Consider the following 129,421-nt stretch of genomic DNA (forward strand, 5'->3'; position numbering starts at 1 on the left):
GGTTCTAAACCCTTACAACACAATTTAATTTAGGCTTACCTGTAGGTCCAATAAATATCTCCTAAACCTACACAGTTTAGGAGATATTTGCCGAAAGACAGGCACCACTGTCTACGGCGCATCACCGCGGTCAACGGCGATATGCCGCAAGTGGCGGCTCCCGTGCGCATGCGCGGGAGTGACGTCATCGCGGCTTCGCCGAATGACAGCGGCGGAGCTGCGAGACCCACCGAGAAGATGGAAGCGCCGGACTACAGGGGACAGCGGGGACTTCGCTGGCTCCTGTGTCAGGTAAGTGACACATAATGGGGTAGTATGCGATGCATAGCAGTCCATTATGCTTTACCTTTGCAGGGAATGAAAGGAAGTAAACTCATCAGGGTTTACTTCCTCTTTAAAACTGGTGACTCTGGGCCTTGTTTGTTATACCCCTATTAAGTAAACTTGACTCTTCCTCATCACATTGCTGAGAATTAATCACATCAGTTCTGCTGCCCAAAAAGATCTAAAAATAGAAAAAGAGCTCATAGAAGTCACTTTCTTTCCCCTGATACTTCACTATGATGGGCAACACGTGCAGCTGTTTAGCCATTCTCTTCTATGAGGGCAAACGTGGCATCCACTTGGCCAGAAAGTAACCCGTACGCAGCCAGAATGGATCACATTTCAAAGACTAAGCAAGAGAGAATTATAAAGGATAAATGACTTGGGTGACATTTATCAGGATTCTGTGTCGACCTTTATTAAAGCGGGAGTCCGCATTTTTTTTTTTTTAAAGCCAGCAGCTACAAATACTGCAGCTGCTGACTTTTAAAATAATGACACTTACCCGCCCAGCGCGCCCGCGATGTCAGCACCCGAGGTTGATCTCTCAATCGTCTCTCGGGTGCTGCCGCCGCCATCTTGGGTATGGGAATCAGGAAGTGGAGCCTTTCGGGTCATTTCCCGGTTCCCTACTGCGCATGCGCGAGTCGCGCTGAGCAATAAGGATGGGCCCGCTGCCTCTGGGATCTGTGTGTTTCCCAGCAGGCAGCGGGGGACCTTCGGGACCTTGTGGCGCCAGAGGGGGGGAGGATTCCAATGAGTGGAAGGTCCACTTTAGGGTGGACCTCCGCTTTAACATACACCAAATGGAAAAAAAAAAAAACCCTAGCCTGGTCATCCGGGAGAGAACTGTTTCTCCTACAACCCCTGCTCCCACCTTTCCAGTAAGTTGCCAACCTGATTTTTCATGTATGGTCATGGCCAAAACTATTGGCACCCCTGTCAGATAACGCACCACTTCCCCCTGAAAATTGTTGCAATTACAAATGTTTAGGTTCTCGTGTTTATTTCTTTTGGTTGTATTAGTATGACACAAAAAAAAAGAGGAGAAACAAAAAGCCAAATCTACACATTCCACGCAAAACTCCAAAAATTGGCTTGACAAAATTATTGGCACCCTCAATTTAATACTTGGAAGCACACCCCTTGAAAAAAATAACTGAAATCAATGGCTTCCTGTAACCATCATTGAGTTTCTTGCACCTCTCTACTGGAATTTTGGACCACTCTTCTTTCTCCAACTGCTCCAGGTCTCTCAGATTGGATGGGTTCCTTCTCCTAACTGCTGTTTTGAGATCGCTCCACAGGTGCTCTATGAGATTTAGATCTGGACTCATTGCTGGCCAGTACTCTCCAGCACTCACACCATTGCTGGGTGCTTGCATTGCTGGGTGCTTTGGGTCATTGTCCTGCTGTAAGCAGGATCGGTGCTACCACTAACCAAACTAGGCAGCCACCTAAAGCACACTGCTGCCTAGGGGTACCCGGTCACTGGTGTTCCTACTCTCTTCTCTCTGCGACAAGCATCAGCAGACAGCCGCCGCCTCATTCGCACATAGTGCCAGAGGCGCAGTGGTGTTGGAGAACTGTGTCTGTGTCCTGACTCCCGAATGAATGGAAGCAAGCAAAAATGTATTGATGGGCACTAGTAAGCTACATTGATGGGTGCTGGTGAGGCTGCATTTGATGGGTGCTGGTGAGGCTGCATTTGATGGGCGCTGGTGAGGCTGCATTTGATGGGCGTTGGTGTGGCTGCATTTGATGGGCGCTGGTGAGGCTGCATTTGATGGGCGCTGGTGAGGCTGCATTTGATGGGTGCTGGTGAGGCTGCATTTGATGGGTGCTTCATTAAAAAGGTGGGGTATACATGGGCAGGACAAAGGGGGTGGAGTCAAGTTTCGCCTAGGGTGGTCAAAAATCCTTGCACCAGCCCTGGCTGTAAGACCCATGACCTCTGACGGAGACCCAACTTTCTGATACTGGGCTCTACATTGCACTCCAGAATTCTTTGGTAGTCTTCATATTTCATAATGCCATGCACACGGTCAAGAAATCCAGTGCCTGAAGCAGCAAAGCAACCCCAAAACATCAGTGAACCTCCACCATGTGTGACTGTAGAGGTCGGTATTCCATTCTTTAACCACTTGCCGCCCGCCATATAGCAATATGACATCGGCAAAGTGGTTCTGTTACCCTGACCAGACGCCTGACATGATCAGAATTACAAGCTGGCACACGCACCGATCAGAGGTGCGGTGTGACAGTCTGACACACTGCATCTCCAGTCATGGCATGGAGCCTCTGACGAAGGCTCTTAACACGTGATCAGCTGTGACCAATCACAGCTGATCATCGCGTGAACCAGGAAGTGCCGGTAAATGGCTTTTCTCTGTAAACGCTGACAAGGAGAGCCAATCGGTGGCTCTCCCTGTCGGGGGGGGGGGGATTGCACTGACAATCATCACATTGATTATCAGTGCAGCCCCTATCAGAGGTGCCCATCAGCTGCCAATCACTGCCCATCAGCTGCCAGCCTGTGCCCCATAAAAGTGCCAGTCGGTGCCCACCATAAATGTGTCAATCAGTGCCCAAAAAAGTGCCAATCAGTGTCCCGTCAGTAATGCCTGTCAGTGCCCTTCAGACGCTACTCAGGAATGTCTGTCAGTAGCTCCTCATCAGTGCGGCCTATCCAGTGCAATCTATCAGTGCTGTCAGTGCCACCTATTAGTGCCCATCAGTGCCGCTTATCAGTGCCCATCAGTTTTTTTTTTTCAAACATTTTAGTTTGTTTAGCCAAAAATAAAAAACCCAGTGGTGAACAAATACCACTAAAAGAGAGCTCTATTTCTGGGAAGAACATGATAAAAATTGTGTTTGGGTAAAGTGCTGCATGACCGCGCAATTGCCATTTAAAGTGCGACAGCGCTGAAAGCTAAAAATTGTCCTGGGCAGAAAGGGGCGAAAGTATCTGGTATTGAAGTGGTTAAAGGCCTCATTTCTTTTTCTGAAAACAGTAGAAAGCTGTCATTTTGTTTTGTCTGTCCACAGCACATCCTCCCAAAAGGATTTTGGCTTCCTCAGGTAGATTTTGGCAAACTCGATCAATTTTTCTCTTTCGTCCATGTGCAGGGAAATCAGCTACATGGGCTGTAAACCTCCTGACAATGTTGTGCTCAGCAGACACAGGAACATTAAAATCTCTGGAGATGGGCTTGTAACCTTGAGATTGTCCATGCTTTTCCACAAGTTTTGTTCTCAAATTCTCAGACAATTCTTTGCTGCCCTCTCTCTTCTCCATGCTCTGTGTGGCACACAACAGAAAGTTGGAGTACATTTTTCACCATAACTGGTTGCCGGTGTGATTTCTAGGTTGTCAGAACCTGTAAATTGATACAGGTGAGTTTAACGGCTTGCCGACCTGCCACCACAGTTTTATTGCAGCAGAATGGCATGGCTGGGCGAAACTACGTAATCCTACGTCGCTTCACCTTTTGGCCACTAGGGGCCCGCACACACCGGCGGCATGTGCCCGGAGCTGATGCAAATGCCCGGCGGGCGCATTGACTCCCGCGATCGCTTGTGACAGAGCGAAAACCGGGATCTGTGTGTGTAAACATACAGATCCTGGTTCTTTCAGGGGAGAGGAGACAGATTGTGTGTTCCTACTAAGTATGAACACTGATCTCTCTCTCCTCCTAGACAGTCCCATTCCCCCTACAATTAAAAACACATATAGGGAACACCCTATAACCCCTTGATCACCCCCTAGTGTTAACCCCTTCCCTGCCCGTGACATTTATACAGTAATCAGTGCATTTTTATAGCACTGATCGCTGTATAATTGTTAATGGATTAAAAAAAGTGTCCGCCACAATGGTGCAGTCCCGATAAAAATCACTAAACACCGCCATTACCAGTAAAAAAAAAAATGCCATAAATCTATCCCCTATTTTGTAGACGCTATAACTTTTGCCCAAACCAATCAATATACACTTATTGCAATATTTATTTACCAAAAATATGTAGAAGATTCATATCGGCCTAAACTGAGGATAAAAAATGTGGAATATTTATTATAGCAAAAAGCAAAAGATAGTGTTTTTTTTTTCAAAATTGTCGCTCTTCTTTTGTTTATAGTACAAAAAAAATCAAAAAACGCAGAGGTGATCAAATACCACCAAAAGAAAGCTCTATTTGTGGGGGGAAAAAAAAAAGGACGTCAATTTTGTTTGGGTACAACGGTCGAACAACCGCGCAATTGTCAGTTAAAGTGACGCAGTGCCGAATCGCAAAAAATGCCCCGGTCATTGAGCAGCCAAATCTTCCGGGACTTAAGTGGTTACTTACAAAATACAGGCGCATCACAGACTTGGAATGTAATTATTTTTTACAATTTTGGGAAGGTGCCAATAATTTTGTCAAGTCCATTTATGGAGTTTTGCGTGGAATGTGTCAGATTTGGCGTTTTGTGTCATAAACAAAAGAAATAAACAAAAAGAAATATATACACAAAAAGAAATAAACAAAAAGAAATATATAAACAAAAAGAAATAAACAAAAGAAATAAACAGAATGCTGAAACATTTGTAATTGCAGCAATTTTTTTGGCGAAGTGGTGCGTTATCTGACAGAAATGCAGGGGTGCCAATATTTTTGGCCATAAATGTATAACTGTCATAAAAAGCCTGGCCACACCATTCTTTTCCAGGGACACCCCACATTTTACCACATGGTTCTGTATCAGAATTACTCCGGGGGGGGGGGGGGGGCACAGAGCTGATCCCTTGCATGGAGACATCTTCTAATGCCAAGGTTGCTCACCTGCATGTCAAAGTTCCCTTCGCCATGTGGGTGACCTTTTGGGTAAGAAGGAAGTGAAGTGTCAACATGAACCAGCAATGAGTTGGTCAAGTGTATCAAGTTCATTAAAGCGGAACTAAACCTTCCTGTCCTTTTCAGCCAAGGAAGCTGCCATCTTGCAGTAGCTCCTGTTTGACCTGCGACTGCCATAGTGCCCCACATTTGATCCGTTATGACACCAGCCCTTTGGTGGTTTGAGCGTTTGGTTGAGAGCACAACCAATGTGACAGTTACATTCCCGGCATACCAGCAATGTATCTGTTTTTTTTTTAAATTGATAGGTTTAGTTGCGCTTTAGCAGTTGGCAGCCAACACATTGAAGAAGTCCTGTTGAAGATGTATACATTGATCACTGATTCCTTTTAGCACTCGACTTTCTTCGACACCTTACTCAGGGGTGTCTCAGTAGGTAGAAGGCAACCATGGTCTAGGGCATTGGTCTCCAAAGTTTCTATACAAAGGGCCAGTTTACTGTCCTTCAGACTTTAGAAGGGCCAGACTGTGGCCAATAGGAGTTAACAATGTCTTATCTTTAGTATTAAAGAAAGGAATAGTGCCCCATCATTGGTGTCAGTGGAAGGAGTAGTGCCCCATCATTGGTTTCAGTGGGAGAAATAGTGCCCTGTCATTGGTGTCAGTGGGAGGAATAGTGCCCCCTTATTGGTGTCAGTGGGAGGAATAGTGCCCATCATTGGTGTCAATGGGAGGCATAGTGCCCCATCATTGGTGTCAATGGGAGGAATAGTGCCCCATCATTCACTGAGTATGAAGACTAGTGCCCATCTTCGATGTCAGTGGGAGGAATAGTCCCCCAAACATTGGTGTCAGAGAAAGGAATAGTGCCCCATCATTGGTGTCAGTGGGAGGAATAGTCCCCCAAACATTGATGTCAGAGAAAGAAATAGTGCCCATCATTGGTATCAGTGGGAGGAATAGTGCCCATCATTGGTGTCAGTGGGAGGAATAGTGCCCCATCATTGATGTGAGTGGGGAGAATAGTGCTCCATCATTGGTGTCAGTGGGAGGAATAGTGCCCCATAATTGATGTCAGTGGGAGGAATAGTGCCCATCATTGGTGCCAGTGGAAGGAATAGTGCCTCTGCCCCATCATTGGTGCCAGTGGGAGGAATAGTGCCCATCATTAGTGCCAGTGGGGGGAATAGTGTCCCATCATTGGTGTCAGTGGGAGGAATAATGCTCCATCATTGGTGTCAGGGGAGGAATAGTGCCCATCATTGGTGCCAGTGGGGGGAATAGTGTCCCATCATTGGTGTCAGTGGGAGGAATAGTGCCCCATCATTGGTGTCAGTGGGAGGAATAGTGCCCCATCATTGGTGTCAGTGGGAGGAATAGTGCCCCATCATTGGTGTCAGTGGGAGGAATAGTGCCCCATCATTGGTGTCAGTGGAGGGAATAGTGTCGGCTCCCCATAATACAGAGAACAGTCATTGAAAGTCATTGATAAAAAAAAAGCGTGAGGTTCCCCCAAATTCAATTACCAGGCCCTTCAGGTCTGGTATGGATATTAAGGGGAACCCCACGTCAAATTAAAAAAAATGACGTGGGGTTCCCCCTAAATATCCATACCAGACCCTTTATCTGAGCACGCAACCTGGCAGGCCACAGGAAAAGAGGGGGGGTGAAATAGCGCCCCCCCTCCTGAACCGTACCTGGCCACATGCCCTCAACATTGGGAGGATGCTTTGGGGGTCTGGGACCCCTCAAAGCAACTTGTCCCCATGTTGATGAGGACAAGGGCCTCATCCCCACAACCCTGGCCGGTGGTTGTGGGGGTCTGTGGGCAGGGGGCTTATCGGAATCTGGAAGCCCCCTTTAACAAGGGGACCCCCAGATCCTGCCCCCGTTTGAAATGGTAAAAGGGTAAAAAAGTACCCCTACCATTTCACAAAGAAAGTGTAAAAGAATTTTAAAAAAGACACACACACCGTTGAAAAAGTCCTTTATTAAAAATAAAAAAAATGTAAAAAAGATTCCATGACAACACTGAAATAAAAGTAATTAGTTTAAAAAAAAAAGTAACAAATTTTAAACTGAACTCATACGTCTATTTCCCAAAGACAACCTCTGGATATGACGCTGAGCACGTGCACTCAGCTTCTTTGGCGGACCATGGCGAGGCCTGTTCTGAGTGGAACCTGTCCTGACCTTGGCACCCCAGATGTTTTGGAACTACATTTCACATGATGCTCAGCTACACTGCAGATTAAGGATGAGCCTGCGAACAGACCTAAACTTCGTGTGAACTTTAGAACCCTATTAAAGTCTATGAGACTCGAACGTTCACAATCTAAAGTGCTAATTTTAAAGGCTAATATGCAAGTTACTGTCCTAAAAAGTGTTTGGGGACCTGGGTCCTGCTCCAGGGGACATGGATCAATGCAAAAAAAAGTTTTAAAAATGGCCGTTTTTTCAGGAGCAGTGATTTAAATAATGATTAAAGTGAAACAATAAAAGTGTAATATTCCTTTAAATTTCATACCTGGGGGGTGTCTATAGTATGCCTGTGAAGGGGCGCATGTTTCCTGTGCTTAGAACTGTCCCTGCACAAAGTATCATTTCGCAAGGAAAAAAAAGTCTTTTAAAATCACTTTCCATTGTCGGCTCCCGTAATACAGAGAAGACTCAATGAGTCTTCTCTGTATTAGCCGACAATTCATTCATTGATAAAAAAAATAAAAGCCTGGGGTTCCCCTAAATTCAATTACCAGGCCCTTCAGGTCTGGTATGGATATTAAGGGGAAACCTGCATCAAATGTAAAAAAAAATTGCCATGGGGGTCCCCCTAAAAACCCATACCAGACCCTTTATCCGAGCACGCAACCTGGCAGGCCGCAGGAAAAGAGGGGGGGACAAGAGAGCGCCCCCCCTCCTGAACCGTACCAGGCCACATGCCCTCAACATTGGGAGGATGCTTTGGGGGTCTGTGACCCCTCAAAGCACCATGTCCCCATGTTGATGTGGACAAGGGCCTCGTCCCCACAACCCTGGCCGGTGGTTGTGGGGGTCTGCGGGCGGGGGACTTATCAAAATCTGGAAGCCCCCTTTAACAAGGGGACCCCCATATCCCGGCTCCCCCCTGTTTGAAATGGTAAGGGGGGTACAAAAGTACCCCTACCATTTCACAAAGAAAGTGTAAAAATGGTTAAATAAGACAAACACACTTTTGAAAAATTCCTTTATTAAAAATAAAATAAAATAAAAAAAAGATTTTAGCGGTGCTAATCCACTCTTGCTATCCAGCGACGGATGATCATCTTTCCGGGTTCCAGCGATGGCTGATCTGATCCAGCGACGGGTGATTTTCAGTCCAGCGCTGTCCATACATCCGTCTTCTGTCTCCACTACGGAGACAATGCGGGGATCCCAGCGCTGACGTTTCTTATATTAGGAGGACGGGGCCTGCGTTACATCAGAGGGGGGCGTGGTCACCCATACATCACTGGGGAACCCCATGGCTTCCCTCACCAGCGTCAGAGGGGGCGGGGTCAGGTGACGGGTGGCCCCGCCCTCCTAATATAAGAAATGTCAGCGCTGGGATCCCCGCAGTGTCTCCGCAGTGGAGACAGAAGACGGATGCATGTATGGACAGCGCTGGACTGTGAGATCCCCCGTCGCTGGATCAGATCAGCCTTCGCTGGACCCCAGAGAGATGATCATCCGTCGCTGGATAGCAAGAGTGGATTACCACCGCTGGAATCTTTTTTTTATTTTTAATAAAGGAATTTTTCAAAAGTGTGTTTGTCTTATTTAACCATTTTTACACTTTCTTTGTGAAATGGTAGGGGTACTTTTGTACCCCCTTACCATTTCAAACAGGGGGGCCAGGATCTGGGGGTCCCCTTGTTAAAGGGGGCTTCCAGATTCTGATAAGCCCCCCGCCCGCAGACCCCCACAACCACCGGCCAGGGTTGTGGGGTTGAGGCCCTTGTCCACATCAACATGGGGACATGGTGCTTTGAGGGGTCACAGACCCCCAAAGCATCCTCCCAATGTTGAGGGCATGTGGTCTGGTACGGTTCAGGGGGGGCGCTCTCTTGCTCCCCCCCTCTTTTCCTACGGCCTGCCAGGTTCCATGCTCAGGTAAAGGGTCTGGTATGGATTTTTAGGGGGACACCCACGTCAATTTTTTGTAAAAATTTTACACGGGGTTCCCCTTAATATCCATACCAGACCTGAAGGGCCTGGTAATTGAATTTAGGGGAACCCCCACTTTTTTTTTTTTATCAATGAATGAATTGTCGGCTAATACAGAGAACACTCATTGAGTGTTCTATGTATTACGGGAGCCGACAATGGAAAGTGATTTTAAAAGACTTTTTTTCCTTGCGAAATGACACTTTGTGCAGGGACAGTTCTAAGCACGGGAAACATGCGCCCCTTCACAGGCATACTATAGACACCCCCCAGGTACGAAATTTAAAGGAATATTACACTTTTATTGTTTCACTTTAATGATTATTAAAATCACTGCTCCTGAAAAAATGGACGTTTTTAAAACTTTTTTTTTGCATTGATCCATGTCCCCTGGGGCAGGACCCAGGTCCCCAAACACTTTTTAGGACAGTAACTTGCATATTAGCCTTTAAAATTAGTACTTTAGATTTCTCCCATAGACTTGTATAGGGTGTTCCGGCTTTTCGAATTTGCAGCGAACAGCCCAAATTGTTCACTGTTCGCTGAACAGGCGAACAGGCAATGTTCGAGTCGAACATAAGTTTGACTCGAACTCGAAGCTCATTCCTACTGCAGATGTGCATGAGCATCATGGGAAATGTAGTTCCAAAACATCTGGGGTGCCAAGGTTCGCCATCACTGGCCTAGGCCATCTTTATGTAGAGCAGGGGTCTCAAACTGGCGGCCCTCCAGCTGTTGCGAAACTACAATTCCCATCATGCTTCTGCCTATGGGAGTCATGTTTGTAACTGCCAGCCTTGCAATGCCTCATGGGACTTGTAGTTTAGCAACAGCTGGAGGGCCGCCTGTTTGAGACCCCTGATGTAGAGCAACAATTCTTTTTTTTCAGATCCCTCAGAGAGTTTCTTTGCCATGAGGTGCCATGTTGAACTTCCAGTGACCAGTATGAGAGAGTGAGAGCGATAACACCAATTTTAACACACCTGCTCCCCATTCACCCACCTGAGACCTTATAACACTAACGAGTCACATGACACTGGGGGAGGGAAAATGGCTAAATCAGTCCAATTTGGACATTTTCACTTAGGGGTGTACTCACTTTTGTTGCCAGTGGTTAAGACATTAATGGCTGTGTGTTGAGTTATTTTGAGGGGACGGCAAATTTACACTGTTATACAAGCTGTACACTCACTACTTTACATTGTAGACAACTGTCATTTCTTCAGTGTTGTCACAAGAAAAGATAGAATAAAATATTTAAAAAAATGTGAAGGTGTAATCACTTCTGTGAGATACTGTATATGGTCCAGGCATAATATGGTGACCGCCAATGCTGACCGATCCCTCTGTTAGTTGTTTGGCTGTGATGTTGACCCAATACGGGCCTCTAACAAGTATGAAGACTAAAAGTTCTGGCTTCACCAATCATTTACTTGCTGCATTCTACTTCTAAGCCAGTAACTCAAAGTCTGTAGTGGCTAACCCAGCGTTCATTAACTTATGAGCTAAAGGGGGCCTCCAGTGCGGCCCCTGACATCACCACATAATTTTCAATACACAATCACTGGTCACTTTATAAGGTACCTCTGTTCAATTGCTCGGTAACACAAATTGTTAATCAGCCAATCACATGACAGCAACTCAATGCATTTAGGCATCTAGACGTGGTGAAGACAACTTGCTCAAGTTCAAACCGAGCATCAGGATGGGGAAGAAGGGGAATTTAAGTGACTTTGAACGTGGCGTAGTTGTTAGAGCCAGACGGGCTGGTCTGAGTATTTCTGGGATTCTAACACACAACTATCTCTCGGGTTCACAGAGAATGGTCTGAAAAAGAGAAAATATCCAGCAAGCGGCAGTTGTGTGGAGGAAAATGCCTTGTTGATGTCAGAGGCCAGAGGAGAATGGGCAGACTGGTTCCAGATGATAGAAAGGCAACAGTAACTCAAATAATCATTCTACTCTACAACCAAGGTATGCAGAATACCATCTCTGAACACACACCACATTGAAGCTTGAAGCAGATGTGCTACAGCAGCAGAAGACCACACCGGGTGCCACCCCTGTCAGCTAAGAACAGGAAACTGAGGCTACAATTCACACAGGTTTACCAAAATTAGACAGGAAGATTGGAAAAACGTTGCCTGGTCTGATGAGTCTGGATTTCAGCTGCGACTTTCAGATGGCCAGGTCAGAATTTTGAGCATTGTTTAAACGACACAACTTACCTGAGTAATGTTGCTGACCATGTCCATCCCTTTACAACTGCAGTGTCCTCATCGGCTCCTTCCAGCAAGATAATGCTCCATGTCACAAAGCTCCAATCATCTCACCACTGGACAATGAGGTCCCTGTCCTCCAATGGTCTCCACACTCACCACATCTCATCCAATAGAGCGCCTTTGGAATGTGGTGGAACGGGAGATTGACATCATGGATGTGCAGCCAGACGAATCTGCAGCAACTGCGTGATGTTCTCATGTCCCTATGGAGCAAAAGCTCTGAGGAACGTTTCCAACACCTTGTTGTATCTATGTTAGGCTAACATCAATAGTATGTAAACTCTTGGAGGGGATGATAAGGGACTATATACAAGATTTTAGTAATGAGAACGGTATCATTAGCAGTAATTAGCATGGATTCATGAATCATTCTTGCCAAATCAATCTATTAACCTTCTATGAGGAGGGGAGTTGCCATCTAGATAAAGGAAGGCCCATAGATGTGGTGTATCTGGATTTTGCAAAAGCATTTGACACAGTTCCCCATAAACGTTTACTGTACAAAATAAGGTCCGTTGGCATGGACCATAGGGTGAGTACATGGTTTGAAAACTGGCTACAAGGGCGAGGTCAAAGTGTGGTGATAAATGGGGAGTACTCGGAATGGTCGGGTGGGTAGTGGGGTCCCCCAAGGTTCTGTTTAATGTATTCATAAACGACCTGGAGGATGGGGGTAAACAGTTCAATCTCTGTATTTGCAGATGATACTAAGCTAAGCAGGGCAATAACTTCTCCGCAGGATGTGGAAACCTTGCAAGACGATCTGAACATATTAATGGGGTGGGCAACTACATGGCAAATGAGGTTCAATGTAGAAAAAAGTAAAATAATGCATTTGGGTGGCAAAAATATGAATGCAATCTATACACTGGGGGGAGAACCTCTGGGGGGATCTAGGATGGAGAAGGACCTGGTGGTCCTAGTAGATGATAGGCTCAGCAATGGCATGCAATGCCAAACTGCTGCTAACAAAGCAACCAGAATATTGGCACTAAAAATGGGATCAACTCCAGAGATAAAATGATAATTCTCCCGCTCTACAAGACTCTGGTCCGGCCGCACCTGGAGTATGCTGTCCAGTTCTGGGCACCAGTCCTCAGGAAGGATGTACTGGAAATGGAGAGAGTAGAAAGAAGGGCGACAAAGCTAATAAAGGGTCTGGAGGATATTAGTTATGAGGAAAGGTTGCCAGCACTGAACTTATTCTCTCTGGAGAAGAGACGCTTGAGAGGGGATATGATTTCAATATACAAATACCGGACTGGTGACCCCACAATAGGGAGAAAACTTTTTTGTGGAAAAAGAGTTTAATAAGACTAGTGGCCACTCATTAAAATGAGAGGAAAAGAGGTTTAACCTTAAACTACGTAGAGGGTTCTTTACTGTAAGAGCGACAAGGATGTGGAATTCCCTTCCACAGGCAGTGGTCTCAGCGGGGAGCATCGATAGTTTTTTTTAAACTATTAGATAAGCACCTGAATGACCACAACATACAGGGATATACAATGTAATACTGACATAATAGGATTTTTTTTTGTCTGTGAATTACAGAGAAAAGGAGTACAAAAAAAATCCTATTTTCTCTTATATTCACCGACTGACACAGCTCCTCTCTTAGCCATTGGGACGTCCCCAAGCAGTGCCAAACGAGGGGTGGGAAAACAGCATAGAAACTTCATCCACCATGGCAAGTGGGAACTAGTGAAACTTTACCCACAAAAAAACAGTGCGTGGAGAAATCCACCACAAAACCAGGGTACCCTCAACATGAGTGACTACCCACAACCGCACCAAAAAACTGCAGAATGTAATGCAACAGTGCATTAACTTAACGGTACTGCGTTTTTTATTGAAAAAACAGCAAAAAATTAAATATATTGCATATTCAATTGCAACTATACGGCCGCCTGCAAAACTTTTTTGACGTCTACCTTGACGTCTACCTTGTAGAACTTGGTAAACGTGTGGACAGACGATCAGGTCGCCGCTTTACACACCTGCGCAACAGACGCTTGGTGTCAGAAGGCCCAAGACGTTCCGCTTGCGCTTATGGAGTGGGCCGTGACTGGAAAGGGAGGCACCTGCCCCTTCAAGTCATAGGCTTGCACTACAATCTGTCTGATCCACCTGGAAATGGTGGCCGACGAGACCGCCATGCCTTTCTTTGAACCAGCCACCGAAACAAACAATGAGTCTGACTTCCGAAAGGGAGCCGTGGCAAACAAATGCACCTTAAGAGCCCGAACCACGTCCAGAGCGTGAAGGGCCACCTCCTTAGGGTTTTTCGGCTTAGGACACAGAGATGGTAATATAATGTCTTCATTGATATGAAAAGCCGAGACCACTTTCGACACGCAACACCACCTTATCCTTGTGGATAACCAGATAAGGCGACTTGCAGGACAAAGCCGCCAGTTCTGAAACCCTCCTGGCCGACGTGATGGCCACTAGAAAGACCACTTTTTGGGAGAGTCAACAGGGGAATTTCCCTGATATTTTCAAACAGCGGTTTTTGAAGCGCCGATAACACCAGGTTTAAATCTGATAGGGGTAATGGTGGACGCACCGGAGGGACTACATGTCCCACCCCCTGAATAAAGGTACTCACTAATGAGTGAGACACCAGGAGTCACTGAAAAAAGACAGCCAAGGCTGAAATTTGCCCCTTAATGGTGCTTAACGCCAATTTCTGGTCTACTCCTTGCTGAAGAAACAGCAGGATCCTGGATATGGAAAAGGAGCGCGGATGCCATCCTCTCTCCTCACACATGGAGATGTAGGCCTTCCAGGTAAGATGATATATCTTCTGAGAAGAAGATTTCCACGCCTTCAACATGGTTGGGATCACAGAGTCCGATAGATCCCGGTTCCTCAACACCCAACACTCAATAGCCATGCCGTTAAAGCCAGCGATGGTAAAGCAGGATGGAGAACAGAAGGTCCTTTCGCAACAGCAGTCGCCATGGGGCGTCCGCCACCAGGCGCACTAGGTCTGCATACCAAGGTCACTGAGGCCAATCTGGAGCAATCAGTATTACTGGGATACCCTCTAATTCCACTCTGCGAGCAGACGTGGTAACAGTTTTAGTGGAGGAAAGGCGTAGATCAGCTGGTACTGATCCCACGGAGCTACCAGCGCATCTGACGCGTCTGCCCACAGATCTCTTGTCCTGCACACGAATCTTGGCACCTTCCGATTGAGACGGGAGGCCAGAAGATCCATGTCTGGTGTGCCCCACCTCAGGCACATTAGCCTGAACACCTCCGGATGCAACGCCCATTCTCCTGGGTCCAGCATCTGGCGACTCAGATAGTCCGCCTGCCAGTTCTCTACTCCCGGAATGTAAATGGCCGACAGGGCCGGTACGTGCCGCTCTGCCCACCGAAGTATGTGAGCGACCTCCCGTGCGGTGGCTGAGCTTCTTGTTCCTCCTTGGTGATTGATGTATGCCACAGCCATGGCGTTGCCTGACTGGATCCTGATCAGACGCCCCTGAAGCCTCATCGATCATGTGGAGAGGCAGAGCCTGATTGCTCTTAGCTCAAGCAGATTGATCGGCAAACTTGGATTCTTCCGCCGACCAGAGACCCTGAGCCGACTGAACCCCCATCACTCCACCCCAGCCGGATAGACTGGCGTCCGTTCTGATCACTGTCCACTTCAGAGGTAGGAACAACTTCCCAAACTGAATCACCGGGGACCTCAACCACCAGATCAGTGAATCTCTGACTGACTGGCTCACCCAGATCTGTCGATCCAGGGACAACTGAGATTTGTCCCATTTTGTCAAAATCTCCTTCTGCAGGACTCTGGTGTGGAACTGGGCATATGGTAATGCCTCGATGGAGGCTACCATGAGCCCCAGTACTCGCATGCAGAAGCGGAGCGACGACCACTTGCGGTTCATCAGCAGTTTTACCACGGACCTGAGAGTCTGCAGTTTGTCTGAATTGAGAAACACTCTCGCTTCCCTGGAGTCCAGCAGCAAGCCCAAGTACTCCAGATGCTGGGTCGGTACAATCACTGACTTCTTTAGGTTCAACAGGCACCCAAATTCTTGCAGGGTCTGCATGGTGATCGCCACATCCTCCTCCAATTCTGAGGTGGAAGATGCCCTCAGGAGGATATCCCACGATCGCAATCCCACGTTGTCCCAGCAACGCCAAAACTGGAGCCAATACCTTGGTAAAGACTCGGGGGGCTGATACCAGACCAAAAGGGAGAGCCACAAACTGGTAGTGGGCTTCCCCGACTGCAAATCGCAGAAACTTTTGATGCCGAAGGCATATGGGTGTGTACAAGTATGCATCCTGGATGTCTAAAGACGCCAGGGAGTCCCCTTGATGGAGTGCAGCGACTACTGAGCGAACTGATTCCATTCTGAACCTCTGCACTTTCACAAAGTGATTCAGGGCTTTTAGGTCCAAGATTGGACGTACCCCTTCCTTCTTAGGAACTACAAACAGATTTGAGTAGAATCCCTGGAAATGTTCCAATTCCGGAACCAGTACAACCACCCCGTGACTCAGCAGGTCCCTTACTGTCCCCAAGAGGGCCTCCCGGCGAGCCGAGGATACAGGTATGCTGGAGGGAAAGAATCTGTTTGGCGGCCAAGAGAGAAACTCTATCTTGTAGCCGGAGGAAATCAGATCGCAGACCCATTGGTCGGATAGTCGAGAGGACCACCTGGCTGCAAACTCCTGAAGTTGATCCCCACCCGAGACATGGGTGAGGGCAAACCTTGCTAGCCTTGCGGTTCCAGGGATGTTTTTGTTCTTCCGTGGTCATCCTGTCGGGCTGGGGATGTTTAACCGAAGCTCCGGGCGGGCGAAAAAAGGAGTTTGTGAGTGGAAAAAGAGGGCCCTTGCCTACGGCGTGGCTCCTTAGCCTTCCTGGCCTGTGGGAGTAGGGTACTCTTACCACCAGTGGCATTTTTAATAATGTCATCCAAAGAGGCTCCAAAGAGCCAGTCGCCAAGGAAGGGAAGATCCGTCAGGGCTTTTTTGGATGCCTGGTCAGCAGACCAGCATTTTAACCAAATCAGGCGCCTCAGCACCACTGCTGACACTGAAGCCCTGGATAACAGAGGAAGAGTATCCAGGGCTGTGTCACAAACATACTTAAGGCCTTGCACTAGTTGGTCTGCTAGTTCCACGCAGACAGGAGAAGCCTGTTGCTCTCCTAATTTGCAGTGCAACGGTTTTGCCCACTCCGTTAGTGTCTGCGACACACAAGTGCGGACGCCGGTACTGGTCGCACGGCGGACCCCACAACCGTAAACAAGGAACGAGCCTCGGCCTTCCTGTCCGTGGTATCCTTAAATGCAGGAGTCCCCTCTACCGGGATCATGGTTACTTTATTTAACCTGGATACTGGGGGGTCCACGACCGGAGGAGCCGACCACTTCTTGAGAAGGCTTTCCTCAAAAGGGTCACGCACAACCATGGATTTGGGGACCGAAAAGGTCCGTTGCGGGCGACCCCATTCCTTGTAAATGAACTTGTCAAAATAAGTCAGATACGGGAACACCTTAGGTGAACGTGCTGGCTTGCGGGACCCAAAGGATTTTGGGGGAAGAAACACGTTTCTGAAGCCATGCTGACCCTACCCTGTCTGCCACCCGAAGGGGACTTAGGACAGTCCCAACCTCCTTACTGCCTCTTGCTCTTGGGCGCTTTCCTGCTGGACTCACCACCCTGAGGAGTTCTGCGCTATTCAGCAGGTAGTGCCTGTAGTCCCTGTTGGTTCTCAGGTGCAGAGGAAACAGTGCTGTATCAGTGGAAGCAGCTGCAAATGGCGCTAAAACCGCTCTAAAGTGTGCTTAGGCTTCAAGGAAATGGCCACCCAGCGTCCAGCACAAAGACATAAAACACAGGGAAAATGGCTGTGAGGGCACAGGCGCACATGCTGCTGCTAGAGAACACTCAAAAAACATGTTCAGGCTACAAAAAAAGGGCCGCTGGTGTTCTGAATAGGAAATCACCAGGAAAATGGCCGCTGAAGCCCAGGAGAGCATGCTGCCTTGCCCACACCTAAAATGGCCACGAAAAAAGCTCCATAAGGTACAGGGAGAAATCAACTGCGGTGAGCACACTGCTGCGCAGGACATCAGCATGGCCTCACAGACACCTTCCAGGGGCATGAAAAACAGGACCCAGGACACAGCTAGCCAGCACAACTCCCCCCAGGTGAGAGCCCCCCCGGAGAGCCCCTGCATAGCACACACACCGCTCAGCGGCCACATGCAGCATCCCCCACAGGGAGGGGGGGAAAGATAGGGACAGGGAGAGAAGAGAAGGAGGTGAGGGACCCCCACATCGACCTCCCAGCTGCTCAGCCCCGCCGAGGCAGGGAGAGCTGTACTTACCAGTCCTAAAGAGCTGGGAGACATTCCATCACAAACCCACTCACTGATCAGTACAAGGTGGCTGCTGGCCTGGCATACTGTGACACAGACATCAGTAGCCCGGTCATATGTACACCCCGGAGCATAAAAGTTCACCGACCACCTCTGGAGCTGAGTTTTTGTCGTGGCCTGCCTAGCGTGTAGCTGCGGCCTGCATATGCTCGATGGCCGGACTGGGGAAACTACAAGGATAAGAGTATCCAGCCTGTCACCCAGCCGGCTCTTGATAGTAGATCACAGGATCAATCATCTTGCGCAAAAAGTCATGCATCTGTAGAAAAAAGCACAGAACGATGGGCCCGCAGGGTTCCTAGGTCCTTCTCCTTTACTAGGCAAAATAAAACTGATGGCTGCATGGCAGGCTGGAGGGTTGTTGCCCAAGAGACCGCCCCCTGGGCGAAACTAAGAGTTCTGAGTGTTGTATTACAACTAATGCCTAGTATCTCCTAATAATAGGGCATAACAACCCAATGGCTAAGAGAGGAGCTGTGTCGGTCAGTGAATATAAGAGAAATAATCACACATAAAGGTTGGACTTGTGTCTTTTTTCAACCCCCCCTTCTATGTAACTATTCCACGAAGAATGAAGGCAAAAGGGGGTCCAAACCGGTACTAGCATGGTGTACCTAATAAAGTGGCTGGTAAGTGTATGTAATACTTGAGAACACTGTCAGTGTCTGCACACCTAATAGAGGAGGTGAGGGTCAGACAGTGTGGACAGGATACATTGTTGGCTCAGGATATGATGCAGAAGAGGATATAAAACTGGGAAAACGTTACATGAGACTAGTAGAGATCAATGCTATTACCCTAATCAATGTTCCCACTACAGGCTGCTGAGATCCGAGGGCCGCACATCACATACCAAGGGGCCAGTTTGGGCACCAGGGGGCTAATCAAATGGCAATTCCAGAAGGGAGTGAACTACAGCAGGCTCTGTATTTCTCTGTCCTTTAACACTATCCAGGCAAATCAGATAGAGATGGAAATATAACTTCCCACTGTGTTCCTTTCATTCTTGCTGTACAGGAATCACTGAGGGTCCAGAGTCCAGTTACCTGTATGCACAAGTCTTTCTGTACATGGAGTAATATCAAATGTAGCACCCCCAGAACCCATTTAGAGGTGCATGCTACCCAAACTAGCTTTTAACTGGGGATCAGGGATACGTAGGGAGACAATAAATATAAAGGGACTCTCAAGATGTCTTCTCTCACTCATCTGTCTCTTCTCCCCTCAGCAGTTTTTACTTGTGCATGCTTTTAGATAAACACTAAAGGCATGTCCTCTATATAAACGCGCTAGCCATAAATGAACCATAAGCAGTAGACCAAAGGCGTGATGCAGCCGTTTGCTTGTATCTATCTGGCACTTAGGACACTTCACCTCCCACTAATATTCCTACCACTGACATCAACAATGGAGCAAAATTCTTCCCTCTGACACCAATGATGGAGTATAACTTTTTGCTCTGTCACCAATGATGGGAGCACCATTCTTCCCACTGACACCAATGATGGGGCACCATTCTTCCCACCAACACCAACTATGGGGCAAAAATTCTTCTTCTGACGCCAATGATGAAGTGTTACTGCTGCCTCTGAGACCAATGACATTATTCCTCCCACTGTCACCAATGATGGGGGAACTATTCCTCCCAATGATGGGGGCACTATTCCTCACAATACTACCAATGATGGGGGCACTATTCCTCCCAATAATACCAAAGATGGGGCCCTATGCCTCCCACTGATAACAATGTTGGGGGAATTACTCCGCCAAATGATGGGGGCACTATTCCTCCCAATAATACCAATGATGGGGGCACTATTCCTCCCAATAATACCAAAGACGGGGCACTATTCCTCTCACTGATAACATTGTCGGGGGAACTATTCCTTCCAATAATACCAATGATGGGGGCACTATTCCTCCCACTAACACCAATCGTGGGGGCACTATTCCTCCCAATAATACCAATGGCGGGGGCACTATTCCTCCCAATAATACCAATGACGGGGGCACTATTCCTTCCAATAATACCAAATATGGGGCACTATTCCTCCCACTGATAACAATGTTGGGGGAACTATTCCTCCCATTAATACTAAAGATGGGGAACTATTCCTCCCACCAATAACAATGTTGGGGGAACGATTCCTCCCAATGATACGGGCACTATTCCTTCCAATAATACCAAAGATGGCGGGCACTATTCCTCCCAATACTACCAATGATGGGGGCACTATTCCTCCCAATAATACCAATGATGAGGGCATGATTCCTCCCACTAACACCAATCATGGGGGCACTATTCCTCCCAATAATACCAATGATGGGGGCACTATTCCTCCCAATAATACCAATGATGGGGGCATTATTCCTCACAATACCAATCATGGGGACACCATTCCTCCCAATAACACCAATGATGGGGAACTATTCCTCTTCCTACTGACCACAAGCGCTATGTAGTGTTTTTACTCCCACTTACCACTAGCCCTTTATTTAGAAAGTTTGGAGTCCCCTGCAATAGACAAGTGAACATAAGAGAAGGGTTGCTCTTATTTTTTAATAAGCCTCAGTGCACAGCTGAAAATATTTTAAGATGACATTCGAAATTTACAATTACACCAATGCAAATAAAAACAGCTCGCCACATGTTTTCAAATGTATGTTTTTTTTTATTATTATTTTGTCAAAGATTTTTATTTATAGCTATTTAAAAAGGAGAGAACAGTTTTGTCTTTTGCGAGATTGGCAATAGGCAAGTGGTAGAGTCTGGAAACCTCACACACGTCTCTTTTTGTCTAAATTGTGCTCTGGACAAAGATTAGCTCACTAACAAACTTCTACTACTAAACAGCCATCTCCTACCATTTTCTAATTAATTTTGTCTTTCCACTTGAAAGCACTATAAGACATGGAAACTGCAATGTTCCGATAATACAGTGAGAAGCTGTAAAAATGTAGGCGTACGATATAGCTTGGAAAAGAAAGTTTCATACAGTAGGGAGATGTTGACAAAAAAAAAAGTCTTATTCAACAAGATCTAGTGTTGCCGATAGTTCATTATCTACAAAAGAACGAGAGGAAGCCAGGTTCAAACTCCCTCCCAGAATGCTTTGCATTCAGTTATGCCAAGTGTCCTGGAACCAGCTTCGGAAAGATTGCATGTGGGCTCTGAAAACACTCCGAACCATCCATTGACAGAAGCGGCTTTGTAGGTCTCTTCCAATGTCCAAGGACAGTTAAGCTGATAGGAATTGGCAACCTCTGAAGTTGGTCTAGTACACTATTCACAACTACCCTTCCAGTTCCTCCAGGGCTCCGGCCTAGCCAGTCCATGAACATCCACTGCAGATTTTTGTTTTCCATTTTGAGAACTTTCGATGAATAACAGATGAGCAAACTCACTGACCGCACTGCTGACAATTCACTTTTGTTGTCTGGACAAAGCAAAATAAAAACGAAAAAAAAAGGTGCCACCTACCTACCAAGGTTGTGGTACCACTCGACACACTCACAGTGAACATACAATATTTACACAGGAAAGACCAGCATTTCCTCTTAGAGTTTATCAGCGATTCAAGGTGAAGAATTCCTACAATGGGGAAAGGGTGGCTGGGTGGTTTGGGTTATATGGCCAACCTTCAAACTAGAGGGGCCAATCAAATATAATAGTGCAATAGATACAAGCAATCACCATACAAGGATTTTTTTTAAATCAAGGTCAATAAATGAACACAAGTTTATTTTGCTGGAGACATGCAATTACAGGTTTTAAATGCCTGTTTTATTTATGTATTTATTTTTGCTACATTAGGCTTAAAGAGGTTTGTCCGCTTTTAGCAAAAAGCAGCAATAAATTGGGGAACCCGTCCCTGAGAAATTGCTGCAGCAGGCGAGATCTGGAAAAGCAAGCAAGTGGTGAAAGATTTTTTATATATATATATATATATACAATATAAAATCTCTATCTATATATCTCTCACACCCGTAGATATATACACATATGTATGTGTGTGTATATGATATGCAAATGATAAATGCAGTCTGGCTGAATCACAGTATTGAATACAGAGAGTTCAACTAGGCCTTAAAGCTGAACTCCAGGTCTGATTTAGCTTTAAATTAGGGTTGCACCAATACCAAGCACTCGTACTAATGCTCCGGTTGGGATCGGTACTCGTAATCTCGCCAGTGAAAAATAAAAATGGTATCGCTGCAACCCTACTTTAAATAATTAGTTTGGACCATACAAACTATTTCTATCACTTACACACGCTCCTGCTGTTGACGCTGTATAAACTGTATTCAGATTTAGCTACATGCAATATACAGCGTTGTTCCAAATGTGGTACAGGGTCTTCTTGTCCCCAGAACAAAATCAAGTCGGGCTGAGCACCGCTCAGCCATTCAGAGGACGCTTTGTATTATTATGAATGAATGCAAGGCTTCCTGTGATTGACTGAGGTGGAAATGTGCTCGTCTCTCCAATCGGAATAAGCCTTGTATTCATTCATAAAAATGAGCAGGTGCATCTGGTATTGAGGGAAATATCTCATTTGGATCAGGTTTTTTTTTTTTTTTTTTATCATCTAGGACATCACTGGTATTTATCTGATGAACTGTATAGAATATTAAAGTTTTCTTTTTGGCTAGAGTGGAGAGGGATTAGAACACTTTCTGTACTGTTTACCATGATCGAATTATGAAAGTAAAAAAAAATCCCACATTTTGGGTTGTCCCCAGAACAGTAATAGGAGGGGAAATCTTCCAATGGGGACACTAGTTCTGCTGACCTGGGGGTCCCCCAAGGAATTACTTTAATTTCCAGGGATTTCCTCTCACTTCCCAATCTCCCCAATGTAACAAATATTGCAAAAATAAACCTTACAGGGGTTATAATCCTACCTTAGTCTATCCAAAATGAAAAAAACAAAACAAAAAAAACATTTTGCCTATAGTTCTACTTTAACAGCCATGCCTGAACCAGGCAAAATAATTAAATGGAACCCTTTTTTTTTTTCCAAGGTTAAATTATTCAGTTTTGGATAGTTAGAAAAGGGTTAGAAAGCTCGGTTTTTACTACTCTCTGTATTTCTGCTGGAAAAATATTTTGTTTTCCTGGGGTGTGACTGAGTCAGGAGAGGATAAAGATTTTTTTTATTGGCAAGAGAGGAATGGTTAAAATTCGTCACTTTTTTTTATTTTTATTTGTGTGCCTGTTGAGATCTCCCCTGGCTTTCTTCTGCCCAAACTGTTGGCTTCCAGGCCCACAGCAATTTCTTGCCTTCTTTCTCCTATGGTGACTTTAGAATAATAAAGATACAATGAGTGAGAGATTGATCATCCTAAAATGTGAACACCAAGAAGTAAAACAAGTGTGGAGACAGAGGCTGGGTATTGTGGCAGAGAAATCTCACAATCATCCAACATCATAACAAGCCACCAACTTGCTCAGTCCACCAGATCCCACCTACAACTGAACTGTAAAAACGGACCATGCAGGTTACCACCCTACTATACAACCTTTACATCGACCAAAAAAAAACAATGTTGTTCAAGGGTCTGCCTGACTGCATACAAGTTGAAAAGATTGATTCGCCATGTCCCCACATTATGAGCAGAGATTGCATGCCTAGGGCCAGCTTCACTGACCACCATCTATGGAACTGGAAAAGATTTTGTGGGCGCTTCTAAAGAACAAAAAAAAAAAAAATCAGTCATATTAAATAATTTTGCACATGTATAAAAGTTACCCATCAATATCTTTGATTCATCTTTTGGTCAGCTTATTAAAATTAACATTTCTGCAAAACTGCAACTAGGTCTTCCACCTAATCTTTCAAGTATTTGACTTCAGCAGTCTTTGCAGCCCATGATCAACCATAGACAAGGTGACGAAGGACTTCGTAGTAGGTTTAGGCCACACCACAAACTCCTAGAGCATAGACTTCAAGGTCTTAGCCCTTGTACACACGGTCAGAGATTCCGACAACCAAATCCGTCTGAGTAATTCCGACGGATTAATTCCGGAAGTGATGTTGCATACACACGGCTGGACTAAGTTGTCGGAAAATCCGATTGTACATAACGTGATGACGTTATTTTGTTACGACGGGACTACGTTCAGGCTAGTAGCCAATAGCTTTGGTCTAGGAATTTGATCTGAGCATGTGTGGCACTTTGTCTGTCGGAGTAGGCTACACATGATCGGAGTATGTCCGATCGGAGCATTTTGTCTGAAAATTTTACCGGCAAGTTGGAAAACTTGGTCCGTCGGATAGCCTACTCCGACAGACAAACAGTCCGATGCAGACCACATCAGAATATCCGACAAAACGGTCCAATAGGACACATTCCGACGGAATCTCCGACCGTGTGTACAAGGTCTTACATATCAGAATACAGTAACATTTGAAGAATTCTTCATTTGCAGACGGTCAGGACTTGAACACTGAATGTAGGACATGTTTGCTAATAAATGTAACTTTACTCAATAACTAAAGATTGGTTTCATATTGATGTTCATCTAGAATTTTGCGAGGGAGGGGGTGGTGACCAGCCGCCCTCTCCTTTTTCTGCACCATCCACAGAGGATTATAAGGATGGCAAAAACAAGGGGTATCCATTGCACTAAACAAGCTTTGGAACATAAAAATATTGTTAAAGTGTACGTGCCACATCAAGACAACAACAACAGGAGGACCACATAGATGTTAAGAGTATAAAAGACAGTAAAAAAAAAAAAAAAACATAACACCAATAAAAACAAACATTTTTTTTTACTTTTTACTAGTGTCTAGTGTGTACCAGATACATGAAGGCTCTAACACACAGGCAATGTTTAAAGCTCATCTCCAGCCATGTTTTTCCACCATGGGGTTTGGATAGAGTAGAGAAGAGTTAAAATGTCTGAGATCTCTATGAGGCATTGGGACTCTAATACTTATGAGTTCAAAAAAATTAAGGCAAACATTCATTTAAAGAGCTTATTGGCTTTGGTGAGGCGGCTCACATAAAACAGGACTCCCGTCCAACAGAACCCAGAATGTGACTCACAGTTGAACAGAAGAACCAGACCCATTGATGGAGTCCAAGTAGCTTTAACAGTTTAAAGTGTGATCACATAAAACAGCCAACATGTTTCGGGGGCCAACTCGACCCCTCCTTCATTGGGTCTACAACAGTTATATCTGCCCATTGCCCACACCTATAACTGGCCTTCACAGTGAGGAGCCCATGTAGGGCATATACATATAAAACAAAGACAATTCCATAGCTCAACTCACCAACCAGTCTATATCTATTGTAGCCTTGATGGAGGATTGCGTTGGCCTTCAAAAAAGGTGTTGGAGCAAAAGACCAAGAGTCCAAAGGTGCTTTAATAGTTCAATGTTTAATCACCTAAAACAGCCAATGCATTTTTGCGGGTCAAAACAATCCTCCATCAGGGCCCACGATTCGTTGGCCATTTTGGGTGGTCATACTTTATACTTATTAAAGCAGTTGGGGCTCTTTCATCAAAGTACGTTCACCCAAAACAGCCAATGTTATTTTGGGGCCAAAAACAATCCTCCTGCATCCAAGCTACAATAGATATGCACATAAAATATATCTGTTTGATGGAGGATTGCTGTATTAGGCGATTGTACTTATTAACCACTTGCTGACCATAGCAGTTTTACTACTACAGGGCAGCAGCTGTGCGCCAATCATGTATATATACGTAATCCCGCACTTCAGCCTGCAGGGGGTGCACACACCACTTCTGCTGCGATTATTCACAGCAGAAGGTGGGTGTTGGGCACTCGATGTCGGGTAGAGACTCAGAACAGAGCTCTGCCTATGCAAACAATGCAGAGTTCCATTCTGAGGGGGAAGGGGTGGATTCGGCATTCCTGCAACCTAGTGTGTTCCTATTTTATTTTTAGCACTGATCACTGTATTGGTGTCACTGGTTCCCACAAAGTGTCAGTAAGTGTCTAATTGTCCGCTGCAATATCGCAGTCCCACTATAAGTCGCTGATCCAAAAATATGTAGCAGAATACATATTGGCCTAAATTTATAAACAAAAATTATTTTTTTCAATTTCTTTATTGGATATACTTGGGGCCAAAAAAATCCTCCATCAGGGATACAATAGACATGCACTTAAAAAAAAAATCTATTGTAGCCCTGATGTAGGGGGGGGGGGGGGGAGGGTTGAGTTGCCCCCCAAACTTAAGACTTTTTTTTATGTGAGTGGACTTTCAACTATTAAAGAAATTTGGAGTCTCATTGGTCTGGTGCTCCTGTTCCATTTTTCTTGACTTGGGAACCCAATGGGGAGATTTTCTCTCATGTCTCCGTCCTTGTGACACCCTTATAAGAATGTCACCAAGACCAAAAGACACAGGACAGCAATAAAATGCTGCCCAAGGTCTGGATGGTCTAAGCCTTCCCCCGATATACACATATTAGTTCTTGTCTGTGTATTTCCCACCACGTCTGGTCCTGATAGGAACTCAAAATGGCATAAACCTGGTAGAAACTTGAACTCTTCCTTGCTCTATTCAAAAAAAAAAAAAAGTTTTGGCTGGAGTCGGCTTTACCTTTAGATTATAAACGCTTATCTAAAGAGTATTAGCTTCACCAAGCATGTGCAAAGCATTTAACAAGCTTTTAGCAACTTTCTTGAAGACCTCAAAAGCATCCTTCAGCTCCAGCTTGAAAATGAGGAATACAGCTTTTACTTGTCTGCTAAAAGCTAGAGCCATCACTCCACAGACTGGAGCTGTGGGGGGTGCTTTAAATGGCAAATATAGCATTCTGCAAAAAATGTTTATGCCCAGTTAAAATGTTATTTCTTTTTTTAATATATATATTATTTTTTTGGTTATCAAATTTAGCATACCGTTAATATTTATTGCATGGTCTTCTCAAGACCCAAGTTGACTTTGACTCACTGCTTTGCTGTGATAGTGTGTGAAATGTCTTAATGCGGAACTAAATTCTCCTAGTAATCAGCTTCATGGTTTCTGGCCAGGGGCAAAAATTAGCGGTGCACCGAAAAGGAAAATTCTGAAACAAAACCGGAAATTCAGGATGGGAAAACAAACTGAAATGGACAGTTTTATCAAATGTCAATATGGCTGGCGTTTTTGCATTGAAGTCAATGGGGGGGGGAGGGCTTTTTGCACTGAAATCAACAGGGGGCGTTTTTGAATTGAAGTCAACAGGGGACCCTTCTGCATTGAAGTCAACAAGGGGGCCCTTCTGCATTGAAGTCAACAAGGGGGCCCTTCTGCATTGAAGTCAACAAGGGGGCCCTTCTGCATTGAAGTCAACAAGGGGGCCCTTCTGCATTGAAGTCAACAAGGGGGGCCCTTTTGCATTGAAACCAACAAGGGGGCCCTTTTGCATTGAAACCAACAAGGGGGCCCTTCTGCATTGAAGTCAACAAGGGGGCCCTTCTGCATTGAAGTCAACAAGGGGGCCCTTCTGCATTGAAGTCAACAAGGGGGCCCTTCTGCATTGAAGTCAACAAGGGGGCCCTTCTGCATTGAAACCAACAAAGGGGGCCCTTTTGCATTGAAACCAACAAGAGGGCCCTTCTGCATTGAAACCAACAAGGGGGCCCTTCTGCATTGAAACCAACAAGGGGGCCCTTCTGCATTGAAACCAACAAGGGGGCCCTTCTGCATTGAAGTCAACAAGGGATACCATTTTGCATTGAAGTCAACAGGGGATGTTTTTGTACTGAAGTCAATAGGATGCAGCAAACCATTAATCGGCACCTTTTTTATTTTTCCTATCAGCAAAACACAGATCACCCCATTTTGGGCAGCCGATATATAGGTGCATCCCTGGCCAAAATGATGTCAAATATCCCAAGGAGTCTTCCTGGACGTTTTTTCTTTTTTTGATGGAAGGAGGGGCTTTCTCCGCTAAGCACACCCTCCTGCCTGCATGTCTGAGCTAAGGGCAAATGGATTCCAGGAAGTAAATGCTCACCCTCCTGCCTGCATGTCTGAGCTAAGGGCAAATGGATTCCAGGAAGTAAATGCTCCATGAATCATCTGCCCCTTATTAAGGATGGCCCCGTCTAAGGGGTGGGGGTGTTTTTCAAAGCACGGAGACATGGATGGGTGGGGGGGATTTTGTTATTAATATAAAAAAAATTTAAATAGTGTTTTCGGTTTGTGGTGCTCAGTTTAGTTCCACTTTAGCAGCCAGATATCAGGCTATACACACAGAGCCGCATGATTCAGAGGAGACACACACAGCCTCCACCTCTCTGCTAGCAGATGCAAACTATGTGATATTTCAATTAGACAGAAGCAGGCAGCAAGTGAGCACAAGAAAAAAAAAAAAAAAAAAGTGGATTTTTATATAAAAAAATAAAATTACACAAAAAGATTAATTTATACACTTAAATGGTCATAGAAAAATGTAAAAAAAAAAAAAGCTAATTGAACAAAAACTATTCTAGTTCAGCAACTGTGCTCAAAGCTTGTCAGATGCTAAATGCTTGTTCTTTAGACGAAAGTTTGCAAGCCAAGGTAATAAAACATGCCTTATGTGTGTAAAAGGGCCCAATGGGCTTTGTGCTCTGGTAACACCGGCAGTATTGCCAGCTTATGGGCTGCAAAACATTTGAAAACATAACAGAGTCTGAAAACTTCTCTTAATCTGTAGACTGTGCAGGAGAAATGTTAGGATGCGTCCCACTAATTTTACAAGCTGGCTTCAAGGTGCCCAAGTGTCCTGTGTTCGCTGCCAGCGACAGGAGGTCCTTTAAACTATAAATCAAAGGCATTTTTTTTTAGTACTGGGTAGAGTGGAGAGGAATTCGAACCCCTGTTAGTTCTTTATTACAGTGTGTACCCCCCCCCCCCCCCCATTTACTTGTCCTATTTACCGTTACCAATGAACATGAAAGAAATTCCCAAGTTTTAGGTTGTCCCCAGAACAGCAATAGAGGGTAAATCTTCCAGTGGGGTCACTAGTGCCAAACAGAGATCATCACCCTAGGAAGGGATTTCCTCTCACTTCCCGTTTTGGCTGTAGGACAGGAAGTGAAGAGAAATTTCCCCAAATGGGACACGGATGATGGCAAAAAAAACATGACAGGGGTTATTATAACTAGGGTTACCTTTTTTTTTTTTTTTTTTGGGGAATACAAGTAGCGATACTTTTGGTCAAGTACTCGCCAATACCGAGTACCGATATTTTTCGGTGCAATTTGCATGAATACAGAAAAAATAAACAAACGATTTGGACAGGAATGCAGTGCGATTCCTGTCCGAGTCACAAGTGATTTCCCCACTGAGAGAGAGAGCGAGAGAGAGTGTGTGTGGGAAGTAAAAAAAAAAGTTAGCACTCAGTATATCTGATGACATGCAAAATACAGTAGTACCTTGGCTTACGAGCATAATTCGTTCCAGAAGAATGCTTGTAATCCAAAGCACTCATATAGCAAAGCGAGTTTCCCCATAGGAGTCAATGCAAACTCAGATAATGTGTTCCACAGTGACTTCTATTGTATGCAGGACCGCACGTGGCCAGACGTGGGGGGGGCGCCGGAGACACTCTGAGTGTTTCCGAGTGGCTCAGAGTATCGCCGGTGCCCCCCGCACCTCTAGCCAAATGCGGTAACTGCACACCCCAGAGGCTTGAATCCTGCTTGTTTCGCAAGACTTTTGCAAACTGAGACAGGATTTAAAAAAATAATCATATTGCGAAATGCTCGTTAACCGCGTTACTCGCAATCCGAGGTATTATTGTAATCTACATAGGCGTCCCGGCGCGCCGATGGTAGCAAATCAAGGCCGCCTGAGAAGTTCTGGGACCCCATAGGTATAGGGCGGAAGTGATGTACGCTTTGGGGTGGGGGGGAGGGGTTGGGAGGGATTGGGTAAGGTTCTCAGACCGCCCAAAAGCTAAATCGCACCACAAAGTATCGGTTTCGGTATTGGGAGCATTTGCACAAATGTTTTGTAACCGGTATCGGTGCATCCCTAGTTATAACCCTCCCTTAATTTTGCCAAAAAATAAATAAAAAATAAAGTTTTCCTTTATTTCTACTGTAAGCCATCACCAGTTCAGGGTGGAGTATAAAAACTTGTGTGGACCGTGCAAATGAGGGAATGCATTGCTCATGCAATGCCAAACCCCTTCCCAAAGCCAATTTAAGCTGGCTGGAGATAATAATAATGTAGCGTATACAATTGCTACATAAACCATATTGTAATTAAATGTTGTTAAACATTAACTTTCCTTTTCAATCTAATTTTCTGTAAAATTGAATGCCATATGGCAACCTGTAGGCATTCTGTACGCCACCGGTGTAGGCAACAGCCCCAGTAATATAAGCTCCTGCTTGTGTGATTGGCTCACTGATTTTCCCACAAGTCTGCACTGTAAGATACAAGTCAGATTTTGGGCATCCCCTGCAACATACAGGCATACCTCACTAAGTACACTCACTTTACGTACACTAGCGAGTATGGACATACCCACGAGCGTACGTATAGTACCTAGAAAGTACAGGCATTCTTGTGCCGCACAGCTACGGTATGGCCTAGAAGAGGCGGAGCTGCCGCATGGAGTTGTCGCCAGTGAAGAGGCCGCAAGTATTGTCCCAGTGTTACCCACTAGCCATGCCTGCCAGCCAGCCCAGAGTTTCCTGCCACCCAGCCCAGAGGTGCCCGCCAGTCAGGAGTTGCCCACCAGCCAGCCCAGAAGTGCCCGCCAGCCAGCCCGGAGTTGCCCACCAGCCAGCCCAGAGTTGCTGCCTAAACGTAAGTGGATTACTGTACAGTACTATAAACTTCACTCCCTGACCCCCCCCCCCCCCCCCAACTACAGCCCATGGCCCTCCATTATAAGCCCTGATCCCTCTACAGCCCCTGACCCCCTAAAAGTGAAAAAAGGTATTGCTTCACTTTAAGTACATTTTTGTTTTACATACATGCTCTGGTCCCATTGTGTACCTAAAAGTAGGGATTGCCTGTACAAAATAATTTTTGGTGAGATACCCCCCATGATTAAGCTCGGAGGAGCGGCGCGAAACACGTTGGGAGAGCGGCCTGGTTGGAGCCCAGGCTGAGGTTGCCATATAAAATTGATTGATGGGACTTGTTGCAGATATGCGGCCACAGGGATATTTTCCTTCATACTCCCCAAAGGGTTAATCACTTCTGAAGGGATGCAGACCCAGTCCTATTCACATCAATTGAGAACACAGCGACTGCATGGACACAACCACTGCTGCCAATTTGACAGCACTGCCCCCGAACGCAGCACACTTGTCAGTGTTCGGGGGTTCGTGCAGAAGCTGCATCCCATTTGACAGGAACGGGACACTGCCAGCATAGAGATGCATGGGATGCCTGTGCATCCCCATGTAGGCAAAACGCAGAAATCACATGAGTGTACATTGTAGTGCGCAAATGTGAGTGAGGCACCAGATCGACTACCTAGATAAATACGCTGGGCAAATATAAAAATGCTTCTTTTAAGTGCAATTGCACAGCTACCATGAGTTAAAGCAGATGTAAACCCTAAATGAGTGTCAGTTTGTCAAAGTACTGTGCACTATATATTACATTTTTTTATTTAATAATTTACATTTATCTTTTCATCCTTTGTTGTAGGAAAGGGCTGCTGATTTCCTGTATTTTACTTTACAGCCACAATGGCTACATGGCATTTCCTGGCAGTAACAGCAGAACATGCCTGCCTAATGTGCAGTGGCGCGTATGCTTGCAGCCTCTATTGGAAGCCCATGTGACAACACAGGAGAACCAATGGGGGGGGGGGGGGGTTAGCGCGATCTGCTCTATAAGAAGTGTCTGAACAGGGACCTCTCCATGCATGGCAGGATCAACAGGCATTTTAAAGCGCTATTAAACCCAAAACATAATATATTGCAGCTTAGCAAACATTAGATGTGGCGCCTGCATTGGTTTTGTTTGTTTTTTTGGCTTTTCCCCCTCCTAGTGATCTGGCCAGCAACACATTTCCTTCATTAGAGTAATGAAGAAAAGATGATCCGCACTCCGGTAATTGCTCTTAAAAAAATGTTGTATTTATTAACAAGCCCCAGTGACCAAACGCAAAAACGAAAGGTTGACGCGTTTCAGCCTATAAGGCCTTAGTCATATATGACTAAGGCCTTATAGGCTGAAACGCATCAACTTTTCGTATTTGCATTTGGTCACTCTGGCTTGTTAATAAATACAACATTTTTAAAGAGCAATCATCGGAGTCCGGCTCATCTTTTCTTCATTTCTCTACTCACTCAACAACTGTGGATCGAGCACCTGGAAGTTCTGCTTTCTATGTGATGTATGGGTAGTAGCACTGACTTTTTTGTTTAGATCCTGCATTAGAGTGCCTCCAATCTGGATGAAGGAAGACAGCAGACGGCAGCATTGTTAATCTGGGGGGGGGGGGGGGGGGAGGGGAGTGTTAGATGTACTACATCTCACACGTTATAATCAGTTACAGCAGTTTTTTTTTCTTTTGGGATAAAAGTTTCACATGAATAAATAAAAGAAAACAACCCTGTAAAATGATTTGTCTCATCCCTGTAAAACTGATACATTTTGAAAGGCATCTTGTTCTGTTAAAAAACAGACCTACTGGCTGGATCACTAGCTGAAAATAGAAGAAAGCCTAAATAAAAAAAAGAAAGAAAAGAAAAGAAAACGAAAACAAATGCAGCCATCGCATCTAAGAATTGCTAAGCTGCAATATAATAAAAAGTCAGATTTTGGGTTTAATACTGCTTTAAATGAAAGCACCAAATATTGAGATACTTGAGATGTCAAGCTTATATGAAATGTTAGTGACCAGGTTTGCACCTAGTTTTTTTTTTTTTATATATAATTGCAGAATATTTTGATTTTTGCATGACCCCACTTGTGAATAGTTCTTGAAAACAATGCATCACCCTGCTCTATTCCAATAATTTTTCCTGCAATTCCAAGATAGGTGCACCAGAGCCAAGACAGAAAAGAACAAAAAAATATGAAAAAAAAGCATAAAACAACACAACACAGATTAAAAACAAAACAAACAAAAACACAAAATGGTAAAAACAAAAAGAACTGTTAAACAATCTTGGTTAGCGTTGACTGGTAATGGGATACAACTCCTTGTATTGCAGCCAAGGTGAAATGTTGAGGACAGAACGTCTAGGAGGGAAGGGAGGGATGTTACTTCCACGAAGCAATAGCTGGGGTGCAAAGATCTGTTTAATAAACCAACGCATAGCGTGAAGGAAAGAGATGGTCTGGATTCCTGGTCTCCACATTCCTCTGTGCTGGAAAGGCGATTCGGTCACAGCGCACAGATTAGCCACGGTTGCTTAGCAACTGTCGGCAGGACACCTTCCAACTCCTTTGAGCGCGGGCATCCGCCGCCTGCAAGGATTCCTCGTGTCTTCCATAAAAACAGGGACAGCTGACCTTTTTTCCCCCCTGCATTTGCGTGGCGGCTCCAGGTGGACAGAAGAAGACAAAGAAAAAAAAAAAAGAACCCAAACCAGCTTCTGGTTCCGTCTCTCCCGACCTTTCCCGTAGAATACTTATGGGCAGGTTTAACATGAAGGACAAAAACAAGAGACGATGATAAACAAAAAAGGATCGACCATATTAAAATATGTACTAAAAACAAATAAAAAAAGCACAGTAGCAACAGGACAGGCTTGCAGGCCTCGGCCCACGCCCATTTTCAAACCGGAGGGAACGCCGTGTGCAAACATGAGCGCTAAAGAGTGTCACATGGTGGCTTCCCTCTCTCCGTCACATCCCCTCGTGACAGAAGAGGGACGCCAAGACAAAAAAAAAAATTTTTTAAAAAAAGATGTCCGCAGTGCCAGTCTTCCCTTGAGGAGAACTACAGAATGGTAATTTCCTGGGTTGGTCTAGTTGTTGTTTATGCGGCCGGCGGGGAAGAGCGGAGGTGGGGGCGGAAGGTGATGTGACGGGGGAGGCATGCTGGGAAGTGAATGGAGGAGGGGCAGAGAGAGGGGGTGTTGCGGCAAGGTCGGCGAGAGCCCCGGGCTAGACTGGACCGGCGAGTTGCCGCTCTGCGAGGAGGCGGAGAGGCTTGCCACTGTTCCGGGGCTGCCGGGGGTCGGGGGGTTGCCGCCTTGGAAGCACTTTTCCCTGTGAGCCTTCAGCATGTTGGAGAACCGGAAGCGCTGGCCGCACACGCTGCAGGGGTAAGGTTTCTCGCCCGTGTGGGTGCGGCGGTGGCGCTTCATGTTGGGCCGGCTGGTGAAGCTCTTGCCGCAGATTTCACAGATGAAAGGTTTCTCTCCTGCAACATAAGAAAAAAAAAAAGAGGACTGGAGTCAACACCTACAGCAGTATAAAAACAAGTCAAGACAGGGAGAAAACAAGCAAAAAAACAACAAATACGAAATAAAATCTCCAGACATACTTTAAAATAAACATGTACTTTACTTATACAGGACAAAGGTAAAAGTTACAAAACAATACCACCCATGCAGCAGCTTATACACACCTTCTCCTTGTTCCCCCGCCATTCAGTTCAACCTCTGAGTACCTTCTGTTATGGGCAAGCATGCAACTTCCTTTACTTTGTCACATGACAGAGCTGGTGCTTGGCGATTGGCCACTTAATACTGTCACATGAAAAAAGGGCCCCAAAAAAATCCCTGGGAATAACAGACCAGTTAGCCTAACCTCAATAGTATGTAAACTCTTGGAGGAGATGATAAGGCACTATATACAAGATTTCAGTAATGAGAAAACGGTATCATTGGCAGTAATCAGCATGGATTCATGAAGAATAATTCTTGCCAAAGCAATCTATTAACCTTCTATGAGGAGGTGAGTTGCCATCTAGATAAAGGAAGGCCCGTAGACGTGGTGTATCTAGATAAAGGAAGGTCCGTAGATGTGGTGTATCTGGATAAAGGAAGGCCCGTAGATGTGGTGTATCTGGATAAAGGAAGGCCCATAGACGTGGTGTATCTGGATTTTGCAAAAGTATTTGACACAGTTCCCTATAAACGTTTACTGTACAAAATAAGGTCCGTTGGCATGGACCATAGGGTGAGTACATGAATTGAAAACTGGCTACAAAGGCGAGATCAGAGGGTGGTGATAAATGGGGAGTACTCGGAATGGTCAGGGGTGGGTAGTGGGGTCCCCCATTGTTCTGTGCTGGGACCAATCCTGTTCATAAATGACCTGGAGGATGGGGTAAACAGTTCAATCTCTGTATTTGCGGATTATACTAAGCTAAGCAGGGCAATAACTTCTCCGCAGGATGTGGAAACCTTGCAAGAAGATCTGAACAAATGAATGGTGAGGGCAACTACATGGCAAATGAGGTTCAATGTAGAAAAATGTAAAATAATGCATTTGGGTTGCAAAAATATGAATGCAATCTATACACTGGGGGGAGAACCTCTGGGGGGGATCTAGGATGGAAAAGGACCTGAGGGTCCTAGTAGATGATAGGCTCAGCAGTGCCAGGCAATGCCAAGCTGCTGCTAACAAAGCAAACAGAATATTGACATTAAAAAGTGGATCAACTCCAGAGATAAAACGATAATTCTCCCGCTCTACAAGACTCTGGTCCGGCCGCACCTGTAATATGCTGTCCAGTTCTGGGCACCAGTCCTCAGGAAGGATGTACTGGAAATGGAGCGAGTACAAAGAAGGGCAACAAAGCTAATAAAGGGTCTGGAGGATATTAGTTATGAGGAAAGGTTGCGAGCTCTGAACTTATTCTCTCTGGAGAAGAGACGCTTGAGAGGAGATATGATTTCAATATACAAATACCGTACTGGTGACCCCACAATAGGGAGAAAACTTTTTTGCAGAAGGGAGATTAACTAGACTCTTGGCCACTCATTAAAATTAGAAGAAAAGAGGTTTAACCTTAAACTACGTAGAGGGTTCTTTACTGTAAGAGTGGCAAGGACAAACGGTGGTCTCAGCGAGGGGTATCGATAGTTTCAAGAAACTATTAGATAAGCACCTGAACGACCGCAACATACAGGGATATACAATGTAATACTGACATAATCACACACATAGGTTGGACTTGATTGACTTGTGTCTTTTTTTCAACCTCACCTACTATGCAACATGGGGAGGATGGAGCGTTCTCAGCCCTGTGTATGCTCCGAGCTGCAACATGGAGCCAACACAAGGGTTTCCTCTTATTTTAGGGAAGAGCTGGAAAAGGGGGAGTTTTATCGCTGCCACAGGCATAGCCAAAAGATATTTTTAATAAAAGATTTTTTATTTATATCCAAAATGTTAAAAAGATTGAACAACGTTAACTCTTAAAAAGAAAGAAAAAACATAAAATTATCACTACATGGTAAGGAACAATATGCAAATAGGCTATATGTAGCTGTATAAATGCCGGTTTGGCACCACATGTTTCGATATGTTGCTTCTTCAGGAGCTGTGAGGCATATACAGCTGCTGTTGAGAAGGGATGCTGTCGATACATTCTCTGTGTTTTTTTTGGGGGGGGGGGGGGGTTTATCCCTATGTGAGCCTGAATGCATCCTGGGCTGCACTGTCTGGGGTTCTATCTCCAGCATTTCTTTCTTTGACTCCTTTCCGAGGCTCTTTATATTGCCCTGATGTGATCTGCAGATTATACTAGCCAAATAAAAACTACGACAGGCGGCAGCTACAGTGGAGGACGATGAGGTTCTCGAATGAAAGTCACGTGACCTGGAACAGAACCCTAAAACCCCGTACCATTCTGTACAGCGTTCCAGCCACAGCCTTCCATAGTAGCTATGATGAAGCACCACCACATGGTGTGAAACACGTTAGCTGTTTTTCCATGTTTCTTTTGTACATATGACTGCATTGGACTTTAATTTTTATTTTTTTTTATATATTTTTCAATAAAGATGCCTTCAGCAGTGTGCGGCCGTCCAGGATTTTCGCTTTTCCTGCAGCCTTCCATAGACTTTGACAGGCTGTGTGCAGTGGGGCTTGGATGCTACACTTGTAGCAGGGGGTTCCTGTGTGCATTAAAGCTTCTTAAAAAAATGGAAGCACTGCAGCTGGACAGCCCTGAGTGCAAGGGGCCTTAAGTGTAGTTCACATTCATTATACAGTATTACGTTAAAGGGAAGAAAAGAAAAAAAAAAAACACATAAAAATTCCATCGAGTTGCATTTATTGTATGCAGCATAAAAACAAAAAATAAAAAAAATGCATGCTAAATGTACAGCAACACATTTAAAAGCAGAGATGTGAATACGCTCTTGCAGAAAACAAAATTAAAATAAAAAAAAAACACATTAGTTACATAGTTAAGTCTGGTTGAAAAAAAAAAATAAACAGACAAGTCCATTTAGTTCAACCAATAAAAAAGAAAAAAAAAGTCATACAAAATCCCATATACACAGTCCTATAGTTGATCCAAAGGAAGGCAGCAAAAAAAAAAAAAAAAAAAAAAAAAAAAAAACCCCCAGCAAAGCATGATCCAATTTGTTCCAGCAGGGAAAAAAAAATTCCTCCCCGATTTCTCCCCCCCCCCATCCTGAGAGGCAATCGGATATTCCCCGGATCAACTTTACCTATAAATGTTAGTATCCAGTTATATTATGTACATTTAGGAAAGAATACAGGCTTTTTTTTTAAAAGCAATCTACTAAGCTGGACAGAACCAGCTCTTGAGTGAGTCTATTCCACATTTTCACAGCTCTTACTGTGAAGAAGCCTTTCCGCATTTGGAGATTAAATCCTGAACAAATGTAATTTGCCCAAGCTATGAGAAAGGTTTACTATGAGCAAAAACTACACAGGAGAGGACACAATGGTCATGACACACAATGCTGGGGGGGGGGGTGGGGGGGGTACCATACAATTGAAATGCGTATTTCAGAAACCTAAGGAGAAATGATATATACAGTATACAGTGCCTACAAGTAGTATTCAACCCCCTGCAGATTTAGCAGGTTTACACATTCGGAATTAGCTTGGCATTGTGACATTTGGACTGTAGATCAGCCTGGAAGTGTGAAATGCACTGCAGCAAAAAAGAATGTTATTTCTTTGTTTAATTTTTTTTTTAATTGTAAAAAGTTTATTCAGAGGGTCAATTATTATTCAACCCCTCAATTCAACAGAATTCTGTTTGGTTCCCCTAAAGTATTAAGAAGTAGTTCAGGCACAAAGAACAATGAGCTTCACATGTTTGGATTAATTATCTGTTTTTCCAGCCTTTTCTGACTATTTAAGACCCTCCCCAAACTTGTGAACAGCACTCATACATGGTCAACATGGGAAAGACAAAGGAGCATTCCAAGGCCATCAGAGACAAGATCGTGGAGGGTCACAAGGCTGGCAAGGGGTACAAAACCCTTTCCAAGGAGTTGGGCCTACCTGTCTCCACTGTTGGGAGCATCATCCGGAAGTGGAAGGCTTATGGAACTACTGTTAACCTTCCACGGGCTGGACAGTCTTTGAAAGTTTCCTCCCGTGCCGAGGCCAGGCTTGTCCGAAGAGTCAAGGCTAACCCAAGGACAACAAGGAAGGAGCTCATGGAAGATCTCATGGCAGTGGGGACATTGGTTTCAGTCAATACCATAAGTAACGTACTCCACCCCAATGGTCTCCGTTCCAGACGAGCCCGTAAGGTACCTTTACTTTCAAAGCGTCATGTCAAGGCTCGTCTACAGTTTGCTCATGATCACTTGGAGGACTCTGAGACAGACTGGTTCAAGGTTCTCTGGTCTGATGAGACCAAGATCGAGATCTTTGGTGCCAACCACACACGTGATGTTTGGAGACTGGATGGCACTGCATACGACCCAAAGAATACCATCCCTACAGTCAAGCATGGTGGTGTCAGCATCATGCTGTGGGGCTGCTTCTCAGCCAAGGGGCCTGGCCATCTGGTCCGCATCCATGGGAAGATGGATAGCACGGCCTACCTGGAGATTTTGGCCAAGAACCTTCGCTCCTCCATCAAGGACCTTAAGATGGGTCGTCATTTCATCTTCCAACAAGACAACGACCCAAAGCACACAGCCAAGAAAACCAAGGCCTGGTTCAAGAGGGAAAAAATCAAGGTGTTGCAGTGGCCTAGTCAGTCTCCTGACCTTAACCCAATTGAAAACTTGTGGAAGGAGCTCAAGATTAAAGTCCACATGAGACACCCAAAGAACCTAGATAACTTGGAGAAGATCTGCATGGAGGAATGGGCCAAGATAACTCCAGAGACCTGTGCCGGCCTGATCAGGTCTTATAAAAGACGATTATTAGCTGTAATTGCAAACAAGGGTTATTCCACAAAATATTAAACCTAGGGGTTGAATAATAATTGACCCACACTTTTATGTTTAAAATTTATTAAAATTTAACTGAGCAACATAACTTTTTGGTTTGTAAGATTTATGCATCTGTTAATAAATCCTGCTCTTGTTTAAAGTTTGAAGGCTCTAACTTATTTGCATCTTATCAAACCTGCTAAATCTGCAGGGGGTTGAATACTACTTGTAGTCACTGTATATACTTATTCACTTTTACACATTTTTTTTTATTGTTTTTGTGTGGATCTGGTAATTTGGAGAATTGATCTAGACTCCCAACGCCTTATAAAGATGGCACACTCTCCACAGCGCAAAAAGTAAACCCAGTACTCTTCAGGTCATCTCATTTGAACCGAGACTCATGGATGTATATACATGGCATAAAAAGATATAAGGACTCCAAATAGTGTAAAACCTTAACCACTTTCAGACCGGACCATTTTGCAGGCCAATGACCAGAGCACTTTTTGCGATTCGGCACTGAGTCACTTTAACTGACAATTGCGCAGTCGTGCAACTTGGGGTCCCAAACAAAATTGATGTCCTTTTTTTCCCCACAAATAGAGCTTTCTTTTGGTGGTATTTGATCACCTCTGTGGTTTTTATTTTTTGGGCTATAAACAAAAAAAAAAAAAAAAGAGCGACAATCTTGAAAAAAACTGCATTATTTTTTACTTTTTGCCATAATAAATATCCCCCAAAAATATATATAAGAAAAACATTTTTTTTTTCCTCAGTTTAGGCCGATACGTATTCTTATACATATTTTTAGTAAAAAATAAAAATCCCAATAAGCGATTATTGATTGGTTTGCGCAAAATTTATAGCGTTTACAAAATAGGGGAGTTTTATGGCATTTTTATTAATATACTTTTTTTTTTTACTAGTAATGGCGGCGATCAGCGATTTTTATTGTGACTGCGACATTATGGCCGACACATCGGACATTTTTGGGACCATTGTCATTTATACAGCAATCAGTGCTACACAAATGCACTGATTCCTGTGTAAATGACACTGGCAGTGAAGGGGTTAACCAGGGGTTGGCAGTGTAGGAGTTAAGTGTGTCCTAGGGACGTATTACTAACTTTGGGGGGCGTGGCTGTGTGTTAGTGAACACGGATCTCTGCTCCAATCACAGGAAGTAGAGATCAGTGTCACTTGTTGCTAGGCAGAATGGGGAGATGCTGTTTACAACGGCATCTCCCCATTCTCCTTTGCCCGTGAGACGATCGCAGGTATGCCCGCGGCGATCAAGTCCGCGGGACCTGTGACCGGAATCGCAGGGGTCCCGACCGGCACGCGCCTCCAGGCGGTGCGCACGTGATGGCAGGGTGGCAAATTCAACTGGACGTACCTGTATGCCAGTTTGCCTGCCCGTACCATTCTGCCGACGTACATCTTCGTGCGCCGGTTGGGAACTGGTTAAATTTATAGGGGCAAGTAAAACCTATTGCACTTACAAAATTGTTGCAGTAAGAGAGCCTTAAGTCCGGTGTGCCGGCCGCACACACACACACGGACAAACCCGTCCTTCCTGGATACTCAAACAACAAATCCAAGGTGATGTCATTGCGTCACCCCGCCCTTAAGGCTCTCTTACTGCAACAATTTCGCAAGTGTAATATGTTGTTTTATTCGCCCCAATAAATTTAAGGTTTTACACCATTCGGAGCCTTTATATCTTTTTATGCCATGTATATACATCCATGAGTCTCTGTTCAAATGAGATGACCTGAAGAGTACTGGGTTTACTGTGGAGAGTGTGCCATCTTTATAAGGGGTCGGGAGACCAGCAGAACTGCCCCAGGTGTCCAGGAGATTGTATCATCATTACAGGCTCTCTATGATCCTCTAACGGGGGGATCATGGGCTTCTGGTAAGTAGTAACTCTAAGCCCTTGTACACACGGTCGGACATTCCGTCTGATTTTGTCCGAAACTGGTGTTGCATACACACGGTCGGACAAAGTTGTTGGTAAAATCCGATCATTCGTAACGTGATGACGTGATTTAGTTACGACGGGACTACGTTCAGGCTAGTAGCCAATAGCTTTGGTCTAGGAATCTGATCTGAGCATGCGTGGCACTTTGTCCGATCGGAATTCTCTACATACGATCAGATAAAGTCCTATCGGATCATGTTGTCGGAAAATTTTTATATCCAGCTCTCAAACTTTGTTGGTCAGATATTCCAACGGAAAAAGTCAGATGAAGCCCACACACGGTCGGATTATCTGACAACGCGGTCCGATTGGACATATTCCGTCGGAATGTGCGACCGTGTGTACAAGGGCTAAGTGTAGCAGTGGTGGATTCAACAAAGTTCACATTAAGATTTGAAGATTCACTTCAGTTATGGATGGACTTCACTTTTTAGTATATAATTTTTATTTTTTCACGGGTGTATGTTATATACATTTGATTTCATTCATTATTGGATTTTAAGGTAAGGAATTTTTGCCTACACTTTTCACTTTATATAACTTTTCATTTATATTTTTGTGTGAATGCATACATCTATTGTTTAATGATTCACACAATTTTGTATGTAGAATTTGTTTTTCATATGTTTGGTGTAGGCACTGTGTTTTATAACAGTGAATTAGAATATGGCCTCCCCTCTTTGTCTTTGATTCACAGCGTTTTTGGGTATCTCCATGGTCGGTGTGTTTCTGACATATAGGTGAGGTTATTCATATATATTCACATTTATAATTTCACTGGTTTAGCAGGATTCTAAAAATTTTCTTTTTAATAATATTATTCTTGATATCACTAGAAAAAAAAAACCTTTGAAAAAAAAAAAAAAAAATTCAGCCTTTAGAACCACTTTAAGTAAAATTTGTGCGCCCGGAGCTTGTTCAGCTTTAATGACGAAGATACATGGCACAGACAACCACATGGGTCAGGACTCACAAGATGGTGCGACACCAGCATGAGGAATGATTAAGGGCATGGGTGGGGGGGTGGGGGGGGGTTGTGATATCATGGGAAGGGGGGGAGAAAAACAATATTAAATGAATTTCCTTACTTTCCTTACCGGTATGGGTCTTCATATGTTCATCAAAATACTGTTTCATGTTAAAATCTTTCCCGCACCACTGACACATGAACTGCTTGTGACCGATATGTATGCTCATGTGTGACCGCAGCTGGTACTTGTACTGAAACCGCTCATGACAATTCTGGAAGGAATTGGAGGGAAAAAAAAGGGAAAGATTTGAAGCAAATAAATACAATATGATCTCCTAAAGCAGTGATCTCCAAACTGCAGCCCATTGCTTGCTTTTATCTGGGCCCTTTGGGGCATTATTCCCCCCAATTTTCAGCAACAGTGGGGCATAGTTCCTGCCACTGACAGCGGGCACTATACTTCTTACTGACACCAGTGATGGGACATTATTCCTCCCAAAGACACCAACGATGGGACACTATTCTTCCCATTGATACCAATGATGGAGCACTGTTTACTCACACTGATGTCAGGACAGTTTCTGCTCCCATGGCCACAGTCTGGCCCCCCCTAAAGTTTTAAGGACAGTAAACTGGCCCTTTGTTTAGAAAGTTTGGAGACCCCTGTGCTAAAGAAACGCTGCAAAATAGTAACAAGACTGTATTAATAAAAAATGCGTTTTCAGTCTATCTTTCAGATCCTAGAAGGACCCCGTCACCGGACAACCAATAGGATGTGTTCGTGTCACGGTGCCATGGACACCCAAAAAGCGTCCCTGCCGCCTGCGTGCAGAAGATGAGAAAACTTGGGACTGCAATGTCGTGTGACCAGGCATTATTGTTAGTAAAAAGGCTATTTAGTTTAATTTATTTCATTAATATGCCCCTGATTAGTTAGAGGGAGTGCATGGGGGAGGAGAATCAGGAGTAGATTTAACTCAAGTCAAAGAAAATCTATTTGTAAAATATTTTATATAAAAAGGGAAAAAAAATAAAAATCAAATAACTATGCAGGGAGTGCCAATAAAATGGGATCCCAAGAGCGAGAGAGAGAGAGAAAGAAGGAAGGGAGAGAAAGAAAGAAAGAAAGAAAGAAGGAAGGGAGAGAAAGAAAGAAAGAAAGAAGGAAGGGAGAGAAAGAAAGAAAGAAAGAAAGAAAGAAAGAAGGAAGGGAGAGAAAGAAAGAAAGAAAGAAGGAAGGGAGAGAAAGAAAGAAAGAAAGAAGGAAGGGAGAGAAAGAAAGAAAGAAAGAAGGAAGGGAGAGAAAGAAAGAAAGAAAGAAGGAAGGGAGAGAAAGAAAGAAAGAAAGAAGGAAGGGAGAGAAAGAAAGAAAGAAGGAAGGGAGAGAAAGAAAGAAAGAAAGAAAGAAAGAAAGAAAGAAAGAAAGAAAGAAAGAAAGAAAGAAAGAAAGAAGGAAGGGAGAGAGAGAAAGAAAGAAAGAAGGAAGGGAGAGAGAGAAAGAAATAAGGAAGGGAGAGAGAGAAAGAAATAAGGAAGGGAGAGAGAGAAAGAAATAAGGAAGGGAGAGAAAGAAAGAAGGAAGGAAGATAAAGAAAGAAGGAAGGGAGAGAAATAAAGAAAGAAGGAAGGGAGATAAAGAAAGAAAGAAGGAAGGAAGGGAGAGAAAGAAAGAAGGAAGGAAGATAAAGAAAGAAGGAAGGGAGAGAAATAAAGAAAGAAGGAAGGGAGATAAAGAAAGAAAGAAGGAAGGAAGGGAGAGAAAGAAAGAAAGAAGAAAGGGAGAGAAAGAAAGAAGGAAGGGAGAGAAAGAAAGAAGGAAGGGAGAGAAAGAAGGAAAGAAGGAAGGGAAAGAAACAAGGAAGGAAGGAAGGAAGGAAGGAAGGAAGGAAGGGAGAGAAATAAAGAAGGAAGGGAGATAAAGAAAGAAGGAAGGAAGGGAGATGAAAGAAAGAAAGAAAGAAAGAAAGAAGGAATGGAGATAAAGAAAGAAAGAAGGAATGGAGATAAAGAAAGAAAGAAGGAAGGGAGATAAAGAAAGGAGGAAGGGAGATAAAGAAAGGAGGAAGGGAGATAAAGAAAGGAGGAAGGGAGATAAAGAAAGGAGGAAGGGAGATAAAGAAAGGAGGAAGGGAGATAAAGATAGATCACTCCTGTCTCATTTTAGCTGTATGTGAAATCTGGGCTTGAGCTATTCAGGTCTGTAAATAGACAAAGCATATAGATTTGCTTGGCAAACTAGAGAAGTTTGCCGTATAGAAGTCAGTCATAAAAACATTTAAATTTCACCCTGCTGACAAAACTTATATTTTTTGTTTTGTTTGCACTGAACATATTAAAGAAAATGGCAATGGTTGTATATTTTTCTAGCCAATATTTGTTGGATTTGAGATTTTTTTTTGCAGTTTAAGAATATGCATGGAAACATTTTAGCAGCAATCAACGAATGCTCACCTACCCAGCAATTTGGCTGCCATGCCCCCCTCTACCTCAACTGATGTAAATCCCTAAAGTTTGCAGGTATGGGGGAGCATATGATCTCCTCTCACTTAACATTGATCATCTAGAGGCCATGGCCTACCTTTGTTCCAGGGAACACCTAGAAATGTTTATTTTGCTTACAGCAATGTTCTGGAAAGTCTACCATTTGTCCCAATAGCCTCATAAAATGTAGCAGTGTACTTCCTGTGCCTAGGCACTCCTGCTCTGTAGTCTCATAATTGTATTCCCACAGGGCAAGATCATGTAAGGCACTGCTGCCTCTGCCTGCTAGTCTTACTAGATTTGGAGTGAGATTTGGTGAGGTCACTAATGTGCTGCTTACTGTTCTCCTGGCTGGAGAGAAAGTGGTACCCAAGTATCTGCAGTGTAAGGGTCTGCCTGCTTTTGGTTTCTTCATTCTTTGGATCTATGCTTCGTCCATCTCTCTTGCCGATTCTTTATCATTACCCAACCATTCGACAGGAAGGTCTTACATGAGGAAACAAACCCCCTGCCTCTACTAAGATGGTCTGCCTCCATTCAGAGACACAGCGCAGAAAAAGACATCTTAAGTCAGTGATGAGGGAAAGATCTAACGGCAGGGGAAGCCTATAGTAATTTGCTTTTGAACCTCAATGTAAAATCTCTGAGCTAACGTCATACATATTGCTGGCTTAAATTCTGGACTCTCACCTCACACTTGAAGGGTTTCTCACCGGAGTGCTGCAAAGAATGGACCTTCAGAGACATGCTGCGTTTAAAAGACTTTCCGCACGTTTCACATGTGAATGGCATGTCCTTCGTGTGGGCTGTTGTAAAGCAGAAAAAAAAAATTGTAAAACATCAATATAAAGTTCCTAACATGCAATCTGCAGTATGGAGAAAGAACGGAAGTAGACCTTTCACTGTTGTAGCCATTTTTTCATTTGCTGCACACATTTTAGAGCGTTTTGAATTTTTAAATGAAACTACTTTTCAAAACTTTTTTGTGCCTTTTTCTTTTAACCTTTTTTTTTTTTTACTACCGTAGCACAAGGGAGTTGATGAGACACAGACTGTGATCGCTGAGCTTCTTCTTCCCCTTTACAGCAACTCAAATCACCTCTACTACACATCCAGCAGTCTGCAGAGAAAGAGCTAAATTTTAACTGCCGCCCTCCCCGACAGCCAAACCATTAATTCAAAGAGAAGTCTGGGATTTTTCCTTTTTTTTTAGGATTATACATGCCTAGGTGGATGCAGAATCGGTCTGATGCTGCATCTGTCCCCCCAACTGCTCTAAGACACCGCCGATCACTCGGTCCTCACAGCTCCCTGAGCAGAGCTGGTGACTATCAGTCACCGCCGTCTGCTCTGACACCCCCCCCCCCCCCCCGGAGCACTGGGCTATGGAGGGGGTGGGAGCGGCTGGCTCACACACCCTCAGTGGATCGCCGGTCCAGGAATGTGGGCGGATCCCGACCACATGGTCGCAATCTTTCCAGAGCCTGGACCAGCTACAACATCAGCCTACAGTGGGCTTCAGCCTGCTGTCTGTTGAAAACGGGTCATAGGAGTGCAAAACAAACTGCACTTTTGTAATGTACAGGAGAAGTACAGCCAAATGAGCTTTGGCTGCACTTCTCCTTTAACATTGCCAATGGTCATGTCGCTAAATACTTCCACGGTGTGGTAAAACCTATACCACAGGCTGTGCTCGATGGGCATATATGGGCGAATGGGATGCATATGGCCCTTTCTGCTTTATAAGATCACCCCAGAGCCACTCTGCAAGCATGTGCCATTCAAGTGATTATGGCGCAGTGTTGCCGCGTTGCAATGGTTAATGCAGGAAACATATTAGCAGCAAATTTGCAACACAATTGTTGGAAACCATATGCAACAAAATGAGAAAATTGAGCAGCACATAGAACATTTCCCCAACCCCGCTGTAGAATGGCAAGACTGGAGAGGTCAGTAGGGGAAACCCAAATTTATTGTGACCGTTTATTATCTCAACAGAATCCGATCTAGTTATTGCCATCAGCTGAATACAGCAACCTGATTGGCTGCTTGAAATTACTGTGCTTTTTGCTTGTACACAAACTCTGAGGTCCAGGCATACAGCCATTTGCTGGTGCCTCTGCACTTCTGCAGGTTATGTAAATGATCATGGCGATACTCACCTACAAGGTGCTTGCGGACATGTGCCATCGTGTAGAACTTCTTTTCACAGATGTCACAGGAGAACTTCTTCTCTGCATAACCGTGTACAATCTTATTGTGTTCATGCAAGGACCAGAGCTTCTTAAACGTCTTCCCGCATGTTAAACACTACAAAAAACAAAACAAAACAAAAACGACATTATGAACAGACCAGCAGTATTCTATCATGCATCATTAACCAAAAAAAAGTCAGCAATTTAGTCAACTTAAAACAAGGGAGAGAGAATGTACTACAGTGTAATGCATAGTAGCCCAGCACAGGGGACTGTAATGGGGTCCAGCAGCCCCCTGCTGGAACCCATTAAATACCCTAACTATCAAATATTTTGAATATCTTCTAAATTTTAATGTATATTCTCCAATGTTATTCAAACAAGCTCAGAACAACAAAAACTAATTGTACTCATTTAAACTGAAGCATAAAATACGGTAACTGAAATAGTTTGTCTTACAGACCCTTTAGAAATCAAAATAAAGAGCCCCCTTTAAAAAATGGCTTATTAAACTGCTTCACAGATTTCTGACCATTACACCACCGAGTAATTTCATTTAAAATTATCACTCTTATCTAGGCATTTGCAAGAAGCTAAATAATAAAATACAGGTCAGCAAAATCCCATTGCCTCGATTTATTCATTTTGAATGTAATGTGTGTGGCCAATCTATATTCAGATTTCCCAACAGCAGCAATAAAGGCTAATCAAATGGGCCTGTCTAAACCACCCATTCAATTTATATCCAAATCAGGAAAGCCTTCACACTACATAGCTGTTGGTACAATCGGATGTAATGTATGTGGCTTTCAAAAGCCCTCAGATTGAGAGTCAGGGGTCATCTGAAGTCAAAACTCCCGCTCCATCGTACGGCCTGATCTCACAAATGGTCTCCTATTTGCTGAGCGTTTATAGTAGTGCCAAATACATAATCTGCAAAGAGAAGTCCACATTCACACTTGCAAATTGGCCTGACACCAATTATATGCAAGAAACCACAGCAGGGGTTCCCAGAAATTATTTGTGGGAGGCAACACTATTCAAATCAATGGGAGACTGCCAGCTCATGCAGCTTATTTTGGCCACTTGCATGTAATTGCTCATGCAGCGATCACCTGGGAGTGATCAACCCTGGACACAGACAGTACCGTCAGATGCTAGTGAGGGAAAAGCCAATCAACGGCTCATCCTGTTTACATCGTGATCAGCCGTGATTGGACATGGCTGATCACATGGTAAAGAGCCTCAGTCACAAGCAGGAAATTACATTTCTGGGGGTGTTTTCTGTACACACTCCAGGTTGCCATATTGCATTTTACAGAAAATTGCAGCGCTGCAGATAGAGTAGGAAAGGACATTTTTAATAACATTCAATTACAATAGGACTGGAATCAAATGTATATGCTATAATTTTTATTTATTGCCATTTTTTTCCCCCTCCCAAAAAAAAGTGACGTTACTCTTTCAGCACAAAGGCTTGCCACTGGTTCCCTAAATCATGCCTGTGCTGAGTGAGCAGGTTCCCTACTGGGCTCACAATGCAGCTTCTCATCACCAGACCCAGAAGGCGAAAATCAGCCCTGTAGTGGTGCCCAAGTGATTTCCAGCTACTAGATGAGCAGTCTCCAAATTTTATAAACAAAAGAGCCAGCTTACTATCCCTTCAGACTTTAGGGGGACCAGTGGGAGTAGAAAATGTCCTGTCAGCGGGAGCAATAGGGACCAGTCGTTGGTGTCAGTAGAATAGTGCCCCATCATTGGTGTCTAGGGGTGCAACGGATCATAAAACTCACGGATCGGATCGTTCCTCGGATCAGAGTCACGGATCGGATCATTTTTCGGATCAGCAAATAATTGAATTTGCAAAAACTTGTGAAAATTCCACCACCATATAGTCCCCACTGTAATATCCACGTCATCTCCCCCACTGTAATATTGGCTGAGTACAGCTGGGCATCGCAGAGTACGGCTGGGCATCGCAGAGTATTGGCTGGGTATGGCAGAGTATTGGCTGGGTATGGCAGAGTATTGGCTGGGTATGGCAGAGTATTGGCTGGGTATTGGGGAAAGGATGTGGCTGCTATTGTCACAGAGCAGCGCTGTGGGCACTACAGATCCAGCCCACAGTGCTGCTGCCATCCGACCTCTCCCTCCACTGTATAGAGCAGTACACAGACGGGAGAGTGGAGCGATTACATTGTAAACGGCCGCCGGGTGTACCAAGATGGCCTCCGCTCCGGGGCTAGGCCAAAGCCACGGCCTTTCCTAAGGCCGAGGCAGCGGAGCGCTCTTGCGGATCGCAGGGTGTGCCGATCCGAACAGGGAAACTTGTTCGGATCACGGATCGGTGACGATCCGTTGCACCCCTATTGGCGTCAATGGGAGGAATAGTGCCCCATCATTGGTGCCAGTTGGAGGAATAGTGCCCCATCATTGGTACCAGTTGGAGGAATAGTTCCCCATCATTGGTGTCAGTTGGAGGAATAGTGCCACATCACTGGCGCCAGTAGGAGTAATAGTGCAACACTGTCACAACTGTTAAAGCGTAACTCCACTTTTTTTTTTCTTGACAAAACACATTCCTCTTTGGGTGATCTATGTGCATTGCAAGAATTATAATAACCTTGTTGCAGATTCTTATTCTGAAGAAATCCCTGTTTGTCTGTGCCTCTGTACTGAGTGGGTCTAATGGGAGCGGTTTCATAATTAACTGTCAGGTGTGGAGCTGAAGGGCACGATTGAGGAAATCTTCTGGGCCTGCATCCCTTTAGATGTGTTCCTATTGAAAGCATCTCTCAAAAAATGAAATTTTTGTTGCAAGGGATGCCCAAAATCTGATTTGTATCTTAGGCAAACTTCTGGGAAAATTGGTGAGCCAATCACACAAGCAGGAAATGTTTCAGGGGAGTGGTCAGTACACACACTGTGTAAGGAACAGCTCCATGTAGCCATATTGTAACGTATTCTCAGAAAATTACACTGACTGCAGATTGAAAAGGAATTGTCATTTCTAATAATATTCAATTACAATATGATTAGTGTCGCAATTATATACACTATTATTTTCTTCTCCACAAAAGTGGAGTTACCCTTTACAGAAGAAATCCAAGAGTCGTTACATTGTAACAAAAATGTCTTCTCTCAAAAAAACCTTGCTCCTCTCAGTTTGATGCCGCAGGATTCTCCCGTATGTAGTCTGCCAACGTATCAGTGAATGTCGGGGTCTGGCAGCGAGACTTCAGGGCCAGCAAGACGAGTAGGTCTCAAGAGGAATCCCCGCATGCAGGTTGATCGTACGGGGCCCTCGGGGCTGTCACTCATTTTAAGGAGAAGGACACATGTCTATTTCTGAAGCACCTTTCTACCTGAAATGTGTAGAGTAACAGAGTACAAGGCCCTCACTAAGCATTTCAAGGAGAAAGACATGTCTATTCCTGAAGGGGAGTGGCTTTCCACCTGAAACGCGTAGAATGACAGCTGGCGAGCCTTGTACTATCACCCACTCATGCAGGGTGATAGAGTACAGGGCTTTCAAGCTGCTCAATACAAGGAGACATGACATGTCTATTCCCGAAGAATGGGGAACCCCTTTCACCTTGAAACGCGTACACCATGCAGGGTGGTAATACAAGACTCTCAGGACTGTCACGCATTTCAAAAAGGAGAAAAATACACACATCTATTCTTGAAGGACAGCACCTATCTGAAATGCATAGAGTGATAGCTGGCAAACCCCATACTATTACTCAACATTGACAGCTTCCTCCTGAGACCCACAACTTCACTGGCCACAAGTGATCGGTGTCTCGCTGCCAAATCAGGACACCACCTTTTCCTGGACATCCACGGCTGCAGGTACTCTGCATACATGAGAACAGTGGTGTCACTAGGGTTGGTGTCACCTGGTGCGGCAAAACATAGCGTCAACCCCCTATCCCAACCCCCCCCCCCCCCAACAGGTTCTCTTCTGTCAAGCACCCCCATCCATTCCCCAATATCCCCCCCCCCCCCCATTAGGCTTTCTCCTGTCAAGCACCTTCATCCATTTCCCAATTTCCCCCATCCCATCAGGTTCCCTGCCTGCCACAGTGCCCTAGGGCACTGGTCAGGCTAGTTTTGGGCCGGCAAAGATAGGGGGCGACACCATCACAGTCGGACAACCCTCTGGCAGGTGTCATCCGAGTGCGATCCACACCCCCATAGTGACACCACTGCAGGAGAACCTTGCATCATAAAGCCAAGAGGAGCAAATTGTGAGGGAATAGATTTATTACAAGTTAATAAAAAAGGTAGCGAGTCTCAATAGGATGCCGTATATGCAGGGCGATAATATAGGGCTATTTGGCTGGCAATCTACACGCTTCAGGGAAAAATATTCCCTTCTTCATTTCCAGCAGGGATCCAGTGTGTCCCTTGCCTTCTTCATTCCCAGAAAGGGGTCCGGTGCTTCCCTTCCCTTCATTCCCAGCACAGGTCCGGTGCGTTCCTTCCCTTCTTCATTCCCAGCAGGGGTCCGGTGCGTCCCTTCCCTTCTTCATTCCCAGCACGGGTCCGGTGCGTCCCTTCCCTTCTTCATTCCCAGCACGGGTCCGGTGCGTCCCTTCCCTTCTTCATTCCCAGCACGGGTCCGGTGCGTCCCTTCCCTTCTTCATTCCCAGCACGGGTCCGGTGCGTCCCTTCCCTTCTTCATTCCCAGCACGGGTCCGGTGCGTCCCTTCCCTTCTTCATTCCCAGCACGGGTCCGGTGCGTCCCTTCCCTTCTTCGTTCCCAGCAGGGGTCCAGTGCATCCCTTCCCTTCTTCATTCCCAGCAGGGGTCCGGTGCGTCCCTTCCCTTCTTCATTCCCAGCAGGGGTCCGGTGCGTCCCTTACCTTCTTCATTCCCAGCATGGGTCCGGTGCATCCCTTCCCTTCTTCATTCCCAGAAAGGGGTCCGGTGCTTCCCTTCCCTTCATTCCCAGCACGGGTCCGGTGCGTTCCTTCCCTTCTTCATTCCCAGCAGGGGTCCGGTGCGTCCCTTCCCTCCTTCATTCCCAGCACGGGTCCGGTGCGTCCCTTCCCTCCTTCATTCCCAGCACGGGTCCGGTGCGTCCCTTCCCTTCTTCATTCCCAGCACGGGTCCGGTGCGTCCCTTCCCTTCTTCATTCCCAGCACGGGTCCGGTGCGTCCCTTCCCTTCTTCATTCCCAGCACGGGTCCGGTGCGTCCCTTCCCTTCTTCATTCCCAGCACGGGTCCGGTGCGTCCCTTCCCTTCTTCATTCCCAGCACGGGTCCGGTGCGTCCCTTCCCTTCTTCATTCCCAGCACGGGTCCGGTGCGTCCCTTCCCTTCTTCATTCCCAGCACGGGTCCGGTGCGTCCCTTCCCTTCTTCATTCCCAGCACGGGTCCGGTGCGTCCCTTCCCTTCTTCGTTCCCAGCAGGGGTCCAGTGCATCCCTTCTTCATTCCCAGCAGGGGTCCGGTGCGTCCCTTCCCTTCTTCATTCCCAGCAGGGGTCCGGTGCGTCCCTTACCTTCTTCATTCCCAGCATGGGTCCGGTGCATCCCTTCCCTTCTTCATTCCCAGCAGGGTTCCGGTGCGTCCCTTCCCTTTTTCAATCCCAGCCGGGGTCCGGTGCGTCCCTTCCGTTCTTTATTCCCAGCCTGGGTCCGTTGCGTCCCTTGCCTTCTTCATTCCCAGCTGGGGTCCGGTGTGTGCCTTCCCTTCTTCATTCTCAGTAGGGGTCCGGTGTGTCCTGGTTCACGGTGTCAGGTCCAATTTCAGCCCAAATTTTTGGCTGAATACAGACCTGAAACAGACCAATAGACAAAAGGGACCTCTGGGCAAATTCGCTCCAGAGCCTCAGCGGAGAAATGTGAAGCGGCTCCATCGAGAGACATTCACAATCTCCTGCTATTGAAAACTTGGATAAGGGGAACCCGGTGTGAACCCAGCCTCAGTTCTATCTTCAATGCAGAATCTAGCTGAGAAGAGCAAGTTCTTGGTAGAATAGACTTACAACAGGGTAGAGTTGCACAATTAATCGCCAAGAATCGTTATCGCAATCTAAAGTGTTTCACAATTCCTTCTATGCAAAGGATTCTCTCTGCTCTTCTGAAGCCACAGCCTTGAAAAGAAAGGAAGAGAAAAACTGGGCAGTCTGCCAAGAATCAAAACATTCTTTATCAGTTGAATAGTATAAACATTGTAACAATTTGTCAATGCAATAGACTGTGTGTAAGTGAAAAAAAACGGAACCTTTTTCTGACATTTGTTGGTTTAAAGTTAAAATATTTTTATTTATTTTTTGCTAAAACAGATTACTTAGGACCCCCAAACATTATATATATATATATTTTTTTTTAGTAGACACCCTAGAGCAGTGGTCACCAACCCTGTCCTCAGGGCCCACTAACAGGCCAGGTTTGCAAGATAACTGAAATACATCACAGGTGAGATCATTTCAGTGATTGCAGTATTCTAGTCTGCATCTCCCCCAAGGTAATACAGAAAACCTGGCCTGTTAGTGGGCCCCGGGGACAGGGTTAATGACCACTGCCCTAGAGAATAAAATGGTGGTTGTTGCAATATTTGCAAACTAACCAGTAAAGTTAGCCCATTTTTTTTTTTTTGCATAATGTGATAGATTTTACGTCGCGAGAATCCTGAAAGAATCGCAATCTTTTTATTCTAAGCAAAAAAAAAAATCGTGATTCTCATTTTGGCCAGAATCGTGCAGCTCTACCACAGGGCAATCTTTCCTGGGTTTCTTCATTCAAAAGTTGTGACATTTGGCTCAGAAATGGTTGTTCCCATCAGGAATCATATCAATACACGTTTAAAAAGAACGAACAATCCCATTCTGATGAATGCTGGAACCTCAGCCTGCCTTATTCACTTGACCTCCGGAAAATGTACCCCCCCCCTTCATGAATAGGACATTTTTTGCGATACGGCAATGCTTTACTTTAACAATTGCGCGGTCGTGCGACAATATAACCAAATAATATTCAAGTCTTTTTACCCTACAAATAGAGCTTTCTTTTGGTGGTATTTGATTAGGGCTGAAACAACTAATCGATTAATTGACAACTAATCGATTATGAAATTAATCGATTACTATTTTCATAATCGATTAATCGGCCAGTAATATAATGGGGTTAAAAAAAACAAAAAAAAAAAAACACTAAAATTAGCCCTTTATAGTACAAAAGCATCTTCACTACTTTTTTTTTTGTTTTTCTTTTTCTCTTCTCTTTTTCTTTTTTTTTTTTTTTTCTCTTCTCTTCCTTTCTTCTTTTTCTTATGTGTGTTAAAGCACTTAAAATAAATAAATAAATAAATAAAATAAAAAATTAGCCCTTTATAGTACAAAAGCATCTTCACTACTGTAAATATTACTTTCACTGTTCTACAGTAAAAAAAAATGAACCCCTTCCAGTAGTGATTATTTGCTTTTTTGTACTATAAAGGGCTCATTTTAGTATTTTTAACCCCATTATGTTACTAAACGTCTTAGGCCTGGTTCCCATCTATATGTTTTTTGGTGCTTTTTGCAGAAACGCACTACAGTTCATTTACATGGTTTCCTATGAGACACGTTCATATCTGTGCTTTTTTCAGCTGCTGCATATTTGGTAACGGTCGGGGACTTTTAACGCGAAACGGTGCTTTTTTTGGTTCAATATACTTCAATGGAGAGGCTGCAGAAAAGAATGTAATGCGTTTTTTGCAGCAATTTGTGTTTTTTAATCTGCCAAAAAAAATAAATGCAAAAAATGCAAATTGCAGTAAAATCACGTGCGCAAAAATCAAAACGTACAGCAAAAAAGCACCGCAGAAACAGATCAAAAGCAAAAACTGCATAGGTGTGCACCGAGCCTTATGCTGGCCACACCGATCAAATTTCAGATGAGAATATTCAGATTAGAGCTGCAACTAACGATTAGTTTGTCTGTCGACTAATCTATCAAATATTTTTTCGATTAGTCATCGACTATACGATTATTTTTTTATTTTATTTGTTTAATTAATCTAGTGGTTTTTTTTTATTAGCTAATTAATCGTTTGGATAACCTTACAAAAAATAAGTACATAAAAAAAAAAAAAAAGGTAAGATAAAAGAATATAACTAGTACATACATACATATATATATATATATATTATATATATGTATGTACTTATATTATTTATATATATATTCTTTTATCTTATTCTTATTCTTTTATCTTCGCTTTTTATTTTCTGTTCAGAAGTTCATGAATGTTTATACTTTATTTTTTACAATGCTTTCTTTTTTTAAGGTGGAGGGTGTGGTTTTTTATTTTATTATTTTTTATTGCAATTTTTTTTTATCAGCCCTGTTGGGGGGGCTATGGTGAGATATCAGGGGTCTTAACAGACCTCTGACATCTCCCATTTGAGACAGGGAAAGGGGCTGAGGACAGAGATTCCCCAGTCCCTTTCTCTGCAGCCTCTGCTGCACTGATAATGAATGGAGAGAAGACAGCAGCAGCTTCTCTCCATTCATTAACTGAGACATCGTCAGCACAGGAGGTTACAATGTTTCAGTTATGTGAATGGACAGAGTCAGTGGTCACTGGCTCTGTCCATTCTGAAAAACGAAGGAGCCGGGTTTACCGGCTTCTACCTCTGCTCTCCATCCTGAGATACCGAGGGGGACGGCAGCACGGAGGGGGGAGAAGAGAGGGGGACAGATGCACATAGGGGGAGAAGAGAGGGGGCAGCAGCACGCGGAGGGGGAGAAGAGAGGGGGCAGCAGCATGCGGAGGGGGAGAAGAGAGGGGGGCGGCGGCACGGAGGGGGAGAAGAGAGGGGGATGGCGGCACGGAGGGGGAGAAGAGAGTGGGACGGCGGCACGGAGGGGGAGAAGAGAGGGGGGCGGCGGCACGGAGGGGGAGAAGAGAGTGGGACGGCGGCACGGAGGGGGAGAAGAGAGGGGGGCGGCGGCACGGAGGAGAGCGGGAGACACGGAGCAGTGTGACGCATCAACGCCCTGCACGCACGTCTACGTATTTTTGTAGTCGACGTAATCGATTACGTCGACTCGTCATGGCAGCTCAAATTCAGATGAAAAATCTTTGTACATTCGCTGAATGAAAGAATTTCTGTTTGAAATTTTCACTTCATTTCTGAACTGAAAATTCCTTTGATGAAGAAGTTTTCTATTATTTTCAAATTTTCCCGTCACTGTGGTTGAAAATGAATGTCAATTTGAGCTACTTTTTTATTTTTATTTTTTTTTAAGGTTATTAACTGATTAATCGAAACAATAATAGGCCAACTAATCAATTATGAAAATAATCGTTAGTTGCAGCCCTATATTTGATCATCTCTGCGTTTTTTTTTTTTTTTGCGCTGTAAACGTATATTGATTGGTGTGCACAAAAAGTTATAGCGCCTACAAACTGTGGGATATTTATTTTTATATTCTTTCACTAGTAATGGCGGCAATTTATAACAGGACTATGATATTGCGGCAGACATTCTAACACTTTGCGGGAATCAGTGACCAATACATTGATCAGTGCTAAAAATATGCACCGCCACTGTACTAATGACACTGGCTAAGAAGGGGTTAGCATCGGGGGGGGGAAATCAAGGGATTAACCGTGTGCCTAGCCGGTGTTTGTGTTCAATGTATGAGGTACTTTTCTAGGGGAAAAGATGGAATTTATTCCCCCGATTTGCAGGGACACGAACTCCGTCCCTTCCCTCCTGTCAGAATGGCAATCTGCCTTGTTTACATAAGCAGATCGCCATTCTGTCTCTCTCTGTTCAACAATCGGCGGGTGCCAGTGGACGTTGGGTACCGTGCACCCACCAATCGGGCTTGCGCTGTGTGTGATCACAGCGGAAGTGTGCCCCTACCCGGAAGAGTCAGGTCTATGTCTTATATATACACACACACATTATATATAGTTTCATAGTTAGTAAGGTTGAATAAAGACACCAGTCCATCTAGTTCAACCTGAGTGAGTGTCTACAATTGTCCCTATCCCTGTACATTGCACACTCACATTGTTCCCTACCCTCAAGGAGCCCACAATCTAAGGTCCCCATTCATATACTAGGGCCAATTTTGGACAGCAGCCAATTAACCTACTTGCATGTCTTTGGAGTATGGGAGGAAACCGGAGTACCCGGAGGAAACCCACGCAGGCACAGGGAGAACATGCAAACTCCAGGCAGGTAGTGTCATGGTTGGGATTCGAACCAGCGACCCTTTTTACCGCCAGGTGAGAGTGCTCCCCCACTACACCACAGTGCCGTATATATATATATATATATATATATATATATATATATATATATATATATATATATATATATATATATACACATATATATACACATACATACACACACACACACACACACACACACGTGCTCCGGTGCAAAGGTGCCACCCTGTATATAGGGAGGACCTCCAGTGGTTATCCTTTGATTTGTACTTCTTATGAGATGTAGGGCTATCATTTTCTAGAGTTTAGTAGAAACTACCATCCTCCATCAACTGCACTTTTTATGCGGAGATCCGCTTTTCTTGCATACAGGTGTCCACGAGAGGATGATTTACCTTTACTTCCTGTTTTGGTGACAACTGTAAATTTTGGCCTCCATCACTTTCTGACTCAGTGACAAATGGCCACCAGGACAAATGAGAGTAAATCTCCCCACAGGGGGCACATACCGCAATAAAAATATTTCCCACTCCATCCGAAAAAAACAAAAAAAATAAAAACATTTGGCTTTAGATCCATTTCAACAGAATAATTCACACGCGATTTACAAATAAGAGTTTTATTGTAACAAATCTGTATTCGCTCCAGTTTTACGGCACAATATTACCCAGAGAGGTCACCGAGAGCTTTGCGGTGAACGCAGAGGGCGGGAAATGGAGCCGGAATACCAGGAGACATATGGAAACAGATGGGGCTGAGCGAACGTTTCATGGGACATTAGCCATGCCTCTACACAGAATGATCGCTGCTCAATGAGGCAGCGAGACGGGCAGCAGATTGTAACCCAAAGCGGAATGTCATTCGTACACAGAACTCGTGTCCTTGAATGAATGGCAGACGGGAGGACGGGGCAGGACAAAATGCCCCATGATCTCTATTGGAAAGTACTTTAAATGGCTTTGTGTAAACAAGAAAAAAATATTTCCTCAGTACATTGTGAAGAGTTGGCGTAATAGACGGGAAATGCCTTTTACTGACAAGCGCCGGTTTTATGGACGGTCACAGGAGCTCCTCACACCTGTCCAGCAGCGGGCTTACACCCCGTTAGTCTGCAGCATTCAAACGATGCAAAAGTCAGGTGGTAAAAGAAGCAGGAGGCTGCAACAAGACACTGCTGATTCTCACCCCACCTACCCCAGAGCCCTTCGACTCTCACCTCGCCTACCCCAGAGCCCTTCGACTCTCACCTCGCCTACCCCAGAGCCCTTCGACTCTCACCTCGCCTACCCCAGAGCCCTTCGACTCTCACCTCGCCTACCCCAGAGCCCTTCGACTCTCACCTCGCCTACCCCAGAGCCCTTCGACTCTCACCTCGCCTACCCCAGAGCCCTTCGACTCTCACCTCGCCTACCCCAGAGCCCTTCGACTCTCACCTCGCCTACCCCAGACACCCCTCGACTCTCACCTCGCCTACTCCAGACCCTCCCCTCGACTCTCACCTCGCCTACCCCAGACCCCCCCCTCGACTCTCACCTCGCCTACCCCAGACCCCCCCCCCCTCGACTCTCACCTCGCCTACCCCAGACCCCCCCCCCCCCCTCGACTCTCACCTCGCCTACCCCAGACCCCCCCCTCGACTCTCACCTCGCCTACCCCAGACACCCCCTCGACTCTCACCTCACCTACCCCAGACCCCCCCCTCGACTCTCACCTCGCCTACCCCAGACACCCCCTCGGCTCTCACCTCGCCTACCCCAGACACCCCCTCGGCTCTCACCTCGCCTACCCCAGACACCCCCTCGGCTCTCACCTCGCCTACCCCAGACACCCCCTCGACTCTCACCTCGCCTACTCCAGACCCCCCTCGACTCTCACCTCGCCTACCCCAGACCCCCCTCGACTCTCACCTACCCCAGACCTCCCTCGACTCTCACCTCGCCTACCCCAGGACCCCCTCGACTCTCACCTCACCTACCCCAGACCCCCTCGACTCTTGCCTTGCCCCGACCCCTTGACTCACGTAGGTTTGCCACCTCATCCCTTTAAAACCAGATATTATAGCCCCAGAACCTCTGTAAGGGATGAGGTGGCAACCCTTGACTCATGCTTCCTCCCCCCTCGACTGGTCCCTTGGCCTAGCCCCGACCCCCTCGACTGGTCCCTTGGCCTAGCCCCGGACCCCCTCCACTGGTGGCTTGGCCTAGCCCCGGACCCCCTCCACTGGTGGCTTGGCCTAGCCCCGGACCCCCTCCACTGGTGGCTTGGCCTAGCCCCGGACCCCCTCCACTGGTGGCTTGGCCTAGCCCCGGACCCCCTCCACTGGTGGCTTGGCCTAGCCCCGGACCCCCTCCACTGGTGGCTTGGCCTAGCCCCGGACCCCCTCCACTGGTGGCTTGGCCTAGCCCCGGACCCCCTCCACTGGTCGCTTGGCCTAGCCCCGGACCCCCTCCACTGGTCGCTTGGCCTAGCCCCGGACCCCCTCCACTGGTCGCTTGGCCTAGCCCCGGACCCCCTCCACTGGTCGCTTGGCCTAGCCCCGGAACCCCTCCACTGGTCGCTTGGCCTAGCCCCAACCCCCTCCACTGGTCGCTTGGCCTAGCCCCGACCCCCTCCACTGGTCGCTTGGCCTAGCCTCAAACTCTGCCTCACCTACCACCAAACCCTTGCACTTTACTTTTCATTCCTGGCGCCAATACTTGGCACATGTGTGTAGCAGCAGGAAAGTGATAACATCCTCTACTAAACATGCAAGGCACCATCAACAGTTTTATGTAGACCAGTGCCATGCACAACAGCCATATGCAGTAAGAATATCCTTGGCCCAAACACTGCTGCTGGTCAGGAGGACTGCATTTGCCTACACTATCCCTTGGCCTAGCCCCGGACCCCTCGACTGTCGCTTGGCCTAGCCCTGAACCCTCGACTGTCCCTTGGCCTAGCCCCGACCCCTCGACTGTCCCTTGGCCTAGCCCCGGACCCCTCGACTGTCGCTTGGCCTAGCCCTGACCCCTCGACTGTCGCTTGGCCTAGCCCTGACCCCTCGACTGTCGCTTGGCCTAGCCCTGACCCCTCGACTGTCGCTTGGCCTAGCCCCGACCCCTCGACTTGCCGCTTGGCCTAGCCCCGACCCCCTCAAACTCTACCTCACCTACCACCAAAGCCCCACACTTTACTTTTCATTCCTGGCACCAATACTTGGTACATGTGTGTAGCAGGAAAGTGATAACATCCTCTACTAAACATGCAAGGCATCATCAACATTTTTATGTAGACCAATGCCATGCACAACAGCCATATGCAGTAAGAATATCCTTGGCCCAAACACTGTCACTTGGCCTAGCCCCTCAAACTCTGCCTCACCTAGCCCCTCAAACTCTGCCTCACCTAGCCCCTCAAACTCTGCCTCACCTAACCCCTCAAACTCTGCCTCACCTAGCCCCTGACCCCCTCAAACTCTGCCTCACTTACCACCAAACCCCCACACTTCACATTTTTATTCCTGGCATCAATACTTGGCACATGCGTGTAGCCAAGTATGAAAGTGATACCATCCTCTACTAAACATGCAAGGCACCATCAACAGTTTTATGTAGACCAGTGCCATGCACAACAGCCATATGTAGTAAGAACTACCACGGCACCAGCTCTCCTCATCCTATGAGCAGGCCTGAAACCTCACCATAACGCCACTGGTTAAAGATCTGTAAAAGGTGAGAAGGTGTATTTACTGTATGGAGAGGTTTGTCATACGTGACAAGGGATTAACCACACAGCTTCCCCTAGCTCCGTCGCACCCCCTAAATAAAAAAACAGGGTCACACAAATTGGGACGTCCGATGAGAAAACACAAAAGCAAAAAGAGTGCCAAATGATCAAATCAGGAATCCAAGATCCCTTCTTGTTATCACAGAGACAAGAGAATCAATACATTTCGGGAACAAAGAATCCGCTTTCTTCGCAAGTGGGACAATTTAGGAAAAAGTGGTCTTACTGGACTCAAAGCAAAAAGCTTATGGACAGAAATGGAGACAGGAGAAATAAGCAACGAGTCCTGCATCAACGGCCACGCCAAACTAGTTGGGTTGGCTGTTTGCCTTCCAGTTTTTGACAAGTACCCATCCCCACTTCCAAGAGATCTCGCCGCGGTGAGATCACTGGGGAGGTTTGACCTCCTAGTCCTTGCCCCATTCAGAAAGCACATGCATGCATAGTAGAGAACTGGTTAGCCTTACCGGCAATGGCGTCGGCAGCACCTGAGAGCCGATGGAAACATTGGCTGGGGTGCCGACATTGCCGAATTCCAGAACAAGTTAGTGTCCTAATATTAAAAGTCAGCAGCTACACTATGTGTAGTTACTAACTTTTAATTTGTTGCTGGGGGGGGCTCAGTATAAATACAGCTGTTCTGTGAAGCCCTCTGGAGGTTTGTTAGTGAACCTTAGTGAAGAAACAGCATCATGAAGGCCAAGGAACACACGAGACAGGTGAGGGATAAAGTTGTGGAGAAGTATAAAGCAGGGTTAGGTTATAAAAAAATCTCCCAAACTTTGAACATCTCACAGAGTTCTGTTCAATCCATCATCCGAAAATGGAAAGAGTATGGCACAACTGCAAACCTACCAAGACATGGCCGTCCACCTAAACTGACCAGCTGGGCAAGGAGAGCATTCATCAGAGAAGAGCCAAGAGGTCCATGGTAACTCTGGAGGAGCTGCAGAGATCCACAGCTCAGGGGGGAGAATCTGTCCTCAGGACAACTATTAGTCGTCTCTCCACAAATCTGCCCTTTATGGAAGAGTGACAAGAAGAAAGACATTGGTGAAAGAAAGCCATAAGAAGTCCTGTTTGCAGTTGGTGAGAAGCCATGTGGGGGACACAGCAAACATGTGGAAGAAGGTGCTCTGCTCAAATGAGACCAAAATTCAACTTTCTGGCCTAAAAGCAAAACACTATGTGTGGTGGAAAACTAACAGTTCACATCACCTGGCCTGAACACACCATCCCCACTGTGAAACATGGTGGTGGCAGCATCATGTGGTGGGGATGATTTTCTTCAGCAGGGACAGGGAAGCTGGTCAGAGTTGATGGGAAGATGGATGGAGCCAAATACAGGACAATCTTAGAAGAAAACCTGTTAGAGTCTGTAAAAGACTTGAGACCGGGGCGGAGGTTCACCTTCCAGCAGGACAACGACCCGAAACATCCAGCCAGAGCTACAATGGAATGGTTTAGATCAAATCATATTCATGTGTTAAAATGACCCAGTCACAGTCCAGACCTAAATCACATTGAGAATCTGTGGCAAGACTTGAAAATTGCTGTTCACAGACGCCCTCCATCCAATCTGACAGAACTTGAGATATTTTGCAAAGAAGAATGGGCAGAAATGTCCCTCTCTAGATGTGCAAAGCTGGTAGAGACATCCCCAAAAAGACTTGTAGCTGTAATTGCAGAGAAAGGCGGTTCTACAAAGTATTGACTCCGGGGGGCGCCATAGAAATGTACCCCCCATACGCATTACTCTTCAGGAGGTCAATTGGTAAACAGAAAAATAAAAAATAACAATCTGTGCTTCAGCTATAACACCATGTAAAACAGGCTTTTATCAGCACCTTAACTAAAAGTAAAATGTCAACCCAATCACTAAAATTTATCAGCTTAACCACTTCAGCCTCAGAAGGTTTTACCCTCTTAATGACCATCCAATTTTTTGCGATACAGCACTGCGTCGATTTAACTGACAATTGCGCGTTTGTGCAACGCTGTACCCACACAAAATGTCTCCTCCCCCCCCCCCCCCCCCCACAAATAGATCTGTTGGCATTTGCTCACTTTTGTGGTTTAAACTTTTTGCGCTATAAAACAGAAAAATAAGACTGACAATTTTGGAAAAAAACAAAAACCCCACAATATTTTTTACTTTTTGCCATAATAAATATCCAAAAATAAAATAAAAAAAACAACAAAACAAACAAAAAAAAATCAGTTTAGGACAATATGTATTCTACATATATTTGACAAAAAAATAAATAAAAAACAATAATAAGAAAGAAGAAAAAAAATCACAAAAAGCGAATATTGATGATTGGTTTGCACAGAAGTTATAGTGTCTACCAAATAGGGAATAGATTTACGCCATTTTTATTATTTTTTTTTTTTTACTACCGTAGTAATGTCGGCGATTTTTAGCGGGACTGCAACATTGCAGCGGACAAATCTGACACAGTGATTACTGTGTAAATGTCACTGGCTGGAAAGGGGTTAACACTAAGGGGGGCGATCAAGGGGTTAACTGTGTTCCCTAGTGAGTGTTTCTAACTGTGGGGGCAGGGAGACCCTTTTGCTGTGCCTAAGCGTTAGGAACAACAGATCTGTCTCATCTCCCCTGACAGAATGGAAATCTGTCTGTTTACATTGACAGTTCTCCGCTCTGTCTCTGTCAGGAACGATTGCGGGTGCCCAGGGGACATCGCAGCTGCCGAGCATGCACAGTAGCTCCTATGTCACATGGCGGGGGGGGCGCGCACGACCCCTATACCCTTTAAAGCACCCACTGTACAGCTACGGGTGACTCGCGCAGGGAAGACGGCGACGGCGGCTGATCGGGAAGTGGTCAAACAGGTTAATGTCATTTTAAAATCATTTTTTATTTTATTTTTTTAAATCTGTAGTTCTCATTAACCACTTGCCGACCGGCTCCTGTACATACACGTCGGCAATTTGAAGAGGGATCTTTCGGCAACGGCAGCAGCTGTTGCCACAACCGGGATATACATCTTTTCAGGAGCTGTTCGTGTTTACGATAATGGTGATCTCTGCGGCGGATTCGGAGCAAGATCACCGTTATCGGAGGCGGGAGAGGGCCCCCCCATCCCGCCGTTCACCCGCACCCTCCACCACTTACTGGAGCCGATCGGGTCCTCTCAGTGCCTGGGTATGGAGACGAGAGAAGCGAAGACGGCCCCCACCCATCTCCATACCATTGCAGGGCGGAAGAGACGTCAAAACCTCACTTCCGCCCATAGCTCTTAAAAAGGCACATTTTTTCAAATTACAATTTGTTTTTTTTATTTATTTATTGCATTTTAATCCAAATATCTGGATCTGAGGAATTTTTGACCCTCAGATCTCATATTGAAGAGGCCCTGTCATGCTTTTTTCTATTACAAGGGATATTTACATTCCTTGTAATAAGAATAAAAGTGATCCCGTTTTTTTTTTTTTTTTAAACAGCGAAATAATAAAATGAAGTAAAATAAAAAAATATTTTTTTTTTTTAAAGCGATCTGTCCTACCGAGCTTGCGTGCAGAAGCAAAACACATACGTGAGTAGCGCCCGCATATGAAAATGGTGGTCAAACCACACATGTGAGGTATCGCCGCCATCGGTAGAGCGAGAGTGATAATTCTAGCCCTAGACCTCCTCTGCAACTCAAAAGGTGCAACCTGTAAAATTTTTAAAACTTTGCCTATGGAGATTTTTGAGGGTAAATGTTTGTCACCATTCCACGAGCGGGAGCGCAATTTTGAAACGTGACATGTTGGGTATCAATTTACTCTGCGTAACATTATCTTTCACAATATATTAAAAAAAAAATTGGCCTAACTTTATGGTTGTCTTATTTTTTTATTCAAAAAAGTGATTTTTGTTCCAAAAAAAGTGCGCTTGTAAGACCGCTGCGCAAATTCGGTGTGAAAAAAAAAAGTATTACAATGACCGCTATTTTATTCTCTAGGGTGTTAGAAAAAAATAAAAAACAATATATAATGTTTGGGGGTTATAAGTAATTTTCTAGCGTTTCCTGTCCCGCCACGCTGTCTGCTGGGACACACACGGGTCCCAGAGACGGCGCGGACCATTCCTAGTGCACTGCGCGACCCGCGCATGCGCAGTAGGGAACTGGTTAGTGAAGCCGCAACGCTTCACTTCCTGATTCCCTCACCTAGAATGGCGGCGGCAGCAGCCGAGACCCGAGCGATCAATCGGTCTCAGCTGCCGACATCGCTGGAGTATTTAGCAGCAGCTGTAGTATTTATAGCTGCTGGCTTTTAATATTTTTTGTAGTTGGAATCCCTCTTTAACCACTTAAGGACCGCCTCACGCCGATATACGTTGGCAGAATGGCACGGCTGGGCACAAGCACGTACCTGTACGTGGCTCTTTAAGTGCCCAGCCGTGGGTCGGGAGCGCCTGCCGCCAGCGCACTCCTGACCCGGTCCTGAGCTCCGTGACCGTGGCACCAGCGGACCCGATCGCCGCTGATTTCCCGCGATCGGGTCACAGAGCTGAAGAACAAGGAGAGGTCTGTGTAAACAAACCTCTCCTCGTGCTTCCTACTGTGGCTGTCTCCAATCGTCTGTTCCCTTTTATAGGGAAAGACGATCAGTGATGTCACATGCCAGGCCACGCCCCCTACAATAAAAAAAAAAAAACACATGTCACACATAACCCCTACACCGCCCCCTAGTGGTTAACTCCTTCACTGCCAGTGTCATTTACACAGGAATCTGTGTATTTAAATAGCACTGATTGCTGTATAAATGACAATGGTCCCAAAAATGTGTAAAAAATGTCCGATGTGTCCGCCATAATGTCGCAGTCACAATAAAAATTGCTGATCGCCGCCATTACTTGTAAAAAAAAAAAAAAATATTCATAAAAATGCTATAAAACTATCCCCTATTTTGTAAACACTATAACTTTTGCGCAAACCAATCAATAATCGCTTATTGCGATTTTGTTTTTACCAAAAATATGTAGAAGAATACGTATCGGCCTAAACTGAGGAAAAAAACATTTTTTTTATATTTTTTGGGGGATATTTATTATAGCAAAAAGTAAAAAATAATGTGTTTTTTAAATAAAGGTGATCACCTTTCACCAAAAGAAAGCTCTATTTGTGGGGAAAAAAAGGACGCCAATTTTGTTTGGGAGCCACGTCGCACGACCGCGCAATTGTCAGTTAAATCGACGCAGTGCCGAATCGCAAAAAGGGGCCTGGTCCTTTGGCTGCAAATTGGTCCGGTTAAGTGGTTAAAATAATGCCAGGAAGGTCCTTGTTCAGGGCCATCCTGCCATAAAGGTGACAGCGCTCTGCCTGCCTCTCAGCTATGCCCCTGCATGGTCATTCCGTCACCATTGGCTTCTGATAGAGACTACAAGTGGCCGTTTCAGCACACATTACTCCGACATGGTTTCACTGTTGTCACCATCAGTAAACCCACTCGGAGAAATGCCATGCAGTCAAGAAGTGGCCATAAAGAGGCTGCAGAAGAACAGCAGCCCTGAGATGCAACCAGAAATAAAAAGGTGAAAATATATATATTTTTTTTAAAAAGAACGGTTTGATACAAAGTGCCTTAGCAAATTAAATGCCAGTTAGGGGTTTACATCTACTTTAAAAGGACAAGTTCACTTTTTTTTTCCAGCCCCCCTATGTACCAATATAGCATTCATGTACTTTTTTTGAAAAAATATCAAGGCTTTCCATTGATTCTACATACACTTACTTATCCTCATCCATGTTTCCAGATGTACCCATTAGTAATGTCTTACTTCCTGACCAGACTAGGAGGTTATGACAATGGAAGGAGCTGACCAGCTGACCTCATTAGCATCCACCCTCCATCATCCACCCCTCCTACCTACCAATCCATTCCCAGCTGCACGTTTTAAGTAAAATGCAATCAGTGATGACCCTTCTCACTAAAGACACAATATTAGAGCTGCACAATTAAGGGCCGGTTCACACTGCAGGCGAGGCGAGGCGACTCCGACTTGCCTCGCCGCGACCTGCAGCGGCCTCGGCGGCGACTTGCAAATGACTTCTGTATAGAAGTCAATGCAAGTCGCCCCGAGGTCGCCCGAAAGTAGTACAGGAACCTTTTTTCTGAGTCGGAGCGACTCGAGTCGCTCCTCTCAGAACGGTTCCATTGTACAGAACGGGGGCGACTTGCGGGAGCGAGGCGAGGCGAGTCGTGTCGCCTCGCATCGCCCGCTGTGTGAACCGGCTCTAATTGTCAAGAATCGTTATCGCGATCTTGACTAAAGTGTTTCAAGAATCTTTCTATGCAGGGAATTCTTTCTGCTCTTCTGAAGCCCTCAAAAGAAAGGAAGAGAAAATCCGGACAGTCTGCCAAGAATCACAACATCCTTTATCAGTTGAACTGAAGTATAAACATTGTAACAATTTGTCAACAGACTGTGTGTAAATGAAAAAAGTTTAAACACTAAACCTTTTTCTGACATTTGTTGGTTTCAAGTTAAAATCATTTTTTTTTTTTTTGCTAGAAAATTACTTGGAACCCCCAAACATTATATATTTTAGTAGACACCCTAAAGAATAAAATGGTGGTTGTTGCAATATTTTAGGTCTTTCAAATGCAATTTTTTTGAAAAAAATAACGAATAAAAAAAAAAAAAAAAAAAAAAACTAACCAATAAAGTCTGCCCATGTGAAAGACTTTACATCGCGAGAATCGTGATTTTTTTAGTCTAAGCAAAATAATTGTGATTCTCACCCCAAAGGAGCTTCAGAACCTTTTTTTTTTTTAAAGCGGTGCTTGGTGCGTTTTTTTTACTGCGATTTTTTGGTGGAGTGCATTTCTGAAATGCAAGGAAAACGCACAGATGTAAATGGCGCCATATTGTTCTTGTGTTCTTGCACCAATTTCACTTTCAGACCTCTTTCACATCTAGCATAGTGGGGAGCGAATGTTTTGTGGCTCGTTTTTCCTATGATACGCATAGGGCAGCCTGTCGATTTAACATGTTGCGACATTTTGGCATTTTGTGGGTTGCGTGTTTTTTACTGTGCATTTTGTAGCATTTGCCACCAGTTTTTTCACATGGCAAAATGTGCGTCTTCTTCCGTGTTTGGTGTGCCGTTTACAATTAATGGCACTCAAAGCCCAACTAGTAATTTTAGGTGTATAAAGATGGCCATACGCTATGCATGCTAATGAGGTCAGCTGGTCAACTCCTTCCTGTGTTAGAACCTATAGTCTGATCAGGAAGCGAGACATTACAAATGGATACATCTGGAAACATGGATGAGGACAAGTAAAGTAAGTGTCTGTAGAATCAATGGAAAGCATTGATATTTTTGCAAAAAAATTACATGAATGCTATATTGGTACATAGGGGAGCTGGAATTAGTAAACAAAAAAGGTGAACTTATCATTTAACCACTTCCGGACCAGCTGTGGCAGGTTGGCTCCCCTGCGTAAGCCGTCGTAGCTGTACGTCCGCTCTTTAAGACGCTTTAGATGCGCCCCGCGAGCGTCCCTGGAGCCAACTCACATGCCCGATGACCGCCGGGCACTCGAGATCACTCGCGACAGAGCGAGAACCGGGATCTGTGTGTGTGTAAACACACAAATCCTGGTTCTCTCAAGATAATAGAGACAGATTGTGTGTTCCTACTAAGTAGGAACACCAATCAGTCTCCTCCCCTAGTCAGTCCCATCTACCAACAGTTAGTACACATCTGGAGAACACAGTTAACCCCTTCATCACCCCCTAGCCTTCCCTGACATTTATACAGTAATCAATGGCTACAAGACCACCAAAAGAAAGCTCTATTGGGGGGGGGGGGGCATCAATTTTGTTTGGGAACAACTTTGCAGGTATCTCGCAAAAAATGGCCTGGTCAGGAAGGGGGTAAATTCTTCTGGGGCTGAAGTGGTTAAACAGACTTAAACAGTAGTGGAGGGTGATAAACCCTGTCATTTTAGAAAATTAAAAGGGAATCCCTTGGAACCCCTCCAGGTTGTCAGAACTAGTGTCCCTATTGGAAGGTTTCCCCTTGATTACTTTTTTTGGGGACAACCCAAAATTTGTGATTTTATTTTTTACTTTGCCATCATCATTGGAACAAGACAAATAGAGAGGACAATGCTCCCCAACAAATAAAAACTGACAGGGGTTTTAATCCCTCGCAACTCTATCCAAAAAAAAAAAAAAAATTGCACCGTCTTCAGGTGTAGCTTTTTACATCGTAGCTTTTTACATCGTAATCTCCTTTATATCATAGTCCACTCTTGCAGTACCGGCAGTACCAGTGTCCTCAGTTCCCCTTCACACTGCAGTGCCCTGTATACGCCCGTTACACCATATAGCGCCTCTACTGCACAGTCCTATGGTACCTTTAGCAGGGCAGAGGCACCGATCTTCCTGGGGTGTCCTCTCACGGACCTCCAGCCCAGCCACCAATGTCATCCTCACAGTAGGTAGGAGGAGCCGAGCTTGGGACTGAGGGAGGTGCCGAGACCGGGTTGGGACTGAGGGAGGTGCCGAGACCGGGTTGGGACTGAGGGAGGAGCCAAGCTCAAGTTGGGACTGAGGGAGGAGCCAAGCTCAAGTTGGGACTGAGGGAGGGGCCAAGCTCAAGTTGGGACTGAGGGAGGGGCCAAGCTCAAGTTGGGACTGAGGGAGGGGCCAAGCTCAAGTTGGGACTGAGGGAGGGGCCGAGGCCTAATTTGAGATGCCTGATTACACACACATGAACTTTAATCGTATCCCAGTCTTAGTCCGGAGGGTTCAATATTGAGTTGGCCCCCCCTTGGCAGCTATAACAGCTTCAACTCTTCTGGGAAAGCCGTCCACAAGGTTTAGGAGTGTCTCTATGGGAACGTTCGACCATTCTTCCAGAAGCGCATTTGTGAGGTCAGGCACTGATGTTGGTCCAGAAGGCCTGGCTCACAGTCTCCGCTCCAATTCACCCCAAAGGTGTTCTATCGGACTGAGTTCAGGACTCTGTGCAGGGCAGTCTAGTTCCTCCACCCCAAACTTGCTCACACTCCTAAACCTTGTGGACGGCCTTCCCAGTAGAGTTGAAGCCGTTATAGCTGCAAAGGGTGGGCCAACTCAATACTGAACCCTACGGACGAAGACTGGGATGCCATTAAAGTTCATGTGCCTGTAAAGGCAGGCGCCCTAATACTTTTGACAATATAGGGGGTTGAGGGGGATGGGAGATCTCTGATGTGAATTGGGGGAGTTTCTGATGCAACATAAGGACCCCATTTTAGGCAGAGGAGTCTTGATATTTTACACACTTTTAAAAGGGTGTCGCGTCTAAGAGAGGGTTGCAGTCACAATGAAGCCTTTGGATAAAACGATTACCATGAATGGTCCTCACGCATACACAGAGCCGAAAATTAGGGGTGTGCGCTCTTTAAGTCGGGTAAATGTCTGGAGCATGGCAGACAATTAAGTGTGCTCAGGCGTTTTTCTTCGTCTCGGCTGGATATCAGGTATTTGCAGCTCATTAAAAGGCTCCTCATTATGGATCCCGTTTCATCTTGCTGAGCAATTCTGTGAAGGATAAACCCCGCAGTCAGGGAGGCGGAATCCACCTTTCACTATAAATCAGGATTCCTCCGTTACCACTCTGATATATTATTACACTTCTGGAAATGTATGTAATTCTATGCAAACTAGAGGAAGGGAAGTTCTAAAATCTGGACACTATAGGCACCCTCCTTGCTGGGAGCTGGATAGGTCATGGATAAACCCCGTTGTGGGGGAGGGGGAAGCTGCGCAACATGGTAGGAGGGTGCATGTAATATATAGACGCAAGGTACCTTCATCCTTTAATATGGCCACATCACCTCATATGATGCTCTACCTTTTCATGGACCAGTACTCACTGACGTCTAGATGCGTAGACACGAGTTGTGAAGGTGTGCCATGGTTAAAGCCCATTTCAGGACAAGGTAAATCGGGGCATACATCTGTGCAAGGGCTTTACGCAGCTACTGGGAAATACCTGCGTACAGCAGCTTGTAATTGCTGTACATAACAGCTATGGGCTGGGAATTTTTTTATGGAAGTTCTGGACTTGGGGTTGGGTGTAGAGGGAAAATGGGTGTGACGTTTCAATGCTACTGACCACTAATGCTGGGGGTGACTATTGCACTCGTCAGGGCTGGGGGTTCCTATAGCACTCACAAACACCAAGGCTGGGAGGTTATTATTCCTGTCACCAACACCAATGCTGGGGGGTTATTCCACTGACACCAATGCTGGGGGGGTTATATTCCACCGACACCAATGCTGGGGTGTTATTATGCCACCGACACCAATGCTGGGGTGTTATTATGCCACCGACACCAATGCTGGGGTGTTATTATGCCTCCGACACCAATGCTGGGGTGTTATTATGCCTCCGACACCAATGCTGGGGTGTTATTATGCCACCGACACCAATGCTGGGATGTTATTATGCCACCGACACCAATTCTGGGGGTTATTATTCCACCGCCACCAATGCTGGGGGTTATTATTCCACCGACACCAATGCTGGGGGTTATTATTCCACCGCCACCAATGCTGGGGGCGTTATTATTCCACCGCCACCAATGCTGGGGGTTATTATTCCACCGACACAAATGCTGGGGGGGGTTATATTCCACCGACACCAATGCTGGGGTGTTATTATGCCACCGACACCAATGCTGGGGTGTTATTATGCCACCGACACCAATGCTGGGGTGTTATTATGCCACCGACACCAATGCTGGGGTGTTATTATGCCACCGACACCAATGCTGAGGTGTTATTATGCCACCGACACCAATGCTGGGGTGTTATTATGCCACCGACACCAATGCTGGGATGTTATTATGCCACCGACACCAATTCTGGGGGTTATTATGCCACCGACACCAATGCTGAGGTGTTATTATGCCACCGACACCAATTCTGGGGGTTATTATTCCACCGACACCAATGCTGGGGGTTATTATTCCACCGACACCAATGCTGGGGGTTATTATTCCACCGACACCAATGCTGGGGGCGTTATTATTCCACCGCCACCAATGCTGGGGGTTATTATTCCACCGACACAAATGCTGGGGGGGGGGGGTTATATTCCACTGACACCAATGCTGGGGTGTTATTATGCCACCGACACCAATGCTGGGGTGTTATTATGCCACCGACACCAATGCTGGGGTGTTATTATGCCACCGACACCAATGCTGGGGTGTTATTATGCCACCGACACCAATGCTGAGGTGTTATTATGCCACCGACACCAATGCTGGGGTGTTATTATGCCACCGACACCAATGCTGGGATGTTATTATGCCACCGACACCAATGCTGGGGTGTTATTATGCCACCGACACCAATTCTGGGGGTTATTATTCCACCGACACCAATGCTGGGGGTTATTATTCCACCGACACCAATGCTGGGGGTTATTATTCCACCGACACCAATGCTGGGGGTTATTATTCCACCGACACCAATGCTGGGGGCGTTATTATTCCACCGCCACCAATGCTGGGGGTTATTATTCCACCGACACCAATGCTGGGGGTTATTATTCCACTGACACCAATCCTGGGGGTTATTATTCCACTGACACCAATGCTGGGGGTTATTATTCCACTGACACCAATGCTGGGGGTTATTGTACTTCCAACTTCTTTAGTGTACAGTACGATACTCTGCGACAAAATGCAGCAGGGTAAAGATTTTGGGGTGTTGAGGTGTGTTATAGCCCATTCATTTTAAACAGGCTGGCTAACAATGCATGTGAATGCGCTGCTATTTTGCTCTAGGGAGCGTCAGGGGCCAAACCTAAGGCCCTCTATCATTTTCAATTTGATCATCACTGGTCTAGAGATTGATTTAGACCCCTTTCACATTGGGGCGATTTGCAGGTGCTACAGCGCTAACAGCGCTTTGAAAGAGCCACTGCTGTGTCTCCAGTGTGAAAGCCCCGAGGGCGTGGTTGAGAAAACCTTGTTTCACTCCCCATGCACTTCCTATGTCCAAGTCCCCTTATGTCTCTAATGCCCCGTACACACGAGAGGACTTATGTCCGACAGACTTCCAAAGGAGTTCCGCCGGAGTTCTGACAGACTTTTCGGCCGAACGGACTTGGCCACACACGATCACACTAAACTCCGACGGATTCGAACGTGATGACGTACGACCCGACTCGAATAAGGAAGTTCATAGCCAGTAGCCAATAGCTGCCCTAGCGTCGGTTTTAGTCCGTCGGAGTAGCATACACACGAGCGGAGTTTTCGAAGGGGACCGGGTCTGGCGGAGTTCCTTCGGGAAAATTTGAAGCAGGCTTCATTTCTAAAGTCCGTCAGACTTTGGCGAATCAAAAGTCCGTTGCAGCCCACACACGATCGGATAGTCTGATCGGATAGTTGGATGTTGAAAAGTCCGCTCGTGTGTACGGGGCATTATAGGGGCACAGGATGACCGAGAAATCCAATCTGATCTGTACTAATCAGACTTACTGTACAGCCACACTGGAATATATATATATATATATATAATATCTAATTTTGTTGTGTACGCCTTACTGGGTCATGTGGGGTGTGGCTGTATTGCAATGTTCTATTGTGTCTGTCTTGGATATTATGGGATGTGTACGTAGATTAGCTGTGAGATTAGTGGGAGCGAATTCCTCCAACAGTTCTCACCGGAATCCAAAGGTTGGGGGGGGTGGGGGGGCGACTGTCCAGCCCATTACCTGTGTTTTCAATAAACAGTCCATGTTCAGCAACCAATATATCTATATTCAGACTGGGAGTAAGCGGTAAATGACGAAAGCACTCAAGCGGAGTGTAGGGACGTTTTGTTACATTGGTGGCAAGCAGCGGGATGCTTCCTGCGGTCTGAAACATCCAAACCTCCACATGGATTCAAGGTCCAGATAGCAGTAGAGGTACAGATACCAGGCGCCATGGAAGAGGAATTCGGAAGGAGGTGGCGAGAGATGCAGATACAGCACAGAGGGGACCAGTATCAGAGCAGGTCCTGCTGGGATGGTATGATTCCATATGCTGGGAACTCTTAAGCCCCGTACACACGAGCGGACTTTTCAACATCCAAAGTCCGACGGAATGATTCCGTCAGACTTTTCGATCGTGTGTGGGCTGCAACGGACTTTTGATTCGCAAAAGTCTGACATACTTTAGAAAATGGAACATGCTTCAAATTTTTCCGACGGAACTCCGCCGGACTCAGTTCCTACCGAAAAATTTGCTCGTGTGTATGCTATTCCGACGGACTAAAACCGACGCTAGGGCAGCTATTGGCTATGAACTTCCTTATTCGAGTCGAGTCGTACGTCATCACGTTCGAATCCGTCGGAGTTTGGTGTGATTGTGTGTGGCCAAGTCCGCCAGAACTCTGTCGGAACTCCGGCAGAACTCCGTCAGAACTCCTTCGGAAGTCTGTCGGACTTAATCCCTCGAAAAGTCCGCTCGTGTGTACGCGGCATAAGGAAACACTAGCCATTGAGCAGGGACACCAGGGAAAAAAAGGTACTGGTCGCAGTACGAAGTGCGAATGGTGTTTTTTATGGGGGGTGACAATGGAATGGAAAGCTGAGTTACCAGGCTGGTCCAGGTGGAGATGCGTTTGGATGAGAGCTACAGAGCCCTCCGCTACGGTGGCGTGGGGCTGTTATTAGAGAGGCTGTCACACGACCCTGACTTTGGGAGAAATCTCAGAATACAGAGAATGGATGCTGAATGTCTCAGAAGTTCCCTGGGAACTTGAAGATTTGGAGTTTCTAGCCAATCAGGAATGGGAGCTGGAGATTGCCTACGGCTGCTAGATTCTGCTCATCAGCTGGTCTGGGTTCCCTTTGCCTGGGACTATCAGGAAATACCAGCTGACAACTCTGAAATCCTGGCTGAAGAGTTGGCAATGTGGCAGAGTAAGTGTGCTTTGCCAACCTGCCCCCGCAGTTAAAAACGCGGAGGTCTTATGGCGCATGCACCAAGTGCTGACTGACCTCGATGATCCTGTTTCTGCATGGGATGATCTTGGATGGAGGAATGAGTGTGTTCAGCAGCTGGATGAGGTACGGGAGATGGAGCAGTCAGCTCATCTCTCCAGCCACAGACCACAGAATGTATGGATTTAATGGACCGTTCATCAGAGGATGTTATAGATTATGAGTCACCTGCCAAAGTGTTGGCACTGGGCCCAATTGCAGCCAACCCATGCCCTGGATCAGGGTTTTCAAACTGGCAGCCCTCCAGCTGTTGCAGAACTACACGTCCCATCATGCCTTTGTCTATGGAAATCATGCTTGTAACTGTCAGCCTTGCAATGCCTCATGGGAATTGTAGTCCTGCAACAGCTGGCGGGCCACCAGTTTGAGACCCCTGCCCTGGATTATCAGCAATTCCAGAGACTTGCGATTTAATTGACTTTTCTGCTGAGGAAGAACAACTGAGTGGACCTCCAAGACCTCTGCCCTGCATCTGTGGCAGTTCTGAAGGCTCAGGGTGAGAAGGTGGTGGTCACTTTGCAGCAGCAGATCAGGATACAAGGGGAGAAGGTAGAGGAGGTGTTCGTCGTTCCTCCCCAACAGTCGGCCAGGGTGGAGAAAGCAGTCTTTCCTCCCCAGCAAAGATCCGTGCACCTGGGAGACAGTACCAGAGACATGCCTTCCCAGCAGCCAGATGAGGGAACGGAAGAGGAAGCAGCCGGCTCACCTCCCCAATGGCAGCTACACACAGTTTGGGAGTGGAGGAATCCAGCCTCCTGCCCCAACGGTTAGCCAAAGAGATGATGTGGAGTCCCCAGCAGAAGGGCCGGCAACAGGGCAGAGTGCTACCAACCTCTGCCCAGCACCTGCAACAACTGTGGAGTTCCAGGGAGCATGGGCAGTCGGCTCAGAAACCCAACAGCATGACGGAGTGAGCCTAGCCACCCTGTCTTCTCACCAGTGGCTGAAAGGACTCCAGGGAGAAGGGCCAGTCCAGGCCTCTCCCCAGGGCTGTATATGTTCTATGAATGTGGCCAAGTTTGGCTGGGTGAATAATATGCTCTGTTTGGGACAATTTGGGGTACTCTGTGGGTACCGCCATTGGGGGACTGGAACTACTAACTTCAGAGTCAACCCGTCTGGGTTCTCCTCCTGTGTTAGTCCGCTGCTGAAAGGGGAGAGATGTGGCTTAGTCACTTTCGACGAGGGGGCCCGTGGAACACAGAATCCCTTGGGGTAGTTGGGAAACCCTTGTTTCAGCTCCCCATGCACCCTCTATGTCTAAGTCACCTTGTGTCTCTAATAGGGGCACAGTGTACTAATCGGACTCACTGTATGGAATGGAACTGGAATGTTGTGTGTGTGTGTGTGTGATATTATAATATATTATATAAAACTTGGTTGTGTACTCCTTGCTGGGTAGTTTGGGGTGTGGCTGTATTCCAGTGTTCTATTGTGTCTGTCTTGGATATTATGGGATGTGTATGTAGATTAGCTGTGAGATTGGTGGGGTTGAATCCCTCCAACAGCTCTCACTGTTGATTGGACAGTCTACCCCACCCGGAATGCAAGGGTGGGGGGGATTTTCCAGAGTATTACCTGTGTTTTCAATAAAAAAGGTCCATGTTCAGCAACCAAACAAGTATGGTCTTATTTTGTGGTTGTTAGCGGTTGGAATATCTGATATCTATATTCAGATTGGGAGGAAGTGGTATATGGCTAGAGCACTAAAGCATCATGTGGGACGTTTTGTTACAACAACTAGAATTTTTTTTGGCACTTTTTTTTTTTTTTTTTTGGAGTGCAGGAGGGGTTAGAACCCCATGTCCGTTTTTATTGCCGTCAGTCAACGTTAGGGAGATTCACCCTAGTAAAGTAAATAAAAAATCCCAAATTTTGGTTTGTCCCAAGAAAAGAGGGGAAATCTTCCAGTGGGGACACTAGATCTGGTGACCACTTTAAATTCCCTTAATTTGCAGGGATTTCCTTACACTTCCGGTTCTGACTATGAGCCAGGAATGGAAGGCAAATCTTCTAATTGGGGATCCCCAAAAATTAACCTTACAGGGGTTTTAACCCTCCCTTACTCTATTTGAAGACTTTTTTTTTGTGGGCATACACTGTATTGTTAAATGTATCCTGACGCCTGCCTTTACTCGCATATGAACTTTAACGGCATCCCAGTCTTAGTCCAAAACATTTAATATTGGGTTGGCCCACCCTTTGCAGCTAGAACACCTTTAACTCTCTTGGGAAGGCTGTCAACAAGGTTTAGGAGTGTTTATGGTAAATCGGGTTGAGGTCAGGGCTCTGGTGCAGGCCAGTCAAGTCCTCCACTCCAAACGTGCTCATCCGTGTCTTTAATGCAAGAAGGTAAAAAATAAACCTTGAGCCTTTACAACCAACTTTAAAGGATCACCCCCTATCTGAAGTGAGTAGCAAGGCCTATTAATTGCAGAGCTCCTCAGGGTTGGTTTCATCCTGGAACTGTTGAGATCAGAACAGGAACACCATTTAAGACTGTTGACATACCATCTTGGGGCTCCCTTTCACCTTCAGCTCTAAAACTTGTGTTTTGCTTTATATTTTTTAAAAAGGAGTCCCAGCCTGTGTTTTTTTTTTTTTTTTATTAAACAGTTAAAGCGGACCTCCACCCTAAAGTGGAAGGTCCGCTCATCGGAACCCTCCCCCCCTCCGGTGCCACAATTGGCACCTTTCAGGGGGGGGTGCAGATACCATACAGGTATCTGCACCCACTTCCGGGACAAGCTAGCCGCAGATGCGCCCCCCCCGTTGTGTTCTGGGAAACACACAGTTCCCAGGACACAGCGGGGGACCAGTGGAGACGCGCAGCGCGACTCGCGCATGCGCAGTAGGGAACCGGGCAGTGAAGCCACAACGCTTCACTTCCCGATTCCCTTACCGAGGATGGTGGCGGGGGCAGCTGAGAGACGATCGGTTGCTCGCCATCTGCTGCCGACATTGCTGGAACAGGTAAGTGTCCATTTATTAAAAGTCAGCAGCATTTGTAGCTGCTGACTTTTAATATTTTTTTTAAAGGTGCAGCTCCTCTTTAAGGCTGCAAACTCTTTTCTGCTCCTAGATGTTCTCAGTCATCTGCATTAAATGAGACATTCAACCTGGAGGACCTAGGACATACTGTGAGTGCAGGCCACCCTATATTTGTAGTGTTATGAGGTACACAAAACAGCACTTTGCATCACTGAGAACGGTCCACCGATCGGAGAAAGGGGAGGGCACTGCGTATAACATGAGCGACTAGAAGAAAGGGAAAAAAATAAATAAAAATTATACTATATATATGGCATAGGGGTTGGGATTGGGAGGGGGCGCGGGGGGTAACACTGAGGGGCAGAGGGCCGAGTCTGGAGTTGGGCTCTCAGTTTAACCAAACTATGTTGAAAAGTCAAAGTGATCCGGAGTCTTAACTTTGTGTGTATGGCTATGGACTTTTATATCACTCTTTGCATAAAGATTACTTCATCTGAGAAATCATGCATGCAAAGAAAAAACAGAATTGAGGAATGCAAAACTTACCTTTAACTAAAAAGACCCAAGATCAGCATTTATATATATATATATTGTTTAAATGATTGTTTACTACAGGCAGCAGGCGTCAAGCATAACGAAACTTACTTGTATATTCTTTTCACAGTCTGTCTGGTGATGGAGCATGAGTTCGCTTTCCAAAAGAAACCGCTTGCCGCACTTGTCACAAATCCTCATGCGACTGTGGGTGACGTTCATGTGCTTTTCCAGATACCACCTATTATTGAAAACCCTAGGACACTTTTTACAAGGAAAGTTCTGCTTCTCCTCAAATTTGGCCTTTTGCCCCAACACATCCTGTCCTTTCTTTTTCCGCCTCCCATTACTTCCTCGATTTCTGGATGCTTTTGCTCCTTTACTCAGTGTGGTAGTCTGGTCTTTGCCCGGCGACTTGCTCCCCTCACCAGGAGAGTTTTCATCTTTGGCCATGTCTGTCGATTCATCATCCTTTTCCTCCTCCTCCTCTTCCTCCTCCTCCTCCTCTTCCTCTTCTTCCTCATGGGGTTCTTCAATGTCCTCCTCTTCGCTTGGAAGGATGTCATCATCTTCATCCTCCAACATGTCTAGAAAATCCTCCTCTTCTTCCATTCCACCTTCTTCTTCCTCATTTTCATCATCTCCTTCTTCTTCTGAACCCCGATCATCCCCGTCTGACCGGTCTAAGACCGTCACCGGCTCTGTTGACCCCTTACCGTCTGTCCCTTTAGAAACGTTTAGTGTCTGGTTATTTAAGTTGACTTCTACGATGATCTGTTCTCGGTTGTAGGACTCTTGGCTCTCCATATCCTCCTCAGAGTCGGCTCCTTCAATTTTACAGACCCTACTACCGCTTCTTTCCTCATCTTTAAAATACTGCTTAGGTGATGTGGCGTTCGGCAGATGTCCTTTGCTCACACTGTCCTCTACTCGAACAGAGTAAGGGTCATTCCCTTCCCGGGCATAAATCTTTGTTGAAGGGGCATCAACTTCTTGTTTGATCTCCCTATAGAACTGAGGCTGCATGACCGTGGTGACATCCGTCCTACTGTCATCTGTGTCTAAGATGTCGTTGGCCATAGATAGGTTCAACGACCTGCTGTGGATGAGCTCCTGACATGATGTCACAATTTCGTTCATTTGCAACACAGCAGCAGCATTTAAAACGTCCTGCACATTGCAGCCATTGACTAAGAGCTTAGAGGTGTAAATAAAGTTGAGAATCTGCTGGAAGCCTCGAGACGTCAAAGCCTCCAAGGACAGTTCCACCCTTTGAAGCTGCTTGTTCTGGGTGAAGAGAGAATGGAAGAACTGGCTGTAGGCAGCAAGGACACCCTTGTGAGCAGGGAAAGTGCTCTTCTGTTGGACCAGAACGATGTCCACATCGCAGAGGTCGGGCTGGAACAGGCGCTGCTCGTTGAGTCTGTCCATTAAACAGGTGAAGTGGAGAGCCACATCTTCCACCAGGGAATACTCCGTGGAGGGGTAATCCGTTGTCTTCTCGACGATCAACTGTAAGAAGAGAGAGAGAGAGAGAGACGTGTAAGGGTGTATCAAACAAGCAAAATCACATTAAAAACAGACACCAAAAAATATTAAAATCTGACAAAAGTAAATGAAAAAGGTGGGAGCCAGGATGCTCCTTTAGGACATCAAGGAAATTTGTGCTCCTACAGCAAAGAATGCATAAGAATTGAACAACGAGGGGCCAACTGAGTCTTCTTTTTAAAAGCAGATTGGCTTCCTGGCTTCGGAGATCTGTCCAGCCCTAAAGACAAAGGATCTCTAAATTACCTGTTGTATTGCAGGTCCATTATCCGTTACTCTTTGTTAATATCAAACTAACTCATATTATGTAGAGTTATAGATTGCCGATTCTTGCTCCCTACTAGATGGAGGTTCTTGTCTTTGTTCCTAATAACACGGTAAGCTCCAAAGAGAAGGAATCTGTCCCCCATTAGACTGTAGCTCTAAAGTTCAGGAGCCGTATACCACCTGTTCTTCATTAGAAGACAAGCTCTAAAGAGCAGAGAACAAAACCCGTATAACTCCCGGATCCTGTTAGATTGCAAGCTTTGAAAGAGCCACGCCCTGTGCTTTCTTTAGATAGCAAGATCTATATAGAAAGCCCCCTATTAGATGGCATGCCCCAAAGGGCAGGACACTCATACTTCCTATTTCTTTACTAAATGCTGATCTCCAAACAGTAGGGTTCCTGCAAGAGGTCAGGACCTCATACTCCCTGTACTCTATTAGAGGGTAGGTTCCAAAAGGGCAGGACCTTCATATGTTCCGTAACCGTAAAGATGGTTAGTTTCAAAAGGACAGGACCCTCATACTTTCTGAACCCTATTGGATGGTTAGCTCCAGAGAGCAGGACTCTCCTGTTCTGGTGACAACTCAGAATGTTTGATTTTCCATTAGTTTCAGTCTTCCAAAGGGAAGTATCCCATGAGCCCTGCACCCTTCTAGATGGTATATTCCAAAGGACAGAACCTTCATACTCCCCACATCCTCCTAGATGTTATGTTCCAAAGGGAAGGATCTCATACTCCCAGTACCTTCCTAGAGGTTATGTATCAAAGGGCAGAACCTTCAAATGCCCTACACTATATTAGAGGGCAAGTTCCAAGGACCTTCATATGTTACATACCCTACAGATGGTGAGTTTCAAAGGACAGGGCCCTCATATTTCCTGAACCCTATTGGATGGTTACCTCTCAAGGGCAGGACTCTCCTGCTCTGGTGACACCTCAGAAGGTTGGATTTTCCTTTAGTTGCAATCCCAGTGGCATTGGTCACCTGTACTAATATACAGTAGACCGCCCCATAATTTAAATTAAGAACATAAAACCAAGGTTTTCTAATCATCACATTACTCCTGAATGATGAGGACTTTTGAGGACATTTAAAGACTCTAGAGAAATAAATGGCGGTTGTTGCAATTTTTTTTTGTCACACTGCATTTGTGTAGCCTTCTTTCAAACGCAATTTTTTTGGAAATTCAGGAATAAAAAACAAAAAACAAAAAAAAACAAACAGTAAAGTTAGCACAATGTTTTTGTATAATGTGAAAGATGTTACACTGAGTAAATAGATACCGAACATGTCTTGCTTTAAAATCGCGCACACTCATGGAATGGCAACAAACTACGGTACTCCATAGACGACGCTTTAAAAAAACTTTAACGGTTACCAGTTTTGAGTTACGGAGGCGGACTAGTGCATTTTTTTCTTTCTTATTTTTTTTGTCTCTTAAAATTTTTATTATTTTTGATCACTTTTATTGTTTTCACAAGGAATGTAAACATCCCTTGTGACAGCAAGTGTGAGGTTTGTTTGGGAGGGATTTGGGGTCTAGTCTAGAAGACCCCAAATCTCTCCTTTGCACTTAAAAAAACTAAGTTTGTCTGTTTTGAATAGTGAAATTTTTAATAAATCTGGCGCCTTTAAAGCTCCAGTAAACCGGAAGTGATGGCATGGCATCGCTTCCTGGTTACTAGAGCTGAGACCCAATCAAAAGGTGATTCCGGCTTTGTTCTAGTCTCCGGCCAGCTGACGGACATTGTTTTGTGATGATCTTAAAAGGGGATGTCAAACTCTATTTCACTGTGAGCCGCATCAGCATTATGGTTGCTCTCAAAAGGGCTGGTTAAATCTTTTGTATCTACTCAGATACAAAGGAGCGTACAGAGTGCAGGGTTCTGGCGTGTGCAGCGTACAGAGCGCAGGGTTCAGGGGTACGCATGCTCAGATCAAATTACGAGACCAAAGCCACTGGCTACTAGACTCAATGTAGTCCCTTCGTAATGAACGAACGTCATCACGTTCCGAACGATCTGATTTTCCGACAACTTTGTCCGACCATGTGTATGCAACACCAGTTTGGGACAAAATCCGTCGGAAAAAATCCAACGGATTTTGTGGTCGGAATGTCCGACCCGTGTGTACAGGGCATTAGAGCCGGGAGCCACTGAGAAAAAAAAAAAAAAAACTGTCCCTTGGCTTCTGTGTTTACAAACAACAGCAGGGAGCGGAGGGTGAAAGCTGGGAGTTGGAGAAATGGAGTTCTACCACATTCTGGCTGCCAAACTGGGCACAAGGGTCACATGACAAGGCCTAGTGGGCGAGATTCGGTTTGCTGGTATCTTGTGTTTGACATGTGTCTTGAAAGGATGACGTATCTTTGGTACCTACATCACTTAAAAAGTAAATTTCCAAAGTTAAAATCTGCAGATTTAACCACTAGAGATCCGCGCTATAGCCGAATGACGGCTACAGCGCGGACCTGCTTTGCCGGGGCGACGTCTATTGACGTCGTCCCGTGCACGAGTGGCCTGCGTGCCCCCTGAGGGGCGCACTCTGTGATCAGCGAGTCTATGAGACTCGCCTGATCACAGATCGGAGCAAGGGGTCGATCCCGACCCCTTACCACGTGATCAGCCAATGACAGCTGATCATGTGATCACAACAGAGCCGGTAATCGGCTATTTTTCCTCCTCACGCTGACAGCGCGAGGAGAAAAAAAAAAGCCGATCACCGGCGGCTGTGAGAGGGACTTCAGTCCCGATCACGGCGAGCTGGAGTCAGCTCATCAGTGCCCACCTGCTCCTGCCAGTGCCACCCATGTGTAGGAAAAGTGCCACTCAGTGCCACCCATCAGTGCCCACAGTGCCAGCTATCAGTGCCCACAATCTGCCGCAACAACAGTGCTGCCCCTCAGTGCCACATATCCGTGCCCATCAGTGTCATCTACCAGTGCCCATCAGTGCCTCCTATCAGTCCCATCTATCAATGGTACCTATCAGTGCCCATCCATGCCACCCATCAGTGCCATCTTATCTGTGCCCATCTTTGCCGCCTTATCTGTGCCCATCAGTACTGCCTTATCTGTGCCTATCGGTGCCACCTTATCTGTGCCTATTAGTGCCGCCTTAACTGTGCCTATCAGTGCAGCCCATCAGTACCCACCAGTGCCGCCTCATCAGCGCATTTCAATGAAGGAGAAAAATGACCTGTTTGCAAAATTTTATAACAAACTATTAAAAATTATTTTTTATTTTTTTATTATTTTGCATCTTTTTTTGTTTGTCTAGCAAAAAATAAAACTCCCAACTGTAATTAAATACCACCAAAAGAAAGCTCTATTTGTGGGAAAAAAATGATAAAAATGTCATTTGGGTACAGTGTTGTATGACCGCGCAATTGTCATTCAAATTGCATCAGCGCTGAAAGCTGAAAATTGGTCTGGGCAGGAGGGGGGTTTAAGTGCCCAGTAAGCAAGTGGTTAAAACACCACCCTCGTGATCTTGTCAAGGTCCTGGTTTGTGCGCCTCCCGTTATGGGGCGACAATGGTCTGCCCACATTGCACTGTTAATGTACTGCATTGTCCCCTTTTGGACTGAGACAACTGACATTTCAACACACATTTAGAATGCTCCACTGTGGTCACCATCAGGAAACGTGCCTTGATAAAGACCATGCAGGCTGCACAGAGGCTAAGAAACAAAGGATGGAAAAAAAAAATTATAAAAAAAAGTATTTAAATGAAAAATATGCTTGGTTTATGAGACTCAGAGGTTTTCTAGCAAAAAAATTTTTTTTATTCAATTATGATTTACATCTACTTTAAAAAGGAGATCCTTCAACCTACAAACATGGACGCCGTAGAAGATCGTGGGGTAAGAGTCAGTTCTGCCTTACGAAAGAAAGGCCAATAATGAGATGAACACCAAAAGCCAGCTGGAATTGCAAAACACTTAAGGAGCCAGGAGAAGCTCTGTCATCTTCATATCTGACCTCACGCTCCTTCCTGCCCACCCGCAGAGAGAGGAGGGGAGCGCGAGCGTCCCCACAAAGGACGAGCGCCAGCATGGGGTCCGCGGAATTTAATTACCATTCCTAGAATCCAGAATGTACAATGAGCGCACATCATCGCTTCTCCATAAACAAGGCCAGAAGTGATCAAATCTCACTGCCTTCATTTGACGATGAACCTACAAGTGTATGGTCACAAATACAGATTAAAATTGCTGCACGACTCCACTTTTTTTTTTGCTGAATTGCACAACGCCAAAAATACATAATAATTTACCCTCTAGAGAAGCCTTCTCAACCTTTTCAACACAGGTACCAGAAGACGGTGGGACCTTTCAGAAAAGTGCAGCGCAGTAGGAAACTGGCTGTGAAGCCTGAATATATCCCTAAGAGCCCTTTCACACTGAGGCAGTTTTCAGGTGTTTTAGCACTAGAAATAGCACCTGAAAACTGCTTCCCATTCATCGCAATGAGTGCTTTCACATTGGGGCGGCGCGCTTGCAGGACGTTAGAAAAAGTCCTGCAAGCAGCATCTTTGGGGCATTTCGGATGTGCTGTACACGGCTCTCCTGCCCATTGCAATGACTGGGCATCGTTTCCAAAGCACCTGGAAAGCACTTCGGAAGCACCACAACACTGGAGTTTTCAATCTCTTTTTTTGAGGTTAAAAGCGCACCTCTAGCAGCCGAAAAGCTACTCTTAAACAGCAGTAAAGCGCAGTATAAACAAGTGGCACTTTACCGTGAATGTACGGAGCGACCCCAGTGCGAAAGGGCTCTTAGCGAAGATGCAAGCACCTGCATCTGAAGCCGAGTGAAGAATCGGTTGGGGGGCTGGGGGCACATCGCAGGCTCACTGGACAGGGATAAGACCTTATATTAAAAGTCAGCAGCTACAGTATTTGTAGCTGCTGAGTTGTTTTAATTTTGCCCAGACTGGAGCTCCACTTTAAATAGCACCAAAAGAAGAAAACGGTGTAAAAAAAAAAAAATATATAAAATTATCACATGGTTACATTGTTGCATGACTGCGCAATTGTCATTTAAAGTGCGACAGAGATGAAAATTGGCCTGCGCAGAAAGTGGGGGGGCTGTAATAAGTGCCTGATAAGCAAGTGGTTAATTGGCGCCTTTCTATCTGAATGTGGATCGCTCAGAGCGCAACACTCATGAAAATGAGCGCTTAAACTGCCCTCTATTGGTCTTCTCTGGTAATGCAGCCATCATTACCCCAGTTAAAATAATGTGTATTTTTTTGGACACATTTTCCCGCTTTATCAGCAGGGCCGAAAAAATAAAAATTGTCAAAAGTAAATGTAAAGTGGGCCTAATATCAAATATACTGTGCAAAGTAATGTGTCAGTATAACACTTCCAGGCATTTATTACTTCTCACACAGATCACAGTACTCCCCCTGACAAGCCATTCATCTCCATTAGGATGGCTCTTACAGGTGGGAGACCGCACTGGACTGACTTACGCAGTTGAGGGTCTGAGTGGGGGGGCGGTGGGAGCGTGTTGGAAAAGTTCACTCCTGCTGAATTTGGCCCAACTTGGCAGAAAAGAGGCGGTGAGCGCTTTTGGAGGGGCTTGGGCTGCTACCTCTGGGTACGGGCGAAAAGGTAGTTTTTCCACGCATACTTGTGAGCATAGGTAAAAAAAAGAGCACCCGCTATACAATTAGAAGTGAAAAGAAAACAAAACAAAAAAAACATATGAATGTGTAGTTTTATTTAAACTAGTAAAGCATGATAAAACCAATGTGTTTCGGGGGAATAAAAGATGCCCCCCCACCCCTTCTTCAGGGCCATCAGAGACAAATTATAATATATACACACATACACAAAAATATATAGCATGATATACATATCTGAAAATAAAGTTTAAGAGGATAAAAATTGTTTACCTGTCATATATAGCGACACATTGTATACATGGGTGAAGCTGTATTTGAAAAACAAAACGGTATCCATCTCAATAAAAAAAAAAAAAATTAAAAAAAAAAAGTTATAAGAAAACTTTCAAAATATAGTTTAAAATTCATCCAAGGTTTACAAAAAATAAAAATGTATAATAATATATATATATATATATATATATATATATATATATATATATAAAATTTGGTTACGGATCTGCTGCTGCTGTATGGTATGATGAATGGGAATATACCCAAACTGGTGTGTCTGTGACACTGAAATCTGTGGGAAAAAACTCGATCTGATGTAAGTGCTGTTTTTTTTTCAAATACAGCTTCACCATGTAAACTATGTGTCAATATATGACATGTAAACAATTTTTATCCTCTTAATCTTTATTTTGAAGGCCCTGGAGCACCACATAATTTCCACATGATGAGATTTTTTTTTTTTTTTCGGTCTCGGGGGAGTCTTTGTTCCCCAGCAATACGCATCCATGTAATATCCATGCCACTACAGTGCCCATCAGTGTCTCACAAAAGTGTAAGTCAAATTAGATTTGACATTTATTCCCATGGAACACTTGATGGTGCTCCCTGCATATTGGGCCTCTGTATGTGGCCTGGCTGTGGAAAAAGTCTCCCACATGTGGGTGGTAGCGCCGTACTCAGGAGGAGTAGGAAAATCTATTTCGGGGTGTAATTTTTGGTATGTACATGCAACGTGTTAGAAATATTGTATAAATGGACAATTTTGTATATAAAAACAAAACAAAAAAAAAAAAAGCATTTTCATTTTCTTTCCAATTTTCCAAAAACTTGTAGAAAAAAAAAAAATGACATGTTCAAAAGACTCAATATGCCTCAAAGATTATACGTTGGGTTGTTTTCTTTCCAAAATGGGGTCATATTTGGGGCGTTTTCATTGTCCTGGTGCTCCAGGGCCTTCAAAAGTGCAAGAGGTGGTCAAGAAATGATATGTGTAATTTACGCTCCTAGAAGGCCTGGAGGTGCTCCCTGCATGTTGGGCCTCTCTGTATGTGGCCAGGTTGTGGAAAAGTCTCACACACACGTGGTATCGGCATACTCAGGAGGAGTAGTAGAACGTGTTTTGGGGTGTAATTCGTGGTATGCATATGCTGCGTGAGAAAGCCTGCTAATATGACAATTCTGTGAAAAAAATTATATATATATATATATATATATATATATATATATATATATATATATATATATATATATATATACCTTTCATGACTAAGCCTATTTTTGGCATTTGGTGTTTACAAGTTAAAATCCATATTTTTAGCTAGAAAATTACTTGGAACCCCCAAACATTAAATATATTTTTTTAGCAGAGACTCTAGAGCAGTGATGGCGAACCTTGGCACCCCAGATGTTTTGGAACTACATTTCCCATGATGCTCCAGTACACTGCAGAGTGCCTGAGCATCATGGGAAATGTAGTTCCAAAACATCTGGGGTGCCAAGGTTCGCCATCACTGCTCTAGAGAATAAAACGGTGATTGTTGCAATATTTTATGTCACACGGTATTTGCGCAGCGGTGTTTTAAAGGCAAATTTTTGGGAAAAGGGACACTTTCATGAATAAAAAAAAAAAAACGAAACAGTAAAATTAGCCCAATTTTTTTGCATAATGTGAAAGATAATGTTACGCCGAGAGTAAATAGATACCAAACATGTCACACTTTATAATTGCACGCACTCGTGGAATGACGACAAAGTACGGTACCTAAAAATCTCAATAGGCGACACTTTAAAAAATTTTTACGGTTACCAGGTTAGCGTTACAGAGGTCTAGTGCTAGAATTATTGCTCTCGCTCTGATGATCGCGGTGATACCTCACATGTGTGATTTGAACACCGTTTACATATGCGGGTGCGACTTCCATATGCGTTTTCTTTGCTTCGCGAGCTCGCGGGGACGGCGGGCGCTTTAAAAAATGTTTTATTTGAATAAATTTTTTTTTTTTAAATTTGATCACTTTTATTGCTGTCACAAGGAATGTAAACATCCCTTGTGACAGTAATAGGTGGTGACAGGTACTCTTTATGGAGGGATCGGGGGTCTAAAAGACCCCCCCACCCCTCATTTACACTTCAAAGTATTCAGATCGCCGAATTGAACGGGAGCACCGGTCACAGTGGCGGGAGGAGGGACGACCCCTCCCGCTCCTCCGGCATAACAGCCGAGCGGCTTTTAGCCAATCGCCCGCTGTAAAAAAACGGTACCGGGATGATGCCTGCAGGTGCAGGCATCATCCCGGTATACCCCCGGAAGCCGAGTACGCACATCTGCGTACGCTCGGCGGGAAGAGGATATATTATAGATATATAGATACACACATATATATCTATATATATATATATATATATATATATATATATATATATATATATATATATATATATATATATATATATATATAGATATATATATATCTATATCTATATATATATATATATTTTTTTATTATGAGGAGCTGCCTAACAAATTACTTTAAAAACCTGTCTAGTGTGTTTTTTTTATTGACACTTTTTTTCCACCAGGTGAATGGTGGAATATAGGGGGGGGGGGGGGGGGGCCTTATTAAAGGGGGCTCCCAGATTCCGATAAGCCCCCCGCCCGCAGACCCCGACAACCAACGGCCAGGGTTGTCGGAAAGGGGCCCTTGTCCTCATCAACATGGAGACAAGATGCTTTGGGGTGGGGAGGCGCAGGGCGCCCCCTTTCCCCAAAGCACCCACACCCCCATATTGAGGGCATGCGACCTGGTACGGTTCGGGGGGGGGGGGGGGGGGGTATGGGGGGCGCTCGCCCCGTCCCCACCCCCTTTCCTGACCAGCCGGGCTGAGTGCTCGGATAAGGGTCTGGTATGGATTTTGGGGGGGACCCCACGCCGTTTTTTCCAGCATAGGGGGTTCCCCTTAAAATCAATACCAGACCTAAGGGCCTGGTATCCCCTTGGAGGGGAACCCATGGCGTGTTTTTTTTTTTTATTAGAGTGGCGACATTGTGGCTTCTTTTTCACGCTCGCTGCAGTAGGTAAATGTGTTTTTCCTATTGCAGCCAGCGCCAGATGTACAGTACCCTGTCATTGAGAATCAGCGCAATGGGATCGAGCTGTAAAAACACATTCTCGCGGGCAGGTACTGTAATTTCTTTTCCTGTAAAGTCGCCTCAATATAGATGGAGATCCGACTTGGAGGCGACTTCCATTGAATTCTATGGGTACAAGTCGCCTTGAAGTAGTACAGGAACCTTTTTCTGATGTCGGAGCGACTTCAGTAGTTTACATTAAGACTCCTCTCATTGACTATAATGGAATTTCTGATATCAAGCAACTTGGGGGCGACTTTAGGTCTGACAAGTCGGATCCCAAGCCGCGGTAGTCTGAACCGAGCCTTACGGTCTCAAGAAATGAGATCGGCCATCAGTACTTCAGGCGTGATCAAATTTCATTTGATTTACACCATAGCCTGTTAAGTTTCACACAGACCAAATAATATACACCGATTTGGGTTATTTTTTACCAAAGATATGTAGCAGTAAAAATTATGGCCAAAATTTATGAAGAAAAATGACTAATTTGCATAATTTTATAACAAAACGAAGAAAAATTATTATTTTTTATTACAGAATTTTTGGTCTTTTTTCTTTTATAGAGCAAAAAAATTAAATAAAAAAACCCAGTGATTAAATACCACCAAAATAAAGCTCTATTTGTGTGAAGAAAAAAAAAAAAAGGACAAAAATGTCATATGAGTACAGTGTTGCATGACTGAGTAATTGTCATTCAAAGTGCGAGAGCACCGGAAGCTGAAAATTAGTCTGGTTAGGAAGAGGGTTTAAGTGCCCAGTGGGCAAGTGGTTAATTAGTAAACTGCTGCATGTCCACTTACTCTTCTTCTTTGGGGGAGGGGGGAGAGAGCGCAATTAAAGTGCAATTTCACGGATTTCATGGATCATCTATAAATGGAATCCACAGAGTTCCTGGGTGTCGCAACTCCCTGCAGGCGAGCAGCAGAGACCCCCCCCCCCTCCCCTCCCCTACAGAAACAAGTCCATGCACCGTGCTAATGAGCCGCCTTTCCCCTGAGTCCCGGTCATGGGGTCAGGAATAGAAGAAGAGACCATTCATCACTATGAGAGCAAAGAGACCCCGGAGCAAAGCCTGCTGGGAATCCTCATTAGTGTGCCAAGAGAGATCCGGGCATTTCAGGTGGACCAGTCACGTACACCTGGATATATCTGGCTCAGCACATTCTATTATTCTGCCGTACCCATTCCTCTCTACATCCTTAAAGTGGAAGAAAACACATAAACTGTATATAGCGGGTAAAATAAGTATTGAACAGGTCACCATTTTTCTAGGTAAATATATTTCTAAAGCTGCTATTGGCATGACATTCTCACCACGTCGGTAACAATCCATACATACAAAGACATAAAAAAAATAAAAATACGTTCAGAAATTAAGTTCTGTGTAATAAAATGGAATGACACAGGAAAAAAAAAAAAAAAAAACAGTATGAGAAGTGCACAAAGGCATGGAAAGCCAAGATACGAGCTGTAATCCATCAGTAATTAGAAAGCAATCCTGCCCCTTGTCAGGGCAAATTAATATCAGCTGGTTCAATCTCAACTGATGGCCTATAAAAAGATGCCTCATTACCAAGGTGTCACACAAGTAACATCTCATGATGGGTAAAAGCAAAAAGCTCTCTCAAGACATTCAACTTATTGTTGCAAAACACACTGATGGCATTTTTTTTTACAGAAGATTTCTAAACGTCTGAATGTTCCAGTGAGCACTTTTGGGGCCACAATCCAAAAGTGGAAAGAACACAATTTCACCATAAACTGGACACCACCAGGCGCTCCTCACAAGATATCTGGCAGAGGAGTGAAAAGAATTATCAGAAGAGTTGTCCAAGATCCTAGAACCACTTGTGGAACGCTTCAGAAAGACCTGGAATTAGTAGGTACAATTGTTTCAAATGAAAACAATAAGTAATGCACTCACCGGCCATGGTCTGTATGCACGCTCACCACGCAAGACTCCATCACTGAAGAAAAAGCATGTTGAAGCTTGTTTAAAGCGGACCTCCACCCTGAAGTGGAAGTTCCGCTCATCTGATCCCTCCCCCCCTCCGGTGCCACAATTGGCACCTTTCAGGGGGGAGGGGGGTTCAAATACCTGGATGATCCAGGACAAGCTAGCCACAGATGCCCTGCCCCCCCGTTGTGTTCTGGGAAACACACAGTTCCCAGGACACAGCGGGGACCAGTGAAGCGCAGCGCGACATGCGCAGTAGGGAACCGGGCAGTGAGGCCGCAATGCTTCACTTCCCAATTCCCTGACAGAGGATGGCGGCGGGGGCAGCAGAGACGTCGTCATCTGCCGCCGACATCACTGGACCCCGGGACAGGTGAGTGTCCATTTATTAAAAGTCAGCAGCTGCAATATTTGTAGCTGCTGGCTTTTAATATTTTTTTTTTAAAGGTGCAGCTCCTCTTTAACCATTTGTCCACTGGCCACTTAAACCCCCTTCCTAACCAGACCAATTTTCAGCTTTCGGTGCCCTCACACTTTAGCCTCATACATACGATTGGACTTTGTACAAACTTTCCCGTGGACTTCTGTACAAAGGGCGTTGGCTGTAAATTTGTACTGCATACACACGATCGGACTTTTTAGGCAACAAACACAAAATGTAGCCCCGTTTCAACGTACTGACGACACTTCAAAAGAGGACGTTCAATTACTCTGGTGCCACCCTTTGGTCAACTTCTGTATTGTTGTCTGATCTTTTGCATTGGTTCTAAACATGCGTGTTTGTACTTTGTACAAAAGTCCGATGGTTTTCTGTACACGCGATCGGACTTTGCTCCATCGGACTTATGTTGTCAAAAAGTTTGACCGTTCGCACAGCCAACAAAAGTCAGATGAAAACCGAAAAAGTTTGTCCGATGGAGCGTACACACGGTCGGATGTTGCCTCAAAACAGCTCATTTGCATGTTTGTTGTCAAAAAGTCCGATGGTGTGTACGGGCCTTTAGAATGACAATTACTCAGTCATGCAACACTGTGTCCATATGAAGAGCTTTCTTTTGGTGGCATTTAATCACCGCTGGGTTTTTTATTTTTTGCGCAATTAAAAAAAATGTTTCTGTTAACCACTTACAGACCGGACCATTTTGCTGGCTTAAGACCAGACCACTTTCTGCGATTCGGCACTGCGTCACATTAACTGACAATTGCGCAGTCGTGTGACGTGGCTCCCAAACAAAATTGACGTCCTTTTTTCCCACAAATAGAGCTTTCTTTTGGTGGTATTTGATCACCTCTGCGGTTTTTATTTTTTGCGCTATAAACAAAAAAAGAGCGACAATTTAGAAAAAACGCATTATTTTTTACTTTTTGCTATAATAAATATCCTTAAAATATTTATATATATATATATATATATATATATATATATATATATATATATATATATATATACACACTAATTTTTTTCCTCAGTTTAGGTCGATACGTATTCTTCTACATATTTTTGGTAAAAAAAAACAAAAAAAAAAAAACGCACAATAAGCGATTATTGATTGGTTTGCGCAAAATTTATAGCGTTTACAAAATAGGGGATAGTTTTATGGCATTTTTATTAATAATTTAATTTTTTACTAGTAATGGCGGCGATCAGTGATTTTTATTGTGACTGTGACATTATGGCGGACACATCGGACATTTTTTTACACACATTTTTGGGACCATTGTCATTTATACAGCAATCAGTGCTATACAAATGCACCGATTCCTGTGTAAATGACACTGGCAGTGAAGGAGTTAGCCAGGGGGTGGCAGTGTAGGGGTTAAATGTGTCCTAGGGGCGTGTTACTAACTGTGGGGGGCTGGGCTGTGTGTTAGTGAACACTGATCTCTGCTCCAATCACATGGAGCAATGATCAGCGTCACTTGTTGCTAGGCAGAACAGGGAGATGCTGTTTACAACGGCATCTCCCCGTGAGACGATCGCGGGTATCCCTGCGGTGATCGAGTCCGCGGGACCCGACCGGCACTCCCCCCCCCCAAACAAAGAGAGCTTTCTTTTGGTGCCATTTGATCATCTCTGTAGTTTTTATTTTTTGGGCCATAAACAAAAAAATAGTGACAATTTAAAAAAAAATTTAAATTTTAAATTTTTGCCATAATATCCCCCCCCAAAAAAAATAAATAATAATTTTCCCTCCGTAATATACAATATACAATATATATATATATATATATATATATTTTTTCTCTCAATAAATGCTTATTGATTGGTTTGGGCAAAAGTTATATAGTGTCTACAAAATAGGGGATAGTTTTATGGCATTTTTATATCATTGATTTTTTTTTTTTAACTAGTAATGGTGGGGATCAGCGATTTTTATCTGGACTGCGACATTATGGAGGACACAGCGGACACTTTTGGGACCATTCACATTTATACAGCGATCAGTGCAAACAAAAATGCATTGATTACTGTGTAAATGCCTCCGCCGCCGCTTACCAGAGCAGTCAATCAGATCTTCACCCTTGCTGGGTATGGAGACGAGTGAGGGGGGAAGATGGCCCTCACCCGTCTCCACCGCATGGCAGGGCCCCTATCCCGTCGCCGATAAAAGCGATCCCGCGGTGAATCCGCCGCAGAGACCACTCTCATCGGAAAGCAGACCGCCGGCCGAAGAAGAGGATACCGGGATTATGGCAGCTAGCTGCTACCATAACAGCGATATTCCTCTTCAAACTTAGGATGTATAGCGACGTGCGGCGGTCTGTAAGTGGTTAATTTACTCTAATTAGTTAATTAACTCCCCAATCTCCTCCATTTAATTATTATTTTCCTGCTTCTGTTTTGTTTACGTCTATTTTATAAACAAAATGAAAAACAATTTTTTTTTTTTGTGAATATTTTTACACATATACATTAACGTATTTACACATTTCACATTGAAAAAGCGCAAAACGGAAAAAAAAAAAAAATTTATTTAATTTGTAAATAACTTTTCAATGCTTTCTACCATTGCTGACAGCTGAAGTGAAAACAAAAAGATGATTAGAAGAGCTCCACGTTCAGAAAGGTGCAGCAAAACCTCCACATGGTGGTTTAATCATTCAGAAACATTCCTTGCAAAAAAAAAAAAAAAAAAAAAAAGCCCTTGACCGGAGGGGTCATTCCGCACCGCCGCTCCCGTATTATATAATGAAGGGCAATAAACACAAAGCCAGTACCAAATAATCAGGAGAGATCAGCGGCGGCGCAGACGTGCGCAGGGAAAACAAAAGCGGGAGATTTCTGGAAGAAAAGAGAGAACGGCTCTGCAACCTCCGGGGCTTCTAGAACTAAAATTAGATGCCGGGCAGGTTCATCATTTATAAGAACTGCCAGCTTCAGAAAACAGCTGCGTTGGAAGTCAGCCGCGGCGGCTATTGAGGAACTGATGTATTCCCCAAAGGATATAAAATTTTAACTTTTTGTACACCAATTGCGTTTGCAAACCCAGAGGTAAAAAGTGGCAGTGACATAACTACTGGGCTGTACATAGTATATGCAGAGATGTGGGAGGGGCTCGGCAGGCTCCACCCACTACAGTCTACACAATCTAAAAGGAGGAGGCGGAGACCAGACACCCTGCACAAGCAGAGCAGCCTGTATCCCCCCCCCCCCCCCCACCACCAACCACATTCTGGCTCTATCCATGACCCTTACGGCACTGTGGCTTCATCGTCTGATGCCTACGTCACTTCTGAGTCCTCGGTGACCTGAAGGTCAGCAGCAGCAGGCGGAACCAGGTGACCCGAAGGCCAGCAGGAGGAACCAGGTCACCTGAAGGCCAGCAGGCGGAACCAGGTCACCTGAAGGCCAGCGGGAGGAACCAGGTCACCTGAAGGCCAGCGGGAGGAACCAGGTCACCTGAAGGCCAGCGGGAGGAACCAGGTCACCTGAAGGCCAGCGGGAGGAACCAGGTCACCTGAAGGCCAGCGGGAGGAACCAGGTCACCTGAAGGTCAGTCAGCAGGTGGAACCAGGTCACCTGAAGATCAGTCAGCAGGTGGAAGCAGGTGACCTGAAGGTCAGTTAGCAGGTGGAACAGGTCATCTGAAGGTCAGCAGGTGGAACCAGGTCATCGGAAGGTCAGTCAGCAGGAGGAAGCAGGTGACCTGAAAGTAGTAGGTGGAACAAAGTAAGAGTTGTGGAAGGATATCAACACTCCCAGAAGGGGATTTCTTGGGATCAGATCAGCACAAGTAGCAATAGAGGTAAACATTTGGGTTCTTCATGACTGAAATAAACCGGATACCGTTTCTGACGTTTGGTTCTTGGGTGGATAAATTTGCCCCCACAAAAAGGCAAAATATATGTAAACGTTGACTTTTCCTGTTTAAAACAACAATTTTTAAATTGGCTCTACCATCTCCAACTTTCCTTTTGGCTGTTTATACGATTTACCCCTTTTTAAAGGATAGCTGCAAGGCCATTGGTCCTCAACCTTTTTGAGACCAGGGCCTGGTAAATCCTTCCAAAAACCTTCCATGTGCACACAGCAGAAAAAAAAATAACCTGTCAGCCCTTCCCCCTATGCCAGAATTGAGGCTTGAAACCAGAAAATCTGACGCCTGAAACGGACTTCACCCCTACCGGTATTAACTACCCTACATCATCCAGACAAAATGGAACGCAGGCCACAAACCAAGCGCAGCTAAAAGCATCCTACATCCAGGGCATGGACACAGACACCCGGACTGAGAACCTCCCTCAGCCAAGTTCCAGGTGATGCATCTCCTCTGGTTGGGGGACTGAGACTGAGGGCTCTTGGGAAGCCTGGGGTGGGGGGGGGCACTGTGGAGACTGAGGGCTCTTGGGAAGCCTGGGGTGGAGGGGGGGCACTGTGGAGACAGAGGGCTCTTGGGAAGCCTGGGGTGGGGGGCACTGTGGAGACTGTGGGCTCATGGGAAGCCTGGGGTGGGTGGGGCACTGTGGAGACAGAGGGCTCTTGGGAAGCCTGGGGTGGGTGGGGCACTGTGGAGACAGAGGGCTCTTGGGAAGCCTGGGGTGGGTGGGGCACTGTGGAGACAGAGGGCTCTTGGGAAGCCTGGGGTGGGTGGGGCACTGTGGAGACAGAGGGCTCTTGGGAAGCCTGGGGTGGGTGGGGCACTGTGGAGACAGAGGGCTCTTGGGAAGCCTGGGGTGGGTGGGGCACTGTGGAGACAGAGGGCTCTTGGGAAGCCTGGGGTGGGTGGGGCACTGTGGAGACAGAGGGCTCTTGGGAAGCCTGGGGTGGGTGGGGCACTGTGGAGGCCAAGGGCTCTCAGGGAGCCTGGGGTGGGTGGGGCACTGTGGAGACTGAAGGCTCTCAGGAAGCCGGGGGGGGGGGAGGGCACTGTGGAGACTGAAGGCTCTCAGGAAGCCGGGGGGGGGGGGGGGAGGGCACTGTGGCCCACTATGGGAGCTTGGGAAGGCACTGTGGGAGGTTAAGGGATCTGCAAGCAACTGGAGGCCAGAAAAAAAAGGGAAGAAATGGTTACCATAGGCCTTCAGCTATCTATCCTTCTATATCTACTTCATTTATATGTGGGGGTTTTACGTCAGGTAACCTCTACTTATGCATTTTTTAAATTTTCACACACCATTTAAAAAGATAAAAATAAATAAAAATCGGTGTCCCTCAATTCGTAATTGCTAGAACAGAGTTAAAGGCCATCCATTAAAAATTAACTGGTGAAAGTATTTGAAGGCCTGCGTTGAAAAGCACTGGACTAATCGGCAATTTTTAGATTGTCTCTTGGAATTTTACTTGGCGGGGAAAAAAAAACAAAAAAAAACACCCCACCAAAGTACTATTTCGGAGAGGAAGAAAGTGCGGCTCCGCGGGAAGCCTCCGCTTCAAGAAGTTCAGGTCACACTTGAAAGATGGTAGAGGGGCTTCCCTGCTGGGCTCTCCTCACCTTCCACTACACTTAAAAACCGTTCTCCATGCTGAGAAAATTACCGCGCATTTAAAATAAGTACGCACACCAGTTACTGTGACGTTTAACTTCAAAATGGACCAAACATCGGATACACATTTCAGGTTATCTGCATGTTAACTAAAGAATTTGTGTATCACTTCCAGGTATTTACCCCTCACAGAGATCACAGTATTCTCCCCCGACATGAGCTTCATCTGCTTTTCTCAAAGCCATCATCCAAGATCGCCATCAAGTTCCTGGCCTGGGATACCGGCGTTCTGGCATATAGTGTTCTGCCATCGGATACTGTCCGCCCCGCACTGCGCATGCGCAGCACGGAGAAGAAGAAGCTTTGGAAAATCTCCGAAGACGAACGGCGCCTGCGCTGTGAGTCAAGGTGGTAGCCCCACCATCCAAGTGGACATAGGGCTGGCGATATCAGATGGCCCCTCGCTGCGCTCGGCTCTTTTTATTCCAGCTCTACGTCCACTTGGATGGTGGGGCTACCACCTCGACTCACGGCGCAGGCGCCGCTCATCTTCGGCTATTTTCGGAATCTGTGTGCGCTGTGTACTGCGCATGCGCAGTACACAGCGGACACTATCCGATGGGGGACACAATATGATAGGACACCGGCTCAAATATGAGGCAATCATGGAAATCCCGGTGTCTAGCTGTGTTCACAAATGTCTAGAGCTGAAACAACTAATCGATTAATCGACAATGAATTGATTATGAAATAATCGATTACTATTTTCATAATCGATTAACCGGCCAGTAACATAATGGGGTTAAAAAAATAAATAAAAAAAACAACTAAAATGAGCCCTTTATAGTACAAAAAGAGTAAATAAATACTGTAAATATTACTTTCACTGTTCTACGGTAAAAAAAAATGAAGCCCTTACAGTAGTGATTATCTGTTTTTTTTCTACTATAAGACCCCTTTCACACCACACCGCTGATAGCGTGGGCCGTAAAACGCCGCCATTTTTAGCGGCGTTTTACCGCCGGATTTGCGGCGCATTTCGGCCGCTAGCGGGGCGCTTTTACCCCCGCTAGCGGCCGCAAAAGGGTTAAAACCGCCGGCAATGCGCCGCAATAGCGGCGTTTTGCCGGCGGGATTACAGCGCTGCCCCATTGATTTCAATGGGGAGCAGCGGTGGAGGAGCGGTAAACACACCGCTCCTTCACCGCTCCAAAGAAGCTGCTGGCAGGACTTTTTTCTGACGTCCTGCCAGCGCACCGCTGTAGTGTGAAAGCCCTCTGGGCTTTCACACTAGAAACAATGGTGCAGCTTCTTTAGGGCGTTTTGCAGGCGCTATTTCTAACGCTATAGCGCCTGCAAAACGCCCTGGTGTGAAAGGGGTCTAAAGGGCTAATTTTCGTTTTTGTAACCCCGTTATGTTACTAAACATCTTAGATTCGGTTCACATCTATGTGTTTTTTTTGGTGCTTTTTGCAGAAATGCACTACAGTTCATTTACGACACTTTCACAAAGGGTCGGGGACTTTTAACGCAAAATGGTGCTTTATTGGTTAAATATACTTCAATGGAGAAGCTGCAGAAAAGCATGTAATGCGTTTTTACAGCAATTTGTGTTTTTTAATCTGCGCAAAGAAAAGGCACAAACGCATATTGCAGTAAAATCACGTGCGCAAAAATCAAAACACACAGCAAAAAGCACTGCAGAAACAGATCAAAAGCAAAAAGTGCATAGGTGTGTACCGAGCCTTATGCTGACCACACAGATCAATTTTCAGGTGAGAATATATAGACGAAAAATCTTTGTACATTGACATTCGCTGAATGAAAGAATTTTGTTTGAAATTTTCACTTGTTTTTAACATTCTGTTTTTAAAATGAATGTCATTTCTGAAAGAAAACCACAAACACTGTCTGAAAATTCCTTTGACTAAGAAGTTTTCTATTATTTCCAAATTTTCCCGTCACTGTGATTGTATCGTGGGTCAAATTGATGTTCATTTTCAATGTTGCAGTCTGATCACTGGGGGAGAGGAGACTGAGGAAGTGCTCCCTCCTGCCTGCAGCACAGCGATGGCATCATCTCAGTCAAGGAAAAGTCACTGACTGGAGCTTAAGGGCATTATAAAATATACAGATTTAAAAGCGGACACCAACCGACGGGGCAATATGCCACGCGCTGACACCATCCGATGGGGCACGGTCACCTGTTGATACCGATAGGGCACTATGCCACCCGCTGACACCATCCGATGGGGCACTATGCCACTCGCTGACACCATCCGATGGGGCACCATGTCACCCGCTGACACCAACCGATTGGGGCACCATGTCACCCACTGACACCAACCGATTGGGGCAATATTCCTCCCACTGACACCAACCGATGGGGCAAAAATCCTCCCAACAGCAACCAGTGGTGGGGCACCATTCCACCCGCTGACGCCAACATTCACTTTTTAGTGGTTGTACACCCTGTACAACCACTTTTACCAACAGGTAAGCGTACATGAAGGCTTACCTGTAGGTTCTTTGAAATGGCTCCTAAACCTCCACGGTGCAGGAGATATTTAGGAAAGACCCGAGCGCCGATGACTAAGGGCACATCGTGCCATTTCTAATAGAGGCCATGCTGTGACTGGCGGTTCCCGTGCGCATGCGACTCCGGTCAGTCACAGAGCTGGAGTTCGCGGCCCCCGGAAGGAAGAGGGGTGAAGATGGACGCTCCCTGCTAGTGGGGACAACGGCGACATCATGGGCTTCAGTTACAGGTAAGTGACACATAATGGGCTTCTATGCAATGCACAGTAGCCCATTATGCTTTACCTTTTCAGGGAAATAAAGGAGGAGGTAAAACCCACCAAGGTTTACTTCCTCTTTAATTGCCTGACAGACACATATGTGCAACAACACGATGCAAACAAATACATTGACCCTCAAAGAAGGGCGTTACAAAGCCCCAATCACTGTGCACAAGCACCAGCAGGAAGATGAGCGTGCTTATATAACAAGCAATTATGGCTGCCTGTATGAGCAAATAGATTTACAAACGATACATGGAAGATAAAGTTGCAAACCTGAAGCTGCAACAACCTGAAAACTCCAAGAATCTTCCAGATTTTCTCTCTATTGGCCATCTGTATTTTACTGCAATCCCTTTCCCTGAACATCAACCGAGATCAGATTTATTGTTTTTAGCCCGTCAGTCTGACTTGCAGTAGAGAAAAAGTAACGCACAACCATGAAAAATAGAACAATAAGTAGTGGATAAAAAAGGATTATTTTTGGAGAATAAGAAAATTGTATAAAGTAATGTTAAAAACACGGAGTGTCTTCCATCTCTGGAGGACTCTATTGGGAAGATCCCTGTGCTGAGTTCACGGGTCTGTACACCTGCTGTGCCCATTATGAGGGGTTCCCACCATCCCTGTGCTGAGTTCCAGGGTCTGTAAACCCGCTGTGCCCATTATGAGGGGTTCCCACCATCCCTGTGCTGAGTTCCAGGGTCTGTAAACCCGCTGTGCCCATTATGAGGGGTTCCCACCATCCCTGTGCCAAGTTCCTGGGTCTGTGTACACCCGCTGTGCCCATTATGAAGGGTTCCCACCATCCCTGTGCCGAGTTCCAGGGTCTGTAAACCCGCTGTGCCCATTATGAGGGGTTCCCACCATCCTTGTGCTGAGTTCCCAGGTCTGTACACCCGCTGTGCCCATTATGAGGGGTTCCCACCATCTCTGTGCTGAGTTCCCAAGTCTGTACACCTGCTGTGCCCATTATGAGGGGTTCCCACCATCCCTGTGCTGAGTTCCCGGGTCTGTATACCTGTGCCTATTATGAGGGGTTCCCACCATCCCTGTGCTGAGTTCCCGGGTCTGTACACCTGCTGTGCCCATTATGAGGGGTTCCCACCATCCCTGTGCTGAGTTCCCGGGTCTGTACACCTGTGCCCATTATGAGGGGTTTCCACCATCCCTGTGCCGAGTTCCCGGGTCTGTACACCTGTGCACATTATGAGGGGTTCCCACCATCCCTGTGCTTAGTTCCGGGGTCTGTACACCCGCTGTGCCCATTATGAGGGGTTCCCACCATCCCTGTGCTGAGTTCCCGGGTCTGTATACCTGTGCACATTATGAGGGGTTCCCACCATCCCTGTGCTTAGTTCCGGGGTCTGTGTACACCCGCTGTGCACATTATGAGGGGTTCCCACCATCCCTGTGCTTAGTTCCGGGGTCTGTACACCCGCTGTGCCCATTATGAGGGGTTCCCACCATCCCTGTGCCAAGTTCCCGGGTCTGTAAACCCGCTGTGCCCATTATGAGGGGTTCCCACCATCCCTGTGCCGAGTTCCCGGGTCTGTAAACCCGCTGTGCCCATTATGAAACAAAAATTATTTTTTAACATCAAAACAAAGCAATTTCCTTTGCAACAGAAACGGGGATCCACAACAAAGGCAGCGTGTCCTGGCAACATAAATCGCATGGTCCAAGGCTGGCATAAGAAACATCCGATCCTCACCAGACACAAATATGGATCGACCCTCCCCAAGATCTGATGGCGAAGGATCCACCTATAGAAAGCCACCACAGACATTCTGGAGACACAGAGGTTACAATGTAGCAGAGATCTCCCAGAGACGGAGCACATTAGAAGCGGCAGCATCGCTCTGCCTGGAGGGCCCGTCTGACGATTACGTAACATTTGCCAACTAGAAAACACATAAAATATCAGCCGACAACCGCAGAGGAGATCCAGGAACTGCGAAAAGGCAGCTTCTGTACCACATCTCCAAAAAAGAAGAACGTCCTCCAAACCCAGAACTTTCATTATTTTATTTTTTTTATTACTTTTCATATTAAGTTAACCACTTCACTTCAACACCGGACACTTCTCTCCTACATAAAACAAAATATTTTTTTTTTTTTTTCTAGAAAATGACTTTGAACCCCCAAACAATTTACATATTTTAAGCAGAGGCCCTAGACTGCTTTAAAAAAATAAAAATAAAGAACGGTGAGCGGTCGGGAAGCGGTAAAAGAAAAAAAAAAAAAAAGAAAAAAAAAAAAAAAAAAGGGGGATTCTATTAGATACTTTCTAACAAAAATCCAAAATGTCCCAACAAGAGCCGCCACCTCCCGCTCAGCATTCTAAAACCCTTTTTCATGGTCTCACCCCCCCCCCCCCCACCCCCTATAGATGAGTCGAGGGGAACACTAAGGGCGGTGTGTTTTTACCACCCCCTTTGACGCTCGCATGCCCAGCAGACAAGTCTGTACACATTATACAGGATTTTTTTTTTTTCTGCGCGTATGACCCATTGGAGAGATTCACCTTCACTTCCTGCCATGGAAACAGAACAGGAAGTGAGAGTGGAAAGATCGGGCGAGTCCTCCTTTCAGGCAGAAATCACAAACAAATCTTAAACCAGGAGAGGATATTCTTTTGGGATTATACTTTGCATATAAAAAATAAAAAGAGGACCACGTGCAGATTACTAGGATCTCTATACTCTATATATACACACTCTCAACAGCCACTTTATTAGGTACACCTGTTCAATTGCTTGGTAATGCAAATTGCTAATGAGCCAATCACATGACAGCAACGTAATGCATTTAGCCATCTAGACGTGGTGAAGACGACTTAAAGTTCAAACCGAGCATCAGAATGGGGAAGAAAGGGAGATTTAAGTGACTTTGAACGTGGCATGGTTGTTGGTGCCAGACGGGGCCGGTCTGAGTATTTCTGGGATTTTCACACACAACCATCTCTCCGGTTTACAGAGAATGGTCTGAAAAAGAGAAAATATCCAGTGAGCGGAAGTTGTGTGGAGGAACATGCCTTGTTGAGGTCAGAAGAGAAATGGGCAGACTGGTTGGAGATGATAGAAAGGCAACAATAACTCAAATAACCATTCGTTACACCCAATACACCAACTTTGAACGCACAACACATCAAACCTTTAAGCAGATGGGCTACAGCAGCAGAAGACCACACCGGTTTCCACTCCTGTCAGCTAAGAACAGGAAACTGAGGCTGCAATTGGCACAGGATCACCAAAACTGGACAATAGAAGATTGGAAAAACATTGCCTGATCTGAGGAGTCTGGATTTCATCTCCGACATTTAGGTGGTGGGGTCAGAATTTGGCGCATGGATCCATCCTGCTATCCATCACCGGTTCAGGCTGGTGGTGGTGGTGTAACGGTTGGGGGGGGGGGGGGGGGGAGATATTTTCTTGGCACACTTTGGGCCCCTTAGTACCAATTGAGCATCGTTTAAACGCCACGGTCTACCTGAGTATTGTAGCTGACCATGTCCATCCCTTCATGACTACAGTGTCCCCATCTTCTGATGGCTCCTTCCAGCAGGATAATGCACCATGTCACAAAGCTCCAATCATCTCACCACTGGACAATGAGGTCCCTGTCCTCCAATGGCCTCCACACTCACCACATCTCATCCAATAGAGCACCTTTGGGATGTGGTGGAACGGGAGATCAGCATCATGGATGTGCAGCCGTCAAATCTGCAGCAACTGTGTGATGTTATCATGTCACTATGGAGCAAAATCTCTGAGGAATGTTTCCAACACCTTGTTGTATCTATGCCACCAAGAATGAAGGCAAAAAAGGGGGTCCAACCCGGGACTAGCAAGGGGGACCTAATAAAGTGGCCGGTGTTTATTGTTTCTTTTCCTAACAGGATGCGCCCCACAGATACACATTACACCTCCCCCCTGCGCCATTCACTCAGCGCTCCCTATGAATCCAAGCCTGCACACCGCTGGGCGACCTCATTAATTATACACAAGTTATTTCTCTTACAACTTTCCAGAGCAAAATAAATAAAATATATTGGAGGACGACCCTTCCACGAGAAAAGACAAATATTACCGATCCAAGAGCATAAAAACCACCGGACATCACCCCGCAACACCCAAGGACAGACATGAGGGACACTTCACACCACATGCAGGCCAGTGCATTTTTGTGCTGCATTAAAAAAAACGCATTGGGAAGTCGGTTATATGGTTTCCAATAGCAGAGCTCACACCAGTGCAGTCACTGCCAGAGAAAAAAAAAAAATAAAAAAAAAAAAAAAAAAACAGCGTAGAACATGTTGTTGCAATTTTCCTGCACTGGAATGCAGTAAAGCGCATCAAAAAAGCACTGAAACGCATCAAAATCGTACTGGACCCTAGTATAGGGAGGGGGAAAAAAATTTAATATATAAAAAAAAACCTGGGACGGATCTGGAGTGCGTTTTTTTTTGGTGTCAACTAGAGCTGCACGATTCCGGCCAAAATGAGAATCACAATTATTTTTTTTTGCATAGAATAAAAAGATCACAATTCTCGCGACGTAAAATCTTTCACATTATACCAAAAAATAAATAAATAAAAAGCTAACTACTGTTTTTATTTTTTATTTTTTTTAAATTCATTAAATTAAAAAAAAAAAAAAAAAAAAATATTGCATTTGAAAGACCGTTGCGCAAATACAGTGCGACATAAAATATTGCAACAACCACCATTTTATTCTCTAGGGTCTCTGCTAAAAATATATATATATATAAAAAAAATGTTTGGGTGTTCTGAGTAATTTTCTAGCAATTAAAAAATTATAATTATTTTAACTTGAAACCAAACAAATGTCAGAAAAAAGGTTTAGAGTGGCGGTTCACAGAGGCAGCATGACTTGCGGCGCGACCGCCTCAGGCGACCTGCACGCGACTTCAGCGGTGGCTTGCAAAATGACTTCTGTATAGAAGTCAATGCAAGTCGCCAGAAGTCGCCCCATAAGTAGCACAGGAACCTTTTTCTAAGTCTGATCAGAACGATTCCATTAGTACAGAACGGGACGTGATTTCTCAGGCTGCTAAGTCGCCCCTGTGTGAACCCGAGTCTAAGGCCCCATTCACACCTTCGCATTTTTCGGGCAGAAAATTGCGCGATTTTTACGGCGCTTTGCTGCGATTTTGTCCAGGGCAAAAGGTCACCAATGTAAAAAGAACAAAACCCCCTAAAACTGCCCGATTCGAGTGACAAAAAAAATAAAATAAAATAAAAAACGGTCCAGAACTTGTTGGAGCTTCAGGCGTTCGGCTTCAGGTGACATGGAGTGGAGATGTGAACCGTCTCCATTGAGAATAATAGATTTTTTTTCCCCTCCAGCATTTTGTAGCTTCAGACTTCAAGCTACACAACACTCAGGTGTGAAAGGGGCCTTAGTGTTTAAGTGTTTAAACTTTTTTCACCAAGGCTCGGTTCACACAGGGGCAACGCGACTTTTGGACGCGACTTGGATACGATTTGGACACGACTTACAACACTACTTTAAGTCGCCCCAGGCCAGGCGACTTGCCGTGGCCAATCAGAGAATGAGCTCTCAGGGGGGGGGAACTCCCTTTGAGAGCTGATAATTCTCTGAGAGTCGCCTCCGTATAGACGGAGATCCAACTTGGAGGCGTCCTCCATTGAAATCAATGGGTACCGGTCGCCTACAAGTCGGATTGAAGTAGTACAGGAACCTTTTCTGAAGTCGGAGCGACTTCATTAGTGTGCATTAAGACGGCTCTCATTCACTTACATTGATTTCTACATGTTGTGCGGCCTGAGGTGACTTGGGGCGACTTGAAGTCGGATCTGAGTCGCCCCTGTGTGAACCGGCTCTTACACACAAAGTCTATTCCAGTGACAAATTGTTACAATGTTTATACTTAAAGCGGTAGTTACGCAGTTTTTTTTTTTTTATTTTTTTTTTTAAAAGCCAGCAGCTACAAATACTGCAGCTGCTGACTTTTAAAATAATGACACTTACCTGTCCAGCGCGCCCGCGATGTCGGCACCCGAAGCCGATCTCTCGATCGTCTCTCGGGTTCTGCCGCCGCCATCTTGGGTATGGGAATCAGGAAGTGGAGCCTTGCGGCTTCATTTCCTGGTTCCCTACTGCGCATGCGCGAGTCGCGCTGCACAATGAAGATGGTCCCCGCTGTCTCTGGGATCCGTGTGTTTCCCAGCAGACAGCGGGGGACCTGCGGAAAGGGGCGTAGATTCTGCAGAAAATGGCGTAGATTCTGTGGATATTTATGCCGGAAGTGGGTGCAGATACTTGTACTGTACAGGTACCTGCACCCCCCTCCCCCCTGAAAGGTGCCAATTGTGGCGCCGGAGGGGGGGGGGGGGAGGGTTCCAATGAGCGGAAGCTCCACTTTAGGGTGGAGCTCCGCTTTAAAGCGGGGGTTCCACCCTAAAGTGGAACATCCGCTGATCGGAATCCTCCCCCCCTCCAGTGTCACAATTGGCACCTTTCAGGGGGGAGGGGGGTGGAGATACCTGTCAAAGACAGGTATTTACACCCACTTCCGGGCATAGACTCCCGTGGGAGTCTACGCCATTTCCTGCCCTGCTGCGCTGTCTGCTGGGACACACACGGGTCCCAGTGACAGCGCGGAGATTTCCTATTGTGCTGCGTGACTCGAGCATGCGCAGTAGGGAACCGGGAAGTGAAGCCGTTTCGCTTCACTTCCTGATTCCCTCACCTAGAATGGTGGCGGCAGCAGCCGAGAGCCGAGCGATCGATCGGCCTCGGCATCGCTGGAACCCGGGACAGGTGAGTGTCCATTTATTAAAAGTCAGCAGCTGTAGTATTTATAACTGCTGGCTTCTAATATTTTTTTTGTAGGTGGAATCCCTCTTTAAGTTCAACTGATAAAGAATGTTGTGATTCTTGGCAGACTGTCCAGTTTTTCTCTTCCTTTCTTTTGAGGGCTTCAGAAGAGCAGAGAGAATTCTCTGCATAGAAAGAATTGTGAAACACTTTAGTTGAGATCGTGATAACGATTCTTGGCGATTAATCGTGCAGCTCTAGTGTGAACCGGTGTTCTGTCAAATACTCCAACCACGTCACTTCCGGTTTATTTAAACCGTCACCAATTAGAGATGTTGACGAATTGGCATTTTGGACACAACACCGATAACCCGAATACAGTCCGGTACAGGGAGATTTAGCCGTTTTGACAGCACAGCGGCTAAAAACTGAGGACAAAAGTTGTTGTTGCCGCCTAGGAGGCGGCCATTTTGTTGGCTAGCATCAGAGCGGAGCAGCAATCTGCGCTACCAATATCGTCCCCCGGGGACTGAAGTCGGTTGCCGGTGTTGTGTCCAAACAGCAATTTGTCAAAACCTCCAATAATTGATGCTTTAAGTAGTTGAAGTTTCTGACAAGTTGGATATTTTGACAGAACACCGGCCCTAAAACTACAACACAGCCTAAAAAAAAAAAAGAAAAAAAAAAAAAAACAAGCTATACATTGTAAAAATAAGAAAAATATTAATTTGCAGATTTATTTATTTTTTTAAGTGGTTGTAAACATATAAATTGCATATCCCCAGTGAACTGACTGGCCTCAGGTGATACACAGATTAAATAAATCCTCCTACATGAGTTGTACCTTTTTATCTGCGGTCTTCTTTTATCTACATCCAAAGTACAATTTTATACAGCTTGCTTGAGCATTCAGAAAGCAGGGGGACAGGGAGATGAAATTACACCGCGCATTTAGGAGAGCTCTGAGAGCTGATTGGAGGGAAGGGGCACACCCCCCCCCCCCCCCCACGCACAGCATACTGGAACACTGGAACAGAGCTGAGACTGTCAATCACAGGCTGTGTTGCTGGAGCTCCCTCCCCGTCACGTTTTTTTTTAATCTCTTAGCATCAGGAAAACTTGTCAGAAAAGGACTCACGCCAATGGCAGAGGAAGGAGGCAGCAGACATAAATGGCACTTGGCGCTCTAGAATGAGACAAGTACACACTATAGAGGGATAGTGCTTTGTTCATATTTCATGACAGAGGTTTACAATCCCTTTAAATCTAAAAAGATATACGAAGGCTGGAGATAATGAGCACCGCATGAGAATTCTTCTTTTCCGGGCTCCCCGACTTTGAACAAAACACACGGTTAGCAAAGACTGAGGAAGATTCAGCAGTTTGTTTCCACGAACCTGCATGCTCAAATGGGCCATTGCCCCTGGAGGGCCAATGAGGGGCCAAATGGGCAAATTTTAAACACTTTGTCCCTGGAGAGCCAATGAGGGGCAGAGACTTGTGTTGTTGCATGCAACGCACAATTTAATTATATATTAAAATAATAAAACAATAATATATAAATATATATATATATATATATATATATATATATATATATAAAAAACTTTACACACATACGGTGCATACGGAAAGTATTCACAGCGCTTCACTTTTTCCACATTTTGTTATATTACAGCCTTATTCCAAAATGGATTCAATTCATAATTTTCCTCAAAATTCTACAAAAAAATTCCCCATAATGACAATGTGAAAAATGTTTGAAATCTTTGCAAATTTATTAAAAATAAAAAAATAAATCCCATGTACAGAAGTATTCACAGCCTTTGCCATGACCACCCTCAGAATTGAGCTCAGGTGCCTCCTGTTTCCACCGATCATCCTTGAGATGTTTTTACAACCCGATTGGAGTCCACCTGTGGTAAAAGTCAGTTGATTGGACAGGACGATGTCAGTTTTTTTTTTTTTTTTTTACAATTTAACTTTGAAATATTTATTACAATTGTTTAAAAGAAAAACGTCAGCCCTGTTGTGGGGGGGGGGGGCCCTGATATCTCCCCATTGAGACAGGGAAAAGGGACTGAGGACAGATCCCCCAGTCCCTTTTTCTGCAGCCTCAGCTGCACTGAAAATGAATGAACAGGAGAGGCTCCTCCCCGTTCATAAAACCAAAGCAAATACAGGTTACAATGTTTCAGTGGTCACTGACTCTGTTCATTTGGAAAAAGGAAGGAGAGGGTAAAAAAGACAGATTTACCAGCTCCTTCCTCTGCTCTCCATCCTGAAAGATCCAGGGTAGGGAGGAGGAGCTGGAGAGGACATGGGGGTGGGGGGGCCGAAAGAGGAACCGGAGAGATGGGAAGGACCCAGAGGAAGACACAGCGGGGGACCCGGAGAACAACACCAGGGAGGATGTAGGGGGGACCTGGAAGGGGACATGGGAAGCACAGAGGGGGGGCAACTGGTGCGGCGGTGGGAGAAGAGTTACAAGCACCAATCTCCCTGACAGCCGCGAGAGGGAGAGGAGGAGAAGCGGCTGTCAGAAAAGTTATACAGGGAGATCAGTGCTTGTAACTCCCCCCCCCCCCCCACCACTGATCATCCCTGAGGCTTTCTAAATAATCGGGGCAAGCAACGGAACATTTGCACGAGTACTTGTGCAAATGCTTGTTATCGGTGCAACCCTAGCCTACATCATCTGTAAATGGAAGAAGATTGGCTCCACCAGGACTCTTCCTAGAGCGGTCCACCCAGCCAAACTGAGCGATCGGGGGAGAAGGGCCTTAGTAAGGGAGGTGTAATGGGAAGGACACTTATAAGAGGTATGGGGCTGCACACCCCGACTGAAAATGAAATGGGAAAATTCCTCCAAGGGTGTTTTTTTTTTTTTTAGCAGCAAATTATCGTGGTCAATGATTGACTACAATAATTTGCTGCTAAAAAAAACCCTTGAGGGAATTTTCCCCATTTAGTCAGGGAGGTGACCAAGAACCCGATGGTCACTCTGACAGAGCTCCAGTGTTTCTCTGTGGAGAGAGGAGAACCTTCCAGAAGAACCACCATCTCTGCAGCACTCCACCAATCAGGCCTGTATGGTAGAGCGGCCAGACGGAAGCCACTCCTTAGTAAAAAGGCACATGAAAACCCACCTGGAGTTTTCCAAAAGGCACCTGAAGGACTCTCAGACCATGAGAAACAAAACTCTCTGGTCTGATGAAACAAAGACTGAACTCTTTGGCCTGAATGGCAAACCTCATGTCTGGAGGAAACCAGGCACCGCTCATCACCTGGCCAATACCTACAGTGAAGCATGGTGGTGGCAGCATCATGCTGTGGGGATGTTTTTCAGCAGGAGGAACTGGGAGACTGGTCAGGATTGACGGAAAGATGAATGCAGCAATGTACAGAAGCATCCCCATTAGGACAACCTGCTCCAGAGTGCTCTGGACCTCAGACTGTGGGCAAAGGTTCATCTTCCAAGGACCCTAAGCACACAGCCAAGATAACAAAGGAGTGGCTACGGGATAACCTTGTGAAGGTCCTTTGAGTGGCCCAGACAGAGCCCGGACTTGAACCCGATTGAACATCTCTGGAGAGATCTGAAAACGGCTGTGCTCCGACCCTCCCCATCCAACCTGATGGTGCTTGAGAGGTCCTGCAAAGAAGAATGGGAGAAACTGTCCAAAAAATAGGTGTGCCGAGCTTGTAGCATCATATGCAAAAACTCGAGGCTGCAATTGGTGCCAAAGGAGCTTCACCAAAATATGGAGCAAAGGCTGGGATACTTATGTACATTGAATTTTTTCCCTTTTTTTATTTTTAATAAATTTGCAAAGGCTTGAAACAAACTTCTTTCCCACGATCATTATGGGGGATTGTTTGTAGAATTTTGAGGAAAATATTAAATTTTGGAATAAGGCTGTAACATAAAAAAAAAGTGGAAAAAGTGAGGCGCTGTGAATACTTTCCGGATGCACTGTAACTATGTATATACACCATACCCGTGGAATCCCTCTAGAACAGACTATCAACCTTTTACCCCAGAGGAACCCTTTGAAATAATATTCAGGTCTCAGGGAATCCCTGGTAGGATTAGTCTATGGAGGGTCTTTGGGTCAGGACCATGAAAGACTGTAAGAAGCCAGAGACAGCCAGGCATCCCGAAGGAGGAGATCAGCAATGGCAGGGCATGGTCATTTCAGGAAGGGTTTCCTATAACATTCGCTGCTCTGATGACTTTGTGATATATTAAAGACCTTCTCTAGGAAAAAGGACACAATGTCACATGTTCAGAAATCTGTTGTATCTTCCTAAACTGGCAACCAAACAGAAATGCGTATCAAAGCAGAAAAAAAAAAGCCAGACAATGCTGGGTGGAGATGGGTGCCTACCCTGGAGACAGGCTGAAACGGAGATAAGGATAGAGGTGGTATGAAAATAGGATAACGCAGAGATGCGATGGAGACACAAAACCAGGATGGAGATGCGATGAAAATAAGTGCCAGATGGTTTGAAGGCATGAGGACTGGGAAGGCATGAAAGCATGGATAAAGATGGGTACCAGCCTAAATGGGATGGAGTTGGTTACCAGGGACAGAGTTGGGATGAAATCAGGGATAGAGACGCCTATCTTAGATGGTATAGAAATTGGTTAAACCATAGGTGGTGGTGGGGGGGTCTGAGAAGGCTAGAAACAGGGATGATGATGGGATGGAAATGGAGATTGGCATTATTCCAGACTAAGAAAAGAATTTGATGGAAATGGGTGCCAGTTCTGGGGTTGGGATGAAGATAGGACCAAGATCTGTATCAATCCTGGAACTTAAGATGAAGTTGAAAATTGAAATTGAGAAGGCTACCATCCCTGGAGATGGGACAAAGATGGGTGCCGGAGATGGGATGGAGCAAGGATGAAATAGGAGAGGTATGAGCACCATCCCTGGAGATGGGATGACGTCAGGACTGAGAAGGGATGGAAATGGGACCAAGATGGGTACCATTCCTGGAGATGGGATAAAGAAGAGACTGAGAACGGATGGAAACAGAACGAAGATGGGTACCAATCCTGGAGATGGGATGAAGAAGGGACTGAGATGGGATAAAGCAGAGATTGAGAGGGGATAAAGACGGGCCAGAGATGGGTACCAACCCTGGAGATGGGATGAAGAAAAGACTGAGAGGGGATGAAAATGGTACTGAGATGGGTACCAACCCTTTCAAAGGGATGAAGAAGAGACTGAGATGGGCTAAAGATGAGACTGAGATGGGCTAAAGATGAGACTGAGATGGGTACCAACCCTGGAGATGGGATGAAGAAGAGACAAAAAGGGATAAAGATGGGAGTGAGGTGGGTACCAACCCTGGAGATGGGATGAAAATGGGACTGAGATGGGTACCAACCCTTTCAAAGGGATGAAGAAGAGACTGGGATGGGCTAAAGAGGAGACCGAGATGGGTACCAACCCTGAAGATGGGATGAAGAAAAGACAGAGGGGATGAAAATGGTACTGAGATGGGTACCAACCCTGGAGATGGGTACCAACCATGGAGATTGGATGAACATGGGACAGAGATGGGTATTAACCCTGAAAACGGGACAAAGATGGCACTGAGATGGGACAAAGATGAAACTGAAATGGTTACCAACCCTGGAGATGGCAAGAAGATGGGAACTAACCCCGCAGATGGGACGAAGTTGGCACTGAGAGGGGAAACATCCATGGATATGTGATGAAAAAGAGACAGGGGGGATGAAGATGTGAACCAGCCCTGGATATGGGATGAAGAAGGGACTGAGATGGGTACCAGTCCTGGATATGGGTACCAACCCTGGATATGGGATGAAGAAAAGGCCGAGAGGGGATGAAGATGGGTACCAACCATGGAGATGGGGTGAATATTGGACAGAGATGGGTATCAAACCTGGAGATGGGAGGAACATGGGACTGAGATGGGAAACATCCCTGGATACAGGACAAAGCTGGCACCTAGATAAGTGTAAACCCCCATAGAGGAGATGGGCCTGGGACAGGTACTAACCCTGGAGATGGGATGAATATGGGACTGAGATGGGTACTAACTATGGGGATGGGATGAAGATGGGACTCAGATGGGTACTAACTATGGGGATGGGATGAAGATGGGCCTAAAAAGACTGCTAGTCCTGGAGATGGTAGAAAGAAGAAACGTAGATGGGTGCCAGCCCTGGAAGTGGGCTGAAGCAGTAATAAAGATTGGATGGAGATGGTTGCCAGTCTTAAAAATGGAGATGGGTGTCATTTAATGGGAAAGGGTGCCAGTCCTGAGGAAGGAATAGAAATAGGCGGCAGTCCCGAGGAAGGAAAAGAAATGGGCGCCAGTCCCAAGGAAGGAAAAGAAATGGGCGCCAGTCCCGAGGAAGGAAAAGAAATGGGCGCCAGTCCCGGGGAAGGAAAAGAAATGGGCGCCAGTCCCGAGGAAGGAAAAGAAATGGGCGCCAGTCCTGAGAACAGGGATGGAGATGAGGATGAAGTTTTCAGGAAGTAATGGGGAAGGATGCCAGTCTTAAGAATGAGGATGGAGATGGGTACCAATTTCAGACATATGATGGGGATGGGTGGCAGTCATGAAGGAAGGAACCGGGGACGAAGATGGGTGACAGTGTTAGACATTTAACAGGGAACACTGCCAGTCCTGAGAAGGGGGATGGAGAGAAAGATGGGTGCCAGTCTTGAGGAAGGAATGGGCGCCAGTATTGAGGATGGGGATGGAGATGAGGAAGAAATGGGTGCCAGTCATAAGAACGGGGATGGAAATGGGTACCAGTTTGACACATAGGATGGTGATTGGTACAAATCATAAGGCAGGAATGAGGATTGGTTGGCAGAATTGAGGAAGGTGATGGGTGCCAGTCCTGCCAGCAGTCATGATGGGGAGATGTTGTGTACCTTGGTGGAGGATAAAGCGTAGAGGGGGACCCCAAATTGTCCCACATGCACTGTCCGGTAGGGGCCCCATGCAATTTCCCCTAGGGGGTCCCCATTGTCCCCCATGCAGTGTGTGGTAGGGGCCCCCATTGTCCCCCATGCAGTGTGTGGTAGGGGCCCCCATTGTCACCAATGCAATGTGTGGTAGGGGCCCCCATTGTCCCCCATGCAGTGTGTGGTAGGGGCCCCCATTGTCACCAATGCAATGTGTGGTAGGGGCCCCCATTGTCCCCCATGCAGTGTGTGGTAGGGGTCCCCATTGTCACCCATGCAATGTGTGGTAGGGGCCCCCATTGTCCCCCATGCAGTGTGTGGTAGGGGTCCCCATTGTCACCCATGCAATGTGTGGTAGGGGTCCCCATTGTCACCCATTCAGTGTCTGGTAGGCCCCCCCATGGTCCCGGGATGTAGTGCAGGGTGCAGACAATAGAAGGCCGGGTTGATCCCGGTGTCCTCACACTGTGGCCTCCATTGTCCCCCTCCCTCCTCCTCCCCCCTCCCCGGGCTCAGGCCTCGCACACAGCCGGGGCTTCTCCTACCATTGTGCCGGCGGCTCCTCACACAGAGCAGAGAGAAGGGACGGTGCTCGGGGCCGGTGCTGTCGGGGCTCGCTGTGTCCATGTACGGTGTGTGTCTGCTCGGGCCCCCGGCTCCTCTTCTCCCCCCTCCTCCTCCTCCCCGGGCTCCCCTCACTCCGCCATGACACATTCCCGGCTCTGCCCGGCCTCTCCGGAGCGGGGGGTGTGCTGCCCGGGGACCGCTCCTCATTGGACGCACCGTGTCACGTGCCCAGAGACGCCTGGCACCGCCCCCTCCGCCTGAGACAGACAAAAAAGGGAGGAGGGGAGGGGCCGGAGAGAGAAAGATACATTGTTACTAGAGGAGGAGGGGGGGGGGGGTGTGATACATTGTTACTAGAGGGGGGGGGGATGTGTGATACATTGTTACTAGAGGGGGGTGTGATACATTGTTACTAGAGGGGGGGGGGGGTGTGATACATTGTTACTGGAGGAGGGGGGGATGTGTGATACATTGTTACTGGAGGAGGGGGGGGGGATGTGTGATACATTGTTACTGGAGGAGGGGGGGGGGGGGGGTGTGTGATACATTGTTACTGGAGGAGGGGTGGATGTGTGATACATTGTTACTGGAGGAGGGGTGGATGTGTGATACATTGTTACTGGAGGAGGGGGGGATGTGTGATACATTGTTACTGGAGGAGGGGGGGGGATGTGTGATACATTGTTACTGGAGGGGGGGGGATGTGTGATACATTGTTACTGGAGGACGGGGTGTGTGTGATACATTGTTACTGGAGGAGGGGGGATGTGTGATGCATTGTTACTAGAGGAGGGGGGATGTGTGACGCATTGTTACTGGAGGAGGGGGGATGTGTGACGCATTGTTACTGGAGGAGGGGGGATGTGTGACGCATTGTTACTGGAGGAGGGGGGATGTGTGACGCATTGTTACTGGAGGAGGGGGGATGTGTGACACATTGTTACTGGAGGAGGGGGGATGTGTGACACATTGTTACTGGAGGAGGGGGGATGTGTGACACATTGTTACTGGAGGAGGGGGGATGTGTGACACATTGTTACTGGAGAGGGGGGGATGTGTGACACATTGTTACTGGAGGGGGGGGGGATGTGTGACACATTGTTACTGGAGGGGGGGGGATGTGTGACACATTGTTACTGGAGGGGGGGGGGGGATGTGTGACACATTGTTACTGGAGGGGGGGGGATGTGTGATACATTGTTACTGGAGGGGGGGGTGTGTGTGATGCATTGTTACTGGAGGAGGGGGTGTGTGTGATGCATTGTTACTGGAGGAGGGGGTGTGTGTGATGCATTGTTACTGGAGGAGGGGGGATGTGTGATGCATTGTTACTGGAGGAGGGGGTGTGTGTGATGCATTGTTACTGGAGGAGGGGGGATGTGTGATACATTGTTACTGGAGGAGGGGGGATGTGTGATACATTGTTACTGGAGGGGGGGGGATGTGTGATACATTGTTACTGGAGGAGGGGGTGTGTGTGATGCATTGTTACTGGAGGGGGGGGGATGTGTGATGCATTGTTACTGGAGGAGGGGGTGTGTGTGATGCATTGTTACTGGAGGAGGGGGGATGTGTGATGCATTGTTACTGGAGGAGGGGGGATGTGTGATGCATTGTTACTGGAGGAGGGGGGATGTGTGATGCATTGTTACTGGAGGAGGGGGGATGTGTGATGCATTGTTACTGGAGGAGGGGGGATGTGTGATGCATTGTTACTGGAGGAGGGGGGATGTGTGATGCATTGTTACTGGAGGAGGGGGGATGTGTGATGCATTGTTACTGGAGGGGGGGGGATGTGTGATACATTGTTACTGGAGGGGGGGGGATGTGTGATACATTGTTACTGGAGGGGGGGGATGTGTGATACATTGTTACTGGAGGGGGGGGGATGTGTGATACATTGTTACTGGAGGGGGGGGGGGGTGTGATACATTGTTACTAGAGGAGGGGGGTGTGATACATTGTTACTAGAGGAGGGGGGTGTGATACATTGTTACTAGAGGAGGGGGGTGTGATACATTGTTACTAGAGGAGGGGGGTGTGATACATTGTTACTAGAGGAGGGGGGTGTGATACATTGTTACTAGAGGAGGGGGGGGGGGGTGTGATACATTGTTACTAGAGGAGGGGGGTGTGATACATTGTTACTAGAGGAGGGGGGTGTGATACATTGTTACTAGAGGAGGGGGGTGTGATACATTGTTACTAGAGGAGGGGGGTGTGATACATTGTTACTAGAGGAGGGGGGTGTGATACATTGTTACTAGAGGAGGGGGGTGTGATACATTGTTACTAGAGGAGGGGGGTGTGATACATTGTTACTAGAGGAGGGGGGTGTGATACATTGTTACTAGAGGAGGGGGGTGTGATACATTGTTACTAGAGGAGGGGGGTGTGATACATTGTTACTAGAGGAGGGGGGTGTGACACATTGTTACTAGAGGAGGGGGGTGTGACACATTGTTACTAGAGGAGGGGGGTGTGACACATTGTTACTAGAGGAGGGGGGGGGATGTGTGACACATTGTTACTGGAGGAGGGGGGGGGATGTGTGACACATTGTTACTGGAGGAGGGGGGGGGGATGTGTGATACATTGTTACTGGAGGAGGGGGGGGGGATGTGTGATACATTGTTACTGGAGGAGGGGGGGGATGTGTGATACATTGTTACTGGAGGAGGGGGGATGTGCGATACATTTTTACTGGAGGAGGGGGGATGTGCGATACATTTTTACTGGAGGAGGGGGGATGTGCGATACATTTTTACTGGAGGAGGGGGGATGTGCGATACATTGTTACTGGAGGAGGGGGGGATGTGCGATACATTGTTACTGGAGGAGGGGGGGATGTGCGATACATTGTTACTGGAGGAGGGGGGGATGTGCGATACATTGTTACTGGAGGAGGGGGATGTGTGATACATTGTTACTGGAGGAGGGGGGTGTGTGATACATTGTTACTGGAGGAGGGGGGTGTGTGATACATTGTTACTGGAGGAGGGGGGGTGTGATACATTGTTACTGGAGGAGGGGGGATGTGTGATACGTTGTTACTGGAGGAGGGGGGGGGATGTGTGATACGTTGTTACTGGAGGAGGGGGGGGGATGTGTGATACATTGTTACTGGAGGAGGTGTGTGAGACATTGTTACTGGAGGAGGGAGGGGGGGATGTGTGATACATTGTTACTGGAGGAGGGAGGGGGGATGTGTGATACATTGTTACTGGAGGAGGGGGGATGTGTGATACATCCCCCCCTCCTCCAGTAACAATGTATCACACATCCCCCCTCCTCCAGTAACAATGTATCACACATCCCCCCTCCCTCCTCCAGTAACAATGTATCACACATCCCCCCTCCCTCCTCCAGTAACAATGTATCACACACCCCTCCTCCAGTAACAATGTATCACACACCCCTCCTCCAGTAACAATGTCTCACACACCTCCTCCAGTAACAATGTATCACACATCCCCCCCCTCCTCCAGTAACAACGTATCACACATCCCCCCCCCTCCTCCAGTAACAACGTATCACACATCCCCCCCTCCTCCAGTAACAACGTATCACACATCCCCCCCCCTCCTCCAGTAACAATGTATCACACATCCCCCCCTCCTCCAGTAACAATGTATCACACATCCCCCCTCCTCCAGTAACAATGTATCACACATCCCCCCCTCCTCCAGTAACAATGTGTGATACATTGTTACTGGAGGAGGGGGGATGTCTGATACATTGTTACTGGAGGAGGGGGGGACGTGTGATACATTGTTACTGGAGGAGGGGGGGACGTGTGATACATTGTTACTGGAGGAGGGAGGGGGGATGTGTGATACATTGTTACTAGAGGAGGGGGGTGTGATACATTGTTACTAGAGGAGGGGGGTGTGATACATTGTTACTAGAGGAGGGGGGTGTGATACATTGTTACTAGAGGAGGGGGGTGTGATACATTGTTACTGGAGGAGGGGGGATGTGTGATACATTGTTACTGGAGGAGGGGGGGGGGTGTGATACATTGTTACTAGAGGAGGGGGGTGTGACACATTGTTACTGGAGGAGGGGGGGATGTGTGATACATTGTTACTAGAGGAGGGGGGTGTGATACATTGTTACTAGAGGAGGGGGGTGTGATACATTGTTACTGGAAGAGGGGGGGGTGTGATACATTGTTACTAGAGGAGGGGGGTGTGACACATTGTTACTAGAGGAGGGGGGTGTGACACATTGTTACTGGAGGAGGGGGGGATGTGTGATACATTGTTACTAGAGGAGGGGGGTGTGATACATTGTTACTAGAGGAGGGGGGTGTGATACATTGTTACTGGAGGAGGGGGGGGGGGTGATACATTGTTACTAGAGGAGGGGGGTGTGACACATTGTTACTAGAGGAGGAGGGGGGATGTGTGACACATTGTTACTAGAGGAGGGGGGGGATGTGTGACACATTGTTACTGGAGGATGGGGGGGGGGATGCGTGATACATTGTTACTGGAGGAGGGGGGGATGTGTGATACATTGTTACTGGAGGAGGGGGGGATGTGTGATACATTGTTACTGGAGGAGGGGGGGGGGATGTGTGATACATTGTTACTGGAGGAGGGGGGGGATGTGTGATACATTGTTACTGGAGGAGGGGGGGGGGGGATGTGTGATACATTGTTACTGGAGGAGGGGGGGGGGGATGTGTGATACATTGTTACTGGAGGAGGGGGGGGATGTGTGATACATTGTTACTGGAGGAGGGGGATGTGTGATACATTTTTACTGGAGGAGGGGGGATGTGTGATACATTTTTACTGGAGGAGGGGGGATGTGTGATACATTTTTACTGGAGGAGGGGGGGATGTGTGATACATTTTTACTGGAGGAGGGGGGGATGTGTGATACATTGTTACTGGAGGAGGGGGGGATGTGTGATACATTGTTACTGGAGGAGGGGGGGATGTGTGATACATTGTTACTGGAGGAGGGGGGGGATGTGTGATACATTGTTACTGGAGGAGGGGGGGGATGTGTGATACATTGTTACTGGAGGAGGGGGGGATGTGTGATACATTGTTACTGGAGGAGGGGGGTGTGTGTGATACATTGTTACTGGAGGAGGGGGGTGTGTGTGATACATTGTTACTGGAGGAGGGGGGGATGTGTGATACATGGTTACTGGAGGAGGGGGGGATGTGTGATACATTGTTACTGGAGGAGGGGGGGGATGTGTGATACACTGTTACTGGAGGAGGGGGGTGTGTGTGATACATTGTTACTGGAGGAGGGGGGGATGTGTGATACATTGTTACTGGAGGAGGGGGGTGTGTGTGATACATTGTTACTGGAGGAGGGGGGGGATGTGTGATACATTGTTACTGGAGGAGGGGGGGGATGTGTTATACATTGTTATTGGAGGAGGGGGGATGTGTGATACATTGTTACTGGAGGGGGGGGATGTGTGATACATTGTTATTGGAAGAGGGGGGGATGTGTGATACATTGTTATTGGAGGAGGGGGATGTGTGATACATTGTTACTGGAGGAGGGAGGGGGGTGTGTGATACATTGTTACTTGAGGGGAGGGGGGGTGTGATACATTGTTACTGGAGGGGGGGTGTGATACATTGTTACCGGAGGAGGGGGGTGTGATACATTGTTACCGGAGGAGGGGGATGTGTGATACATTGTTACTGGAGGGGGGGGGGTGTGTGTGTGATACATTGTTACTGGAGGAGGGGCGGGATGTGATACATTGTTACTGGAGGAGGGCGGGATGTGTGATACATTGTTACTGGAGGAGGGGGGGGGGGGTGATACATTGTTACTGGAGGAGGGCGGGATGTGTGATACATTGTTACTGGAGGAGGGCGGGATGTGTGATACATTGTTACTGGAGGAGGGGGGGGGGATGTGTGATACATTGTTACTGGAGGAGGGGGGATGTGCGATACATTGTTACTGGCAGAGTGACAAGATGGATGAATGAATTTGGGGTGGAAGGACTTGACTGGCCTGCACAGAGTCCTGACTCCAACCCCATAGAACACCTTTGGGATGAATTAGAGTGAAGACTGCGAGCCAGGACTTCTTGTCCAACATCAGTGCCTGACCTCACAAATGCACTTCTGGAAGAATGATCAAACATTCCGTTAGCCTCCACTCACACCACAGCGTTATATTTTGTGGGCGCAATTGCCACCATTCATATAATGGAACGCCATGGTGCAGTGGCGGCTCGTGCATTAGGGGCGCACTGGTGCCACCCCCCTATCCATGCATCCGCCCCCTGATCTACATACAAGGATGCCGGACGCATTGATTCCAATGGCGGGGTGTTTTTTTGAAGCACATGATAGGGCCAAAGGCTCTAATAGGCTTCAAAAAAAAAGGGTGGGCTCCACCCAGTTCTGTGAGAATAACAAATGGCTATTCATTATCTCCACACTGCTCCTCCTCCTGGCCAATCAGGATGGGGGTCTGAAATCCATCACCCGATTGGCTGAAAGGGCAGGTGACCCTATTGGACGCCTAGCAGGAGAAGAGTTGCACGCCGGAAGGTGCCATGATCTAAGAGCGGACACAGGAGCTGCTGCCTAAAAGCCACAGCTCGTCGCTGGTCAAGCGCCTCCTGACCCACGGCTCGCCGCTGTCACCCACCGCCTGACCCACGGCTCGTAGCTGTCACCCACCACCTGACCCACGGCTCGTCGCTGTCACCCGCTCCCTGACCCACGGCTCGTCGCTGTCACCCGCTCCCTGACCCACGGCTCGTCGCTGTCACCCGCTCCCTGACCCACGGCTCGTCGCTGTCACCCGCTCCCTGACCCACGGCTTGTTGCCGTCACCCGCCGCCTGACCCACGGCTCGTCGCTGTCACCCGCCTCCTGACTCACGGCTCGCTGCTGTCAACCACCGCCTGACCCACGGCTCGTTGCCGTCACCCGCCTCCTGACTCACGGCTCGTCGCCGTCACCCGCCTCCTGACTCACGGCTCACTGCTGTCACCCGCCGCCTGACCCACGGCTCACCGCTGTCACCCGCCGCCTGACCCACGGCTCGTCGCCGTCACCCGCCTCCTGACTCACGGCTCGTCGCTGTCACCCGCCTCCTGACTCACGGCTCACTGCTGTCACCCGCCGCCTGACCCACGGCTCGTCGCTGTCACCCGCCGCCTGACCCACGGCTCGTCGCCGTCACCCGCCGCCTGACCCACGGCTCGTCGCTGTCACCCGCTCCCTGACCCACGGCTCGTCATCACCTGCTCCCTGACCCCCGGCTCGGTATGGGGCTTTAGAGGCAACTCTTCTCCCTCAGTTCCCCCTCTCCCCCCCTCACTCTGTTAATGCAACCCCAGTGCTGACAGATCAACAGGAAAGGGGGCAAACTAGTATGCCGTAAGGTGCCCAACATCCCCGTTATCAGTGTATAGTGTCGATTGTTATGACCCGCATGGTGCCAAAGGTTGTAGTTCTGTGGCTTTGTGTAAAAGGCAGACTTGATCCACACACTAGTTTGCTGATAATTGTGGGGCAGTTTTAGGCACCTCTGGAGAACCCAGATAGCACTCCAGATGGCTTAAAAAGGCTGGCATAACGCAACACTACCATTTCATGTTGCCCCTCGATAGGCATGGCCTCTCCTGCAGAAAAGAAAAGAATTTCTTGATCTATAACCTTTCCTTTTGGGGGGAAGGATCTATTGATCTTTCCAAATTTTTTGGACAATTGGGAACAATTTTTAGGCGTTTTGCCCAGGCACTCCTGAAGAACCCAGAAGGCACCCCGACTGAAAAAGGCCGATCTACACAATCTCAGGCTGCAGCGGGGACATAGACTATGGGAGGGACAGCTGAAGGCAGGATCAACCAGGTATATATATTTCACTCAACACAAGCTAATGTTTTTGTGGCTTTGTTAGTATAAACACTTTGTTATATAGAATGTAATAAGAGCTTTTTTTTATAGCCTGGGTTTAATGACACTGCCCACTTGCCACCACATCACATACCCGCTACGTCGTGTGACTTCAAGTGGTTGCAGTGGGATGATCTGCAGCTGCAGGCACCACCCCGGTACCGTTTTTTTCTTTTTAGCATAGACAGAATAACCGGAACGGCTAAGCAGCCACTCGTTATCACAAGCAACGGGAGGGGGGGCATCCCCTCTGCCGCTCGCCCAAGCTCTCCCATCCCACCTTGTGACCAGCCGGCATGCCCTTTCCATCGGGTCTCGGATCTAGTAACTCCGGAAAGCAACGTCACTTCCGGTTTACTGGATCCTTAAAAGGCACCAGATTTAAAAGAAAACATTCAAAACGCCAAGTTTGGCTGTTTTGAATACTAACCAAGTGCAAAGGAGGGATTTGGTGTCTTATAGACCCCCCCCCCCCCCCCCCCGCCCGATACTTCCATAAAGAGGACCCGTCACATGCCTATTGCTGTAACAATGGATGTTCACATGGCTTGTGACAGCAATAAAAAAAATTAAAAATAAAATAAATTTAAAAAAGCAAGCGTATAAAAAAAATAAATAAATTAAATTGCCCCCACGCAAATGTGTGCGTCAGTCCCAAATGCATACAATCCACGATTGTCCCGAACATGTGAGGTGTCACCGTGGACGTCAGAACAGCACCAGAACTCCTCTGTACATCTAAAGTGGCTTGTTAAAGCGGCGCCTACGGATAGCAAAATTTACATCGATTGTCGCTATTGTGCGGGCGTGCGCAATTTGAAAGCGTGAGATGTTTGGTATCCATTTGCTCGGCGTGGCATCATTTATGGTTTACAAAAAAAAAAAAAAAATTGGGCTATGCATTGTGTTTTATTGCAGTAAAAAAAAAAAAAAAAAAAAAAAAAAAAAAAATGTTCTCCCCTAAAAAACTGCATTTGGAAAAAGGCTGCGCAAACAGTGGCGGCACAGTGGTGTAGTGGTTAGCACTCTCGCCTAGCAGTAAAAAGGGTCGCTGGTTTGAATCCCAACCACGACTCTACCTGCCTGGAGTTTGCATGTTCTCCCTGTGCCTGTGTGGGTTTCCTCCGGGTACTCCGGTTTCCTCCCACACTCCAAAGACATGCTGGTAGGTTAATTGGCTTCTGTCCAAAATTGGCCCTAGTATATGAATGGGGACCTTGGATTGTGGGCTCCTTGTGGGTAGGGACCGATGTGAGTGTGCAATGTACAGGGATAGGGACAATTGTAGACACTCAGGTTGGACTGGTGTCTTTATTCAACCTTACTATGTATGTAACAGCATGACATTATAGATTGGTGCCCAATTTATTCTATAAGGCCTCTGCTTTATATAATTTTTATGTTTATTAGCAAAAAAAAAAAAAAAAAAAAGACCCAAAAAAAATAACTATCCATTAGCAAAATTTACGTCGTTTGCCACAATTTGAAAGCGCAACATGTTTAGTATCCATTTGCATCTTTTATATTTTACAAACAAATTGGGTTATGTATTTTTTTTTTAAATAAAAATATATATCACCCCCCCCAAAAACTGCATTTGGAAAAAGGCTGCGCAAACAGCGCGACATAAAAAATTGCAAAACCCACCAATTTATTCTCTAGGGCCTCTGCTTATGCTTATATATATATATATATATATATATATATATATATTTTTTTTTTTATTTTTTTTTTTTTTTATATTTATATTTAATGTTTATTATTAATTAGAACCCCCACAAATAAAAAAAAAACGGTAGCAAAATTTGTTTGTCGCCGTTGTGTGGGCGTGCACAATTTGAATGCGTGACGTTTGGTATCTATTTGCATCTTTTACAAAAAAAATTGGGTTATGTATTTTTTTTTTGCACTAAAAAAAAACAACACCAATTTATTCTGTAGGGCTTCTGCATATATATATATATATATATATATATATATATATATAAAAAAAAAACACAACTATCCGGTAGCAAAATTTACGTTGTTGCCATTGTGTGGGCGTGCACAATTTGAAAGCGTGACATGTTTGGTATCTATTTGCATCTTTTTTATTTTACAAGAAAATTGGGTTATGTATTATATATTTTTAGTTTAATGGAAAAAAAATAAAAGAATAAATAAAAAACAAAAACAAACATTTTTTCCCCCAAAAACTGCATTTGGAAAAAGCCTGCGCAAACAGTGTGTGACATAAAAAAAATTGCAAAACCCACCAATTTATTCTCTAGGGTCTCTGCTATATATATATATATATATATATATATATATATATATATATATATATATATATATATATATATATATAACACATGTTTATTAGTTAAGAACCCCCATTCTAGCAAAAACAAAAAAAATAAATAAAAAAAAACAGATTTTCACATAAAATGGCAGAAAATTCCTGGTCTTTAAGTGGTTAAACTGAGATCTTCTCTTACCATCTCTTTTGGTGTATAGTGTAACGAGAATGATTGGAAGATTTACTGAAAGGTCCTTTATAAACAGGCACAGACAACAAGTCAGAGTAAATATCTTTAATACCATTTTACATACAAGGTATTTGAAAATCATACAATGATTAGAAAGCTGAAAATATATTTACAAAAAAAAAAAAAAAAAAAATAAGTACACCCACCCCTCCCAAATCCAAACAGTTCATAAAGAAAACATTTAATGAAACATAAAAATGGGTTTTTCCTGATCCATCATTAAAGAAGTGTAAGGCCTCTTCATTCTAGGTCTAGGATCTCCGTGCAACATTTGGGAGAGGGCGCCCCCCCCCCCCCCCCCCCACTCCCCTCCCCGGAATACTTTTTCAATAAGCTGTCCGCCTGCTGGGAGACCCAAGTATTAGCACCCCGTTGGCGTGCCATTCACCTGACAGATCCCGGTAAGGGTTAAATCACCCTGAAGCAAGGCTGGCCCACTGGGGGGGCGCTCCGCCCCAGCTGCTGCATGCGACTCTTGGGATTGAAAACGTTTTTTTTTTTCCCAATGGAACATCCCTTTAAAAATACACAGAAACAAAACATTACGAAAAAGAAACTCAATACACTGCATATGGATACAATCCTTAAAAATCTGACTTCTCAAAAAAAACAAAAAAAATAAAAAACGGGTACACGTCTCCAAAGTCTATATCTACACTGGCAGGTTGAGGAGGGGAAACCTAACCGTGCCATGCAACAAAAAGAGAGGATGTGCCTTTACAATGCAGAAGAAAAAAAAAAAAAAAAAGCATAAAAAAAAATAAAAAGAAGCAAAAGGATAAAGGGCGACCCATAGTCACAACCGTCTTTAATCAAATAAGGAATTCATTTAGAATATTCCATTATCACTTCCCATTGGAGAATGGAATTGACCTTTTAAAGCCTTAAGAATTTTGGCACAAAAAGAGGCGAAGGATTGATGGTGTTAACATTTCATGTAACACGAGTTTTGCAGGAAGTCAAAAAAAAAGAAAAAAAAAAAAAAAAAAAGGAAAGGGAAAAAAAAAAAAGACATACTTTGTGCAAGTCACAAATATATACAAAGCACTCTTTGAGAGTGTCACAAACAACATTTAAACCTGTTAAGAAAAGAAAATGTCATATTTAGATTGAAGGTGATCAAGGCAGCTGGGGTATAATACTACTCTGAAGCCTGGTGTGTAGATCTGGCCTTAACCAAGAGATCGGCTCCCCTCCCCGCTAGCACAATTCAACTGCAAAAAGGAAGAGAGGTACTTAGAATGCTGCACCGATACTTTGTTTTGGGGCCTACGTATGGATGTAATATGTAGTTGTTCAAACTTTCTATCGCGATTCTGTTCAGCCAGCCTTGCGGTTCCCTACATGCTTGCCACTCAAGCCGGCCACAGACAAATCGAAATGGAGCCGATTGAGCAGGAACTGGCCAAATTTCGATCGGTCTATGGAAAGGTTCTCAAAACTTTCGAAACAAAAGGGCCAGTTTACTGTCCTTCAGATTTTAAGCGGGGCTGGACTGTGGCCATTGGGAGTACAAAATATCAGTGGGAGTGAACAATCCCCCCCCCCCCCCCCCCATCATTGGTGTCAGTGGGAGGAATTGTGCCTCATTGTTGGTGCTATTGGAAGGAACTCTGCCCCATCATTGGTGCCATTGGAAGGAACTCTGCCCCATCATTGGGCCCCATTGTTGGTGCCATTGGGAGGAATTGTGTCCTCCTTTGGTGCCAGCGAATAAAATGCTGCCCCAAGGGCTAAAAAAAAAAAAAAAAAAAAAAAAAAGGCCCACATCAGGCCCCTGGGCTGCAGAGTTTGGAGACCACTGGTTTATGGGCAGGCTGGGAGTAAAAAATGTCCCAGCATCAGTGGGAGTAAACAACCCTCAATCGTTGGTTTCAGTGGGAGGAACTGGGCCCCATTTTTGATGCCATTGGAAGGAACTGTGCCCCATTGTTGGCATCATTGGGAGGAATTGTGTCCCCCTTTGGTGCCAGTGAATAAAATACTGCCCCAAGAGTTGTAAAAAAAAGCAAAGGGCCACATCAGGCCCACAAGCTGCAGTTTGGAGACAGCTGGTCTATGGGTAGGCTGGGAGTACAAAATGTCCCAGTATCAGTGGGAGTAAACAATCCCCCTTGTTGGTTTCTTTGGGAGGAATTGGGCCCCATTGTTGGTGCCATTGGAAGGAACTGTGCCCCATTATTGGGGCACAATTCCTCCCAATGAAACCATCATTGGGCCCCATTGTTGGTGCCATTGGAAGGAACCGTGCCCCATCGTTGGTTTCATTCTGAGGAACTGTGCCCTTCATTGATCTCAGTGAAAAAATACTGCCCCAAAGGATGGGAAAAAGGCAAAGAAAGGGCCACAGCTGGACCCAGGGCCGCAGTCTGGAGACCACTGGTCTATGGGTAGGCTGGTTTACTGAAATCGATTCATTGATTAACTTCAGTACACCAGATCACCAACGGCGTCTAAAGCCACCAACAGTGATCACTGTGTATTCTGCAGGTGGGGAAAGATCTTTGCTGACAGAACACAAAAGCGTTTTGGGAGGGATTCCCTCATCAACGCAGACTCTGTTGATGGTGGAAATTGAGCAATTTTCTTTCCCTCAACCTGTGGTTATCGTATAATGTATGACATGCTTTATTGGGTTGGCACTTTATTTACTCCTGGAGGATAAAAGGGACAAGCTGACTGGTAGTGATCAACAAGGCAAATAGTTCTCCCTACAGACACATGTGGGCCGATTTGCTAAAACTGTGCAAAATCTGGTAAAGCTCTGCATAGTAATCAATCAGCTTCTAACTTCAGCTTGTTGAATTAAGTTTTCACAAAAAAAAAAAAAGCTGATTGGTTTATATGCAGAGCTGAACCAGGATTTTGCACTCTCCAGTAAATCAACCTCAAAAGGTCTTTTTCAAAGATAAGCAGAGTGAAGTGTAAAAGCCTACAGTACAAGATGGATGTCTCTAGTGGTGAGGCGATGGACACGTCCTCCTCCCTCTGCAAAAGCCTCCATTTTCACCTATGGCTATCGCAGGGATGACTTCCAAATGACCTAGCAGAAGTCTGAAACACATAGGTTTACGTAAAGTGGTCCTCCATTTAAATCAACACAAGGGACTGTACTTACAGTTAATGAGAAGTGCCCCTTGTGCTGGTGGCTCCCTTCTTAGTTGAAATCCAAAGTCCTCTCCACCGCCACCACCCCATAGCGGTCATTTTTCTGGTGCTGTGGGGGCTGGACTTGTCATTAAAATGCAAAAGTCCCGGAAGTCACACATCCCTGCAAAACCCTCTAAGAAAGCGTATGGCAGCCTCAGCCTGGGCTCCAACCTGGGCATGACCGCTTCTTATGGTGTTTTGAAGAGGTGAGCAACTTCCAGGGCTTTGCCATTAAATGTCTAGAGCTGGGAAGAACTCGGTCCTTGTCTGCACTCCAAGCCGTTGCTACACAGAAGAGAACCCAGCGGAGCCTTCAGCAGCACCTGTCAATTTAGTTTTAACTGGTCATAGAGTGCTGACTATTCCTGCCCCCCTCCTCGATTCATAGAAGATAAAAACTATAACCATACTATAACTTCCATCAATGAGAAGCAATTTATGAATGGAAGACAGGTGGAGGACTGCACAGAGCGGGTACGCAGGTACGTATAATTCTATGAAAAATATTCAGCTCTCGGGCAACCCCTACTAAAACCAATTTATTGGAGGTTAGTGGAAAAATGCCCCTTACATTGGTGACCATTGGGAAAAAAATGACCGCCTTTTAGTGTTGTTAATTGGGAAGAATGATTTCCTTACAGTGGTGGCCAGTGAAAAGGATGCTCCTTACATTGGTGGCCAGTGAAAAGAATGCTCCTTACATTGGTGGCCAGTGAAAAGAATGCTCCTTACATTGGTGGCCAGTGAAAAGAATGCTCCTTACATTGGTGGCCAGTGAAAAGAATGCTCCTTACATTGGTGGCCAGTGAAAAGAATGCTCCTTACATTGGTGGCCAGTGAAAAGAAGGCTCCTTACATTGGTGGCCAGTGAAAAGAAGGCTCCTTACATTGGTGGCCAGTGAAAAGAATGGCCTCCTCCTTACATTGGTGGTCAGAATGCAAACCTCACAGACACCTAAAAAGATCATTGGGTACAGGCAGCTAGCTCTGCAAAGTGTTGTTGGCCTTGGAACTATGGACGGACCATCAAACAGGAGGTCAATCAGTTGCAGCTCAGGGAACCCCTAGCAATGTCTGGGAGGAACCCTATGGTTCAATGGAAGCCTGGCTGAGAACGGCTGGTCTATAGAATGAAGGACTTTTTCTAAAGAAATTACACTTGAAACTATTACCTGACAGGGGTTGTAGCACTGAATTCCAGTAGTAATGCGATATAAAGGTTAAGCTTTGTGGATCCAGTTTTCTTAATAGATATTTTTGATCGAACAGCCGTTTAGCCTTCTAGATAAATACAAACTGGTCATTTAAAATATTACATGGGGATCCATAGGCTTGGCTGATTTTAGATCGGGGAAGTGCATCGTAATAAGTCCAAAGAGTGAACTTTCCATTTGTCCGATCACGCACGTTGTGCTAAGGCAGACCATTTGGTCACAGAGAGAGCTGTGGACAAGAAAACACACGACCCTTTTTTTCCCCACCACAAGTCACGGTTGTGCCCAGCTGTTCCAACACATCCCCAACCTAAATA

At 45.9% G+C, this 129,421-nt stretch overlaps 1 protein-coding gene across 2 annotated transcripts; it reads right to left on the reverse strand.

The window, feature by feature from the left end:
• Positions 1 to 32,242: 32,242 nt before the first annotated feature.
• ZBTB47 (zinc finger and BTB domain containing 47) lies at positions 32,243 to 114,487 on the reverse strand. Of its 2 annotated transcripts, none has more exons than XM_077490654.1 (6): positions 114,287 to 114,487; positions 78,548 to 79,948; positions 46,913 to 47,060; positions 45,441 to 45,556; positions 42,397 to 42,541; positions 32,243 to 34,349 (listed from the first exon to the last, which is right to left on the reverse strand). In XM_077490654.1, exons 1-6 carry the CDS (start codon positions 114,287 to 114,289, stop codon positions 33,952 to 33,954), a joined length of 2,211 nt encoding a protein of 736 aa, XP_077346780.1. In that variant the 5' UTR covers positions 114,290 to 114,487; the 3' UTR covers positions 32,243 to 33,951. The 2 variants fall into 2 exon arrangements, with proteins under 2 accessions (XP_077346780.1, XP_077346779.1); XM_077490653.1 differs by having other exon boundaries at positions 42,388 to 42,541.
• Between the last annotated feature and the right edge of the window lie 14,934 nt (positions 114,488 to 129,421).

This window comes from Lithobates pipiens, unplaced genomic scaffold, assembly GCF_037356315.1.
Source record: "Lithobates pipiens isolate NorthernLeopardFrog02 unplaced genomic scaffold, aLitPip1_a1.2 Scaffold_19, whole genome shotgun sequence".
In the NCBI taxonomy this organism is placed as follows: Eukaryota; Metazoa; Chordata; class Amphibia; order Anura; family Ranidae; genus Lithobates; species Lithobates pipiens.

Bases quoted from the DNA above. Each gene is read 5' to 3' on its own strand.
- ZBTB47 (XM_077490653.1), bottom strand. The intron at 47,061-78,547 runs GTAAGTTTCGTT...TGTTTTTTGTAG, and splicing joins ACTGTGAAAAGAATATACAA to TGTTTAACATGCGGGAAGAC. The intron at 34,350-42,387 runs GTAAGGAAATTC...CTTATGTTGCAG, and splicing joins GACCCATACCGGTAAGGAAA to GAGAGAAACCTTTCATCTGT.